General features: G+C 44.2%; 1 protein-coding gene and 3 long non-coding RNA genes across 4 annotated transcripts; 3 read left to right on the top strand and 1 right to left on the bottom strand.

The window, feature by feature from the left end:
- The first annotated feature begins 66,162 nt into the window (after positions 1-66,162).
- On the top strand, positions 66,163-69,220 carry LOC132380431 (uncharacterized). Its single transcript, XR_009507766.1, has 2 exons — positions 66,163-66,345; positions 68,713-69,220. It is a non-coding gene; the product is annotated as an uncharacterized LOC132380431 (long non-coding RNA).
- Positions 69,221-73,309: 4,089 nt separating this feature from the next.
- Positions 73,310-83,255, top strand: LOC132380429 (uncharacterized). Its single transcript, XR_009507764.1, has 3 exons — positions 73,310-75,142; positions 78,932-79,011; positions 81,108-83,255. It is a non-coding gene; the product is annotated as an uncharacterized LOC132380429 (long non-coding RNA).
- A 20,355-nt stretch (positions 83,256-103,610) lies between these two features.
- LOC132380759 (large ribosomal subunit protein eL32-like) lies at positions 103,611-104,078 on the top strand. The gene has a single exon (XM_059949746.1). The coding sequence runs from the start codon at positions 103,620-103,622 to the stop codon at positions 104,019-104,021; it is 402 nt and encodes a 133-aa protein (XP_059805729.1). The 5' UTR covers positions 103,611-103,619; the 3' UTR covers positions 104,022-104,078.
- A 9,358-nt stretch (positions 104,079-113,436) lies between these two features.
- LOC132380430 (uncharacterized) lies at positions 113,437-134,796 on the bottom strand. Its single transcript, XR_009507765.1, has 3 exons — positions 134,703-134,796; positions 129,902-130,035; positions 113,437-113,542 (listed from the first exon to the last, which is right to left on the bottom strand). It is a non-coding gene; the product is annotated as an uncharacterized LOC132380430 (long non-coding RNA).
- Between the last annotated feature and the right edge of the window lie 9,383 nt (positions 134,797-144,179).

Genomic DNA, 144,179 nt, shown 5'->3' with positions numbered 1-144,179 from the left:
GCTGGTCACACTAACCACAACCTCAAATAACATAAAAGACCCTCGATTGTGACCTTTAACTCATCTGAAAAATGATGTGTTGTTTCAGGCCCTTGAAGTGCATTACAATAACATTATGATTGACGCTGCTTTGAACTCAGTTCAATAAAATGTCTATTTTAATATTGCAAAATCCCCAGTGGATTTAAACGGTGGTTTGCACTGAAGCTGCTCAAGTGGAGTGGAGCTACAAGAAATGAGTTGTGCTAACAGGAACATAGTTTAAAAGACTCAGAGTCAGAATCAGGTTTAAGATCACCGGCACGTGGGGTGAAGTTTGTTGACTTTACAGCAGCAGTGCAATGCATGATAATATATAAAAAAACATGAATTACTGGAAATATGTACAGTGCCTATACAAAGTATTCACACCCCTCCCCCCCGAAAATTTTCACATTTTATTGTTTTACAACATCGAATCATGATGTATTTAACTTGACTGTTTTTGACTCTGCTCAACAGAGAAGGAGTCTTTTTCTGTTGATCAGTGTTTTAAAAAAAGCCAAATTCCCCCTCCCCCCATTACTTTAAAAAATCTCTTACTATCTTTCCTTTCAGTTAGTCCTGACGAGGGGTCTCAGCCCAAAACGTCGACAGCGCTTCTCCTTATAGATGCTGCCTGGCCTGCTGTGTTTCACCAGCATTGTGTGTGTTGTCTGGATTTCCAGCATCTTCAGATTTCCTCGCGTTTGCAAATTAAATCTACTGTGATTAAATTTCGTAAAACAATAAAACATGAAAACTTCCAAGGGGGGGAATACTTTTTATAGGCACTGTATATTGAGTAGTTAAATTCAATAAGTAATGAGGTAGTGTTCATGGGTTCATTGTCCATTCAGAAATCCGATGGCAGAGGGGAAGAAGCTGTTCCTGAATCGTTGAGTGTGTGCCTTCAGGCTTCTGTACCTCCTCTCGGATGGTAGCAATGAGAAGAGGGCATGCCCTGGGTGGTAGGGGTGCTTAATAACGGACACCGCCTTCCTTAGGCATTTCTTCGTTAAGATATCTTGGATACTACATAGGCTAGTGCCCATGATGGAGCTGACTAAGTTTACAATTCTGTGCTGCTTACTTCAATCCTGTGCAATTGCACCCCCCACCCCGACAACCACCCTGCCCCCTGTACCAGACGGTGATGCAGCCAGTCAGAATGCTCTTTAAAGTACATCCGTAGAAACTTCCTGGTGAAAAGTTTGGAGAGACGAAAAGCAACATTAAACAGGAGTGGTCAAGAATGCTGGTAGATAATTGACTAAGTAGCTCAGAGAATTGTCAGGGGAGAGCAAAGCGCCAATTTCAAAGCATTTGCTTCAAATTCCTCCCCTTCTTGCCGTTTTTTTTCCCTTGTCATTTGCAATCAGCGGATTAACACCTTCAGCAGAACACCAGAGGGGATGGGAATGTTGATTTTATAGCTTGTAAGTGAAGGGATCTCACAGAACAGCGATTCACACACAGATGGAGTTTCTGACTATCCCGTCCCTCACGGTGTAAGATTCCAGTGTCAGTGTTAAAAATTGCAGGTGAAGATTTGCAGAAGCAAATGGTTCAGCTGAGGTGTTAGAGGTATACCAAACTGCAAACGTGTCAGAAACGGCAGGCATCTGTTGAAATAGCGATCAGTTGAGTCCGAAAGGAGAAGATTCGATATGGAACTCAGAATAAGGTGTAATATCACCAGCATATGTAGTGAAATTTGTTGACTTTGCAACAGTAGTACAATGCAATGCATAATAATAGAGGAGAAACTGTGAATTACACTAAGTATATAGACATATTTTCATTAAATAAGTCATGCAAAAACAGAAATGAAAATGTGCTGTTCATGGGTTCAATGTCCATTCAGAAACCAGATGGCAGAGAGTAAGAAGCTGCTCCTGAGTTGTGGGGTGTGTGCCCCCAAGCTACACTACCTCCTCCCTGATGGTAGCAGAGAGAACCTGGGTGATGGGGGTCCTTAATGATGGACACCACTTTTTTGAGGCATCATTCCTAGAAGATGTTGGAGAGATGGGTGCCCTTGATGAAACTGACTAAGCTTACAATGCTCTGCAGCTTCTTTTGATTTTGTGTGGTAGCCGCTTCCCCCGTAGCAGATGGCGATGCAGCCAGTTCGAATGCTTTCCACAGTAAACCTGTAGAAGTGTCGACTGTCTTTGATGACGTACTAGATCTCCTCAAACTCCTAATGAAATATAACTGCTGCCATGCCTTCTTTGTAGCTACATCAGTAGGTTTGGTCCAGGTTAGACCCTCAGAGATACTGACACCGAGGAACCTGAAAGTGCTCACTCTTTCTCTTCTGACCCCTCTATTTGGATCCGTATTCTCACGCTGAAGCTCAGCATTCTCATCTCTGGGTTGGAATGGCCTGGATCTGAGTTGTTTTTATATATTTGTTCATGGTACGTGGATGTCACTGGCTCTTAACACCCAGCCTTAACTGTGCCTGAACAGGGGAAGCAGTCGCAATTCGTCAGGAACCATCTCATTTCAAAGTTCAAAAAGTACGTGTCACCATATACAACCCTGAGATTCATTTTCTTGCAGGCAATAACAGAATATACGAGAAACACAATAGAATCAATGAAAGACCGCTCCTAATAAGATGGACAATATCACTGCGCAAAAGAAAACAACAGATTGTGCAAATACAAAAGGAAAGTAAAAAAAATAATGAATTGGCAATAATTTTCGAGAACATGAGATGGAGTCCTTGAAAGTGAGTCCATAGGTAGTGGGAACAGTTCAGTGATGGGGCAGGTGAAGGTGAGTGAAGTTATCGCCTCTGGTTCAAGGGCCAGATGGTTGGGGGCAGTAACTGTTCCTGAACCTGGTGGTGTGAGTCCTGAGGCTCCTGTACCTTCTACCCGATGGCAGTAGCAAGAAGACAGCATGGCCAGGATGGTGGAGGTCCTTGATGATGGATGCTACTTTCCTACAACAGCACCATATAGGTGTGCTCAGTGGTAGGGAAGGTTTTACCTGTGACGGACTGGGCCACTTGTAGGGATTTCCGTTCACAGGCATTGGTGTTTCCATGCCAAGATGTGATGCAACCAGTCAATATACTCTCCAGCACACATCTCTAGAAGTTTGTCAAAGTTTTAGATGTCGTGCCGAATCTCCACAAACTTCTAAGAAAGTAGAGGCACTGCAGTGCTTTCTTCATAATGGCACCTACGTGCTGGGCCCAGGGCAGGTCCTCTGAAATGATAACACCATGGAATTTAAAGTTGCTGACCTTTTCAATCTCTGATCCTACAATGAGGAGCTCTGGATTCCTCCTCTTGAAGTCAATAATCATCACTCAGCCAGATTCTCATCCTCCCTCCTATATGTTGATTTGTCGCCATCCTTCAATAACCGTGGTGAAGTTGGCAAACTGAAATGTGGCGTTGGAGCTTCACAGCCTCACAGACGGAAGTATAAAGCGGGGGACTAAGCATGTCGCCTCGTGGAGCACCTGTGCTGCGGGACATGGCAGTGGAGATGTTGTTGCCAATCTAAACTGACCGGGGGTTTGCAAATGATGAAATCGAGGATCCAGTTGCATGAGGCGGCCTAGGAGTTGAAGCTTATTGATTAGTTTTGATGGGATTGTGGTACTGAATGCCATGCTATAGTCAAGGAAGAGCCTCCTGATGTATGCATTTTTGCTTCATTTGTCCACAACAGGGATCAAAGTTCAAAGTTCAAAGTTAACAATGTCCATATATGTTACCATATACTACCCTGAGATTCATTTTATGGGGGCATTCACAGTAGAACAAAAAAAATGCAATAGAATCAATGAACACAAAGACTGACAACCAATAGGCAAAAGAAGACAAATTGTGCAAACACAAAAAAGAACAAATAATAATAAGATATGCTAAAAGCAGTTATAAAAATACCCACAATTGGAAAAGCACCGGCAGTGATAATATTCATAATTATTGCTATAAAAATTTACTTGTCTTCATCTGTACCTATCAAAAATTTTCTTAAAAATACAGAAAAAAAGCCCAAATTTTTGACAGAAGGAAAAACATGCATTTTTACCTAAATGGGAAATCACAAATGAGCCACCAAAATATCATCATTACTCATTTACAAACTATGCATAAAATTGTAACATCATGCATCTCGCAGCTAATCACCACTCACTTAGATAGCCACAGAAGAGTCGAAAGGATGCCGTAAGGGTATGAGAGGATGTAAAGAACAACTGATAATAGATTCTGTAATTCTAAGTCAAGTCCAACAGAAAAGCAGAAGTCTTTCACGTCGCTATGTTGACTACCAAAAGCATTTGATTCTATCCCTCACTCATGATTAACAGAAGTTCTTCATATTTATAAACTACACCTGATACTTGTGAAATTCCTTCAACATCTGATGAAGCATTAGTGTACTATAATCACTCTATCTATTAACAATCAAAAATGAGCAACCACCGTTATCAAAATTAACCGATGCATTTGTCAGGGCGACTCTCTATGGTTCTGTCTTGCATTAAACCCGCTCTCTAATTTACTGAATTGGATGAAAGTAGGGTATCAAATCAGAAACTACCAAACAAGTTACATGTTGACCCACTTTCCACACATGGACAATTTGAAATTATACACTCCTTCATCAGTAAAGCTAAAGCAATTTATTCAAGTAGGAGAACTATTTTCTAAAGACCTAAAGTTCTAAAGAACTTTGTACTGGATAAGAGCAGAAGATTAAACATAAAGAAAGGTGCAATAGAGCTGGTAGAATACAAAACAGAGCAACGAGATCCAATACAACCGATGGATGAATATGAAGCATCTAAGTATCTGGGATATCAACAAGCAAAGTAAATAGATCACAGTGTGATAAAGGGAAAACCTCCCACAGAATTTACTTCAGGGCTTAAGAAAACCTGCCAAACAGAGCCCAATAGTAAAAATTCCACAATAAACAATTCCGCTACACCGATATTAATATATTGCTTCGGCATAATATCTTGGTCTGAAACTAATCTGGAAAACTTACAAAGAAAAATAAGAACTGAAATGACAAATTTTAGAAAGGATTATGTACACTCATACACACTTAGATTAACATTACCTAGGACGGAATGGGGAAGGGGGATAACAGGCATAAAAAGTTTACACAACAGTCTGATAAAACTTCTAAGGATATATTTTTATCAATGAGAACAGTGTTTAGCACTCCACGCGAGTATATGCAATTCTCATAAGAAGTATACACCACTAAACTTAAATGAGTTAAACTTAACTTAAATGTCCGCCATCATGGGCATTTACACTACACGCTGCATCTGCAAAGGAAACAGCATTATGAAGGACCCCGTGCACCCCTCATACAATCTCTTCTCCCTCCTGCCGTCTGGGAAAAGGCTCTGAAGCATTCGGTCTCTCACGACCAGACTATGTAACAGTTTCTTCCCCCAGGCTATCAGACTCCTCAATACCCAGAGCCTAGACTGACACCTTGCCCTATTGTCCTGTTTATTATTTATTGTAATGCCTGCACTGTTTTTGTGCACTTTATGCAGTCCAGTGTAGGTCTGTAATCTAGTGTAGCTTTCTCTGTGTTGTTTTTTTTTACGTAGTTCAGACTAGTTTTTTGTACTGTGTCATGTAACACCATGGTCCTGAAAAACGTTGTCTTATTTTTACTGTGTACTGTACCAGCAGTTATGGTCGAAATGACAATAAAAGTGACTTGACTTGACTTGAGAGCACAACCCTGAAAAATGAAGAAATTATCACTATAGAAATAAAAGTTAACCAATGGAAGAGCTGAGCCCTCCATGGAAGACATCCCTACATTCTGAGCAGACTGGAGAAAACCTGCAGCTGTTGAAAATCCGAGCAACACACGCAAAATGCCGGAGGAACTCAGCAGGCCAGGTCGCATCTAGGAAAAGAGTACAGTTGACGTTTCGGCCCAAAATGTTGACTGTTCTCTTTTCCTAGATGCTGGCTGGCCTGCTGAGTTTCTCCAGCATTTTATCTGAGCAGACTAGATGTTGACAAGTGTCGAACGCCTGGCTCAGAAACAGAGGGGTTTCTTGCAGCAGTACAAGACCATGTATCAAAAGCACATAATAAAAAACTGACAAAGTCAAGACAATTCTTGCAGGAAATGGCAAGAGAAAGCTAAGTCTCTTGTGCCGTCTACCTTATTGCAACAGCGAGACGAGAGCATGACCAGGGTGGTGGGGATCTCTGATGATGGATGGTGCTTTCTTACGACAGCATCACCTAGTTCACTAACTCATGCTTTATTGAATCCATTGTATTTCTCTATTACTCTGTGAACGTCTGCAGGAAAATGAATCTCAGGGTAGTGTTTGGTGACATACAAGGGGTGATTGATATGTTTGCGGCCTAAGGCAGAAGGAGTCAATTTTAGAAAACCTAGCACTTTTATTTTTCAACATAGTTCCCTCCTACATTTACACACTTAGTCCAGCGGTCGTGGAGCATATGGATCTCGAACCTCCAGGAAGTGTCCTCAGATGGGTGATTGATAAGTTTGTGGCCCAAGGTAGAAGGAGATGAGTTATACAGCTCTTGTTACATGCACGTGCAGTTCAACTCTTTGAGTGATTATGCAGAAAGTTTGAAGTTAATAACTCATCGGGGTGATTGATAAGTTCGTAGCCTAAGGTAGAAGGAGATGAGTTAACTTCAAACTTTCTGCACAATCACTCAAAGAGTTGTGAGGAGGGTTGATACTTTGCTGCTGCTTGTGCATGGAAGACGGGAGGGGGGTTTTGGGGTTCTAATGTTCTTTCTGTCATTCATTCTTTGGGGTTTTTTTTCCTGTTCGTGGATGTCTGTGAAGAGTAAGAATTTCAGCTTGTAGGATCCAGATCCCAGTGCAGCAACCCGTTCAAAGCTGTTCTCAGTCTCCCCAAATCGGCTCGGCACTTGGAACGATCCAACCTTGCACTCGGGTTAGGTGGAGGGGCATCAGAACTCTTCCGTGTTGATTCCTCTACAAAACGTTCACTCCATCTCTGGCACTGATACCATCTCTGTCTGTGACCCCGGCTCGAACGCGTTGCACCTCGCAATGACCCAGCACGGCTCGGACCGGACTCGCCTCCGCCTGCCTCCTCACCGTCTCTTTTGATACTTCACCACCATTTGCCTCAGAAAAGATGTTATAAGTAATATTTTCAGTTGAATCTCTTGCCTTTCGATCTACCGGTAAGCTGTCAAACATCTTCAGTAGCGCCATCTTAAACCATCTTGAGCTGCTATCTTAAACTCCCAATGAAATATAGCCTCTGGCGTGACACCTTTGTAATGGTGTCAATATGTTGATCTAGAATAGATCTTCAGAGATGTGGACAGCCAGGAATGGAAAGCTGCTCACCCTTTCCACTCCTGACCCCTCGATGAAAAACCTCTCTGGAATACTGAAATGTAAACTGATTCTTCAATAATAATGAAAATCTTTACAATATCAATAATGTATAATATGCCTCCAGCCCCTTGGCATGAACATTGAATTTTCCAACTTCCGGTAATTCCCTCCCTCTCCCTTCCCCCATCCCAGTTTCACTCTGCCTCCTCCTCCAGCTGCCTATCACCTCTCTCATGATTCTGCCTTCTACTACACATAGTGCTTTCCCCTTACATTCCTTCTGCACCTCTCCTGCCTATCCCCTCCCTGCTACCCCTTCCCACCCCTTGATCTTTCCCCTTACTGGTTTTTCACCTGGCACCTTCCACCTTCCCCCCACCTTCTTTATAGGGTCCCTGCCCCCTCCTTCTTCAGTCCTGATGAAGGGTCTCAGCCCGAAGCGTTGACTGCTCGTTTCCACGGATGCTGCCCGACCTGCTGAGTTCATCCAGCGAGTTGTACGTGTTGCTTTGACCCCAGCATCTGCAGTGTATTTTGTGTTTCCAGTAACAATAAACCTGATTTGGATTCTGATTCTGGTCCAACCTGTCACCAATTAGGTGTACAGGTAGGTAGGGTCATGAAGGAAGCATTTGGAGCAATGGTCTTCATAAATCAAAGAACTGAGTACAGGAGATGGGATATTATCATACGAGGAACGTTTGATGGCTCTGGGTCTGTACTCGTTGGAATTCAGAAGGATGAGGGGGGTTCTCATTGAAACCTTTCGCATGTTGAAAGGCCTAGACAAAGTAGATGTGGAAAGAGTAGATGGTAGGAGAGTCTAGGACAAGAGGGCACAGCCTCAGGATAGAGGGGCACCCTTTCAAAATAGAGATATGGAGAAATTTCTTTAGCCAAAGGATGGTGAATTTGTGGAATTTGTTGTCACGTGCAGTTGTGGAGGCCAAGTCGTTGGGTGTATTTAAGGCAGAGATTGATAGGTTCTTGATTGGACATGGCATCAAAGTTTACGGGGAGAAGGCCTGGAAATGGGGTTGAGGAGACGTTAAAAGAAAAAAGGATCAGCCATGATTGATTGGTGGAGCAGACTCGATGGGCCAGATGGCCTAATTCTGATCCTATGTCTTATGGTTGTCTTGAACTTGCAGACGATGTTGTTGAGCCCTGATTTGGAGCATCATGTGCATTTTTGGTCACCTACCCCCAGGAAAAATAAGGTTGAAAGAGTACAGAGAAAGTTTACAAGGATGTTGCTGGGTCTGGAGGGCCTGAATTATAAGGAGAGATTGAATAGGTTAGGACTTTATTCCTTGAAATTTAGAAGATTGAGGGGAGATTTGATAGAGATATACAAAGTTATGAGGGGTAAAAATAGGGTAAATGCAAACAGGCTTTTTCCACTGAATCTGGGAGGGATTAGAACTAGAAGTTATGGGTTAAAGGTGACAGGTGAGAAGTTTAAAGGGAACATGAGGGGAAACTTCATCAGAGGGTTGTGGGAGTGTGGAACAAGCTGCCAACGCAAGTGGTGGATGTGATTTTGATTGCAACACGTAGGAGAAGTTTGGATAGGTACATGGATGGTAGGCGCATGGAGGGCTATGGTCCAGGTGCAGGTTGATGGGAGTAGGCAGTTCAAATGGCTCAGCACAGATTAGATGGGCTGAAGGGCCTTTTTCTATGCTGTATTTTTGTATGACTATAAGTACATACAAAGAAACTGGTCCAAGCAAGAAGGCTCAACAAATATTGCTTATGATTTGCACACTTCAATTATTAATAATAATTCCATATGCTGTAATTGCAGAATAACGGCTGCACGTTGATTACTATGAGGCTTCCCTTCACCTGAGGGTGTGTTTGATTTTCTTAAAGTGATTTGGTTTCTAAAATTAGAAAGAGGCCCTAGTTTCTGTTGGAAATCTGTGCTCACGTGTACAGCGTGCAGCCTGATTCTTCATCAGTAGAACATTACACACCTCGCTGCTGGATAAGATGTTCAGAAGAGGGGATTAACCTCTTTTGTAATGTTATTACTGTAGTACTTCAGAAGGGTCAATCAGAACAAGCTGCAGGAAAATTTCTGTGTCTAACAGTGCTGAGACGTGTCCTCTGAGCACCAGTAACATCAGCAAATTTAAAGGAAAATCCTGACGCGCTCCAAATGCTGTTGGCCGATAGTTAACCAAAGGCAAAAATCTCCAGATGCTGGAAGTCTAGGTAGATCGAAAGAAAATCAAAGTGAAGTTGAAAATTGTTGGACATACTCAGCAGTTACTTAGAGTAGCATAACAAGAGAGAGAAATTGAGTTAATGATTAAGATACCTGAGGAAATTGAAGCAAGTAAGGCTCTTCCCCCCCACCCACCCCCGACATCTTCATTGCTTTTTCAGGAGCACCATTGAGAATGTCCCATTGACCAGGATCAGATGGGTATACGGCAGAGTGGTACAAAGAATTTAAAAATGAGTTAATTCCTGTTTTACTCCCCACACTGAACTGGAAAATGCCACCCAGTTGGAAGGAAGCGATAATCTCAGCTATACCGAAAGAAGGCAAGGATAAAATGGAATGCCGGTCATTTAGACCAATATCCATCCTTAATGTAGATTATAGGTTATTTACCTCCATCATGGCCAAACGATTAGAAGAGTCTCTACCCATACTGATACGTAATGATCAGACAGGTTTTATACGACAACGCCAGACTCAAGACAATCTACGAAGGACACTTCACATTATGGATCATATACAAAAAAATAAAATCGAAGCAATAGTGATAAGCGTGGACGCTGAAAAAGCATTTGATTCAGTTAATTGGAATTTTCTTTACAGAGTTTTACATAGATTTGGTTTCCAAGACACAATTATTAAAACTATACAGACACTATATGACAATCCTACTGCTAGGATTAAAATCAATGGATATTTATCAAATAGTCTTACCCTAGAAAGGGGCACGAGACAAGGTTGTGCATGGTCACTGCTACTCTTCGCACTATATCTGGAACCATCAGCTCAATATATCAGACAAAATGAAGATATCAGGGGAATTACTATTAAAGGGACAGAGCATAAATTGGCTTGTTATGCGGATGACATTTTGATCTATCTAGGGCAACCAACATACTCTTTACCTAATTTGATGCAATCCTTTGAACAATATAGTCAATTATCAGGATACAAGATCAACTTAGATAAAACCCAATTACTTTCATATTACTATAGCCCACCAAGAGAAATTGAAAGTCAATACCCCTGGGCATGGCACACAGTGTCTTTCAAATATTTGGGCATCATTATGCCAAAAGATTTGGCAAAATTATCAGAATGTAATTATCAGCCTTTATATAAAAAAATTAAGGAAGATATGGCAAGATGGAACTTGATTCCTTTTTTCAATCTCAGTTCAAGGATTGAGTCTATTAAAATGATTATACTGCCCAGACTGTTACATCTCTTTCAGACACTACCAATAGAGATTACCGTAATTAAAATCAATTCAATGAATGGAACAAGATGCTATCAAGGTATATTTGGCAGTGTAAAAGGCCTAGAGTTCATCTCAAAACTTTGCAATTAGCAAAGAAAAAGGGAGGATGGGGCTTGCCTTCTCTTAAAAATTATTATTTTGCAGCACAGTTGAGAGCTGTGATATGTTGGTGCAACCCATCATATGACGCTCAATGGAAAAACATTGAGGAGCGGGTACTTCCCATCCCCATACAAGCAATTTTGGCTGATAACAACCTGCAAAGGTACATAAATGCTATTGATAACCCATGGGTGAAATTGACTCTTAAAATATGGAAAATTACTATAAAAGAATATAATCTAGAGGGAGATATTGCAATTCTTAAATGGTGTGCATATGACTCTGATTTTACACCAAATAAATTGGATGCTTGATTTAAGGACTGGACAGCTAAAGGAATAATAGTTCTTTGCAACATAATGAAAGAAGGAAAACTGTTCAGTTTTGAAATGCTTAAAGAGAAACACTTATTAGAAAAACAAGATTCTGATCGGTATTTATAGATGAGACAATATGTTAATAAGACGCTTAAAAATGTAACCAAGGCAAATACATGCTTGATAGAGCTCCTTAGAGAAGCATATAATTCGGATAATGGTAGTAGAATCATTTCAAGCATGTATAAGGGGTTGTCAAATCTTAAAACACATCCGACTTCATACATTAGAATAAAATGAGAGAAGGAAGGAGGGATAATTATATCTGAGGAAGAATGGACAACAATATGGAGATATCAATGGAAGTGTACCAGTTCACAGAAATGGAGGGAGTTTGGATGGAAAAACTTGATAAGATATTTTATTACACCCTATCAGAAATTCCATTATGATGGTAACCTCCCTGTTTGCTGGAGAAATTGTGGAAATCAAAATGCAAATCATTATCATATTTTTTGGGACTGCCCTGTTATCAAAAACTATTGGAGGGGGATACACAATGCCCTACAAGACATCTTTAAATGTGAAGCACCCTTGGAGAGTAAGATCATATATTTTGGATATATACCTCAAGAATGGTTGAAAAGAGATAAATATTTAATGAATATGCTGTTGGTGGCTGGTAAAAAGACTCTTACTAGGAAATGGTTATCACAGGAGAGCCCAACTTTAAATACATGGATGGAAATTATAATGGACATATACAAAATGGAGAAGATAACGGCATCTGTTAATCATAAGCTGGAACAATTTGATTCATACTGGGGAAAAATGGTTTAACTACATAATGCCTCGTAGGCCTGATTTTATTCTCACAAATCAATGAATCTGTTGTAAAAAAAAGATCACTCCCTACTTGTACATAATTCTTTCCTTTTGCTTAGTTTTTCTTTCCACTCTTTTCTATACGTGTATACCCCAGATAAATACTTTGTGGAGATTTTGTGATATATATGATTATATGATATATATGTACAATGTCTGAAATACATCTTATGGAAATGTTTGTTTGATGAACTTCAATAAAAAAAATTACAAAAAAAAAAGAGAATGTCCCATTGACAACAGGATCAGAGATATCGATTCCTTTCAAAAATTAAACCTTCTCCAGGACCAGCATATCTTTCCTCAGATATGGGGCCCAAAATTGCTTGCAGTATTCCAAATCCAATCTGACTAATGCCTTATAAATTTTCGGCAGTGCCTCTTTGATTATATATTTCAGTTCTCTCAAAATGAGTGTTAATATTGCGTTTGCCTTCCATACAACTGACTCCACCTGCAAATTGACCTGAAGGGATTCACAGGTGTGCGTGGATGACCTGAATGCCACCAAGGAATGCTCTTATCTTTAAAGCTCTGCCTTTGGTGAAGCCTAAATAGACAGAGTTTTAAGTAGGTCCTTGTGGCCAAGCACCTTTGCTCCATCCGCAACGAGCAGGACTTCCCGGTGACCAACCATTTAAAATCCAATTCCCATTTCTGTTCCAACATCTTGGTCCATGGCCTCCTCTGCTGCCAGGAAGAGGCCACTCTCAGGTCAGGAACCATCGATTTCTCTAACTTCTGGTAAGTTCTTCCCCTTCCTCTCCTCTCTTCCATTCCCCATTGTGGCTCCTCTCATACCCCTTCTTTTCATCCTCACCTGCCCATCACTTCCCTCTGGTCCCCCTTTTCCTCCCCTTCCTCCCATGGTGCACTCTCTTCTTTGACCAGATTCATTTTTCTTCAGCCCGTTACTTTTTCCACCTATCACTTCCCAGATTCTCACTTCATCTCTCACCCAATCATACACCTTCCCTCCAATGCTCCCACTTTCCCCATAATCCAATCATCTTCCCCTGCACCTGGTTTCACCTATCACCTGTGCTCTTGTACTCCTTCCCTTCTCTCCACTTTCTCATTCTGGCCTCTTCCCCTTTCTCTTCCATTCCTGATGAAGAGAGGCGGCTAACAAAGTTGACTGTTTATTCCTCTCTAAGAACATTGCCAGACCTGTTGAGTTCCTCCAGCAATTTTTGTGTGTTAGCAGGTAGAGTGGTATGTGGGCAAACTTGGGCTTCATTATAACTGTCCCAAATTTCCATGGCATTTTTAAGGAGAACTTTACTGTGTAAAACTGACACCACCTGTTCTCCAAGATGGTTCTATTGAAAGCTCATCAGTTGGCTTCTCTCCCCACAGCCACTGCCTGACCACCTGAGACAAATTTCCCTTTTTTTAATTTCTTACATCCTGCACCTGTGTTTTTATTTTGCTAATGTAAGTGCTGCAGGCACTGCTGAAATTGTCAGAGTGAAAAGAGTTTAAGTGACAGGTCACTGGATTTTGTATGCTAATTGCTATGGTGGTAGTCCATCATGTCTGACGTTGACAAAAACCCTGTGCGGGAGAGATTTTAAACTCAAAAAGCTGTAGCACTGGGGCAGTTCCACTCCCTCGACCTCAGAAGTATTAAAGGAAAATGGACGCCTATATAGGAGGGAAGGATTAGGCTGATCTTGGAGTAGGTTAAAGGGTCAGCATAGCATCATGGGCTGAAGGGCCTGCGCACACTGAGCACACTTACAAAGAGAGCTTCCATAAGAAAGCAGCATCCACCATCGAGGCCATGCCCTCTTCTCGCTGCTACCATCAGGCAGCAGGAACAGGAGCCTCAGATCCCACAACACCACTTCAGGAACAGTTATTACCATGCAACCGTCGGGCTCCTGAACCAGCGTGGAAAACTTTAAATTCTGAACTGAGTCTACAAGCTACAGATTCACTTTCAAAGACTCAACAACTTATGTTCTCAGTATTACTTTAATTCTAAAATGCAATTTGCCTTCTTTTGTGTATCAGTCTTTATTTATGCATATTTTTCCATAAATTCTATTGTATTATAAATGTCAGGAAGAAAATAGCAACTGAACTGAGGCGGTGGCCTGCCTCGGCTGTTGGGACGTCTGGCTTTGTGTCTATGGTTCCGTGACGTTTCTCGACTCTGCACTGAACTGAGGCTGTAGCCTGTGCCGGCTTCAGTGATGCCTGGCTCCGTGTCTTTCGTACAACTTCAGTTCTGAAGCTAACACGAGGAAATCTGCAGATGCCGGAAATTCAAGCAGTGCACACAAAATGCTGGTGGAACGCAGCAGGCCAGGCAGCATCTATAGGATTTCCATCTCCCCCTCCTACTTTCAAATCTCTTACAATCTTTTATTTCAGTTAGTCTTGACGAAGGGTCTCGGCCCAAAACGTCGACAGTGCTTCTCCCTATAGATGCTGCCTGGCCTGCTGCGTTCCATCAGCATTTCGTGTGTGTCAGTTCTGAAGTTATCTGCTTACATATATTGTTTGCACGATTTGCTTTTCTCTCTCTCTACACTTTGGGTGTTTTAATTAATGGGTTCTTTTGAGGTTTCTTTGTTTTGTGGCTGCCTGTAAGGAGACAAATCTCAAGATTGTATAATGTATCCATAACTTGATAATAAATGCACTTTGAACTTTGAACTTCAAGGTAGTATATGGTGTCATGTACTGTACTTTAATAATACATTTTACTTTGAATTTGACTGAGCTGCACTGTTCTAGATAGTGTCATTGAAGAAGGTGCAATGAGAGAATTGACCATCAATTACAAGAAAATGGTTGTCCCAAAGAAGAAAGAGCTAGAGAAATGCGAACTGAAAGTGGGCAACAAAACAATTAAACAAACATGGAATTTCAATTACTTAGAGAGTACAATGACACCTGATGGTAGGGCTGGTGTTCAAGTTAGAAGAAGGATTTGGATTGCTAATTGCTCGTGTGAGTGTTTGAGCAAAACACTAAAGAATAACATGGTTTCTATAGGTATGGAACTCAAAGTGTTTCTATGGCTATGAAACCCTAACAGAAGGACTCAGACAGATTAGGAGAATGGGCAAAGAAGTGGTAGATGGAATACAGAGTCAGGAAGCGTCTGGTCATGCACTTTGGTAGAAGGAATAAAAAAATGTAGACTACTTTCTAAATTGAAAGAAAATTCAGAAATCTGAGGTGCAAGGCGATTCCCTCAAGGTTAATTTGCAGGTTGAGTCAGTGGTGAGGATGTTAATATTCATTTTGAGAGGACTAGAATACAAAGGCAAGGATGTAATGTTGAGGCTTTAAAAGACTTGCTTGGAGTGAGGCCTTGCTTGGACTATTGTGAGCAGTTTTGTGCCCCTTATCTAAGAAAGGATGTGCTGATGTTGGAGAGGGTTCGAAGGAAGTCCATGAAAATGATTCCGGGATTGAAAGGCTTGTCGTATGAGGAGTGTTCGTTGGCTCTGGGCCTCTACTCACTGGAATTCAGAAGAATGAGGGGTGATCTCAAAGAAACCTATCAAATGTTGAAAAGCCTCAATAAAGTGGATGTGGAGAGGATGTTTCCTATGATGGTGGAGTCAAGGACCAAAGGCCACAACCTCAGAGTTGAGAGGCGTCCATTTAGAACAGATACGAAGATGTATTTCTTTAACCAGAGAGTGGCGAATCTGTGGAATTTGTTGGCACAAGCAGCTGTGGAGGCCAAGTCATTGGGTATATTTAAGACAGAGGTTGATAGACTCTTGATTAGTCAGGGCATGAAGCGAGATGGGGAGAAGGCAGGAGACAGGGCCTGAGAGGGAAAAATGGATCAGCCATAATGAAACGGCGAATGAGACTCGCTGGGCCAAATAGCTTATTTCTGCTCCTATATCTTCTGGTCTTATGGTCTAACCTATGGAAGTGAATGATGGACAATATCAAAGCAAAATGAGGGATGACTCAAAGCTGCAGAAATGTGGTTTTTGGGAAGAATGATGACAATATTGGGGGAGGACAGAGTGACAAATGGGGAAATGTTGTGAAAAGCCGGAATCAGAAGACAGCTGATATCATCAATCAGGAAACGGCAACTGGAACCTTTGAGAAGTGTACTGAAGAAAGAGAAGTTCGAACATCTTGCAGTAACGGGAAAAGTTGATGGAAGGAAAAGTTGCAGTTGACAGCACATGACGTTCATAAGTAACATTGGGGGATGGACAGCAAAAGCTCTGAGGAGTTTATTGAAACTTCTCAGATTAAAGACAAATGAAAGATCATGATCACCCACATCATCCAACACAACACAAAATGATGAAAATGATGATGATACACTGCTCTGTGCTTTATGTTCTATGAATAAGACATTGATCAGATCACATTTCGAATACTTTGAGCAAATTTTCTGCTCTGTATCCAAGGAAGGATAGATAGATAGATACCTTATTGATCCCAAATGAAATTACACTGTCATAGTAGCATTATAATTACACAGATATATGAATATACAATTATTAGCAGAGATGTAAGAAAGAATAAAAAAGGAAAGAAAGATGTGCTGGCCCTTGAGTGTGCAAATGAGGTTCACAGGGAAGATCGTAGGGATAAAAGGCTTAATGTATGAGAAGAGTTTGATGATTCTGGGCCTGTACTAGAGAGAGTTCAGAAGGATGAGAGGGGATCTCATTGAAACCAACTAAACATTGAGAGGCCTGAATGGAGTGGGTGTGGAGACAACATTTCCATTAGCAGGAGTGTTTAAGATCTGAGTGCACAGCCTTAGAATAAAGGGACGTCACTTCAAAACCAAGATGACGAGCAATTTCTTCAGCCCGAGTGGGGTAAACCTTTAGAGTTCATTGCCAAGCACGGCTGTGGAGGCAAGGCATTGGGTGCTCTTGGCAAAGGGGAAAGAATGGGGTTAAGAAAAAGTAACAGCCTTGATTGAATACTAGGGCAGATTGGAATGGTTTATTCTAATAAAATGTGCTATAATAGCATCAAGTTTAACATTATAGACATATGTCATGAAATAACATGTTGTAGACTAAACGTGAGTCAATGAAAGATACTCGACTGCTGTGGCAAGGCTTGAATGCTATCACCTCTGATAAAGTATAATCAAGCTACATGGGCGACAGAGCTTCACTTCCAATGAGCTCAATGCCTTTTGTGCTTTGACCATCAAGACATGGAGGAACCATTGCAAACTCATGCAGCCCCCGATGATCTTGCGATTTCAGTCTCCAAGACCAAAGTGCGAGCATCCTTCGGAGGGATGAACTCACGAGAAGCGTCCAGACCAGACGGGGTTAACCGGCCAGGTACTACAGACTTATGCTGATCCGCTGGCTGGAGAGTTCACTGAGATCTATAACCTGTCACTTCAGCCGTCTGACATACCCACCTGCTTCAGCAGGCCTCAATCTTGCAGGTGCCTAAGAAGAACATAGTTATCGGCCTCAATAACTATCATCCAGCACCACTTACATCCACAGTGATTAAGTGTTTTGAGAGGTTGGTGGTGAAATATATCAATTCCTGCCTGAGAAGTGACTTGGATCCTCTCCAATTTGCCTACTGGCGCAACAGTTCCACAGCAGATGCCATCTCATCAGCTCTTCACTCAACCCTGGATCATCTGGACTGCAAAGATGCATATATTAGGATGTTCTTTATTGAGTACAGCTCAGTATTCAATACTATCATCCCCACAAAATGAATCAATAAGCTTTAAGACCCCGGTCTCAATGCCTCCTTGTCCAATTGGATCCTCGATGTCCTCATCTGTAGACCCAAGTTTCTACTAAAGGAGGTGTGAGACACTTCTTCCCTCTGCTAGCCTGCAGGTCACCCTTGGGCGAGGTGTAGTTCTTGCTTAGCCCCCTCCCCCTCCTCAACCCCTGACCAGGGTCACAGGGTCTTTGGCTAATTTTTCTACAGAAGTGGTTTGCCATTGACTTCTTCTGGGCAGTGTCTTTACAAGACGGGCGACCCCAGCCATTATCAATACACTTCAGAGATTGCCTGCCTGGCGTCAGTGGTCACATAACCAGGACTTGTGATGTGCACCAGCTGCTCATACAACCATCCATCTCCTGCTCCCATGGCTTCACGTGACCCTGATCGGGGGGGGGGGGGGTGGAGGGGGGCTAAGCAGGTGCTACACCTTGCCCAAGGGCGACCTGCAGGCTAGTGGAGGGAAGGAGTGCCTTATAGACATTTGGAAGAGACATATTTCCATTGTGGCTCCCATTCAAATTATGCCCTCTCGTATCAGCCGTTTTTACCCTGGGAGCAACTCTCCATCTCTGCCTCTTATCAACATGTACAACTCTACCAAACCACCACTTCATTGTCGCTTTGCTTGTTGTGGGATCTTGCCATATACAAAGTGGTCAGCACAACGCTTTACAGTACAGGCGACCTGGGTTCAATTCCCGCCGCTGCCTTTTTGGAGCTTGTATGTTCCCCCGTGACCGTGCGGGTTTCCGCCAGGTGCTCCGGGTTTCCTCCCACAGTCCAAAGGCGTACTGGTTGGTAGGTTAACTGGTCATTGTAAATTGTCTTGTGATGAGGGTTGGGTTACATCAGCGGATTGCTGGGTGGCGCAGCTTGAAGTGCCAGAAGGGGCTATTTCGCATTCTATCTCAATAAGTACACAAATAAATAACAAACAAATAGATAAACAGATAGATAGACAGACAGACAGAAACACACACACAAAATGCTGGAGGAACCTAGGCAGCATCTGTGGAAAAAAGTACAGTTGATGTTTCAGCCCAGAAGGTTGACTCGACTCTTTTCCACGGATGCTGCCTGGCCTGCTGAGTTCCTCCAGCATTTTGTGCGTGTTGCTCCCATTTCCAGCATCTGCTGATTTCCTCTTCAAGTCAAGTTGATTGTCATTTCGACCATAAACTGCTGGTACAGTGCACGGTGAAAACGAAACGACTTCCTCCAGGACCCTCCATGAAACAACACAAAACTACACTAGACTATGTGAGACAGCACAAGGCCACACTAGACTACTCTTGTTTGTAGATAGATAGAAAGATAGATAAATAGAAATATAGGTAGATGGATCAGTAGGTAGATAAAACTCTGTGTACTCTACAATTGTGATTACATTTCGTTTGCCGAGAAGTTCTTTGAGATATAATAATGTCCTAACACCCTTATCAAATTTCAAAGGCTTTTGTTTTCAGTTCGAAGTTTGCGATGCCTTTTCAGCCTGCCCCTTGGTCTCCGAGTCTCTTCTATGTTTTGAAACACGAGCTCCAGTGTGAGCAATAGGACGATTCTTAAGGTAAATCTCAAATGCGTCCACTTAATTCTCCGGGGGCTCTCTGCAAATCCTGGCTGTCAGTTTGGGGAAGAAACGCGCAGCATCAGTTACCTTGTCAGCTTCAAGGCTAGCTGTCACAAAAAGCAATTCGGCGCGCATTGTTTACGCGGCTCTGGAGCAGACAAGCACTTTATACCTAATAACAACAGTGATTGCATTTCAAAAGCAACCCGGCGGCTCAAAGCACTTTGGAGTGTGTGAAGACATGATGGCCCTCTATAAATGTAAATTGTTTCCTTTTTATGCAGGTGAGATCTGCGGGGAAGTGAGTTCACTGCTAATTTACAACAAATTAATTGCTTTGCTGATGATCATTTTCTAATTTATGCGGTAATAAAACCACAAACATTGCAATTTCAGCTGAAACTGACAATAACATGAGATATTCTGTCTGCAGATCATCTTCGGCTGCATATTCACACCTGATGGAAGCTGGTTTATAAGAGTGATTGGCAGGGTATCACGGCGGATTGCTTACAATGCTTTTCCCGACTTACATGAAGCAAAGGTGAATTTATTAAAAACGCAGACGATAAATTTTAATTGTGGGGGATGGGGAGGAGAAGAGAAAGGGGTGAGAGGGGGTGAGGGAATTGGGGCAGGAACGTCAGGCTCAAAATCGGGTTTCAAATCCCTGGCAAATGTCGTGGAATTCGTTAAATTTACGGCAGTAGCACAGCGCAATACATAATAGGGAGAAAAAATGGTGAATTACAATAGGTACATGTATTAAATAGTTGCATTAAATAAGTAGTGCAAAAATAGAATTAAAAAAGTACTGAGGTAGTGTTCATGGGTTCAATGTCCATTCAGAAGTCTGATGGCAGTGGGGAAGAAGTTGTTCCTGAATCGTTGAGTGTGTGTCTTCAGGCTCCTGTACCTCACCCCTGATGGTAGTAATGAGAAGAGGGGTCTTCAGACTCCTGTCCCTCCTCCCTGATGGTAGTAATGAGAAGAGGGGTCTTCAGACTCCTGTCCCTCCTCCCTGATGGTAGTAATGAGAAGAGGGGTCTTCAGGCTCCTGTATCTCCTCCCTGATGGTAGCAATAAGAAGAGGGGTCTTCAGGCTCCTGTACCTCCTCCCTGATGGTAGTAATGAGAAGAGGGGACTTCAGGCTCCTGTACCTCCTCCCTGATGGTAGTAATGAGAAGAGGGGTCTTCAGGCTCCTGTACCTCCTCCCTGATGGTAGTAATGAGAAGAGGGGTCTTCAGGCTCCTGTACCTCCTCCCTGATGGTAGTAATGAGAAGAGGGCATGACCTGGGTGATGGGGGTCCTTAATGATGGACATCACCTTTTTGGGGGCATTGCTCCTTGAAGATGTCCTGAATATGACCGGACGCTGGTCCCCAATGACGGAGCTAATTTTACAACTCTCTGCAACTTACTTTGATCCTGTGCAGAAACACCGCCCCACCCCCACATACCAGACGGTGGTGATGCAGCCGGTTCGAATGCTCTCCACTGCACATCTGTAGAAATTTGCAAGTGTCAGGCAGCACTGGTAATTGATTTTTCATTGACACATACCAGAAGTTCAAAGTAAATATATTATTAAAGTCCTTAATCCCAGAAGTTCTAATAAATGTTAGCACACACAAAATGCTGATGGTACACAGCAGGCTAGGCAGCATCTATAGGGAGAAGCGCTGTCGACGTTTCGGGCCGAGACTCTTCGTCAGGACTAACCGAAAGGAAAGATAGTAAGAAATTTGAAAGTAGAGGGGGGAGGGGGAAATGCAAAATGATAGGAGTAGACTGGAGGGGGTGAGATGAAAATGCTAGAAAACTTTTGCCTGTCCATCACTTGATGTATCTCATGACCGTCATGCGCTGTCAACCGTAATTTTTCTTCCGTTAGTTGTTCTCGTCACTGCAAGATGTTCCATCTTTCCTTGGTATGCCTCCCAGAAATTCCAGCTGCTGTTTCCTGATGGATTGGATCAGTTCTCTCCTTATTCTGGCTCTTCACAACACTTCCTCATTGTTACCCTGTCCTTCCATGATATTTTCATCATTTTTCTCCAAAACCACACTTCTGCCGCTTTGAGTCTTCCCTCCTTTCACTTTGACATTGTCCAGTATTCACTTGCATATGTTAGTGTGGAATGAGCATAGCACCGCGATACTCTGAGTTTCGTACCCGTAGAAATTAAGTTATTCTTTAGTATCTTGCTCAAATGCTTGAATACACATTTAGTTGGTGGTCAGTTCTCTCTTTGCACTAACAATAAGAACCTCATTAAAAGCGATCAGCTTTATTGGTCACATTGCATTGAGACATGCGGTGAAATGCATTGTTTGCATCATTGATAAATGAGCTGGAGCTGCTGGGGGCAGCCTACAAGTGTGGCCATGCCACTGCCACCAACCTACGAACCTCTCACGGCGAGCGCTGGCAATGACTGAACCTAGGTGCGGAGAAATGGCAGGTTCTGTCACCGTGAGCGCTGGAACGACTCAACCCAGGAGCAGAAGAATCGCAGACTCCCCTGTAGAGACGGAAGCAAGACGTTATACATAGCAATACCAACAGAGCATCAGTGACACTATGGAGCAACACCACGAGTCACACCAAGGAATCCGTGATCGGCGCTAATCAAGAGTGACAAAGTACCCAGGACATCTTCAGGGAGCAGGGTCTCAGAAAGGCAGTACCCAAGGGATGCCCTTTTCTCACTGTTACCATCAGGTAGGGGGAACAGAAGCCTGAAGGTACAAACTCAATTCTTCCCCTCTGCCATCCGATTCCTAATGGACATTGACCCCTTGGACACTAACTCACTTTTTTTTAATATACAGTATTTCTGTGTTTTGCACATTTTTAAAATATTCAATATACGTATACTGTGATTGATTTACTTATTTATTGTTATTTTTATTTAATTATTTTTTTCTCTATTATGTACTGCATTGAAATGCTGCTAAGTTAACAAATTTCATGTCACATGCCAGTGATAATAAACCTGATTCTGATATTAAATAATCATAGAATGTGGAAAACCCATGCCAGTCACAATTAACTTGAACAGATTAAACAAGGGCTTAACGACTCTGGTTAAGACAACAAATTGTAAACACAGGTGCTTGAAAAACCAAGAAACCCAGCAAAAAAAAAAATTGGATAGGTGTAAAGACAGGGAAGGAATGGAGGGTTATGGGCTGAGTGCAGGTCGGTGAGACTAGGTGAGAGTAAGCATTCGGCATGGACTAGAAGGGCCGAGATGGCCTGTTTCCATGCTGTAATTGTTATATGGTTATATGTCATATGTTATGTTCTCTGGCAAGCCACAGAGTTCACGACATAGTCTTAACCTGCACGTCTTTGGAGTGTGGGAGAAGATCAAAGGAGGCCCATGAAATCACATGAGTGTACAAACTGCTCACGAAGAGTGGCGGGAATTGAACCCCAATCGCTCATGGTGTGAAGCATTACGCTAGTCACTGCGCTACTGTCCCACGCCGAGTCATGTCCCAGTGAGATGGAAATTAATGTCAAGGTGGTGTATCATCATGGAACATTCTTTTTGTCATCTTTTCAGTGATACAATTACCAGGAAAGTTATCAATGCGTCATAATGGCCTCTTCTCTTCAGTTAGCTTGTATTTTGATGTGTAGTGGGCCGTACGTTATGTAGAAGAGATCTGCTATGAGTGTGCACATTCAAAGTTCGAAGTTCAAAGTAAACTTATGGTCAGAGTCCATACATGTCACCATATACAACCCGGAGATTCCTTTTTTTTGAGAGCATTCACAGTAAATACAAACAAACTCTGTACAGTCAATAAAAGACCACGCCCAACAAAACAAAAAAAAAATAAATCTGCAAAAGAGACCAAATTGTGCAAATAGTAAAATAATAATAATAAATAAGCAATAAATATCAAGAACACGAGATAGCAAGTCCTTGAAAGTGAGTCTGTAGGTTGTGGGAACAGGTCAATTTTGGAGTGAGCGAAGTTGGGTGAAGTTATTCCCTCTGATTCAGGAGTCTGAAGGTTGAGGGGTAATAACTGTTCCTGAAGCTGGTGGTGTGAACTTCCAAAGGTCCTGTACCTTCTTCCTGCTGGCAGCAGCGAGAAGTGAGCTGATGATAGAGGCTGCTTTCCTGTGACAATGCTTCGTGTAGATGTGCTCAATGGCGGGGAGGGCTTTACCTGTGATGGACCGGGCTGTATCCGCTACTTTTTGTAGGATTTTCCGTTTACGGTCATCTGTGTCTTCATACCAGGCCATGACGCAACCAGTCAATACACTCTCTACCACACATCTATAGAAGATGGTCCATTCATGGAATCACATGATCCTTTAAATAGGTACATTAAATGTCAGAGGAATGTATACAATATACATCCTGAAATTTCTTAAATCTACTGGCAGAAGATCAAATCACCCTTTCAGATTTGATTATTTCACTTTCTCAGCTTAACATGAATTTTCTCCTTCAAAATGATACGTAAGCAATAAAACATAACATTAAACTTAAAGATTTACTTGTCCCCAAAGACTTGGAGATACTTCACATAAAGTGTTTATTGGAAGAATGAACTAATTTAGAAAATATAACTTGAAGTCTTCAGCAAAGAGTGAATACTGAATCGTCTATTAAACCTTGCAGTAGAAATCTCTGAGCAATCCCACAACAGCTGTTAGCAAAGTGATATTATTGAGACAAAAGCCCCATCATCTCAGTCATATTGCAGGCAAATTATTGCTTTGTACTGTAATATAAATATATGAAGCATTGTTTTTGCGATGTTATATATAATACAGAAAAATCTGAAAGAATTGGAGTCTTTTATTAGAACAAGGAGTAGTACAGCACAGGAACAGGCCATTTGGCCCACAATGGCATGCCAAATCAGCTAAAAAGCAAATAAAATAAAACCCAAACACTAATCCCTCCTACCTGCTCCATGTCCAAATCCTTTCCTCTTCGTACATTCATGTGCCTGTTCAAACGTCTCTTAAAAGCCTCTCATGTATTTGCCTCTGCCACCAAACCAGGCGTCCACCACTCTGAGCAAAAAACTTACCTCTCAAATCCACGCGCCATGCTCTTTTCCCGCTGCTGCCATCAGGTAGAAGATGCAGGTGCCTCAGGACTTGCACCACCAGGTTCAAGAAAAGCATAGAAATATAGAAAACCTACAGCACAATACAGGCCCTTTGGCCCACAAAGCTGTCCTGGGCATGTCCATACGTTGGAAATTACCTAGGGTGACCTATAGCCCTCTATTTTAATAAGCTCCATGTACACATTCAGGAGTCTCTTAAAAGACCCTATCGTATCCGCCTCCACCACCGTCGCCGTAGCCCATTCCACCCACTCACCACTCTGCGTAAAAACTTACCCCTGACATCTCCTCTGTACCTACTTCTAAGCACCTTAAAACTGTGTCCTCTCATGCTAGCCATTTCAGCCCTGGGGAAAAGCCTCTGACTATCCACACGATCAATGTCTCTCATCATCTTATACACTACCATTAGGTCACCTCACATCCTCCATCGCTCCAAGGATAAAAGGCCGAGTTCACTCAACCTATTCTCATAAGACATGCTCCCCAATCCCGGCAACATCCTTGTAAATCTCCTCTGCACCCTCAGAGAACAGTTACTACTCCTCAACCATCAGGCTCCAAAACAAAAGGGGATAACTACGCTCATTTAGGGACTCATTTAAGGACGCTACTATATTGTTATTACATGCTCGTTATTTATTGCTATTTACTTACATCTGCATTTGCACAGTTTGTTTACAGTTTACAGTTCCTGATATTTACAGTTCCCAGTTATCGTTATATAGATTTGCTAAGTATGCCCACAGAATAAGAATCTCAGGGTTGTATGTGGTGACATATATGTACCCAGATAATATATTTTACTTTGACTTTGAATCTCCCCTCCCCCACCACCTTCAGTGTATGTATTAGGCATTTCAAACCTGGGAAACAGATACTCTCTATCCTCTCTATGAATGTCTCTCATAATCTTGTAAACCTCTATCAGATCTCTTCTCAGCTTCCGACGCTCCAGAGAAAACAACCCAAGTTTATCCAGCCTCTTGTGATACCACATGCCCTCTCAAGCAGGCAGCATCCTGGTAAACCTCTGCAAAGCCTCAATAGTGGAATATTAAGTACATATATAAAAATAAAGTTAGTCGGCCAGTGGTGTAGTGGCATCAGCTCTGGACTTCGAAGCGAATGGTCCCAGGTTCAAATCTGGTAGCCCCTTGCATGCTTTCCACCTGTGCTGAACTAGCTGAACTAGTTGAGCGTCGAACTAGTAACTCGGCCTAATAAAAAAACAGACAAATGCTAAGGAAACGGCAAAATAATGCTGCCCAGTGTGTCACAAGGCACAAAAAGGCACAAAAAGGCACAACAAAGTAAGTACTGGGAAATTCCTCTACCCCAAGTGACAGCGGAAGCTGAGCTTTGAATATAGATTAGCTTTATTTGTCACATCGAAACATACAGTGAAATTCGTCATTTGCGCCAACAACCTTCACAGTCCAGCTTTGTGCTCCATGCTTCTGCAGCCAACATAGCATGCCCACAATTTACTAATCCTAATCTGTACATATTTAGAATGAGGGGGGAAGTCGGAGCTTGCCGAGGAAACTCACGTAGTCACAGAGAGAAGGTACAAACTGCTACGAGACAGTGGCAGGAACTGAACGGCGATCGGGGATCCCTGGTGCTGTAATAGTGTTACCTGACCACTACGCTACTTTTCCGCTCAGTTTTGAAGCAGATTCTTGGTGGGCAAGAGAACTTAGCGTTTCTGGGGCAGAGTGGAATACGGCACTAAGATCATAATTAGAACAGTCGTGATCTTACTAAATGAAGGAGTTGGGGAGATTCTCGCGAGTTTCAATAGATGCATTGTGGAGAGCATTCTAACTGGTTGCATCACTGTCTGGTATGGAGGGGCCACTGCACAGGATCAAAATAAGCAGCTGAGGGTTGTTGACTGAGCTGGCTCCATCATGGGCACTTGACTGCCCTCCATCGAGGAAATCTTCGAAGGTTTTTGCCACAAGGAGACATCCATCATCAAGGCCACCCACCATCTAGGACATGCCCTCTTCACCATACAACCATCGAGGAGGAAGCACAGGAGCCTGAAGACACACAGTCCATGTTTTAGGAACAGCTTCTTCCCCTCTGCCATCAGATTCCTGAATGTTCCACGAACACGGCCTCGCTAATTTCCCCGGTCTTCTTGCACTTCTTATTTCTTATTGTAACAAAGTAATATTCTTGTCCATTGCACCGTACTTCTGCCGCAGAACAAGAAATTTCACAATGTATGTCAGTGATAATAAACCTAATTCTGATTCTGACAGAACCGATGCAAGGGGTCCAGTGGCCTATTTCTGTTCATATTTTACATGCATGTAAGATACACCCTACCATCTCTGCTTTGGCGCACCATCTGGTCAAGAAGTTGGCTTAAGTCTCTGGAGTGGAACATCGCTCCACGATCTCCATACTTTGAGGTGTTCGCACTGACCACCGGACCATGGCAGAAGATGCTTGCCATCTCTATAGAAACCAGGTTGTAATAGAGGTCCAATGTTCTCTCCTGTTTTAGCTATTTATAATTCATGATTATGCATATCCCAAGTTTGAAATGTTCCTCCTTATATAAGACTATAAGACATAGGAGCTTAATTGGCCTTCCATCCTATTTTCTTTAAGCATCTCTTAAAGGGCCATGTTGCTTATGGCCTTGGACTGTATATGTGTTTTTTTTTGTGTGTCTGTGTTTTTATTCTTGCCATTTTGAATGTGCGGTGTATGTTTTGCAAATTGGCTCCAGAGAATCATTGCTTCGCTCGGCTGCATTCATGATAATTAAACTTGATGTGATTTGATTGATTTCACTTTGATTAGTCCTGTTCTTGCATTCCAGCGAAGTTTCACTATAATGAGGCTACATAAGTCTAAGCCAATGCAGTAAAGCATGCGATTGGCAGCTAGAAATGACCCAGCAATCTACCCTGAATTTGAAGAGTGTGCCTGTGATATTTGGTTAAGTCTGCCATGGTGATTGAGAAATAGCGTGTCATATTTGGAACTGCAATGTGTCTGAACTTGTTTCTCACTGGATTGTTGCATAAAACCCAGTCATTGTTAGCAATGTCCAGTAAGATCATAAGACACAGAAGTAAAATGAAGTCATTCGACCCATTGTGTCTGCTCTGCCATTCTATCATGCCTGATTTATTTGACCTCTCAACCCAATTTTCCTGCCTTCTTCCTATAACAGGATGGCTTGGTGCTCCTTCCCTCCACTGGCCTGCCGGTCACCCTTGTGCAAGGTGTAGCACCTGCTTAGCCCCCAACCCCAATCAGGGGCAGGTGAAGCCATGGGAGAAGGTGGTGGATGGTCATATGAGCAGCTGGTGCAAATCACAAGTCCTGGTTATGTGACCACTGACACCAGGCAGACAATCTCTGAAGAGTATTGATAATCGCTGGGGTCACCCGTCTTGTAAAGACTCTGCCCAGGAGAAGACAGTGGCAAAGCACTTCTGTAGAAAAATTTGCCAAGAGCAATTATTGTAGACCAGGATTGCCTGTGTTATATGACATGGCACATAATGAACGAGCGAACTCCCTGTAACCTTTGACACCCTGACTAATCAAGAAACTCTGCTTTAAGTATACCCAATGATTTTTCCTCCACAGCCATTTGTGGCAATGAATTCCAGAGATTCATCTTGCTTTGGTTACAGAGATTGCTGCTCAGTGCTGTTATCATGAGTGTCGCTCTATTCTCAGGCTGTGCCCTCTGGTATTAGGCTCTTCCACTATAGGAAACATCCTCTCTACATCCACTTTGTCTAGGCCTTTCTGTATTTGAAAGGTTTCAATGAGACCCCCCCCCCCCCAAATTCTTCTAAACTCCGGCAAGTACAGGCCTAGAGCCCCCTCTGGACCTTCTCCGGGCCCAAGGTTGCTCTCAATACTCCAAATGCAATCTGACCAATGCCTTATAAAGCCTTAGCATTATATCCTTGCTTTTAAAGTCACAGAGTCATATGAAGTTCAGCGCCTGGGCTTTTCCCTTTGGCCCATCTAATCCATGCCGAACCATTTAAACTGCCTGCTCCCATCCACCTACGCCGGGACCATATCCCTTCAGGCCCCTTGTCATCCATGTACCTATCCAATCTTCTCTTAAACATTGAAATTGAGCTGGCATGCACAACTTGCACTGGCAGCTCATTCCACACTCTCACCACCTTCTGAATGAAGAAGTTTTCCCTCATGTTCCCCTTGAACTGTTCACCTCTCACCCTTAACCCATCACCTCGGGTTGTAGTTCCACTCAACCTCAGTGAAAAAGTCTGCTTGCATTTACCCCATAATTTTGTATTCCTCTATCAAATCTCCCCTCAATTTTCTATGTTCCAACGAATAATGTCCCAACCTGTTCAATCTTTTCATATAACTCAGGTTCTCCTATTAAATTTTCTCTTTGAACCTTACTTGCATCTTGCCTGTAGATAAAGTATATTGTAGTCCTCTCAAAATTAAATGCTAACATTGCACTTGTATTTGTTTGAGGTACCTGTCACGTAAACTGGCATATATTTTTGCTGTAATGTGTCTGAACTTACTTCTCTTTAAATAGTTGCACAAAACCCAGTCATTGTTGATGTTGCAATTTTGGCAAAGTCCAGTAAACTGCTATTCTTATCACCAATGAGTGACTAGTGCCTTGAAAGATAGAAAGCTATTTGATATTTTAGTAGCCAACACTTCTATCTTCATACTCTATGTAGAAGTGAATTTGCCTTGCCTTTGGTTGTTCAGGAGCATTGGTGTACTGTGGAGAGCATTCTGACCGGCTGCGTCTCTGCTTGGTGTGGGGAGAGGGGTGCTACAGCACAGGGCCGAAGTAAGTTGCAGCAAGTTGTAAACTTAGTCACCTCCCTCGTGGGTACAAGCTTCCGGAGTATCCAGGACGTCTTCAAGCAGCGATGCCTCAGGAAGGCGGTGTCCATCATTAAGTCCCCCATCACCCAGGACATTGTTCTCATTGTTACTGTCAGGAAGGAGGCACAGGAGCCTGGAGGCACATTCTCAGCGATTCAGTAACGGCTTCTCCTCTGCCGTCTGATTTCTGAATGGACGTTGAACCCATGAACACTACCTCAATACTTCTTTAATGTTTTTGCTCTACTTATTTGAAACAAACTATTTAATATACATATATTTAATATCTGTAAATCAGTTTTTTTCTGTATTCATCATTGTGCTTTCAAAGGTTTCAAAGGTACATTTAATGTCAGAGAAATGTATACAATGCACATCCTGAAATGCTTTTTCTTTGCAAGCATTCACAAAAACAGAGGAGTGCCCCAAAGAATGAATTCCAGTTAAATGTTAGAAGCCCAGTCCCGCCCCCAGCTCCCCTCCCTCCTGCATGTAAGTAGCAGCAAATGACAATCCACCCTCTCCCACCAACAAAAAAAATCAGCACCCACTACCGAGCAGCAAAGCAACCACAAAAACACAGACTTGCAGTAGCCCAAAGACTACTTGTTCACCCGGTAACTCGACACACCACAGGCTCTCTCTCTCTCCCTAATAAGGGAAAAAGAGGTGTCTCCGTTTCACAGCAAGAGGGGAGACATAACAAAACAATTCGCTGATTTACGATGTTTAAAGTCCATTGCTTTGCTTTTTCTGTGCTCCGTGCCCAAAGATCTCAGGTCTCTGGGCACACAGTCAGAGATCTTCCAACTCACATGACACATCGATCTCCTGCCGGGACTCCGATTTTTGATCTGTCCATCTCCAGAGCTACGAGATCTCAGACCTCCAAAGTCAAGCTGAGCTCTTAGGCCACATCCTCGCCTTGTTGAATAACGGCCAGTCATGAAATCTTGAGAGCGGGTCCCATTCCCGCAAAGAACCAAAGTCACTCCAGGACAGGGTCTTCAAAAGAAGCCTGAAAGGGAAAACTTTGTTTGTTAACTTCACTTTTGTTGTAAAGTTAACAAATTTCACAACATATGCCAGTGATACTAAACCTGATTCTGACTTTCAATCTGACTATGTGGTAGATGTGTCATTTGAACGAGATGAACTGGGAGATGTAACCAAGCATTCATGCAGATTCAGAGACGAGCTCGTCCAGATAGATACGATTCTGAGATGGTTGTCATGGCAGATGCTGAGGGGCTCCTCCGTCAGATTGGAGAGACTGCAATAGGCTTGAGGAGTCTTGGGATATGGGGTGGACTATTGGAATGGATCTCTGATAGTGATCCATTGATTTGGATGTGTCTGCAAGGACAGGTTCTGTGTCATGGCTACAGTGTGTTGAGGTAGTGCAAGTCTAAGGAACGTGAAGGAGGGAAATGTTCAAAGGTCACAGTAAATGTATTATCAAAGTACATACATGTACTTTGACAACAGGTTCATTTTCTTGTGAGCATACTCAATAAATCTATAGAATAATAACCATGATATAATCAATGAAAGAGTGCCCAACTAGGATGTTCAACCAGAGTGGAAAAGACAACAAAGTGTGCAAGCACCAAAAGGGAAAAATTATATATAAATAAATAGGTAAATAATACAGAGAACACGTGATGAAGAGTTTCTGAAAATTAGTCCATTTGGTTGTGGGAGCATTTCAATGATGGAGCAAGTGAGGCTGAATGAAGTTATCCTTTTTGGTTCAAGAGGCTGATGGTTGAGGGGTAGTAACTGTTCCTGAACACGGTGTGAGTCCTGAGGCTCCTGTACCTTCTTCCTGATGGCAGCAGTGAGAAGAGAGCATGGCCTGGGTGGTGGGGCCCCTGATGGTGAATGATGCTTTCCTGTGACAGTGTTTCATGCAGATACGCTCAGAGGTGGGGATGGCTTTACCTGTGATGGACTGGACTCTATCCACTACTGTTTTACGATTTTCTGTTCAAAGCGCATAGGTGTTTCCATACCAGGCTGTGATGCAGCCAGTCAATATACTCTCCACCACACACCTATAGAAGTTTGTCAAAGTTTTAGAAGTCTCCAAATCTCCACAAACTCCTAGGGAATTAGAGGAGCTACTGTGCTTTTTCATAATTGCACCTACATGCTGGAGTCCACCTAAATAAAATCATCAAGGAATTTAAAGTTGCTGAGCCTCTCCACTCTGCATGAGTTTTGTGCTACCTCGCAGAAGAACTTTGGGCGCTCTCTCTGCTGAACCAGAGGGCAGCAAATCACAAGATCAGTGCCACCGGACTGGAATTGTAGGAAGCTGCGAGTGACTGCGACCTTGACACATTATTCATCGGAGATGACAGACGGTTACTCATCTCAGTGAAGCCAAAGGAAGAAGGTCAAATGTTGAACTTTTGACTGGCATGTTTCAGGGGTAATGGGCTTGGTGGAGGTTGACTGCATTCCATCTAAATCCAAACTCATATATCTAAGGGGGACTTGATACTGAGGTGATTTTTCCGTGCTTCATTGCAGGCGAGACCATTCGAGCAAACCGTACATCGGAAACGAGTTTCTAGTATCGATGAAATTCCTACCCGAAATGGTGTTGAAAATAAAGAGTAGCTTTATTTGTTACGTAAAAATCAAAAGCATCGAGACATAGGGTGAAATGCATTGTTTTGCATGAATGACCAACACAGCCCGAGGATGTGCTGGGGGCAGCCTGCAAGTGGTGCCAGGCTTCCGGTGCCAAGATCGCTGCCCACAACTTACTAACCTTAACCCATGCGCCTTTGGGAAGTGGGATGAAATCGGAGCACCTGGAGGAAACTCACATGGAAGTGGGTAGAACATCCGTAGTTCAAAGTTCATAGTAAACTTATTATCCAAAGTAGCTACTCAACAGTCACTATATACTACCCTGCGATTCATTTTTGTGCAGACATTCGCAGTAGAACAAAGAAATACAATAGAATCGACGAAAAAACTACATGCTAAAACTGACAAGCGACAATATGCAAAAGAAGACAATCTTTGAAAATGCAATCAAACAACCAGATAGATAAATAATACTGAGAACGAGTTGTAGAGTTTGTGAACATGAGTCCACTGGTTGGGGAATCAGTATAGAGTTATAGTGAGTGAAGTTAACCACGCTGATTCAGGAGCCTGATGGATGAAGTTCCTGAACCTGGTGGTGTGAGCCAAGGGCTCCTGTACCTCCTTCCCGATGGCAGAAGCGATGGCCAGGACGGTGAGTGTCCTTGTTGATAAATTCTGCTTTCTTGCGGCAGTGCTCCTTGTAGATGTGCTCAATAGTGGGGATGGCTTTACCCATTATGGACTGGGCAGCATCCGTACTTTTCGTAGGGGGTTTGGTATTTCTGTACCAAACCATGCCACTGCCAGTCAAGATACTTTCTGCTGAGGATCTATAGAAGCTTGTCAAAGTTTTAGATGAGAAAAGTCCATGCAGACAGCAGCAGGACTTGAGCTCCAATCAATCACTGGCAGCGTAAAGCACTGGGCTAACTGCTATGCTACCATGCCACCCTGAATCTCCCGGTAGACTCCAAGAGACTCAGAGGTTGGTGCCACATGGCTTTATTCCAAGCTAGGCCTGTTTTCAAATGTACAACCTCTTCCATTTTCCAAAGCTAGATCAAGGAGTTCTGAGATGCAGCTCTCCCTCAATACTGCACTGGAGTGGGATCTGAGCTCAGAACGAGTTTAGCTTGCAGAGCCCCTATTTATATCAGGAGTTGAACAGAGATTGAGTTGTAATCGTAAGACCATAGGAGTAGAATTATACCATTTGGCTCACCGAGTGTGCTTCACCATCCCGTCATAGCTAATTTATTATCCCTTTCAACCCATTCTCCTGCCTTCTACTTATAACCTTTGACCCCCTGGCTAATCAAGAACCTATCAACCTCCATTCTAAGTAAACCAAATGACTTGGCCTCCACAATTATCTGTGGCAACGAATTCCACAGATTCACCACCCTCTGGTGAGAAAGCGTTGCACTGGCAGCTCTCCCTGCGATATAGTAGGAACAAGGAATCTGCTTTGTAGGGAATGGTGGCAGAATTCCCAAAATCTTTTTCAGTTAATGACCTCATCTCTGATCTGAGGTTCTGTTTTAATGCCTTGTTGTTTTTTGGGCACTCAGAGCCTGGGAACTGTCCAAACCAGATGCTGAAGCAGGTGATGCATTTGTGCGAAGCCAGAACATAATTGCTGATAAACTATTTGTGCAAAACATTGCAGGCCGGCTTATTCTTGTCTTCACCCAACAGCCTACAGTGTACCATCGGGTGACCGGAAATTCTAATCCTCTCTAAACTTAAGACTATAAGACCATGAGACACAGGAGCATATATAGGCCATTTGGCCCATCGAATCTGCTCTGCCATTTCATCATGGCTGATCCATTTTACCTCTCAGCCCCAATCACCCGCCTTCTCCCTTATCCCTTCATGCCCCGACTAATCAAGAATCTGTCAAACTCTGCCTTTGACTTGGCCTCCACACCTGCCCTGCGGCAATGAATTCCATAGACTCAATACTCGCTGGCTAAAGAAATTCCTCCTCATCTCCATTCTAAATCGACATCCCTCTTGTATCTCTTCCTGCCTCACATGCAAAAATGCTCGTGGAACTATGGGGAGAAATGAAGAGTTGTCGTTTTAGGCTGAGACTGTTGATCGAGACTGGAAAGGGAGGGGGCAGAAACAAGATTAAGAAATTGAGGGGAGGGGAAGGAGCTGATAGATGAGACCAGCTGACAGGGAAGGAGGGTGGGCCGGGAAGGGGTTGAAGTAAGAAGCTGGGAGATGATAGAGGGAAGAAGTAAAGAGCTGAGGAAGAAGGATTCTGATAGGAGAGGGGAGTGGAACATGGAAAAACGGGAAGGAGGTATGGAAACAGATGGAAGAGGTGGGCAGGTGATGAGAAGCGAAGTGAACAGAGGGCAACTAGAATGAGGAATGGAAAAAGTGAGGCGTGGGGGGGAGGGGGGGAAATGCCTTCTTCTTTTCCAGACCTGACGAATGGTCATGAACGTGCGAGATTCTGCAGCTTGAAACAACACACGCTAAAGCCGGAGGAACACAGAGGTCAGGCAACACCTACAGAGCGGAACGGTCAGTCAACCTCTTGGGCCGAGACCTTTCATCAGGACCAGAAAGGAAATGGGGCAGAAGCCAGAATAAAAATTTAGGGAGGAATGTGAGGAGGACAAGCTGACAGGTGAGGTGGAAGGTGGGTGGGCAGGGGTGGGCAAATGAAGTAGAAGCCGGAAGGTGATAAATTGGAAAAGGTAAATAGCTGAGGAAGAGAGTTCAAAGTTCAAAATGCAAAGTGTGTTTATATTAAAGTATGTACACCATATACAAACTTGAGATTAGTTTCCAGACAGATCGCCACAAAACAAAGAAACCCAATAGAACTCATTTAAAAAAAAACATCAAACACTCAATGTGCAGAAAATAAAACAAAGTATGCAAATAAAACATTCAGAATTGTGAGGTTCACGTAATGCACCCTTGGGTGCTCGGTGGGCGGGCGCAGATGGTTTTTTTGTTGGTGGGGGTGTCATTGCTCACTGCTGCTTTTGCGTGGGTGGGGGCAGCTGGGGGGGCTTTGGGGTTCTAACATTTAACTGTCATTCATTCTTTGGGGCACTCCTCTGTGTTTGTGGACGTTTGCGAAGAAAAAGAATTTCGGGATGTATATTGTATACGTTTTTCTGACAACAAATGTGCCTTTGAAAGTGAGTCCCCAGCCACGAAGCCAGCCATCACAGTGGCCGATTCAGGAGTCCGCTAGTTGCAGGCCACAGCCTTATTTCAGCACAGAGATGAGCAAACCTCGCAGAGTAGCAAGATGGTGTGGCCCATTCCTTGCCTCTGGCCCCAACACCCTCACCTTTTCAATCTGGCCTGGTGCTGAAATCATCCTAACCTCGGTCGTTGCTTGCTCTTGGACTTGGGCCTAGCCGATTCAATATGCTCTCGAGTCCAGGCCCTGCTGCCCGGGTTTGGCCTGTATCCAATCTTTCCAGTTTGGCCTGTACCCAATCTTTCCAGTTTGGCCTAATGTCTAAATCAATCAAACCACGGATCTTCCCCCATTTTCGGGACTGGGACCCACCGTCTCGACTCTGCCTCGCCTCCACTTGTCTCGGCTCCGTTCTGCTGTATCAAATCATCAAATCAGCTACTAGCCCACTCCATCAAATAATCTAATAGGAGAACGGACTTCCTGTCTCAGCTGAGGTAGCTTGACAGGGAAGCAGAACCGGCAGTTCCCAGACTCCCTGGGCGACTCAGTGCCTCACAGCTTAGGGGCCCAGATTCGATCCTGACTCCTGCCACATGAGTTTTCATGTTCTCCCTGTGACTGCCTGGTTCTCCTCCAGGTGCTCCAGTTTCCTCCAGCCACCCGAAGACTTGCCGGGGGCTGACTGGATGTTGTGAATTACCTCTGGTGCAGACGGATGACAGAGAAAATTGGGATGCAGCAAAATAAGAGGAGAAATGGAACTGAAAGGATTATTCTGAGAACAAGGATTTAAATTTAGATTTAGTTTCCTTTAATATTTGAGAATGTATACAATAGACAACCTGAAATTCTTACTCTTCATAGACATGCACAAAACTAGAGACTCCATAGAATGATTAATAGGAGATCAAATCCCCAAAACCCCTTTCCCCCCCACCCTCTGCACAAGCAGCAGCAAAAGCATTGGCCCTCACCTCCCATCCTCACTCGTGCCAGCAAACGCACCGATCCCAATGCCCCCTCACACCCTCCCACCAGGCAAGCAACAGCAAAAGCCCCCAAAAAGACCTCGATCCCAAGTCCATCAGAACTGCAGTCCACATCCCAGCACCTCGGAATCTCAGACAGGCTCTTGCTCTCCAGTGAGGGAGAGAGAGGTTGCTCCCGCCTCAACGAGAGCAGTCTTCTGCATGGATACACTCGACGGGCTGAATAGCCTCATGTGTCATGAGAAGCTGCAAAGTTCTCTTTGATATATTGAGGAGAGCTGGCTCATAGTCATGTTGAAAGGACTGAAATATTTCCTCAAGGCACGATTGAGTAGTATGGTAGATTAGTTAACTCATTGTCTCTGCCCTCTCCATTGTTGCTACTGAACACCAAGCACCTGCTTCAGAGCTGATATTGACCACTTTAATTCCTTCCTTGTATTCGAGGATGAGGTTAGGACACAAACATGTGACATAGACTAAACAGTTCAAAGGTTCATTTATTATCAAAGCATAACTGCGCTACACAACTCTGAGATTCGTCTTCTCCAGATAGACACGAAACAAAGAAAAACCATGGAAGTCAGTTCAAAGAGAAACAGCAAACACCCACCTCCCTGCACAAAAAAAAGAACGGCAATATGATCGTCAACCTTTCAAACACCCACCCCTCCAGCATAAAAACGCAACAAGAGCATTGGCCCCCAAATTCCCCTCCCCTGCACGAAACGTAACAAGAACATTGACCCGCAGCTCCCACCCTCCACCACAGGCAAAGCAACAAGGATATCGACCCCCCCCCCAGACAAAAACAGGGAAAAATACAGAATATAAAAACCATAAAGACTGGACAAAGTCCATTGTCTATCGTCAAAACCCATAAATACAGAACGTCGGTAACACCCTCCAACATCATCGAAGGAGAAAGACACGCAGATGCCTACCCGCTGGGCAGGGCAATAGGCCACACAGGCTGTTACTCCTTCCCCGAGTCAGTGAACAGAAGGCAGATAGTTGCTGCTCGCCTTCTGCACTCACCTGGATAGGGCTACGGCGTAGCTCATACACACAAGTATAAATCAGCCTAAAGACTTCTGCACAGTACTGTAGTAATTTTATGTAATACACTGCACAGCTGCGAAAAAAAACACATTTCATGACGTACATGAGTGATGATAAAGCTGATTCTGATATGGGTCTCTATTGCGGACTGAGAGTGGTAGTGTAGCTCCCCCAGCACTTTGTGCGTGTTGCTTTGCTGTGCTGTTGTCGTCTTGTTGTTTGTTGTGTTCTGTGTTGCTCTGTCGAGCACTGTGGGCATGCTACGTTACTATAATCAGCGCAAGTGAAGATACGGCAAAATAATCCACGAGATGCTTGCGTGTTTTGAATAGGAAAATGGGAAATAAGCACTTCTTATTTAATTCAGTTTAATTTTATACGCACTCAGTGGCCACTTTATTAGGTACACCTGTGCACCTGCTCATTAATGCAAATAAATAATCAGCCAATCGAGTGACAGCAACTCAGTGCATAAAAGCATGCAGGCATGGTCAAGCGGTTCGGTTGTTGTTCTGACCAAACACCAAGATGAGGGAAGAAATGTGATCTAAGTGACCTTGACCATGGAATGATTGTTGGCGCCAGACGGGGTGGTTTGAAACTGCTGATCTCCTGGGTTTCTCTCACACAACAGTCTCTGGAGTTTACAGAGAATGGTGTGTAAAACAAAAAGGAAAATCCAGTGAGAGGCAGTTTTGTGGATGAAAATGGTTCGTTAACGGGAGAGGTCAGAGGAGAATGTTTAGGTTGGTTCATGCTGACAGGAAGGCGACAGCAAATCAAATAACCACTTGTAGCAACAGAGGAGCACCTCTTATAATCCAGCTCTAGAACCTTGTCACGAGAGGTGGAAATGGGTAAGGCCGGACAGCAGGGCTCTGGTGAAGCTGTATAGGCCAATTCCCTGTACAGTGGATACAATGGATTGCAGAAACATTGACGAACTCCAACCAGACCATTGACTTTGTGAGAAGTGGCTTGTGATCAATTGAGCACATGACACAGCGCAGGGAAAGTCATCAGGGTCCCGCACAGCCGACGACTCTTTTGCTAAAATGGAATCCCCAAAGAAAGTGGAAAAAGGGACAACCAAAGAACACACAGAAGAGAGACGTCGAGGCCGAAATGAATTGATGGGGATACTCGTGGTCCATCCTCGAGAAACTGGCTCAGAACAGAGGACGATGGAAATGGCAGGTCATCCACTGGGAGCTAAGGGGCCAAGAAGAAGACAACAATGGCGTGCAGAAGAGCATCTCTCAATGCACAGCACATCTAGTCACAAACAAGAGGAAATCTGCAGACGCTGGGAATCCAGGCAACACACACGAAATGCTGGAGGAATTCAGGAGACCAGGCAGCATCTATAGAAGAGAGTACAGTCGACACTTTCTGGCAGGAGCTGATGAACAGTCTCGGCCTGAAATGTTGACGGTACTCTTTTCCACAGATGCTGCCTGTCCTGCTGAGTTCCTCCAGCATTATAAGTGTGTTGCTTGAACCTTGAAGTGGATGAACTACAACAGCAAAAGATCACAAACACGCAACCAGTGACCATTTTATCAGGTACAGGATGTACCTGATAAAGTGCCACTGAATGCTTTTTCCTTATTGTAACTTAAAGCTTTTGAATTACGTATTGCAATGTCGCAAAACAACAAATTTCATGACACTTGCCAGCGATATTAAAACTGATTCTGATCCTGAAATTGGCAAGCAGCTTTAGAACCCATGGTACTGAGGGCTCAAAGTTTAACAAACTTCAGCACCCAAGAATAAAAAAAAACATGACATGCTAACAATCTAACCAGGGCAGGATATTGGATGCCATCACTAGCTATGAATAGTTATGAACTGTTAAGGACCAATGGGTTAATTGACACATGAAGGGTTACCGCACTTGAGGAAATGTACATTTTGCACAGAAAACACAGGAGCTGCTATTTCAGTTACAGTCTGTTCAGTTACTTATTATAAGTCTGTTAGGACTTTGTGTACTGTTTTGTCAGGTGGCAAGATAGCATGTGTGGACTGCTGGGACTATACATAAACTTGGATTAGGGTGCCTGAGGCGAAAAATCATTTTGTTCTGCCAATAATGTCTGCACAAAAGCATACATTTGAATTATTTAACTGACTGAGGCAAAAGAGTCTGTCTTTTTAAAAGGATATCATTTAATACTTTCCCATATCTGGGCAATAAAATAATTCCAGGCATTCAACTACCTGACGCATATTTGCTATCGAGGACATCTTCGAAAGGTGGTGCCTCAAAAAGGTGGCCACCATCACTAATGTCCCTCACCATCTAGGACATGCCCTTTTCTCATTACTACCATCAGGGAGGAAATACAGGAGCCTGAAGACCCCTCTTCTCATTACTACCATCAGGGAGGAGGTACAGGAGCCTGAAGACCCCTCTTCTCATTGCTACCATCAGGGAGGAGGGACAGGAGCCTGAAGACCCCTCTTCTCATTACTACCATCAGAGAGGAGGTACAGGAGCCTGAAGACCCCTCTTCTCATTACTACCATCAGGGAGGAGGTACAGGAGCCTGAAGACCCCTCTTCTCATTACTACCATCAGGGAGGAGGTACAGGAGCCTGAAGACCCCTCTTCTTATTACTACCTTCAGGGAGGAGGTACAGGAGCCTGAAGATTCACACTCAACAATTCAAAAGCAGCTCTCCCCCGACACCATTAGCACTTGTTTTTGCTCTCTTGTTTAATTTTTAAAATTACATTTCTTATTGTAATTTATACTATATTTTATGTATTGTACTGTACAAATGCTGTAAAACAACTAACCACACAAGATATAAGACAATAAGACCATAAGATATAGCAGCAGAATTAGGACATCATGTTTTTGCAATGAATTACACAGATTCACCACTGTCTGGCTGAAGAAATTCCTCCTCATCTCCATTCTAGAAGGATGCCCATCTATCCTGAGGCTGTGTCCTTTGGTCTTAGACTCCCCTACTAGAGGAAACATTGTCTCTACATCCACTCTATTGAAACCTTCCAACATATTATCGGTTTCAATGAGGTTCACCCCTCATTCTTCTGAATTCCAGTGAGTAGAGGCCCAGAGCCATCAAATCAGAAGCCTTTCATTCTCATGAACCTCCTCTGAACGCCCTCCAATGTCAGCACATCCCTTCTTAGGTAATGGGCCCAAACTTGATCTCAATACTCCCAAGCAAGACCTCACCATTGCCTTATAAAGCCTCAGCATTACATCCTTGCTTTTATAATGAAAATCCATGAAGCTACTTACAAAAAGCAAAAAACCTCCATTACCTCACCGTAAATACTATCTCACTACATTTACTCTCTTTTTTTTTGCATTTTTGACTTAATTTTTTAATATCTATTTCTTGGGAGCAGACCATGACTCTGTGAATGGGATTGTTTGGTTGGAGGGCTGGCATGGAGACAATGAGTTGAATGGTAAACTTCTGTTTTGGAGTAAATAAGTATGTTATGCTTTCAATTGTTGCAATGAGGAAACTGGAGGAGGGATGGGACGGGGAGAACTTTGCAGTGACGTCACAGTGGTGTGTAGGCTGGTGATTTCAATGGAATGAGATGATATTAAAGTTAGAAATATGTCACTTTACAGTATATCTTCAAGATTGAGGGGTAGTTTTTGACGTGACAACAGATCAGAAGAATTTGGAGCCAGTGTAGACCCTTTGAGATCAGTCATTCACCAAAACTACAGCTGATGTTCAACCTTACTTCTATTTCTCTGCTCTACCTCCACACCTCTCGGAGCAGAAAGAGGCAAAAATGAAGTATTCTTGCTCCAAGTTCACCGTTCTTGGAGGAGTTTCCTTGATATCCTAAATTCCGTAGATTTGAACTTGACCACTGAGGATCTCTTCAAGAGATGGCGCCTCAAGAAGACAGCATCCATCACTAAGGACCCTCAACAAAGTTAGAATTAGGTTTAATATCACCAACGTATGTCGTGAAATTTGTTGATTTTGTGGCAGCAGTACAATGCAAAACATGATAAATATAGAAAAGAAACCGAATTATAGTGTGTATATATATAGTTCAATTAAATAAGTACTGCAAAAATTTCTCTCTGTGTTGTTTTTATATAGTTCAGTCTAGTTTTTGTATAGTGTAATGTAACACCATGGTCCTGAAAAACATTGTCTCATTTTTACTATGTACTCGACATAGCAGTTATGGTTGAAATGACAATAAAAGAGACTCGACTTGACTTGACTTGAAACAAAGAAAATAGTGAGGTAGTCTTTATGGTTTCAATGTCCACTCAGAAATCTGATGGTAGAGGGGAAGAAGTTGTTCCTGAATCATTGAGTGTGTGCCTTCAGGCTCCTGTACCTCCTCCCTGATGGTAGCAATGAGAAGAGGGCATGGCTGGGTGATGGGGATCCTTAATGATGGATGCTGCCTTTGAGATATCAATCCTTGAAGATGTCCTGGATACTATGGAGGCTAGTGCCCATGACTAAGTTTGCAACTCTATGCAGCTTATTTTGATCCTGTGTAGCAACCCCCTACAAACCCCCCACACCGCCACATACCAGATAGTGATGGAGCCCGCTAGAGTGCTCTCCATGGTACATCTGTAGAGATTTGTGAGTGTCTTTTGTGATATTCCAAATCTTCCCAACCCGGACATGTTCTCTTTTCATTAATACCATCGGAGAGGGCCTCCCAGAGGGTCACAACCTTGTTGGAGTTCAGAGGCTTACATGCCTCAAAAACCCAGCGAGCAATGTTGGCAGGAGTCAGGTCTTTATGCATTGGCTTTTGCTAGGGTCAACCATGTCAATTAGGTCAAAGGGTAAAGGCCAGACTGAGAGTGGACCACCAGTCCTCCAGCTTTGTGGGTTCAGCTTAAGGCTAACAACCCTGACTGGTGAAACTAAATTGTTACAGAAACAGCGGTACATCTGAGTGCGATGGTATTCCTACGTCTCCACCGGGGGTTGCATGGCTGACAGTGAAAACCAAGAAAAAGCTACTGAGGTGATGAAAGAAGCACTGAACACTGCCAGAGATGGAGGACCTTCATTTCTGCCCTAAACAACAGTGCCATAACAGACTTTTAAATAATCAGGGGGGATGTACAGGAGCCTGAAGACACTCACTTGATGACTCAGGAATAGCTTCTTCTCCACTGCCATCAGATTTCTGAATGGATGTTGAACCCCTGAACACAGCTTTAATGTTTGTTTTTGTAATTTATAGTACTTTTATGTCTTTGCACTGTATTGCTGCCACAAAACAACCAATTTTACATCATATCGGTCAGTAATAATTCTAATCCTGACTTTGAATGAAATCAATGAGAGTGATCACAGCTTCCAACGTAGCAAATTCCAAAGATTCCGCATACTCTTTATTTATTTTTCTAATCTATCTATTTATCTATCAATCTATTTATTTAGTTTTTACTGCGTGGAATCAGCCCTTCTGGCCCTTTGAGCTGCACTGCCCAACAATCTCTGAATTAACCCTAGCTTAACCACAGCACAACTTACAGAGACCGATCCTCCTATCAGCCGGGATGTCTTTGGACTGTGGGAGGAAACCTGAGCGCCTGGAGGAAACCCTCGCGGGCACAGCGAGAACATACGGGCAGAGGTGGGAACTGAACCCGGGTCACTGGTACTCACACATGGCTAATCACTACGCTACCATGCCCACCCCAGGGAATTATTCGTCCTCTGACTGGATAAGTCACTTCCATCTCAGTATAGAACGACCCCAGGACTGCAAGTGAGGAGGGAAGAGACTGGAAGTCAGGAGCTGATTATTTTTTCGTGTCCGCTTTGAAGCATCCAAAAGTTGTCCGCTTTAACAACCAACACCAAGCTAGGGATGTGCTGAGGCAGACTGTAAAAGTGTCACCACACAATCCGGCTCCAACGTAGCACACCCACAGCGCTCGACAGAGCAACACAGAACACAACAAGCAACAAGACAACAGCACAGCAAAGCAACATGCACAAAGTGCTGGGGGAGCTACACTACCACTCTCAGTCCGCAATAGAAACCCATATCAGAATCAGCTTTATTATCACACACATACATCATGAAATGTGTTTTTCTTTGCAGCTGTGCAGTGCATTACATAAAATTACTACAGTACTGCGCCAAAGTCTTAAGGCTGATTTATATTTGTGCGTACGGGCTATGCCCTAGCCCTGATTTTCACTTCTGCGTCACTCTACGACGTAGCGAGCATGCGTTGGTGTGCGCCAAGACGCTAGTTGGCACTGGGGTTTCTATACCACAGTGTTGAGTTTCTTCATGAGAGACACGGACGAGGAAATGCATTTCAAACATTTCCGCATGCCGGCAGGCAGATTTGCCGATTTGGTCCATCTATTTCACGTTGGTGTACAGACATGGCGGAGAAGAAGCAACTGGAAATGCGATGCTACCAAGCGGGCCAATCACAGTTGTTGCGGTCTGCGTTGCCGCGATGCGTGAGTTACTTTTTTGAGGAGGTACACTTCACCCTATGGCGTAGCGTATGGCGTAGAAATGGCATAGGGTACGCAGTTCCTATGGCGTAGATGCGATGCATAAAAATCAGCCTTTAGGCTGCCTAGTTAATTATATATAATTTTAAACATTCCTGCCTCTCCAGCTTCCTCAGGTAGATGATTTCACACACCCACTGTCTTCTATGTGCAAGAGTCTTGCCTTAGGTTCTTTCAAGTCTGTCCTCTATCACCTTCCATTCATGTTGTCTCGGTTTAGATTTCTCCCACCTTGGGGGAAATACCGGAGCAATCCAACACAGAGAGCCAGATGCTGGAAATCCGAGCGACACAGAGAACACGGGAGGAACGCAGCAGGTCGGGTCACATCCACGAAGGGTAATTAATCTGTCGGTGCTCCAGGCCAAGATCCATCATCAGTGCTGATGTTTCGGGCCGAAAGCCAAGTCCTGATGAGAGGTTTTGGCTTGAGAAGTCGACTGCTCATTTCCCTTCATAGATGCTGCCTGACCTGCTGTGCTCTTCCAGCGGTTTTTGTGTGTTAGAACATAGAACTTCGAGCTGTACAGCCCCTTCAGCTCAGGATGCTGGGCCAACCTTCTCCACTATCAAACTAACTCTTCCCCCCCACCCCACTGCTCATAATCTTCCACTTTTTTTTACATCCATGCGCCTTTCTAAAAGTCTATTAAATATCCTTATAGAATCAGATTCTATTTCTATTACCACCTCAGCAGGACGTTCCAGGCACCCACTGTCATGTATTTAATATTTCACTAATATTTGAGTAATCATATGTATATATATAAATATAAAGTTGTTTAAGCGTTCATGTTCATTGAAATAATTAATTGCAGGTAATATGTAAAAATACGTTACTTGCAAACATCATGACGCTACCCCAGATATGTGCGTGCCTCGCTGAAAGTACACCCCAAGTCACACCCGTATTTTGGACTTCCTGCGTCTTCCTTTGTAATAGTTTTAATGTTTTGAAATTACAAAACCGGACGCCCATCAATTTCTGCGTAAAAATCCTGCTTTCGACGCCTCCCCTAAAATTTTCTCTGCTGGCCTTAAACAGGGTCCTCTGGCATTAACTAGATCAAACTTGATAAAACTGAGCAACACACACAAAATGCTGGAGGAACTCAGCAGGCCAGGCAGCAGCTATGGAAGAGAGTGCAGTCAGCATTTCGGGCCGAGACCCTTCAGCTGTGCTGGCAGTCCACTCGACCTATGCCTCCTTCAAGGCCTCCCTTATGTTCCTTCATTTCAAGAAAAAAAGTCCAACCTCACTCAAGCTTTTCTCATAGGACATTCCAACATCTCCCACAGCCACTTCACCTCTCTGGATCTCCTTCATCCATTAGCATGCTCCTTCAGATCTCAATCTGCTCCACATTGATACCTCTGCTGTCGGATGCCTGGGCCCCCAAATTCTGAAATACCCACCGTGTACTTCTCAGCAGCTCTGCTGTTTGCCCCCACCCATTTTTAATGATCAGAGGCAGAATCAGGTTTCTCATCACCAACATAGGTCTTGATAGATGATTTTTCTGGGCCTCCACTCTCCAGATTTAACCTCACTGAAACCAATCAAATGTTGAAAGGCCTTGATAGAGTGGGTGTTGAGAGGATGTTTCCTTTGGTGGGGGAGTCAAAGACCAGAGGATACAGTCTCAGAATAGAGGGGCGTCTTTTTAGACTGGAGATGAGGAAGAATTTCTTCAGCCAGAAAGTGATGAATCTGTGAAAATTCATTGCCACTGGTGCCTGTAGAGGTCAATTCTATCGGTATATTTAATGCAGAAGTTGATAGATTTTTGATTAGTTAGGGCATGAAGGAATATGGGGAGAAGGGAGAAGTTTAGGGCTGAGAGGGAAAATGGATCAGCCATGATGAAATGGTGGAGCAGACTCGATGGGCCAAATGGCCTAATTCTGCTCCTGTATCTTATAGTCTTGTGGTGTAACAGGTGGGTTCATTATCTGTTCAGAAATCTGATGGCCAAGGGGAAGAAACCATTCCTAAAACATTGAATTTGTCTTTAGGCTCCTCTACTTTCTCTCTGAGGGCTGCAATGAAGAGAGGGCATGTCCTGGATGATGGGGGTCCTTAATGTTGTAATTGTATCCACCTCAACCACTTCCCCTGGCAGTTCCTTCCACATAACCACCACCCTCGGGGTGAAAAACCTGCCCCCTCCACCCCTGTGTTTTCCATTAAATCTTTCCCCTTTCACCTTAAGCCCACGTCCCCTAATGCTGGACCTCTCAATCTTGCGATAAAGACTGTGACCACCCACTGTATTTATTCTCCTCATGAATTTATAAGCCTCCATAAGGTCACCTCCAAGCCCTCCTGGCTGCAGGGGAAATAGAACCAGTTTATCCAGTCTCTCCTCGACTGGCCTGTCGAAAACAGCAATTAATAATTGAAATGTGCAAGGTGACTGCATTCTGGCTTTTTACTGTTTACTCTCTGCTCTTTAATCCTCTCGGACTTCCCTCTTTGTTCATTTTGAAAGGGTACCCTTGCTTTGAAACGCCAGGAGACTGGATCGTCCACTTTCTGTCATAGAAGAGTACAGCACAGGACAGGCCATTCAGCCCACAATGTTGTGCTGGACCAGATAAAAACCAAATCAAAAACACGCAAACACTACTCCCTCCTACCTACGCCATGTCCCTATCCCTCCACCTTCCTTACATCCATGTGCCCATCCAAATGTCTCTTAGATGCCTCGAATGCTTTTGCCTATACCACCATACCAGGCAGCACATTGCAGCCATCCGCCACTCTCTGAGTAAAAAACTTACCCCTCACATCCCTCTTGAACTAACCCCTCTCACCTTCAATGCATGCCCTCTGGTATTAGAGATTTCAACCCTGAGAAACAGATACTCCCTGTCCACTCTGTCTATGCCTCTCATAATCTTGTAAACCTCTATCAGATCTCCCCTCAGCCTCCGCCGCTCCAGAGAAAACAACCCAAGTTTGTCAATCTCTCATGATAGCACATGCCCTCTAAACCAGGCAGCATCCTGGTGAACCTCTTCTGCACCCTCTCTAAAGCTTGAACATCCTTCCCACAGTGGGGCAACCAGAACTGTACGCAAAACTCCAGATGTGGCCAAACCAGTTTTATAAAGTTGCAACATAACCTCTTGAGTTTTGAACTCAGTGCCCTGACTAAGAAAAGCAAACATTCCACAAGACTTCTTAACCACCTCATCAACCTGTGTAGCCACTTTCAAGTGGCTATGAACTTGGATCCCAAGATCTCTCTGCTCAGCAATACTGTTATGGATCTTACCTTTATTAGTGTACTGTCTCCTTGCATTTGCCCTACCTCACATTTATCTGGGTTAAACTTCATCAGTCATTTCTCTGCCCATATCTTCAACTGACCTATATTGCGCTGTATTCTTTGCCAGTCCTCTACACTATCCACAACTCTACCAAACTTGGTATCATCCACAAACTTACAAACCCACCCATCTGCTTTCTCATCCATGTCATATCCATACACCACAAACAGCAGGGGTCCCAGCACAGATCCCTGTGGAACACCACTAATTACAGACCTCCAGTTTGAAGAAATCCCTTCAACTAAGTCCAATGGCAGATGGAATTTAATGGAGACAAGTGTGTGAGGTGTTGCATTTTGGAAGGACAAATCAAGGTTGGACATACACAGTAAATGGTAGGGCACTGAGGAGTGCAGAGGAACAAAGGGATCTGGGAGCTCAGGTACATAATTCCCTCAAAGCGGTGTCACAGGTAGACAGGGTTGTAGAGGAGGCTTTTGGCATCCCGGCATTCATAAATCAAAGTATTGAGTATAGGAGTTGGGATGTTATGGTGAGGTTGTATAAGATATTGGTGAGGCCAAATTTGGAGTATTGTGTGCAGTTCTGGTCACCTAACTATAGGAAGGATATCAGTAAGATCGAAAGAGTGCAGAGAAGATTTATTAGGATGTTGCCGGGTCTTCAGGAGTTGAGTTATAGGGGAGAGATTGAATAGGTTAGGACTTTATTCCTTGGAGGGTAGAAGAATGAGGGGTGATTTGATAGAGGTTTACAAAATTATGAGGGGTATAGACAGAGTAAATGCGAGTAGGCTCTTTGCACTTTGATTAGGAGAGATAAATATGAGAGGACATGGCTTTAGGGTGAAAGGGGAAAGGTTTAGGGGGAACATTAGGGAGATCCTCTTCCCTCAGAGAGTGGTAGGAGTGGAACGAGCTGCCATCTAACATGGTAAATGCAGGCTCACTCTTAAGCTTTAAGAATAAATTGGATAGATACATGGATGGGAGAGGTCTGGAGGGTTATGGACTGGGTGCAGGTCAATGGGACTAGCAGAATAAAGTTTCGGCACAGACTAGAAGGGCCAAATGTCCTGTTTTCTGTGCTGTAGTGTTCTATGGTTCTATGGTTCCAACTATTACCCTTTGTCTTCTGTGTGTATGCCAGCTCTGAATCAAAGCAGCCAATTTGATGTGGACCTGATGCATCTTAACTTTCTGAATTAGCCTTCCATGAGGGATTTGGTCAAGCGCCTTACTAAAATCCATGTAGGCAATATTTACAGCCCTACCCTCATCAATCTCTCTCATCACCTTGTTGAAAAACTCAGTCAAATTGGTAAGACATGACCTGCCCTGCACAAATACATGATGGCTCACCCTAATTAGGCCATGGGTTTCCAAATGCTCACATAATCTATCCCTAAAAATTTTCTCCAGCAATTTCCCTACAACATGTGAGACTCAGTGGTCTATAGTTCCCAGGATTTTCCCTTGTTCCATTCTTAAATAGAGGTGAAACATTAGTCACTCATCAGTCCTCTGGGACCTCAGCTGTGCTAGAAAGAACATGAAGATACTGGCCAAGGCCCCAGCAATCTTGTCTCTTGCCACCTTCAATAACCTGGGATAAATCCCATCAGGCCCTGGGGACTTATCCACCTTAATATTCATTTCCTCCTCCTTGACCTCTAAATGCCTTGACGTATTTATGCACTCAGCACTAATGCCCTGGTCCCCCGTATCCTTTTCCTGATCCCTTTGCTAAACAAGCCATGTTAAATACTTCTTTAAAAATTATATTTTATTTTGAGATACAGCATGGTATCAGGCCCTCCCGGCCTGCGCCGTGCAATTACACGCATGTGACCATCATAACACTGGCCTGTACATCTTTGGAGCATTTGGAGGAAACTCACGCGGTAGTGGGAGAACATACAAACGTCTTAGAGAGTGGCAGAATTGAACCTGGTTTGCCGTTGCTGTGGTAGCATTATGCTAAACACTACGCATAGTAACAGGCCCTTCTGGCCCAATGAGCCTGTGCCAACCATTTACACCCATGTGACCAATTCATCGTCTACTGACCCGTACGTATTTGGAGCACTCGGAGGAGACAATTAAAGCCAGGTGACTAATCTGTCAGCTCCATCATAGCCACTGGCCTCCATAGCATCCAGGACATCTTCAAGGAGCAATGCCTCAGAAATGCGGCATCAGTCATTAAGAACACCATCGATCAAAACCTGCACTTTTCTCATGGCTACCAGCAGGGAGGAGGTGCAGGAGCCTGAAGACACGTACTCAATGATTCAGGAACGGCTTCATCCCCTCTGCCATCCGATTTCTGAATGAGCATTGAACCCATGACTGCTACCTTTCTATTTTTTTGTATTTTTATTTTTGCACTCCTTATTTATTTTAATTATTTAACATACGTGTATAATTACTCTAATCCAGAGTTGTTTCTCCCTGTTATTGTGCATTGCATCGTCTTGCTGCTGCAGGGACAACAAAGTTTACAGCATAAGTCAGCGACATGAAACCAGATTCTGATTCTGACCGGTGCCGTGATGGAGCTGGTTGGGTCAAAAACCTTCTGTGGCTTTTTTTTTTGATCATCTGTATTGGAGTCCCCACAGTGATTCACCTACTAACCTGTATGCCTTCAGAATCACTGTGAAGCAGCGGTGTTTAAGTAACTGGACATCTGGTTCACTAATGATCTTAAGGTAGTAAGATCTCTCATCCTCACTCCGCGTGCCCTATGTGCAGCTCCAGTGTGGTTGGCTTTTAAAAGGACTGTGAAATTGTCGGTCGAGGTACTTTTTTCAGGAGGCAGCCCAGGATGGGTAATAAAGAGCAGTGATAATCACGAGCTATGAATAAATCATTTTAAAGTAAAAATCAGAGCATAGCCTGCTACTGTGGGAGTACTGGAAAATGTGCTGTGTTAGGGGGCTGGTCTCCCACTGGTGCTGCTCTCCAGTGTTCGTTCCCTGGAGGACAAGCTGGATTGCCTTTGTCTGCAGATGACCCAGAGTGAAATGAGGAACTGCTACGCACTTGTTCTTGCAGAGACGTGGCTCCAGGACAATATCCCATGCACCATTAATCTTCAGGCCATGCCTCTCAGAGATTTGTGCTATTATCATTTGTGACTGCATGTGCAAGTGTAACTCTACGCGCTTGATGCTCTGTGTGAGTGTATGTTCTGTGCTGGAATGCTGCTTTGTTTAGCTGTGTACATGTGTACGGTTGAATGACAATTAAACTTGAACTTGAACTTGTCTCACACAAAGAACAGACTGAATAACTTTGAGCTGCCAGTTTGAGTGCAGGACTTTGACCTGAAGCGTTGACAGTTCTTTTCTCCTCATAATGTTGAGCTCCCCCAGCAGATTGTTGGTTGCTCCAGATTCCAGTATCTGCAGTCTCTTGGGCCTGAAGTATCTTCATCTTCATCTTCAGGGTCGTGCACCTGGTCACCAGGAGGACAATCCCCAAACCCACTTGCCCCCAGTCAATTCATTTGGTCCTGAATGCATATTTGACTCCCTTCCATTGGGCAGAAGATACCATAGCATTAGGACAAGAACTGTTACAATAGGAAGCAGCTTCATCCCCCTGGCTGTAAGACAACTGAACTCCCTGCCACCACCCTAATCTTCTCACATACAAAGTGCTGGGAGCATTATACTGTTTACTTTTTAACTTGTGTCATAAATGCATGTTATTATTTGTTAATTCACTTGTGGTAATATTACCTTAACTCTGCCATGAATGGTCCCAAGTTTGGCTGTGACAAGAGGAGGGTTGGGCATGGGGCTAGCAGCTCTGTAAAAACCCAGAACTACAGAAACTCCAAAGACCTCACCTCTGGGAGAGGAAGGATCTTCGATGGACTACACCTTGAAAGACTGGGAGACTGGCCCAAGACAGAGGACTGGCGAGCTGCTGTCAGCACCCTAAGTGTGATGGGCATATGAAAAAGATTATTGCTATATGAACACAAAAATGTTTTTGATGGGATTTCCAGCATCTGCAGATTTTCTCTTGTTTTGAATATCTGCAGTGCTGGAAATCCAAAGCAGCACACAAGAAATGCTGGGGGAGCTCAGCTGATCTGCTTTGTGCATATGAGTTACACACCTTGCTCTGGAGGAACCTTGTTTCGTTTGGCGGTATACATACGTACAGTTGAACGACAATAAACTGAACTTGCACTCGAACTTAAACTTTTAAACTTTGCTGAAGTTCTCTGTGGCACAAAGAATCAGTACCTGCACAAAAGGCTGAGTCCTAACTGCAATTAAACTACTGGTTCAATGTGTACGACATAGAACTGTAGAGTCACCAAGTACAGGAACTCTCCGTTCTGACCAAATGGTCCAGCCCACTAAGTTCCCATTCAGGCTAGTCCCGTTTGACCATCCCTCTAAACCAGGAGTTCCCAACCTTTTTTATGCCATGGAGGAATTTCCTTAGCCAGAGAGCGGACCCCCTTGCTTAATGGTGTTGGCCCATGGCATAAAAAAAAAGGTTGGGAACCCCTGCTAAGGGTCGTCCATCTAGAACAGTGTTGTTATTTATTTGTTTGTTGAGATACAGAGTGGAACAGGCTTTTCCTGCCCTTCAAGATGAGCTGCCCAGCAACCCCCGGATTTAATCCTGGCCCAATCATGACCAACTAACCTACCAACCAGGGCTGGCACAAGGTGTTAGATGCTAGAAGTCCCCACCATCAGGCCCTTCCCTTCAACCATCTGGTTCTTGAACCAACCGGAGATGAGGAGGAACTTTCTTCAGCCAGGGACTGGTGAATGTGTGGCGTTCGTTGCCAGGGGTGGCAGTGGAGGTTGATGGATTCTTGATTAGTCAGGGCATGAAGGAATAGGAGGAGAAGGCAGGAGATTGGGGCTGAGAGGAAATTAGATCAGCCATGATGAAATGCCAGAACAAACTCAATGGGCCAAATAGCCTAATTCTGCTCCTATATCTTATGGTCTTATGTAATTGTCCAACTGTCTTTTAGAAGTTGTTATTGTACTGAATTTAACCACTTCCACTGCTGGCCAGTTTCATAATTGACAACCCTCTTACAAAGAAGTTGCTCCTTAAATTCCTATTTTATTTCCCCCCACCCAATTTAAATCCTTCAGTTCTTGATTGTTCAACTTTGGAGAAAAAGACTGTATGGATTCACTCTATATATGCCATTCATGATTTTATTCTTCTCTATAAGATAACTTCCCCTCCCAACCATTCTCCTATGGCCCAAAGAGAGTAGTCCTATCCTGTTCAATCTCTCCATTTGCACTCATTGGCCACTTTATCAGGTACACCTGTATACCTGCTTGTTAATGCAAATATCCAATCAGCCAATCATGTGGCAGCAACTTAATGCATGACAGATTGCAGACATGGTCAAGAGGTTCATTGGTTGTTCAAACCAATCTTCAGAATGGGGAAGAAATGTGATCTAAGTGACTTTGACCATGGAATAATTATTGGTGCCAGACGGGGTGGTTTGAGTATCTCAGAAACTGCTGATCTCCTGGGATTTTCATACACCACAATCTCTAGTTTACAAAGAATGTTGCAACAAACACAGGACCTCCAGTAAGCAGCAGTCTTTGGGTGAAAACACCTTGTTAATGAGAGAGATTAGAGGAGAATGGCCAGACTGGTTCAAGCTGATAGGAAGGTGACAGTAACTCAAATAACTACACATTACAACAGTAGAGTGCAAAAAAAGCATCTCTGAATGCACAAGATGTAGAATCTTGAAGTGGATGGTGTTGTCTATTTAATATTTCAGTAATCTTGCATGGGGGTGATTGATAAGTTCGTGGCCCAAGGTAGAAGGAGATGAGTTATACAGTTCAACTCTTTGAGTGAAAATGCAGAAAGTTTGAAGTTAATAACTCATCTCCTTCTACCTTAGGCCATGAACTTATCAATCACCCCAATGAGTTATTAACTTTAAACTTTCTGCGTAATCGCTCAAAGAGTTGAACTGCACGTGCACGTAATGTAAGCTGTATAACTCATCTCCTTCTACCTTAGGCCATGAACTTATCATCACCCATCTATAGACACTTTCTGGAGGTCCAAGATCCGTATGCTCCACGACCGCTGGACTAAGTGTGTAAATGTAGGAGGGGACTATGTTGAAAAATAAATGTGCTAGGTTTTCTAAAATTGACTCCTTCTACCTTAGGCCATGAGCTTATCAATTGCCCCTCATAAGTATATTGTTTGGTAAGCATTCTTGTTCATTTACATAATTCATTACGGGTTAAATGCATAAGTACATGAATTGCGTATGTCGTCACGTTACCATTTGATATGTGCGTCCCTCACTTAAAGTAATGAACAAATTAAAACTCGCGTTTCGGATTCTCCGTCTGTTCCTTTTAATTAGCTTAATGTTTCGAAGACACAAAACATAACAGATGGGGTGCGGCAGCAGAAAACCACAAGCGCACACTCAGTCCTGGCAACATCCTTGTAATTTTCTTTCTATGTTCTTTCCAAATTAATAACTGGAAGTAAGGAGAAGTTTCATGGCATCAAACAGCTGCCTTTTAGTTCCTGGGTGTCAACATCTCCGAGGATAGGTCCTGGGCCCAACACATTGACGTAATTATAAAGAGGACAGGATAGGAGTTTAAAGACACTTGAAATCACCAAAGGCTCTTGCAAACATCTCTAGAGAACATTTTGACTGGTTACATCACAGCCTGGTATGAAGCCGACAATGAACAGGATTGTAAGAGGCTGCAGAGGGTTGTAGACTCAACCATCTCCACTGTCAAGAACATCCTCAAGAGATGGAGCCTCAGGAAGGCAGCATCCATCGCTAAGGTTCTTCACCATCTGGAACATGCCCTCTTCTCATTACTACCATCAATGAGAAGGTACAGCAACCTGAAAATGCGCCCTTAACATTTTAGAAATTATTTCTTCTCCTCTGCAATCAGATTTGCGAACAACCCATAAATCCATGAGCACTTCCTCATTAGCTTTCTTACTCACTTTTGTAATTTACAGGTGTTTGGCTTTGGTGCCACGAAACAATAAATTTTACATCAGTGACAAAAAGACGATAAAACCATAAGATACAGAAGCAGAATATGCAAACAGTATATATGCAATAAAGCGAGAAAAGAAAAAATGAGGCTATCATTTTGTTCAGATATGGCCCGTGTAGAGAAAGAGATGCTGAAGCTGGTTGATAGTTCACAGACTTTAATGCAAAGAAGATTTTAGAGGAATATAAAACAATAAATCTTAGACCAAACAGGGCTGTTAACTGAACTCTCAAACAGAAAACTAAATGCCAACACTGTGGCTGAAAGGAATATCTGAATATAACATGAATGCTGCTTGTCCCCAGAGTCCGTTGACTCGACAGTCCACTTTTTCAGGCAAGGCCGAATGCAAGCAGGCAGCGTAACGTTGCTGTGCTTTGCTCAAGTCGAGTCAAGCACTACAATGAAAAGAAGGGGGTTAAGTACCACCATAATACGCTCTGCAGAGGACGGTGCTTGGAGAAGCTGTGCCGGAGGGGATGGTCGTCGGTTCGGAGGTTCGACGGACTCGGAGTCCTTTTGACGGACTCAGGTTGCTTTCGGTGTGTGCTGCGTCTGCGAGGCTGAGTTGGGTGGCGTCTTGGAAGTCCATAGTGGGGGTATTCCCTTCTGCCACCGGCGTGGGATGGCGAGTCTGTCGGGACCCTGGGGACTTGTGGAAACTGTGGTGATTTCTTTTGAACTTGTAGTCCTTTAACATCTTGGACTATTTTTACTGTGCCCATAGTCTGTTTTTTTTTATCAATTATGCTATTGTTTGCACTGTTGTAACTATATGTTGTAATTATGTGGTTTTGTGCAGGTCTTGTTTTTGTCTGGTGGATTTGGAGCTCCTTTCCGGGGAACACGCTAGACGGTAGCGCGATATCAATACGCAGCAGCCTCTCCGGACTCTGGATTGGGGATTGCCAAATGTTACGTGGATTTTCTGGTGTAGTCTGTTTTGTCGTGTGCTTTTGTGATATCATTCTGGGGGAACGTTGTCTCATTTTTTAACTGCATTGCATTTGTGGTTTCTAAATGACAATAAACTGAATCTGAATCTGAATAATCAAATAATAATTAGCTGACACATCCATATGCACGAGCGCAATTGCCAGATCTGCTGAGCAGCTGAGTCCATGGTGGTCAGTGAAGTAGTGACCTTTCAGAACTCCAATGGCGGAGGGGAAGAAGCTGTTTCTAAACTGATGAGTGTGTGTTGTCAGGCTCCGTATCGACGGTAGTAATGAGGAGACATCTTGTCCTCAGTGATGGGGGTCCTTAGTGATGGATGCCACCTTCTTGAGGCATCACTTATTTGAAGACGTCCTTCATGCTGGGGAGGCTAGTGCTCATGATGTAGCTTGGCGAGTCTTTGCAACTTTCTGTAGCTTTTTCTGATTCCATGCAGATATGGATGCAACCAGTTTGAGTGCCTTCCATGATCCACCTGAGGGTCCTTTGTGACCTACAAAGACCCCTCAAACTCCAAGTGAAATATAGCTAGTGTTGTGCCTTCTTTGAAATTGCAAGCTGATCTATCTCGCTCCTGTACACCTCCTCCTCGTGATTTGAAATTCTAACAGCAGTAGTTGTGTCATCAGCAGATTTATAGATGGTGTTTGAGATGTGCCTAGCCACACAGTCTTGGATGGAGACAGAGTAGAGCAGTGAGCTAATCACGCAACCTTGAGGTGTGCTGGTGCTGATGGTCAGCGAGGAGGAGATGTTATTTCCGATCCACACTGACTGTGGTCTCCCAGTGAGGTAGTCCGTTGCAGAGGGAGGTACAGAGGCCCAGGTTTTGGAGCTTGTTGTTTAGAACTGGGGGTATGTTTGTTTTGAATGCTGAGCTGTAATCGATAAACAGCAGCCTGCTGTAGATATTACTATTGTCCACCCGATCCAAGACTGAGTTGAGAGCCAGTGAGATTGAATCCACTGTAGACCATTGTGGCATAAGGCAAATTGCAACAGGTCCAGGTCCTTGCTTAGGCAGGAATTGATTCTGACCATGACCAACCTCTCAAAGTACAGTAGATGTGAGAGCAACTGGGTGATAGTCGTTGGGGTAGCTCACCCTGCTCTTCTTGGGCACAGATTTGATTGTCACTCTTTTGACGTAGGTAGAAACCTCTAACTGCAGCAGAGAGAGATTGATGATGTTCTTGAACACCCCTGCCAGTTAGTTAGCAAGAGTTTTCAGAGCCCTAATAGGTGGGCACCATCAGGACTGACACCTTGTGAGTGTTCACCCTGTTGAAAGATGGTTTGACCTCCGCCTCTGTGGTAGAGATCACAAGGATCTCTGTGAATTAGAGATTGGCTATCTAATCAGCCAATCAAATGGCAGTAACACAATGCATTAGAGCCTGCAGGCAAGAGGTTCAGTCATTGTTCAGACTATACACCAGAATGGTGAGGAAATATAATCTATATGACTTTGACTGTGGAATAATTGCTGGTGCCAGATGGGGTGGTTTGAGTATTTCAGAAATTGCTGATCCCTAAGGATTTTCACACACAACAATCTCTAGAGTTTAGAGAATAGTGCGAAAAAAAAATCCAGTGAGTGGCAGTTCTGTGGAAAATACCTCATTAGTGAGAGAAGTCAAAGGAGAATGACTAGACTGTCTCAAGCTGACAGAAAGGTGACAGTAACTCCGATAACTACATGTACAGCAGTGGTGTGCAGGAGAGCGTCTCAGAATACACAACACGTCCCTCCTTGAAGTGGATGGGAAGACCGTGAACATACACCCAGTGGCCACTTTATTCGGTACCTCAGTATTGTTTCATTCATAAAATTTGCTTTGGCTGAAATTAACCTGAACTTCAGAATCAGAATCAGGTTTAATATCACTGGCAACGGTCATGAATTTTTTTAACTTAGTGGCAGCGGTACAATGCAATCCATGATAAATGTAGAAAATCAATAAATCAATAAATAAATCACAGTATATATATATATAACACTGAGTTTATAACTTTCTGTAGCTTTTTAAGATCCTTCCAAGGCTGCAGTGGAACATATACGCGAATTCAGTTGTGGAGCAGATACATGTATTAACCAAACACTATAATTTCAACATTCTGTTTTGCCTGTCCTTGTATTGAAGTGGAGTCAATATTTACCCATTGGTATGTGCGGCTGAGGATCATCCACGCGATGCCAATGATGTTTTTGACATGAACTACTGGTTATATTGTGCTGTGATAGATGCTCTTTTCCTGCGGGTCATTTGCTGATGTGCTGAAAATCCTCTGGGAGGTGGGGGGGGGGGGGTCCTCAGACTGGTTTTCTTTTGTGTCACTTAAACCCCTTTGATCAACTGACTACTGAGCACTTGAGTAGGGAACTCAACAAAGCCTGCGCTCTCTGGAGACCGGGATGAACCAGAGAGGGTGAATAGCGAGACACGCCTGTCTGCCACATCCCATTGTGTGGGAGCAAAATAGACTGCTCCTCAACAATGATACAACTCATCAGTTACTGGGACATATGCCAGTTTATTGCTCTGCTAGAGGAAGGTGAAGAGGAACCTTTCTTTCTCATGTGATGACTTTGACATTTTATTTTAGAATAGAAGTGAGTTTGTCCTTGCCTGTTTGAAAAGAAGTTATTTCAAGGATGGATTCCCCTTCTGTCCCTGTACTCACCTAAGCCTAACCAAAAATTTATTGATGTATTTTCCCGATCTATATTATTTTTCTCAGAACCAATGGGTCTGCGAACAGTTTGAAATAATTAATGTCAATAATATCTTGGAGAACAGGTCATATGACGTTATTATCAGAATCAGATCAGGTTTAATATCAATTGCAAATGTTGTAAAACCTGTTGCCTTTGTGACAGCAGAAATAAGTAAAAAGTATTGATATTAATATTAATTATTTTAATTGATATTAAAAAGTATTAATAAAAAGCTCATGGGTTCAATGTCCATTCAAAAGTTGGATGGCATAGGAGAAGAAGAGGTGAATTACAGTATATATATGTAATAGTTAAATTAAATAAGTAATGCAAAAATAAAAATTGGAAGTAGTGAGGTAGTGTTCATGGGTCCAATGTCCACTGAGAAATTGGATGACAGAGGGGAAGAAGCTGTTCCTGAATCACTGAGTGTGTGCCTTCAGGCTCCTGTACCTCCTCCCTGATGGCAGAGGGGAAGAAGCTGTTCCTGAATCACTGAGTGTGTGCCTTCAGGCTCCTGTACCTCCTTCATGATGGTAACAGTGAGAAGGGGGCACATAGTGGGTGGTGGAGGGGGGTCTTTGGGCTCCAGTTTTCTGAGGCACTGATCCTTGAAGATGTCCTGGAAACTATGGAGGCTGGTACCCATGATGGAGCTGATTAAGTTTACAACTCTCTGCAGCTTATTTTGATTCTGTGCAGTACCAACCACGCCCCCCCCCTCCCCCCCACCGCCATACCAGACGGTGGTGCTGCCAGTTAGAATGCTCTGTAAGGTACATCTGTAGAAATTTTCAAGTGTTTTCGGTGACATACCAAATCTCCTCAGGTTCCTACTGAAATATAGTCGCTGTGTTGTCTTCTTTGTAGCTGCATCGATATATTTGGGGTCAGGATAGTGATACTGAGATACTGACACCCAGGAACTTGAAATTGCTCACTCTTTCCACTTCTGATCCCTCTACACCTCTTCCCTCACTGACATTCTGGGCCCCAAATAGTCCTCTCAAGTGAGGTGACACTTCACCTGTGAGTCTGTTGTGGTCATCTACTGTACCTGGTGCTCCCAGTGTGGCCTCCTGTATATCGGTCAGCCCCGATGAAGTTTGGGCAACCACTTCGTCGAGCATCTACGCTCTATCCACCACAAAAAGGAAGATACCCCGGTGGCCACCCATTTCAATTCTACTTCCCATTCCCATTCTGACACGTCAGTCCTCCCCTACTACCGTGATGAGGCCACACTCAGGTTGGAGGAGCAACACCTTATATTCTATTTGGGTAACCTCCAACCTGATGGCATGAACATTGATTTCTCGAACTTCAGGTAACTCTACCCCCACTACCCCCCCCCCCATTCACCATTGCCCCTTCTCATTTTCTTCTCTCACCTTACCTCCTATCTCCTCCCTCTGGTTTTCCTCTCCCTTCCCTTTCTTCCATGGTTTTCTACTCTCTCCTATCAGCCTTTTCCAGCCCCTCATCTCTTTCACCAATCAACTTGCCAGCTCTTTACTTTGCCCCACCCCTCCCCTCCCCTGGTTTCACCTATCACCTACCACCTTGTATTTCCTCCTACCCTCCCCCCACCACTTCCTTTTCAGTCCTGATGAGGGGCCTCGGCCCGAACCGTTTACTCTTTTCTATAGATCCTGCCTGGACTGCTGAGTTCTTTCAGCATTTTGTGTGCATTGTCAGAACATTTGCAATTAGCTTTTGTAAAGTGCAAGCAGTAAATTGAAATTAATAGCACAGGCTGCTCTACGGACTAAGAGAATGCATACGCAAGAGCCAAACGTTTAGACAATGGGGTTGTGTTAATTGGTTTGCAACAAACCAAGCAACATAGCTAAGTTACTTGACCATCATGACTTGAGTGCAAGCTGGCAGACCAGATGGATGCTGTCACTTTGCAAATCAAACATGGTCACAGGTATAGGCAATCAATAGTTTTTGTGTATTTGCTGCATTTGTGTACTCAGTGACTGCCTTGCCAATATTAATTTTGTGCGTCTGGTTCTCTGTCATCAAAAGCTTTTGGACTATTTGTGTTAATTAGTTTCCTCCAAAGGCGTCTGGACCCTAACAATTACTGTCTTTCTTAAGGGAACCATTTGGCAATCCTAAGTATTGAAGTAAACAACTTCATTGTAACAATTGAAATTATATTGAATCACTTGCCTTTGATCTTAAGGCTATAATAACTCGATGTACCTTTGGGTTTGTGAGTCTTTACTGAGACCGTCTCCAGGTTGATGCCTGCTTGTTGTGCTGAGTAAAGTCTTCTAAATAAAGACTGCTGGAGGAACTCAGCAGGTCAGGCAGCACCTATGGAAATGCATAAACAGTCAACGTTTTGGGCCGAGACCTGAACTGAACTGTACAGGGGAGGATGTCAGAGGACAGGGGAAGGAGGATAGCGGGAAGGTGATAGGTGAGGCCAGGTGGGTGGGAAAGGTCAAGGGCTGAAGAGGAAGAAATCTGATAGGAGAGGAGAGTGGACCATGGGAGAAAGGGAAGGAGAAATCGATATTCATGCCATCAGTTGGAGGCTACCCAGAAGGAATATAAGATGTTGCTCCTCCTCCCTGTGGCACAAGAGGAGGCCATGAACCAACATGGCAGAATTGGAATGGGAATCAGAAACAAAATGCCTCCAGCCTAAGTGACTCTCCAGTGACTTTGATAAGGAAAAGCAATGACAGAATGCAGGATACAAATGTTACAGGGAGACGGCAGTTCAGGGAGACAAATACGGGACAAGGACTGGGAGATCAGGAAGTACAGACACTGATAACCGAGGGTTACAAATGGCAACTAGAAAGAACACGCAAAGAGGCAGAATGTGAAAGAAAAACGTAAAGACGAAAGAGCCCTCGGCCCATCCATAAACCATAGATCTATGGTTATGTCCTTCCACAGCTTCGAGGGAGATCACTCAAACGTAGAGGCCTTCCCTCGGGAGCAGCGGCCAACAGGCCCTCAGACACAGACCGTAAGGGTCTCCCTACCATCCATCAGGGACATTTATCAGGAGCGCTGCATACGCAGGACCCTTAGTATTATCAAGGATCCCACCCATCCATCCAGCATCCTCTTTGACTTTCTATCATCAGGCAGGAGACTCTGATGCATAAAGACAAGAACGGTCAGGATGGGAAACAGTTTTTTGCACCAGGACATTAGGCTTCTGAACTCCCTACTACATTCTATTTGAAGTATCACTGGTTAATCTGTTTTAAACCTTACAATATTTAACCTATGCAGTTCAGTTCTGGTCACCTCACTACAGGAAGGATGTGGAAACTATAGAAAGGGTGTTGAGGAGATTTACGAGGATGTTGTGTGGACTGGGGAGCATGCCTTATGAGAATAGGTTGAGGGAACTCAGCCTTTTCTCCTTGGAGCAGCTGAGGATGAGAGGTGACCTGATAGAGGCGTATAAGATGATGATCGTGTGGATAGTTGGAGGCTTCTTCCCAGGGCTGAAGTGGCTAACACAAGAGGGCACAGTTTTAAGGTGCTTGGAAGGTGGTACAGATGAGTAAGGTTTTTAAGCAGAGAGTGGTGAGTATGTGGAATGGGCTGCCGGCGAAGGTGGTGGAGGCAGATACGATAGGGTCTTTTAAGAGACTCCTGGATAGGTACATGGAGTTTAGAAAATAGAGGGCTATGTGTAACCCGAGGTAATTTCTAAATTAAGTACATGTCCGGCACAGCATTGTGGGCCGAAGGGCCTGTATTGTGCTGTAGGTTTTCTATGTTTCTATGTAAGTTCACTATTTATTTATGATTACTCGTAGATTTTATCCTTACCTTCATAAGTTATTGTGAGTTATACATACTACTGTGCTTTACACCCAGGTTCAGAGAAACAATGTCTCATTTCTCTATACATTATATGGTTATATATATTATATACATCTACATAGTTAAATGACAATGAACTCGACATTTTGTCTGGCAGCAGCGAGCAAGAGACAGGCAGTCAACACTGGACATTTGCTCCCTTTCCGCATTTGTCTCGGTGTTTCAATCTTTCTCGATGTTTTAATCTGCAAGAAATGGAGTCGATCGTGGGCTTGACGTTGCGCAGCGCAGCCAGGAGATGAGTTAACTTACCCGCAAATCATTGCTCAAACCTGGAAACATTCCAATTACTTGAAGCATGTAGTGCACTTGTCCTCTGGGCCGCTCGGCAGATCCAAGATGTTATATTTAACTATGACCTTTTCTTTAGCTTTCTAATCTCCCAGGTGCTTACATGACATTCTGTTTCACGTGAAGGTGCAAGACAACTGCTGCTAAACAGGATGAAAGAGAAATGTGCTGATATTTAGATTTAGAATCAGTGTGGCATAGATTCAGTGGAGTGATTCCAGGGTTGCCTTTGTTTGGAGAAATTAAGGGTGTTAAGACTTCAGATGTTTAAAATGTTTGAAGGGGATTTACAAAGGCACTTGAATGGGAATGTTCAAAATGAAAAGTAAATTTATTATCTATGTTTGTCCATCAAAGTTCAAATTAAATTTATTATCGTATTAGCGTCCACTGCAAACACCGAGTGGTGTTTTCCAGGCACCCGTCATTCCCAGCCCTGCATATCTCCTTTGAATGTCTTGCCCCTCAACTTGCCCTCTAGGATTGGGCATTACATATCAACGCTGGGAAAAAAGATTCTGGCTGTCTACTCTATCGATGGCTCTCATAATCAAAGTTCAAGTTTCCAAGCAAGTTTATTGTCAAAGTACATATTTGCTTCTCCAGGTGGGCCACAACCTTGTCATAGGGTTTGGAGGCTTGCATGCCTCAAAGACCTGGAGCGTTATGTTGGCTGGAGTCAGGGCTTTATGCTTTAACCCTTGATAGGGTGACCCATGCTAAACAGTTCAAAGGGTAGAAGCCAGACTAAGAGTGGTCCAGGGGTTCAGCTCACAGCCAACTGGTAAAAAAAACATTGTTATGGAAAGAGCAAAAAAGAATCCATCTACATTTGAGTGAGAAGGTATGGACAGAGATTAAGAAGCTTATTGTTGTTCTAAATGCCAGCGGTGTAAAGGGCGGTAAGAAAAAACTTATGCCACTCTGTGCAATCCTGAAATACATTTTCTTACGGGCATACACAATGAGACTATGGAATAGTAACTATAACAGAATCAATGAATGAGTGCACCAAATTGGACATTCAACCAGCGTGCAAAAGACACAAATTCTGCAAATGCAAAAATTAAGAAATAATAATAATAATAATTAAATAAACAATAAATATTGAGAATATGAGATGAAGAGTCCTTGAAAGTGAGTCCGTAGGTTGTGTGAACATTTCAATGATGGGGCAAGCGAAGTTAAGTGAAGATAACCCCTTTGGTTCAAAAGCCTGGTGGCTGAGGGGTTCTTAACTGTTCCTGAACCCACAATACCTTAAGATTCATTTTCTTGCAGGAATTCACAGTCGGATAAAGAAATACGATAGAATCAATGAAAGACACTATACAAACAAAAACAATCATTGTGCAAATACAAAAGCATCTAATAATAATAAATAAGTAAAGAGGTTATGTTTCAAAATTATGAAAGTCTGGTATGGCCACATTGGGAGTATTGCATTCCCTTCTGGGTGCCTCTATAGGAAGGATGTTGAGGTTTTGGAGAGGGTGCAGAAGAGGTTTACCAGGATGCTACCTGGGCGTGTGCTATCATGATAGGCTGGACAAACTTGGGTTGTTTTCTCTTGAGTGTCGGAGTGTCGGAGCCTGCGGGGAGATCTGACAGAGGTTTACAAGATTATGAGAGGCCTAGATAGAGTGGACAGAGAGTATCTGTTTCCCAGGGTTGAAGTGGATAATACCAGAAGGCATGCATTGAAGGTGAGAGGGGGTAGGTTCAAGTGGGACGTGAGGGGTAAGTGTTTTACTCAGAGTGGTGGATGCCTGGAATACGCTACCTGGTATGGTGGTAGGGACAAATACATTAGAGGCTTTTAAGAACCATTTAGATAGGCAAATGGATGTAAGGAAGATGGAAGGATATGGACATGGTGTAGGTAGGTGAGATTTATTTTTTAGGAGTTTTTGATTTACTTTTAGTTGATTGGGCACAACACTGTGGGCTGAAATTCCCCTTCCTGTGCTTTATTATCCTATGTGCTATATTCTAAGTAAAGAAATAATTCTGTGAACTTGAGTTGTGGAGTCCCATAGTCCAAAGACACATTGATTGGTAGGATAGTTGGTCACTGTAAACCATCTCTGATACGTAGGGGAGTGGGGGATTGGAAGGTGAAGGGAATGTGGCGAAACCCACAAGTGGACTTCCCATTCGCCAAACATTTTAACCCCATTCCCATTCCCTTTCCAATGCATTGATCCATGGTCTCCTCTTAATCAAAATTAAAAAGTTTGGCCACCGGGAAGTTTCACTTTTCTCACATTGTTTTGAGGTAGCAGCTATGAGCAAGACATAAAAAACACTAGGATTAAGGTTCAAGGATCAAGGATCAACTTTAATCGCCATATACATTGACATATATTACGAATTTGCTGTGGTGGGTCAGGATGCAACATGCAACGAAAACAACAACTTTAACCTCCAGGTTGAGTCAGTGGTGAAGAAGACGAATGCAATGTTGGCATTCATTTCTAGAGGTATAGAACACAAGAGCAGGGATGTGATGTTGAGGCTCTATAAGGCACTCATGAGACCAAACAGAGTATTGTGTACAATTTTGGGCTCCTTATTTTAGAAAGGATATACTGACATTGGAGAGGGTTCAGAGAAAATTCATGAGAATGATTCCAGGAATGAAAGGGTTATCATACGAGGAACATCTGGCAGCTCTTGGGCTGTATTCCCTGGAGTTCAGGAGAATGAGGGAGGATCTCATAGAAACATTCTGAATGTTAAAAGGCCTGAACAGATTAGATATGGCAAATTACTTCCCATGGTAGGGAAGTCTAGGACAAGAGAGTGCAACTTCAGGATTGAAGTGCACCCATTTAGAACAGAGATGCAGAGGGTGGTAAATCTGTGGAATTTGTTTCCACGAGTGGCTGTGGAGGCCAAGCTATTGGGTGCATTTAAAGCAGAGATAGATAGGTTCTTGATTAGCCAGGGCATCAAAGGTATGGGGAGAAGGCAGGGGAGTGGGGATGACTGGAAGAATTGGATCAGCCCATGATTGAATGCCAGAGCATTTGGGAAAATATCAGCGATGGGGTGACTGAAGTTGAGTGAGGTTATCCCCTCTGGCTCAAAAGTCTGATGGTTGAGGGGTAATAACTGTTCCTGAACCTGGTGATGTGAGTCTTGAGACGCCTGTGCCTTCTTCCTGATGGTGGCAGTGAGAAGAAAGCATCCCCTGAGTGGGGCAGGTCCTCGATGATGGATGATGCTTTCCTGCAACAGTGTCCCAAGTAGATGTGTTCACTGGTGGAAAGGGCTTTACCATGATGGACTGCGCTGTACCCAATACTTTTTGTAAGATTTTCCGTTCAAGGGCATTGGTGTTTCCATACCAGGCTGTGATGCAACCTGTCAATATGTTGCCCACTGCACATCTGTAGAAGTTTATCAAAGTTATAGATGGCATGCTAAATCTTCACAAAGATCTAAGAAAGTAGAGGTGCTGCTGGGCTTTCTTTGTAATGGCACTCAAGTGCTAGGCCTAGGACAGATCTTCTGAAATAATAACACCAAGGAATTTAAAGTTTCAGATTCTCTCTACCTCTAATCCCTCGATACGGACTGGCTCATGAAAAGACAAGCTGTTCACTGTATCCCAGTACATGTGATAGGAATGAACCAATTTTTCAACATATCTTCAACAAGTCACCTGCAGCATCGATTCCTTGGCCTTGTTGACGCTGAGTGAGAGGTTTTTGCTGTGGTACCACGCAGCCAGTTTTCAATCTTGTTTCTATATGCTATTCCTTCAACGACGGTGGTGTCACCAGCATTGGAGCAGTGCTTCGCCTCACAGTCATAAATATTAAGTGAGTAGAGCAGGGGGTAAGCACAAAGCCTCGTGGTGCACTTGGGCTGATGGAGATTGTGGAGGAGATGTTGTTGCCATTCTGAACTGATGGGAGTCTGCAGTTGAGGAAGTCGAGGATCCAGTTGCCCAAAAGGGTATTAAGGCATTGGTCCTGAAGCTCATTGATTGGGTTGGAGGGGATGTTAGTATTGAATGCCGAGCTGTAGTCAATGAAGAGCGTCCTGATGTATGCTTCTTTGCTGTTCAGATGTTCCAGGGTTGAGTGAAGAGCCAATGAGATGGCGTCTGCTGTGGACCTGTTGCTCCGGTTGGTAAATTGGAATGGATCCAAGTGGCTTCTTAGGCAGGAGTTGATGTGTTGCAACACCAACTTCTCAAAGACTTCATCACAGTGGATGTAAGGGCTACTGGATGGTAGTCATTGAAGCAGGTAAACATATTCTTCACAGGCACCGGTATAATTGAAGTGATACCTCAGACTGCTGAAGTGGCCAGGTTAAAGATGTCAGGTAACATTTCAGCCAGGTATGGTTGAGACAGACCTTTAGTACTTGGCCAGGTGCCCTATCCAGGCCAAAAGCTTTACATGTGTTCACTCTCCTGAAAGATGCTGTCACATCAGCCTCAGAGACTGAAATCACAGGGCCATTGGTGGCTTTGAAGTTTATGAAGGCATCTCCATTCTTTGATGGTCAAAATGAGCATTAAAGGCGTTGTGCGCAACCTTGTAGTCAGCTACGTTGCTTGGTTTCACTTTGTAGGAGGTGACAGTGTCATGCCCATTAAGTTTGGTATGGAATGGCCATTCACACATGAGATGGTCATTCCTCGTGTGTTTTACTTGGTTGTCATACCTGAACACCACTAATCTGCTCCTCAGCAAGCGGCAGCTCTTGTGGTTCATCTAGGGCTTTTGTTTGGAGAAGATTTTGTGGGGACACATGTCTAAGACTGTCTTTATAAAGTCCATGACGGGTGTGGTGCATCCTGTCAGACCCTCTGATGAGCCCTTGAACGTGACCCAGTCCACCAAGATGAATCAATCCCGCAGGATCTCCTTTGCCTCCCAGGGCCACCTCTCTGGTGTCCTTACCTCTAGAATCTTGCTCTTCAGCCTCTGCCAGTACGCAGGCAGGAGGAGAGCCAGATGATCAGATTTCCTGAAATACAGTCTGGGGGTCAAACGGTGGGCATTCCTCATTGTGGGGGAATAGTTCTTGGGACCCCTGGTGCTGCAGGTGACTTGTTGATGATGTGTTGAAAAAGTGGTTCATTACCATCACATGTACTGGGATACAGTGAACCACTTGTTTTGCACGTTCTCCACATTCATCAATTCATTACATGGGGCTTCAAGGTAGGACAAGGTAAGACAGCAGCAACACAGAATAAAGAGTCACAGCTACAGTGTAGGTGGACAATAAGGTGCAAGATCATAATGAGGTGGGATGGTGGGGTGGAGATACGTCTCTACCAAAGGAGGGGTATGGCTTTCCTTCCTTCCGTTAGCCTGCAGGTCATCAAGTACTTCGAGATGGTAAGAGAAAAAGAGAATAGAGTGTGTCAGCTAAGAAAAAGTGCAGAACAGTGAAATGAATAGTGAAAAACCACGGTGAGGTAGGCTGGGAGATCACGAGTTCATCTTAAGTGTACGAGGGTCCCGTTCAGAAGTCTGAATGGGATAGAAGCTGACCTCGAGTCTGTCTGGAAAGCCAAAAGGTCCAGTTTATATGTTTCCAGAATCAAGGACAATAGAGATCTCTGCTGGGTGTTATACGAGACCTTGAGGTGGCAGGGTGGAGATACATCTCTACCAAAGGAGGCGTAAGGTGCTCCATTCCATAAGGAGGCATAAGGAGGCAGTAAAGAAACACAAAAAGTTAGTATGCAAGTGCAGCAGGTGGTCAAGAAGGCCAATGGAATGTTGGCTTTTATTGCTAGGGGGATGGAGTATAAGAACAGGGAGGTCTTACTGCAGTTGTACCAGGTATTGGTGAGACCACACCTGGAGTACTGCGTGCAGTTCTGGTGTCCATATTTAAGAAAGGAGATATTGGCTCTCGAGGCAGTGCAGAGAAGGTTCACTAGGTTAATTCCGGGGATGGGTGGGTTGATGTATGATGAGAGGTTGAGTAGATTGGGACTCTACTCATTGGAGTTCCGAAGAATGAGAGGCGATCTTATTGAAACATATAAGATTGTGAAGGGGCTTGATCGGGTGGATGCGGGGAGAATGTTCCCAATGATGGGTGAAACTAGGACTAGGGGGCATAATCTTAAAATAAGGGAATGTGTTCCAGGACTGAGATGAGGAGAAATTCCTTCACTCAGAGGGTAGTGGGGCTGTGGAATTTACTGCCCCAGAGAGCTGTGGAAGCTACTACACCCAATAAATTCAAAACAGAGATAGACATTTTCCTGGAAAAAAATGGCATTAGGGGATACGGTGAGCGAGCAGGTAAGTGGACATGAGGCTAGGTTTCGATCAGCCATGTGATCTCCTGGGCCAGTTTTCGATAGCCTGGATGGGTCGGAAAGGAATTTTCCAGATTTTTTCTCCTCAATTGGCAAATCGTTTTTTTTTCCCGGGTGATCACATGGGTTTGGGCGGGATGAATAATAAAATAAAATGGGCGGCATGGTGCCCTGTTGGTTGGCACTGTTGCCTTGTGGGATTCGGTGATAACTAGAGTTAAGATTGGATCAGCCATGATCTTGTTGAATGGCAGAGCAGGCTTGAGGGGCCGATTGGCCTACTCCTGCTCCTATCTCTTATGTTCTTATGTTCCTCCACTAGCCTGCAGGTCACCCTTGGGCAAGGTGTAGCATCTGCTTAGCCCCTGATCAGGGTCACATGAAGCCATGGGAGCAGGTGGTGGATGGTCGTATGAGCAGCCGGTGCACATCACAAGATCTGGTTACGCGACCACTGACACCAGGCAGACAATCTCTGAAGAGTATTGATAATGGCTGGGGTCACCCGTCTTGTAAAGACACTGCCCAGAAGAGGGCAATGGTAAACCATTTCCATGGGAAGTTTGCCAAGAACAATCATGGGCATGGATGGAAAAAAGAATAAGAAGGGGGTATTAAAGATAGACAGGAGACCATGATATCCCATGTCATATAACCTGGCACATAGTGATGATGAGGATGATGATGAGAATGATAAATCACTTACTGTGACAGAGCTCGCAATCACCTCAGGTGTCCTCTTCACCATTCCCCCTCTCTTTATACCATCTCCCTTCTCCACTCTCAGTCCTGATCCCTGGTTTCGATCCAAAGCATTGGCAATTTCCTTACCCCCACCTCCCCTACCCCCCCCCCCACCCAGAAACTACTTGACCCACTGAGTTCCTGCAGCAGATTGTGTGTTGCTTGGAAAAGAGTGATTATTCCAGGAGTCTGGTACTTGTAAAGTTCTTATCGGGTTACTAATAGTGATCAGGAGGGAGTAGTAAAGATGCAAAAGGTTATGGGGAGAAGGTAGGAGAATGGGGTTGTGAGGGATAATATATCAGCCATGGTGGAATGGCAGAGACTTGATGGGCTGAATGGCCTAATTCTGCTCTTATATCTTATTCTCTTATGGATGACTTTCTTTTCTCTGTCTTGGTTACTTAAGATGTATGGCATTGGCTGATCTCTATGATAAAGCCAAAGAGCAGAAACTGGCCCTTCGGCCCATCTGGTTTGTAACAAACTATAATTCTACCTACTCCTGTCGACCTGCACCAAGACCATAGCCCTCCAAACCCCATGCATTCATGTACTTATCTAAGCTTCTCTTAAATATGGCAATCAAGCCAGCGTCCACTGCTTCTGCCGACAGTTCATTCCACACTTGCACCACCCTCTGACTAAAGATTTTTCCCTTAAATATTTCACCTTTTCTCCTTAACATATGAACTCTAGGTCCCGACTCACCCAACCTCTGTGGAAAAAGCCTGCCTGCATTTGCCCTATCTATACCCCTCATAATTATGTAGCCGTTAGTGCAAAGCTTTTCTGTACAGGCGACATGGGTTCAATTCCCGCCATTGTCTGTAAGGAGTTTGTACGTTCTCCCCATGACCGCATGGGTTTCTTCCCACAGTCCAGAGACGTACTGGTTGGTAGGTTAATTGGTAATTGTAAATTGTCCTGTGATTAGATGACGATTAAATTGGGGGATTGCTGACCAGGGGGCCAGAATGACCTATTCCACACTGTCTCTCAATAAGTAAGTAAATAAATAATCTTACCTCAAGTCTGGGCAATATTCTTGTCAATTTCTCAGTACTATTTCAATTTTATTGAACAGCTCAACAATATATCAGCCAGATCAGATCCGATGAAAGTTCATTAACTGGAAATATTAAGGAGTTTCTCTCTCATCAAGTGCTGCCTGACCCGTTGACATTTCAAACAATTTCCATAGAGCGAGAGTATTTGGCACAGTAGACACTTCGGTGTGCACTTCATAGGAGCGTTATCAGAGAGAATTCTGAAAAAATTGATACCATTTCCAGCATTTTGTGTTAGCGCAATGGAGAATGGGAATCGAACCGGGGAAATCTAGATGTCGTTAGTTCTGTTGCTACAGAATTTGCTACGTAAGCCTTTGGGAGTTCAACACAGAGAAAACAAAATCCAAGCAGTACTGTTAAAAGAGGACATAGTTTATCTTGTGCCATTTATAAGTACTATTAAGTACTTATAAATAAATAACAATCTCACTGCAAGACAATACTATTCCAGCCATTCGATAACAATCTTGTGGCTTTAATATAATATTAAACAAAACTTCTCTATGGCTATACTTACAATATCATCAATCAATTATTTTCTTCTAGTACATTATGAACAATGGCAGCAAAATATTATATTCTAATAATGCCACACCATTGATTAATGCAATAATCAGCCTATAATTATGTAGTCTTTGGATAATGTACATATGGGACAGACAATTGTCTTTCAATTAAAAGCTGAGCATTTCTTTATGGTGCAAGCAAAGTCACAAACAGCTTTCCTCAAATTTCCCTGCTTTTGCCTTTTCCCAATAGTCAGTATCCAAAACGGGTACAGTTACTTAGATAGTATGATGGAGAGGTTTGGGAACCCATGATGCTCTCAGGCTCCTGAACCAGTGTGGATAACGTCACTCACCTAAACACTGAAATGATTCCACAGCCTGTGATCTCCATTTCATGAACTCTACAATTCATGTTCTCTACATTATTTATCAACCAATCAATCTATTTATCTACCTATCTATATCTATCTATCCGCCCATCTCTCTGCCTATCTATCTGTTGATCTATCTATCTACCAATCAATCAATCAATCAATCAATCAATCAATCAATCAATCTATCTAGCTATCTATTAATCTATCAATTTATCTATTGGTCTATCTATCTACCTATCTATATCTATAGCTCTCCCTCTTTGATATATCTATTTCTCTCTCAGTCTATCTACCCATATCTATCTATCTACCAATCAATCAATCAATTAATCTACCTATTTATTAATCTATCTATCTATCTATATATCTGTGTATTTATTTTTATATAGTACTGTGCAAAAGTCTTAGCTTAGGTCTCAATTATGGACTGTGAGTGGGAAGGGGGCAGGAAGAGAGGAATCATGATTGGGAAAAGGGGAAGGGAGAGGGGAGGGAGTAGGAAGCACCAGAGAGAAAGTCTGTAAAGATCGAGAAACTGATTGTTTGGAATCAAATGACCTTACCCGGTGTTTCAAGGCCAGGTGTGTCTGCACCTGCGCCACCCCCACCCCAGGCACTCCTTCTCTGCCACCTGTCCCACACCTTTTCTGCGACGCTCTACCCTCGCTTTTCCCAACATCCTTTGCTCCAATCAGATTTACAAACGTGCTCTCTGCTACACGTTGTCAAGTACAGTACTGTGCAAAAGTCTTAGGCAACCCAGCTACCTATATGTACATAAGACTTTTGCACAGTGCTGCATTTGCACAGATTGTCTTCTTTTGCACATTGGGTGCTTGTCTGTCTTCATTTGTGTGTAGTTTTTCATTGATTCTATTGTAGCTCTTTGCTCTAATGTGAGTATACAGTATATATACTTTGGTAATAAGTTTTTGAGTTATTGGGGATCATTTTTGAGTTATTTTCAAAACCTTTGATTTGTTGTAAAAGTGCAGATGATGGATAATAATATATTTTATTATATGATAAGGATTTTTCCCCTTTTTCTCGCTTTTCCTAACAGCTCTGACTTTGGTAGTAGGTTTAGATTTTTTTCTGTATAACAAAATTACTATATTTCAATATTACAATTTAATTTAATTTTTATGAATACAGGGTTTTGTGATTGTAATTGTATTTTTAATACAATGTATTTGGTATTATTTTATTTTTTTCTTTTGACTTATGTCTTGTACTTTGTATTCCTCTATGCAGAAACTAATAAAAATATTGAAAGAGATAATAAGTTTGCTTTGTACATTAAACTTTTTGCATTTTGTTCTTGATCCCACTGACCAGGACACAGTATCGTAGTGAGGGTGCCTCTATAGTGTAACGTTCAGACAGATATTTCCGCGCATAGATACGTCAAGGTCGTACAAATGGAAAAACAATAACAGAATGCAGAATTCAAGTGTTGCAGTGAAAGTGCAGAGCAGGTAGAAAAATTAATTGCAAGGGCTGGGACAAGGTAAATGGAGAGACCAGGAACTCTTCATTGTAGAAAAGGTGCATTGCAGAGTCTGATAACGGTGGGATAGTTGCAGTCCTTGAGCCCAAGGGCATCTTCTGTCTGTTAGGGGGGTGGGGAGGGGGAAGGGTTCGGGGATGGTGGGTGGTGTACAAGAGGGAAAGTTGACGAGATCATATTGGATAGTCCCTGCGCACGTGTTGTGATTCTCAGAAGCTTGTGCTGCACAAAAGTCGGCATCTTAATCCATAGAGAGAAGAACATTAGCGTAGCAGCTGACACACTGCTTTACGGCACCATCGATTACCAATCAGTGTCCAATTCCTGACGTCATCTATCAGGAGCTTGTATGTTCTCCCATGGAATTCTCGGGTTTTCTCCGGGTGCTCCAGTTTCATTCCACATTCCAAACACTTACTGGTTAGTGTAAGCATTCTCCCCCTCTCCTGGTCTCACCTATCACTTGCCAGGTTTTCCCCCTTCCCCTCTCCTCTTATTCTGGCACCTTCCCCTTTCCTTTCCAGTCCTGATGAAGGGTCTCGATCTGACTCCAAATAAAGAAGTTCCATGTTCGAATTTCAAGGTAAGTTGATAATCAGAGTACAGATATGTCACTCTTTACAAGCCTGAGATTTGTTTTCTTGTGGGCATTCACAGTAAGTCCAATAACCATAATAAAATGAATGGACTACCGCACCCTACACGGCAGACAACCATAGTGCAAATGACAACAAAATGTGCATTTACAAAATAATAATAGTAAATTAAAAAACAATAAATATCAAGACCATGAGAGGAATGGTCCTTGAAAATGAGTCCATAGGTTGTGGGAACATTTCAATGACGGGGCAAGTGAAATTGAGTGAAGGTATCCCCTTTGGTTCAAGAACCTGATGGTTGAGGGGTAAGAACTGTTCCTGAGTCTCGTGGTGTGAGTCCTGAGGCTCCTGTGCTCTCTTACTAATGGCAGCAGCGAGAGGAGACCATGACCTGGATGGTGGGGTTCCCTGATGATGGCTGCTGCTGTCCGATGACAGCACTCCATGTAGATGTGCTCAAAGGTGGGGAGGGCTTTACCCATGATGGACTGCACCATATCCACTACTTATTGTAGGATTTTCCATTCGAGGGCGTTGGTGTTTCCATACCAGGCTTTGGTGCAACTAGTCAATACAGTATACTCTCCCCCACACATCTATTGCAGATTGTCAAAGTTTTAGATGCCATGCCCAATCTTTGCAAACTTCTAAGGAAGTAGAGGCACTGCTATGTTTCCTTTGTAAATACACTTCAGTGCTGGACTCAAGACAGACCTTCTGAAATTATAACACTGAGGAATTTAAAGCTGTCGACCCCCTCCATCTCTGATGACCCAGTGAGGACTGGATCATGGACCTCTGGTTTCCTCATCCTGAAGTCAATAATTAGCTCTTTGGTGTTGCTGACATTGACTGAGAGGTTACCGTTGTGTCAACACTCAGAGAGATTTTCAATCTCCTTCCTATAAGCTGATTCGTCACCACCTCTGATTCAGCTAATGACTGTGGTGTCATCAGCAAACTTAAATATGGCATTGGAGCTGTGTCTAGCCACACAGTCATAAGTGTAAAGTGAGTTGAACAGGGAGCTAAGCACACAGCCTTGTGGTGTAACTGCGCTAAGGGAGATGGTGGATCCGATATCGTCACCAATCCGAACTGACTGGGGTTTGCAGCTGAAGAGATCCAGGATCCAATTGCACAAGGAAGTATTGAGGCCCAGGTCTTGAAGCTGATTGATCAGTTTTAAGGGGATGGTAGTGCTGAATGCCAAGCTGTAGTCAATAAAGAGCATCCCGATGTATGCATCCTTGCTGTCTAGATGTTCCAGGGTTGAGCGTAGAGCCGAACAAAAGGCAGCTGCTGTGGACCTGTTGTGCTGGTAGTCAAGCTGGAACGGATCCAAGTCGCTTGTCAGGGAGCGATTCCTCGCTGTAGACGTTGCCTGACTGGCTGAGTTCCTCCAGCGTTTTGTGTGATAATAGAGAATGCGTGAAGTGTAGTTCTATACTCGTTCTGTATCTCAGAGGCAACAGAGAAACTCCCGCTGCTGGCTCACTTGACGCTTTTTTATTTGGGGCTATGCGCTTCAATTCACTTTGCCCATGTGTTCAGTCCAAACACACCTTGTGTTGGCAGATTCTAACATAAATAATAACCAAAGCACCATTTCCTCGTTTCGTTATTTACAGAAAGTACAGGAATATTTTCCATTGTTATTGAACACGCCGATGATGACGCAACCCTGGAAATGATTTCAGTGTGTTTTATTTTTTAACATCTCTGTTCCTGACTCAGAAACAAGCCCCTCTGAGGCAGAAGACTGTGGCTTCAAATTGGGCGTCACGGCAGGGTGGCGGTTAACGCCACACTATCGCAGCTCGGGGTGTCGGAGTTCAGAGGTCCATTCTGACGTCGCCTACAAGGAGCCTGTAGATCCTCCCCGTGAATGCATGTGTTTCCTTTGGATGTCACCGTTTCCTCCCACAGTTCAAAGACGTAAGGTGAGTAGGTTAATTGGTCATTGTAAACTGTCCCGTGATTAGGCTAGGGTTAAATCAGGGGATTGCTGGGCAGTGCAACTTATTGGGCTGGAAGGGCCTGTTCTGTGCTGTAGCTCTAAATAAATAAAACAAAATATTTCTGGGCAATACTGAGAAAAAGCTGCATTTAATAGGTGACAACTTTGTCCAATTAGTCTCCCCGATTAAACGCTAACAAGGAAAAATAAACTTTAAAACTCTTCGATTGGGGAGAGATTAATTTTTATTGGCGTGGTAGAGTTGCACTACTTCAGCACCAACAGCCGTATTCCAGCTCCAGCTCCAGCTCCAATTCCAGCTGTAAGGAGCTTGTACCCGTGACCACGTGGGTTTCCTCCAGGTGCTCTGGTTTCCTCCCATATTGCCAAGACATACGTGTATCCTGCTGTACTCTTTGCCAGTCATCTGCACCATCCACAACTTTTCCAATCTTCATATCATCCACAAACTTAACAACAAGAATAATGATCAGGGAGGCACAGAGAGAATCTGGCAAGTACCTTCATTGCCTCCACAGAAAAACACGTGAACTAACACAGCCAAATATCTGTGTGCACACCAGCTAAGTGTTTCTGACCTTCTATGAACAGTCAAAGAACATAAAAGATATTACCAGTTAAAAATGACTTTCTATTGCTAGCCGTTTCAAAACTCTGTATCTGTGGGGGTACTTGTCCTCTTACGGAGCTACTCCCACCAGCACACTTGAAGCATCTGCTTTTATATTCATTACTTTACCAATTCAAAAATTCCATTCCAGTGCCATCGGCTGTAGGTCATGTGTCTGACCTTTAACACATTCTTGTTAGCTCTGCTCCAGGCCAGCATCCATTTATTGCCCTCTTCCCAGCAAGCGACAATCACTAATTTATGGCTCTTTGTTGTCAGCCAGCTTGAATCACGCAGAACAGGTTCAGACCCCAGCAGTCAAAACCTGCATGATATATCCAACCAAAGAACACCTCACAAATAACCTCTTATTTGGAAATGATCCCCGGTTCAGCAGATTACCGGAGGCATCAATGTGTCGATTTTAAAACACCGATCAAGCTAAACGACTAATTCACAAAATGGAGAGTCACTTGATAAAATGGCTGCCTCCATCTCCTCCCTCATGGCAAGATCAGAGGCAATTGGTCCCGTCTGCTTCCACTGTCCTTGATTGATTTGAATTTACTGACTTGCAGACTTGTTCTTTCTGGCCAACAATCTGAAGTGGCAGACGCTGAGAGGAGATGTGACGGGGGTTTTTATAAGATTATGAGAGGTATAGATAGAGTAGACTGACAGTATCTTTGTCCCACCGAATGACTGAAACACCAAGAGATACTAAGCTTCCAAAGTACCTCAGCAGTTGGAAAGCACTTTAGGTTTATGAGTTCACATAAGACACTCAAGAGAGGCAAATATTACTTTTTTGTTGTTTTGGGGAAGGGCTATATTGTCTTTAAGTGATTTAAACCTGAGATGTTTTATAAGCAAAAAGATCCTTTATTAGGAGGATGTATATTACATAACCAATATATTTTTTTGTCCTGCATTCCCAATTAACCATCAATACAGTGCACGAACAGTTTCATTAGCCCGTGATTTCTGGGCCAAACAATATGGCAATGTAAACAATTCTCACCTGCCTGCACAGTGTCTATATAGCTCCATTTTCTGCTAGTGTACATGCTATGGAGGACAATGGACTGTCGACAATTTGGGTTAATATGTAAGACTATATGGCACAGGTGGAGAATTATGTCATTCTGCCCATTGGGTCTGCTCCGCCATTCGATCATGGCTGACAGATTTTCCCTCTCAACCCAGGTCATGCTGCCTTCTCGCTACTGTCACCAGGAAGAAGGTACAGGAGCCTCAGGACCCACAGCAGCTACTACCCCTCAGCCATCAGGCTCCTGAACAAAGGGGACAACTTCACTCAATTTCACTAATATCATTTAAAGTGGGAAGGGGTAATTTCAAAGGAGATGAGAGGGGCATGTTTTTTACCGAGAGTGGTGGATGGCTGGAGGGTGCTACTTGGGTGATGGTAGGGAAATTAAAGAGTTGTTTAGATAAACACATGAATGTAAGAGAAATGGAGGGATATGGACACGGTGTATGCAGAAGGGATTAGTTTAGTCGGACATTTGATTACTAATATATTTGGTTTGGCACAACATTGTGGGCCGTAGGGCCTGTTCCTGTACTGTTCTGTGTTCTATGTTCTATCCCTGTTCTAAAGGGACATCCTTCTGTTCTGAGTCTGTGCCCTCTTGTCCTGGACTCCCCTACTTTAGGAAGCACCCTCTCCACATCCACTCAATTTAGGCCTTTCAACATTTGCTAGGTTTTATTGAGATTCAACCACCCACCCTCCCTGCACCTCCATTCTCCTAAACTCCAGCAATTACAGGCCTAGAGCCATTAAACACTATTCATATGTTAACCTTTCATTCTCAATTTGAGACACTTCAGTCCAGATGAAGGGTTTCAACTCATCGCATCAACTGTTCTATTTTCTCTCTGTGTGCGGCCTGTCCTGTAGGATTCCACCAGCGTGTCAAGGCTCAAGGTACATTTATTATCAAATGAGGTATACAACTCTGAAATTCGTCTTCCCCCAACAGCCACGAAACAAAGAATCTGAATGGTGGCCGATTAGGAAAAGGGGAGGTGCAACGAGACCTGGGTGTCATTGTACACCAGTCATTGAAGGTGGGCATGCAGGTACAGCAGGCGGTGAAAAAGGCGAATGGTAGGTTGGCATTCATAGCAAGAGGATTTGAGTACAGGAGCAGGGAGGTTCTACTGCAGTTGTACAAGGCCTTGGTGAAACCACATCTGGAGTATTGTGTGCAGTTTTGGTCCCCTAATCTGAGAAAAGACATTCTTGCCATAGAGGGAGTACAAAGAAGATTCACCAGTTTGATTCCTGGGATGGAAGGACTTTCATATGAAGAAAGATTGGATTGACTGGGCTTATACTCGCTGGAATTTAGAAGACTGAGGGGGGATCTTATTGAAACGTATAAAATTCTAAAGGGATTGGACAGGCTAGATGCAGGAAGATTGTTTCTGATGTTGGGGAAGTCCAGAATGAGGGGTCACAGTTTAAGGATAAAGGGGAAGCCTTTTAGGACAGAGATGAGGAAAAACTTCTTCACACAGAGAGTGCTGAATCTGTGGAATTCTCTGCCACAGGAAACAGTTGAGGCAGGTTCATTGGCTATATTTAAGAGGGAGTTAGATATGGCCCTTGTGGCTAAAGGGATCGGGGGTATGGAGAGAAAGCAGGTACAGGGTTCTGAGTTGGATGATCAGCCATGATCATACTGAATGGTGGTGCAGGCTCGAAGGGCTGAATGGCCACCTCCTGCACCTATTTCTATGTTTTCTAAAGAGAACCATGGAGACCATTCACAGGGAAGCATCAGCCCCCTCTCCCCACCATGCACAAAACAATTGAGCAAACGCCAACAAGAACGTCAACTTCCCCAACCCCACGTGCAAAAAAAAACAAATTTTGTGTGTTGCTCCAGAATATTGCATCTGCAGTCTGTTGTGTCTCCAGCTGATGAGGTGCTGTTTCTCAGACTTGTTTTGGGCCTGGTTGTAATGGTACTGTAGATCAGAGAGGATCCGAGGTGGAGAGGGTTTGTACAGATTTGGCATTGAGTTATCCAGCTCTCGTCACATGTACATGTAGGTCAACTCTTTGCAGAAAGTTTGAAGTTAATAACTCATCTCCTTCTACCATAGGCCATGAACTTATCAATCACCCCTGCTGTGGACACTTTCTGGAGTTCCAAGATCCGTATGCTCCACGACTGCTGGACTAAGTGTGTAAATGTAGGAGGGGACTACGTTGAAAAATAAATGCGCTTGATTTTCTAAAACTGACTCCTTCTACCTTAGGCCACAAACTTATCAATCACCCCCCCCCCCCCACCCCGTATATGCCATGCTCATGAAAACATGCACTGAAATGCATTGTTTGCGTCAATTCCGGTGCTGAGGGCAGCCCGCAAGTGTTGCCATGCTTCTGACACCAACATTGCATGCTCCGAACTTACTGACCCTAACCCTTACGTGGGAGGAAACCAGAGCAGTGGGAGTAAACCTGCACGTTCACGGGGAGAATGTACGAACTTCTTCACAGGCAGCGGCGGGAATTGAACCCTTGCTTTCAAGAAGGAGCTAGATAGATATTTGATGGATAGGGGAATCAAGGGATATGGGGACAAGGCAGGGACTGGGTATTGATAGTGAATGATCAGCCATGATCTCAGAATGGCGGTGCAGACTCGAGGGGCCGAATGGTCTACTTCTGCACCTATTGTCTATCGTCGATTGTCTGTTCGGTAATCACTGGTGCTGTAAAGCACTGAATTAACCACTGTACCATTGTGCCACCTCTTATAGATAGGTTTTAATGAGAGTCTTAAAGACAGGTGTTTATTTGTTCTAATAAAGACAAACTTGGCGTGGGTTTGCGGAAGAACGCATTATTACTGAACTGCTGTTCGACGATGTGCGCGCGCGACCTGGTCACCATTGTAGCTTCTGGTTCCGGGTGACCCCCTGGCATTCCCGCTGGGAACTGAGGTTCATTACTATGCACACATAATGACGCGGCAGGGAGGGGGAATTTTTTAGCACTTAGGGCTGAGTTGACTGGACATGCAGCTGCTGAAGGTGGAACGGTCTAATCAAGGGTAAACAGCGTTAGAGGAAAATGGAGATCTCTGAGGTTTGCTGGTCTGGAGGAGATTACAGTGCAAGGGGACAGAGATAATTATGAGTACAGCTCTCGAAGATGCTTTAGGAGAAAGTAACAACTTGCTATATTATTTCACATTTATATGTGAAACTTCGAGGTTTTTCAAATATTAACAGATAAGCTTGGTGGTATAGATTCCCCTGGGTTGTTACTTGGCTGCCTTTGTTGGTTTTCGCTGCAATGGTTAACTGGATCTTTCCCAGAAATTAGTAATGGTTGGGAGCCAGAAAATTAATGTTGCAGTTGTGACACTTTTTCAGTGCTGTGCATGAAGAATTGTTTCTTGTTGCTGGGCACTACCTTGCAGTTGGCATCACTGTTTAGAAACGAGGAACTAAATGATGTGTTACGGGTAGCTAATCAACGGTCAAAGTGAGTTGTACCGTTCAGAGTAAGTTGCTGTTTCATATTAAAAGAGTTATCAAAATGATCTGAATCACAATGAAACACAGGCTGCATCATAGTCCGGTATGGAGGGAGGGGCTGCTACATAAGATCGAAAGTTGCAAAATTAGTCAGCTTCAACTTGGGCCTTAGCCTTTGTAGTATCCAGGACACCTTCAAGGAGCAGTGCCTCAGAAAGGCAGCATCCATCATTAAAGACTCCCACCACCCAGGATGTTACCTCATTGCTACCACCAGGAGGGAGGTACAGGAGCCTGAAGGCACAAACTCAACGATTCAGGAACAGCTTCTTCCTCTCTGCCATCCGATTTCTGAATGGGCATCGAACCCATGAACACTACCTCACTATTTCTGCTTTTATATTATTTCTGTTTTTGCACTAATTTTAATATAACTATTCAACATACACACATATACTTACTGTAATTGATATACTTATTTTTCTCTCTCTATATCATGCTGCTAAGTTAACAAATTTCGCGACATACGCCGATGATATTAAATGTGATTCTGATTCAGTTTCTGAGATATATTCCGAAGCCTGTGATTTGTTGTTTTTTTCTGAGTTGTACGCGTATCGTTTCCAATTATAAATTATTTTACGCTACCCTGAGGAGGTTGATAAGATAGAGTGAGTAATTGTAACTTCTTCACTGGGTGAGGTTGATGATAAGCGTTTTTATTGTTAGTCTTTCTAATTTAATGAGCTGGACCTCTTAAAAGTCATTGCTGTGTTCTTTATTTTCCCAGCTCCTTGCTAACCTACTTGGCTCAATTGCGCTGCCGACATGACAACCAGCCCCTGGAGTGAAACAAAACGCACCCCATGGTCTGAGCCTGCTCTCACTGCGACCGAGTTAATGGTAACCAGGCAACCAACCACACGACTGCTGCACTAGCGGCCGTGTGTTTCTGTTGTTGAGACAGTTGATTCAGACACAGACCCTGTTATTTAAGGCCTGTGTCTTTGGTTCACAAAGTAATCTGTTCCATGCTGCTCGGGGAGGCTTAGAAAATAAATAGACGAGGTCCAGCACAATCGATTGTGCTTCTGTTTGCTCGCGCTGACTAACTGAATCCTGCTGCTGTTTTACTGATGAATTCAAGCACCTTTCCGCTGCTGTGTTTAGCTTCATTTCTTCAAAGCCAAAGTAAATTTATTATCAAAGTATGTATATGTCACCATATACAACCCTGAGATTCGTTGTCTCGTAGGCATTCACAGGTAGGTAAAGAAATACAACAGAATTTATGAAAAACTAGACTGACAACCAAAGTTCAAAGTAAATTTATTTTCAAAGTCTGTATATGTCACCACATACTACTCCAAGATTTCATTTTCATGAGGGAAATTCACAGCAGATCAAAGACATACAATAGAATCAATGAAAAACCACAGACAAGATTGACAAAAAAAAATCAATGTGCAATGGAAGACAAACTGTGAAAATGCAAAATAAAAACAATAATAATGATAATAAATAAATAATAGATGAATTGAGCAAATACAAATATAATACTGCGAACATGAGTTGTAGGGACCTTGAAAGTGAGTCTGTAAGTTGTAGAATCAGTTTAGTGTTGAGGTGAGTGAAGTTATCCACTCTGGTTCAGGAGCCTGATGGTTGACATTGCTTTCCTGGGCATTGATGTTTCCATACCAGGCCTCAGCAGAAGCTGAATTTCCTGCATCTGCATCTGCAGAATCTCTTCCTTCATTGTCCTTCGGTCTCCTTCTGGAATCAACAGGACTTTAGGGTATATCTTCACCAATAGATAGCTCACCACTTTCTTGAGGGAAGCTCTGGATGATTACTAAATGCTGGCCTTGCCGGCAATACCCACATCCTAACTGGTCAAAGTCAAAGTTATTAGGTGTGAACATCACCAATAACCTGTCCTGGTCCAACCAAGTTGATGTCATGACCAAGAAATCTCACCAACACCTTTACTTCCTTAGGGGGCTAAAAAACAATTGACATGTCCCCGCCAACGCTTAGCAATTTTTATCAATGCATCTCAGCAAGCATTCTACCTGGATCCATGATGGCTTGGTGTGATAACCATTCTGCACATGACCACAAGAATCTGCACAGTTCAGTGCATCGTGGAAACCAGCCTCCCAGCAATGGCCCTTGTCCATACTATCAACTGCCTCAGTAAAGCAGCCAGCATAGTTGACATGGGCATTCTGGACATCCTCTCTTCTCTCTTCTTCGATCAGGAAAAATATACAGAAGCCTGAACACATGCAAGAGCAAACTCAAAGCGCCCTCTACCCACTGTTGTCATCCTCTTGATTGCACCTCTTGTATGATAAGATGGACGTTTCTACCAAGGGAGGTGTAAGGCGCTCTTTCCCACCGCTAGCCAGCAGGTCATCCTTGGACAAGGTGTAGCACCTGCTTAGCTCTCGATCAGGGCCACGAGAAGCCCTCTTGAACCAAAGGGGATAACTTCACTTGAACCATCATTGAAATGTTCCCACAACCAATGGACTCACTTTCAAGGACTCTTCAATAGGTTCAATAGTTCCCTTTAATAACAGGGAATGTGCGCATTATACAACCTGAAATTCTTGCTCTTTGCAGAAATCCACAAAAGCAGAAGAGTGCCCCAAAGAACCTGATAGTAAAAATGTTAGAACCCCAGAGCCCCCCATACTCCCCCCACACACAAACAGCAGCAAAGCCCTCCCCCAGCAAAAATAAAATAATCAGCACCCTCCACCCACCAAGCAAGCAATTGCAAAGCCCCCCGAAGATAGACCATGATCTGCAGTCCAACCTAATCGTTCACCCAACAATTCGACATACCATCGGTTCTCTCACAAAAATACAACTGCAGATGCTGTGGATCAAAGAATACGTACACAATGCTGAAGAACTCAGCAGGTCAGGCAGCATCCGTGAGACCTGATGAAGGGTCTCGGCCAGAAACGTTGGCTACACTTTTCTCACGGATGCTGCCTGACCTGCTGAGTTCTTCCAGCATTGTGTACGTATCCCACAGGTTCTCTCTCTCCCCAATAAGGGGACAGAGAGGTGCCCCCCTTTCACAGAGAGAGGGGAGACATAACAAAACAACTTACTGACATGCGATGATAAGGTCTACAGCATTGCTTCTTTTTTCGAGTTCTCCAACTTTAGGATCGGTAGCAAACTCTCCCCCACCAATGAGAGACAGAGAGAGAGAGATTTCTTGGTATTTTCTGACTATTTATTTATTGTTATTATTTCTTTCATTTTATATTTGCACAGTTTGGTGTCTTTTGCACACTGATGGTACCACCAAGTTGGTACAGTCTTTCATTGATTCTGTTATGGTCATTATTGTATTATGGATTTATTGAGTATGCCCACAAGAAAATGAATCTCAGGGTTCAATATGGTAACATATTTGTACATTTACTTTGAACTTTGAGCCTGAGGGAAGAAGGTGTTACCCAGTCTGTTAGACTTAGTCCTGATGTTTCTGCACCTCCTTCTTGATGATAAAGATTGTGGGACCAGTGGTATTGTGGTCTTCTGCTGTGACTGTGAACGAGGTCACCAGAGAGACACAGACACTGGTGATATATTCATACCGAAACAATCATACCGGAGACGCTCTTGGAAGAAGAGGCCCCATAACTCAAGTTGTGTCACAGTTTGCACCCTGATCAACGGTAACTCAATGCAATTTTGATAGTTACAACGATATTGTTTACTTCAATACTTTGAGTTGACAAAGCTTCAATTGAATTACATATAATTTTCAAACACCTAAATCCTCACAACAACTCTCCGTCACTCTCGGTTGAGTATTAATTACAACGGTCTCTTAGCTGCATCTTACATACTGTATGCAGATGTCTCAGGACAATGGGTGTTTCCTGGTTTGCATCAACCCCTTGTCTGCAGTTCTGAAACAGTCGGGCTCACACAACCAGACTATGTAACAGTTTCTTCCCCCAAGCTATCAGACTCCTCAATACCCAGAGCCTGGACTGACACCTTACTGCCCTATTGTCTTGTTTATTATTTATTGTAATGCCTGCACTGTTTTATGAACTTTATGCAGTCCTGGGTAGGTCTGTAGTCTAGTGTAGTTTTGGTTCTGTGTTGTTTTTTACTTAGTTCTGTCTAGTTTTTGTACTGTGTCATGTAACACCGTGGTCCTGAAGAAACGTAATCTCATTTTTACTGTGTACTGTACATAGCAGTTATTGACTTGTTTTGAAGACCATTGTTCTGAGCTGCATTTTAAATTCAATCTACAATCCATATTCAGATCTGAAGACTGGTTGCTGTTAAAATTAATATTTGACATAAACAAGAATATGCCCAAACATTTCACAAAATGTCACAAGTCATTGCTCTGGGTTTCCAGCATCTGAAGAATCTCTTGTTTTTATTTATCGTGATTACTTTGTGGGCAATCAATGTTCATGAGAGTTTTCAATCTTTACCGAGAGGTGTAATCCACACGCTCCTCCCTCCATTCGTTGGCTATGTAACCTGTTTCCAATACAACAAAAGGAATCACTGTTTCTAGATTATGAAAATGTCATCCATTTCATATCCTGAATATAGAACATGGTCCTTCACAGCGCAGCATAGGCCCTTCGGCCCACAATGTTGTGCCAACCTTTTAAACTAATCTAGGATCAATCCAACTCTTCCCTCTCACAGAGCCCTCTATTTTCTTTCATCCCTGTTCCTATCTACGAGTTTCTTAAATGTCTCTAATTCATCTGCCTCCACCACCATCCCTGGCGGTATGTTCCATGTGCCCACCACTCTTTGTGTAAAAACCCTACCTCTGACAATCCCTCCCCCCCATATTTTCCCAACTTATCAATACAGAGGTAAGGAAGGCAGCTAGATTTCATTAGGAGTTTGGCGAGACTTGGTATGTCACCAAAGACGCTCACAGATTTCTACAGTTGTATTGTGGAGAACATCCTGACTGGCTGCATCACTGTCTAGTATGCAGTGCTGGAGGGTGGGGGGTGTCTACTGCACTGGATCGGAATAAGCTGCAGAAAGTTGCAAACTTAGCCAGCTCCATCATGGGCACCAGCCTCCATAGTATCCAGGACATCTTCAAGGAGCGGTGCCTCAGAAAGGCAGCATCCATCATTAAGGACCTCCGCCACCCAGGACATGCCTTGTTCTCATTGCTACCACCAGGGAGCAGGTACAGGAGCCTGAAGGAGCTCACTCAATGAATTGGGAAAAGCTTCTTCCCGTCTGCCATCAGATTTCTAAATGGACATTGAACCCATGAACACTACCTCACTACTTTTTAATTTCTATTTTTTGCACTACTTATTTAATTTATATCTATCTATCTTTCTATATTTACTGTAGTTTATTTTTCTCTCTCTATGATCATGTATTGCATTGTATTGCTGCCCCATAGATACCAAATTTCACGACATATGCTGGTGATATTAAACCTGATTCTGATAAATCACCTTAAAGATATGCCTCATATGGGTTGTTTATGCCCTGGGAAAAAGTCTCAGGCTGTTGACTCGATCTGCACCTCTAATCATCTGTCAGATCATCTTTCATCCTTCGCTCCTGTGAGAAAGGCCCTCAGATGCTCAACCTATGTTTGTTGGAGGATCAAAGATAATTTTATTCACTCTAAACATTGACACGAATTAGGTATTTGTTGTGGTGTGTTGGAGCATCATGCAATAAAAACAACAATTTTACATGATAAAGAATGATATGAAAGTAGAGTTAAAGGCCAAAGTACAGACATGGAATTAAAGGTGCATAAATATATAAATAGCAGCATGTGGCTGGTGATCCGTTGTATTCAACAATGAGAGGATATCTGTGCAGAAGAGTCTCTAAAGTGGAAAAGCCATGTAACTCCTCCAACCTTGGAAGTCTGGGTCCAGTGGTATGAGTAGTTGTCACAAACTGGGGCTTTTCTTGGTTTCAGTGGATGACTATGACCACTTCTGTGCCTCATCAAGCCCTTTGCTCTCCACAAAGCGTTGCAAAACCACTTTCTTGGCTGTTTGATCTCACTGTTGATCTCAGCATTTTCATCCGCCGGAGCCGACTTTGACCAGCATGTATTTACAATGTGAGCAGCATTATCGTAAGCGGTTTACCGTGTTTGCAATGCAGTAACTGGGGTAAAAATAGAGGGGGGGGGGTGAGTGAGATAAACTAAAATGGTTTATCAGATTAACTTTCTGGGGGGAAAAAAACTTTTAAGATGTCATGAAGTTTTTGTTTTAGTCGTTATTAGTTCTTTCCAAAACTGAGTTGTTCTGTCCCGAAATGGGAAGCAGAAACTGACCAGAGGGTAATGAAGCCATTTTTGGGCACTTGTGTCATTAGGTTGATCGCAGTGACCATCAAGTCACATCCTGCACTCCCACCCCCCTGAAACCCATCCAATCCTGCACTCTGCACAAGTAATCCATCTTCCAAATCATCCAACGTATTCTCGGGACACCCTGACATCAGATCTGATGGGAAAATATTCAGCTTACCAATATTCTCTCCAATGCAAGCACGTACTTTCCTAGATATGGGGCCCAAAACTGGTCACGATATTCCATACGTGGTCTGACCAGTGCCTTTTTAAAGCCTCAGCATTACATCCTGGCTTTAATATTCCCGTCGTCTCGAAATGGATGTGAATGTGTCATTTGCTTTCCTTGCCACCGACTGCCAGCTAACCATGAAGGAATCCAGTACCAGGATTCCCAAGTTCCTTTGCACTTCCGGTTTCTGAATTCTCTCCCTGTTTTGAAAGTTTACAATGTTGTCCAGTGCTCCTGACGCAGCCTCCTCTACATTGGTGAGACCCGCCGTAGATTGGGGGACTGCTTCGTTGGGCACCTCCGCACTATCCGCCACAAGCAGGAATTCTCAGCGGGCCAGTAATTCCGATTCTTACTCCCGTCCTGACATGTCGGTCCATGGCCACCTCTTGTGCCAAGATGAGGCCACCCTCAGGGTGGAGGAGCAACACCTCACATTCCGTCTGGGTAGCCTCCAACCCAATGGCATGAACATTAATTTCTCCTTCCAGTAAATGAATTTCCCCCACCCCCTCCTCTTCCCCCACCCCTCTTCTTCCTCAATTCCCCACTTTAAACTTTTACATCTTCCCATCTGTCTATCGCTTTGCCCTGGGTCCCCTCCTCCTTCCCTTTCTGCTACAGTCCACTCTCCCATCAGATTCCTTCCTCTCCAGCCCTTTACCTTTCCCACCCACCCAGCTTCACATAACACCTTCTAGCTATTGTCCTTCCCCTCTCCCCACTTTTTTTTTCTGGCATCTCCCCCTTCATTTTACAGTCCTGAAGGCTCAACCTGAAATGTCGACTATGTTTTCACCTCCACAGATGCTGCCTGACCTGCTGAGTTCCTCCAGCATTTGTGTACATACTGTGAAGTAATTCCTTTTACATTGAGGAATGAATGAATGCCTTTAAGACAAATTCTTATTGTGTTCTTGAAAATAGTATTGTTTTTTTTAATAAAAACACAAAATGCTGACAGAACTCAGCAGGCCAGACAGCATCTATGGGAGGAGGTAGTGATGACATTTTGGGCCGAAACCCTCACTACCTCCTCCCATAGATGCTGTCTGGCCTGCTGAGTTCTGCCAGCATTTTGTGTTTTTATTTATTTCCAGCATCTGCAGATTCACTCGTGTTGCCTACGTTTTTTCTATGTCCATCAGCACACGACATGAAGGGCCTTGGTTAAAGATGCTTCGAGTAGTTGGTTGATCCCTCAATAACGCACAGGTGAGTCGCACTGGATAGCTACCCCATGGCTCTGGAGTGCAACCGGTGTCCACGAGCTTCTGGACTGAGTTTGACGGAATAATAACATGATGCTACAGTAGGATAGGGGTTAGTGCGATGCTGTTACAACTTGGGGTATCGGAGTTCGGATTTCAACTCCAGTGGCCTCTGCAAGGAGTTTGGACGCCCTCCCTGTCAGTGTGCAGATTTCCTCCGGGTGCTCCAGTTTCCTCCCACGTTCCAAAGACGTACGGGTCAGTGGGTTATTTGGTCATTGTAAATTGTGAAGGATTGCTGAGTGGTCTGGCTCGGTGAACTGGAAGGGATTGTTCCTCACTGTGTCTCTAATCAAAAATAAATTAAAAACGTGTCACAACTATCTGGACGAACATGCAGAAAAAATATCAATTCTGGTTTGAAATATTACAGAAAATCTATAAATTGCTGAGTGCTTCAAAAACTGCCTTGCTTGCATGTTGAAGTCAGTACATCTTGTTCTAAGGAGTGTACCCAAGGAAATTTTCCATTTTGCTTAAAATAAGCTGGAAGTTAAAAGCCAACAGCAACAATACAAAAGTCTGTTTTTATAATTCAAAGGAGGAACACGGCACTTTCAGGACACCATTGAATTGATGAAAATGAGAATGACAGAAGTGCAGAAAGGTTTTCAGATCAAGCAAAAATAAGCATTGGTCTCGAATGTCAATCCCAACTGCCCATCCAACACTTTCAAAAGTCATGATCTCTTCTCACTGCTGTCATCAGGAAGCAGCTACAGGAACCTCAGGTCCCACACCAGCAGGTTCAGGAACAGTTACCACCCCCTCACCCATCAGGCTCTTGAGCCAGAGGGGATAACTTCACTCAACGTCACTTGCTCCATCGTTGAAATGTTCCCACAACCTACAGACTCACTTTTAAGGACTCTTCAACTCATGTTCGTCATCTATGGAAATGAACGGTTTCAGCTTGGAAATATTGGTGAGGCCAGATTTGGAGTATTGTGTACAGTTCTGGTCACCGAATTATAGGAAAGATGTCAACAAAATAGAGAGAGTACAGAGGAGATTTACTAGAATGTTACCTGGGTTTCAGCACCTGAGTTACAGAGAAAAGTTGAACAAGTTAGTTCTTTATTCTTTGGAGCGTAGAAGGTTGAGGGGGGGATTTGATAGAGGTATTTAAAGTTATGAGGGGGATAGATCGAGTTGACTTGGTTAGGCTTTTTCCATTGAGAGTAGGGGAGATTCAAGCAAGAGGACATGAGTTGAGAGTTAGGGGGCAAAAGTTTAGGGGTAACACGAGGGGGAACTTCTTTACTCAGAGAGTGACAGCTGTGTGGAACAAGATTCCAGAAGAAGTGGCAGAGGCAGATTTGATTCTGTCATTTAAAAAAAAACTGGATAGGTATATGGACAGGAAAGGAATGGAGGGTTATGGGCTGAGTGCAGGTCGGTGGGACTAGGTGAGGGTAAGCATTCGGCTCGGACTAGAAGGGCCGAGATGGCTTGTTTCTGTTCTGTAATTGTTATATGGTTATATAGTTATTTCCATAGATTGCTGCCAGACCAGCTGAGTTCCTCCAGCATTTTGTGTGTGTTACTTGAAATATTTATTGCTCATTTATTTATTTGTATTATTATATATTGTCTTCTTTCTCTATTTGCACAATTTATTGTCTTTTGTTCATCCGTCTCTGTAGTGTCCATTTTTCATTGGCTTTACTGTGTTTCTTCATACTTACAATGAACACCCTGCAGAAAATGAACCTCATGTACTGCATGTCCTTTGACAATAAATTTACCTGGAACTTTGAAAATAGCTTTAGCTTCAAATGTAAGTCTGGCATCATGGCTGAGTGCCGCTCAAACAGGGGAAGTGTGTCTGCGATCATCTCACTAGTTATATTTGAAGCCTGCTGCTATCTTTACGGTGAGGCCTTTGTAATCTGTATAGGCATGGTACTATAGAAGCCATGGGCGGAGGGGTGGAGATATGTCTCTACCAAAGGAGGTGTAAAGTGCTCCTTCCCTCCGCTAGCCTGCAGGTCACCCTTGGGCAAGGTGTAGCACCCGCTTAGCCCCTCGATCAGGGTCAGGTGAAGTCACGGAAGCAGGAGGTGGCTGGTTGTACGAGTAGCTGGTGCATATCGCAAGTCCTGTTTATTTGACCGTTGACAGTCTCCGAAGAGTATAGATAATGGCTGTGGGGTCACAGCCGTCTTGTAAAGACACTGCCCAGAAGAACGCAATGGCAAACCACTTCTGTAGAAAAATTTGCTGAGAACAATCATGGTCATGGAATGGAAGACAATGGTCACCGATGTCATACAACATAGCATATAATAATGATGTCATACAACATGTCACATAATGATGATGTCATATAACATGGCACAAATTGATGACTATTGGAGCCTAGAGGCAGACCAAAAACCCATGAGGAGGGCTGGAACCAAACAGGCAAAGTAATTTGGAGATCTTGAACAATGTTAAATTGTGTTCCAGTATGTGACAGGATAAGACCTGTGCTAAGTATTTGCATTATGGGATGTTTCTTATGAATTTTTTTTGTGCATGTCAAGTAAGGCCATATGACCATAATTTCATAGGATTGGGATCAGGCCAGTCAAGTCTCCCAGAATCATGCTATCTAGAGCCATGTTTACAATCTTAAATCACAGGGCAAAGCAGCAATGATGAAGAAGAGGAGGAATTTCTTCACTCAGACTATGTAACTAATTACACTCTGAGTGGCCACTTTATTGGACACCTCCTGTACCTAATATGTTGCCACTTAGCGTATATTCATGGTCTTCTGCTGCTGTGGCCCATCTACTTCAAGGTTTGAAGTGTTGTGCATTCAGAGGTGCTCTTCTGCATGCCACTGTTGTAACAAGTGGTTATTTGAGTTACTGTCAACTCAATCCAGCCTGACCCTTCTCCTCCAGCCTCCCGTAACAAGGCATTTCTACCCACAGAACCGCCACTCACTGGTTGTCTTTTTGTCTTTCACTCCATTCCCCTGTAAACTCTAGAGACTCTTGTGCGTGAAAATCCCAGGAGATCAGCAGTTTCTGAAATACTCCAGCCACCCCATCTGGCACCAATAATCATTTCATGGCCAATTCTTCCCCATTCTGATGTTTGGTCTGAGCAACTGAACCTCGAGACCATGTCCGCATGCCTTCCTGCATCGAGTTGCTGCCACGTGATTGACTGATCAGATAGTTGCATTAACGAGCAGGTGTACAGGTGTGCCTAATAAAGCGGCCACTGAGCGTATATTTAAGATGAAGATTGACACGTCAAGTGATGAGAGCAGAAATACCTTATCGTGATGCCATGGTAGCGCTGTCATTAGTGCAATGCTATTACTTCTTGAGGTATTCTGGTATTTGGAGTTTAATTTGCACATTCTCCCCCGATCATGTGTGTTTCCTCTGGGGGCTCTGGTTTCCTCCCACAATCCAGACAAGTACTCAACAGTAGGTTAATTGGACATTACCGATTGTTCTGTGGTCCTGAGGCCTGCATCGGTTGGGGTCGACCATGGATGTGGCGTCCTAGCTGTCTAGATACGCAAAGCCAGGGGAGTACAATATGGTGGGCAAGCTAAACTCCGCCTCTCCACGCATCTGCTGAACCCAAAGGAATGGCAGAGACCGATGCAGCATGGCAGGAATTGCCAGTCAGTGTTCAACTCAACGTAGGACTGTCTGAGGGGCTCCAGCTCCAGATTTTTCCCTCAGGGTTTACTCCTGAAACCTTCCCCATGAGTGGGTAATTCTGCAAGGCAGCGAGGGTTTGAGATCAGAGTTTTCCTTCTCCTCGATGAGCTGCCGACCACGGCTGACGAGCCCCATCTGCCCGAAGCGACGGGTTTTAAGGTGCCAGTAACCTGCCTTTGCCCCTTCTCCTGTCAGTAGAAACAATTCCGCTGGGCTTAGTCGCTAAGCCACACGTGAAGGCCAGGAGCTGGACTTGGTTGTCAGAGGCTGTTTGAGACGCACACATTTAACAGGTAGTGGGAGCTTATCCCCATTACCACCCCCGGCTATAACAACCTTAAGGAATCTGTTCTGTGATTAGGCTGGTGTTAAATAGGTGGGTTTTGGAAGTGCTGGTTCAGCACTGAACCTCAGAATAAACAAATAAATATGATTCAGCCAGAGGATTTATCATGAGGTACAGGAGCCAAATGACTGACACTCACTGTTTTTAAGAACAGCTTCTTTCTCTCTGCCTGAAGTTCTATGAACCCATCTTGTTATTCCTTTTCCCATTATTTATTTATTTTGTAACTTAGAGTAAATTTTATGTCTTGCATTACTACTGCTGCCAGAAAAAGAACAGATTTTCACAACATATATCAGTGATAATGTGTCAGCTCCATCATGGGCACTAGCCTCCAGATAGTCCAGGGCATCTTCAAGGAGTGATGCCTTAAGAAGGTGGTGTCTTTCATTAAGGACCCCCATCATCCAGGACATGTCCTCTTCTCACTGCTACCATCAGGAAGGAGGTACAGAAACCTGAAGGCACTCACTCAATGATTTAGGAACAGCTTCTTCCCCCCTCCCATTCGATTTCTGAATGGACATTGAACCCATGAACACTACCTCACTACTTTTTTAATATTTATTTTTTCACTTCTTATTTAATTTAACTATTTAATATATATACTTATAGTAATTCATGTTTTTTTCTCTATTACTATATATTGCATTGTACTGCTGTTGCAAGACAACAAATTTCATGACACATGCCAGTGATATTAAACCTGATTCTGTTTCTGATAATAAACAGAAGAGATTCTGCAGATGCTGGCTTATTGGATTATCAGATTAATCCGAATGAAATATCGGTGATAATAAACCAGATTCTGATTCTGGTGGCAGTGCTTGCACTGAATGGCGGAGCAGGGATGAAGGCTGAGGGGCCTACTCTTGTTCTTCGAAGTTCAAAGTGCTCCTGAGCCCCTGGGGTGAGGCAGTGCTGTGCAACTTTTGCACCCGCAGTTATTTTTAATCACCCTGCCTTCCCGGGGTAAGTTTCCCTCTGCAGTTTGCGCAGAACGTAATGCTCTTTAAGCATCTTTTTCCTCAGTCACCAATTGCCTTTTTGACTTTCAATTATTCTAGCTAATGATCCCACAGGCAGTTAACTAGCTGCAGTCTCCTTCAGAGTAATGAACGGTGTGTATCTATTACAGAAATACACTGAGGACACACAGTTACGTCTGATCATTAAACAGTATTGAAATATGTAAAGCCTCGCTGGTTCCTTCACAGATAAAAATGTTATTTTGGCATTTTGACTAAAATGGTGGATGAAGTAAAACGCGCTGATCTACCTCATAAACTCTGAAGAGGATAAAGGTTAAGAGGTATGAAAAGCTGCTAACTGTGGCAAAAAAAGCACTCACAGTTATCATGAACTAAAATGATCATAATTAAGTTTTTATAGAGCGCCCTTTTTCTTAGCCGTGTTAAGCTGTTGGAACACGAAAGGCTCCACCAGGGAGAACAAGGCCTGCTCTGGTTCGCTTTCTCTGCTTACAAGTAAACTTTGGGTGGATCTGCATAACAATAGTGGGGAAGAGCGGCTGGACGCCTATCGGATTTGGAAGGGCTTTGTGTGAACTTTCCTCTTTCCGTGTGGTCTCTGGTTTCCTTGATCTTCCATTCGTGCTGCAAAGGACTGTGAGAACGGCCGAGAGGATCACGGGGGTCTCCCTAGCATCTAGCGCTGAGTACGCAGGGCCCTTAGTATTAGCAAGGGCCCCGCCCCTCCATCCAGCATCCTCTTTGACTTTCTACCATCAGGCAGGAGACTCCGATGCATAAAGACAAGAACGGTCAAGATGCGAAACAGCTTCTTCCCTCAGGCCGTTAGGCTTCTGAAGTCCCTGCCACATCACACTCAAAGTGTCACCAGATAATTTGTGCTGTACCCTGCAATATTTAATTTATCCACTTTACTTCATTTATATATGTGTAATTCATTTGTAGATTTAATTCTTACTTTCCTAAGTTATTGTGTATTAATTGTGTGTTATGTGTATTACTGTGCTAAACACGCTGGTCTGGAGAAACACAGATGGTAAACATGGATATAGTTAAATGACGATGAACTTGACTTAACATTTGCCAACCAGCCATTACTTCAGAAAACGCAGTAGAGTCATAGAGCACTGCAGTATAGAAACAGGGCCTTTCTTATTTACTTATTGAGATATCAAGCCGTGCTGCCTAGCAACCCCCAATTTAATCCTAGCCTAACCACAACCCAATTTACAATGAGCTATTAACCTACCAAGCGGTACGTTTTAGACTGTGGGAGGAAACTGGAGCACCCGGAGGAAAACCGTGCGGTTGCAGTGAGAACGTACAAACTGCTGACAGGCAGGTATTGAACCCGGGTCGCCTGAATTGTAAAACCTGGTGTTAACCATGGCTCTACTGTGCCGCCCCATCACTCTGTTTCAAAGTTCAAAGTAAGTTTCAAAGTACATACAGTATATGCCACCATTTTCTTGCAGGCATTCATAGTAGATGCGAAGAAACACAATAGGATCAACGAAAAGCCACACACACATCAAGATGGGCAAACAACCAATGTGTGAAAGACAACAAGTTCTGTGACTACGAAAAGGAAAATGGTAGGGTAGCAGTTAGCGCGGTGATATTACAACTCGGGGTGTCGGAGTTCAGAGTTCGATTCCGGCACGGTCAGTATGAAAGTTTGAACATTCCTGCCCGTGACCATGTAGGTTTCCTCCAGGTGCTCCAGGTTCCTCCTACAGTCCAAAGACACGCAGGTTCGTAAGTTAATTGATTGTCTAGCAGACCTAAATACGGTATTGGAGCTGTGCTTATCCACAGTCGTTGGTGTGACGTGAGTAGGGCAGGGGGCTAAGCGTTCAGCCCTGTGCTGAGGGAGATTGTGGAGGAGATGTTGTTGCTAATCTGTACTGACTGAGCTCTGCAAGTGGATAGGTACACACTTGGGGGATGGGGGGGGGGGGCGCTACGGTCCGAGTGCAGACTGATGGGACTAGGCAGATTAATAGTTCAGCATGGACTAGGTGGGCCTGCTTCTGTGCTGTGGTTTTCTCTGACTATGACCATAACCCACCGAGTCCACACCGAATTGTTAGTCTGCCTAGTCCCATTGACCCGCACCTGCCCTCCATGACCCTCCCATCCACGTGCTTATCCAAACTTCTCTAAAATGTTGCAATCAAACCCACATCCACTTCTGCTGACAGCTCATTCCACACTCTTACCACCCTCAGAGTGAAGAACTGCCCCTTAAATATTTCACCATTCACACTTAAATAAGTGAAAAAAACAATAATTTCATTGTTCTGATGAAGGTGTAGGAGATCGCGTATAGCCCTCCCAACCATTGAGCACATCTACATGAAACTCAGTCATAGGAAAGCAGCAACCATCGTTAGAGATCCCCACCACCCAGGCCATGCTCTCTTCTCACTGCTGCCATCAGGTAGAAGGTACAAAAGCCTCAGGACTCACACCACCAGGTTCAAGAACAGTCACTACCCCTCAACCATCAGGCTCTTGAACAAAAGGGGATAACTACACTCACTTGTCCATCCATTGAGATGTTCTCACAACCAATGATCTCACTTTAAGGACTCTTAATCTTATTATCTCATGAAATTTGTTTTTGTTTTGTGCTGGGGCAGTTGATTTTCTTTGAATGGCTTCCATAGTTTTCTTTGTTTCGTGGCTGTCTGGAGAAGACAGATCTCAGTGTTGTACACTGCATACACACTTTGATAATAAACGTACCTTTGAACTCCTGAGACTTTGTACACTGTGATCCAGACATAGTCCCGGCAAACTGTTTCTTCAAAGCCTCCACATCGAGAAAGTGGTGGACACAGCCCAAGTCATCACGGGCAAAGCCCTCCCAACCACTCAGTACATTAGCAAGGAGTGTTGACTCAAGAAAATAGTATCCATCATGAAAGACCCCACCATCCAGGCCATGTCCTCAGCTCACTACTGGTACAGAAGCCTTAGGCCCTTCACAACCAGGCTCTGAACCAGTCATGAGTGATGTAAAGATGAGCTTTATTTGTTGCATGTACATATGTCCAAGAGGACCACAACCTTTTGGTAGGTATGGAAACTTGCGTCCCTCAATGACCCAGAGAGCTATGTTGGCCGGAGTCAGGGCTTTAGGCTTGGGCTCTTGGTTGGGTCACCGATGACAAACAGGTCAAAGGGTAGAGGCCAGACTAAGAGTGGTCCACCGATCCCCCAGGTTCAGGGGTTCAGCTCAGGTCTAACAACCCTGACTGGTAAAATAAAATTGCTATTGAAGTAGCAATGAAGAATCCTTCTACATCTGAATGGACCGATATTCCTGACTGTCCACCTGGCACTTGGATGACTGACAGTAGTGAAGACCGAGAGGAAGTTATTGACACGATGAAGGAAGCTCTGAACACCGCCAGAGATGGAGGACCTTCATTGCTGCCCTAAACGCCAGTGGTGTAATGGGCAGTAAGAACATCGAAATATACAGCAAAATCATTTTACATCAAATCAATTCAATGAAGATTGTGCTGGGTGACCACACTCACAGCGCCAACATAGCATGTCCACAACTTACTAACCTTAACCGGTATGTCTTTGGACTATTGGAGGAAACCGGAGCACGTGGAAGAAGCACACGTTGTTACAGGAAGAAACTTTAAGCTACTTCCAGGCAGCAGCGGGTGTGGAATCCCGAACGGTGAAAACGGTGCGCTAACCGCTACTCTAGTGTGCCGCCCACAATCGTCTTTACTCGGCAAGCATCAGGCTTCTGAGCTGGAGTGGATAACTTCAATCTCCACTCCTCTGAACTGAGTTTACAACCTACAGATTCACCTTCAAAGGCTCTTTACAGTTTATGTTCTTGGTATTATTTTGATCGGCACAATTTCTGTCCCCTTGCTCATTGGTGTTTGTCCATCCTTGTCTGTCCGTGTAGTTTTTCATAATATTCTATTGCATTTCTTTTCTCCTGCAAATATCTGCAAGAAAATAAATCTCAAGGTAGTAGATGGTAACGTTTGTTATGCACCGTGTCGTACGACATGGACGATCGTGGTCTTTCCATGACTGTGATTGTTCTTGGCAAATTTTTCTTTGGCAATTTGGCAAAATTTGCCTTCTTCTGGGCAGTGTCTTTACCATATGGGTGACCCCGGCCATTATCGATACTCTTCAGAGATTGTCAGCCTGGCGTCAGTGGTCGCATAACCAGGACTTGTGATGTGCACCGGCTGCTCATACGGCCGTCCACCACCTGCTCCCATGGCTTCATGTGACCCTGACCGGGGGTGGGGGGGTGGAAGTGGATAAGCAGGTGCTACCCCTTGCTTAAGGATGACCTGTCAGCCAGCGGAGCAAAGGAGCGCCTACACCTTCCTTGCTCGAGGCGTATCTCCACCCCGCCGCCCAACAAGTTGTAGTAGATTTTCTTTTTTTCAATTTTACATCTTTTGCTCAGCATAACAAAACTTTCAATTTCCAGATACATTTACATTCCTTCCCCTCACAGATATGTAAAGTAAACACTGGAACTCTCACCCACCGTTTTTGGACTTGTCCCAAACGTCAGGCATACTGGAGTGATATTTTGGGTGAAAAGGAAAAGATTCTGAAGATGGAGTTTGAACTGGACCCAGTGTCTTTTCTCTTAAGCTTACCCAGCAGTTGTATTAATAATGCACATCAGAAAAAACTTCTTAACATCCTGACTTTTTGTGCGAGGAAGAACATTTTACTTTGTAGTATATTTTCTAAACAGGGAGCGAGTTCAGAAACCGAATGTGCAGTGGAACCTGGGAGTTCTATTCCTGGATTCCCTAAAGGTTAACTGGCAGTCAGTGGCAAGGATGGGAAAAAAAAATATTTGCATTCATTTTGAGAATACTATTCATCTGTGTGCTTACTAGTTCATAATCACCTCTGTTTTAAAACTGCCATTCTCCAAATTGCCACTTCGTGTTGTTTAATGTCCCTCAAGTTTTCCACCATCCACGTGATATCTGTGTTGGGGTGAGGAGGCTGTCACCTCCACATCAACTGACAGTAAATTTTGTCCTTTTAGACTGATGCAAGAGTTTTTTTTTATTTCCGCTGTTGGTGGGAACGGACTATGTGGAGGGAAAGGGGGATCTTGGGGTCCACATACGTGGATCACTCAAAGTTGCCATGCAAGTTGAAAGGGTGGTTGAGAAGGTGTCCGGTGTGTTGATCTTCAGTAGTCAGGGGATTGAGTTCAAGAGCCATGAGGTAATGTTGCGGCTCTGTAAAACCCTGGCTAAACTACACTTCGTATTGTGTTCAGTTCCGGTCACCTCATTACAGGAAGGACGCGGAAGTTTTAGAGGGGCTGCAGAGGGAGATTTACCAGGATACTGCCTGGAGCTAAGGCTTTTCTCTTTGGAGCGAAGGAGGATGTGAAGTGACTTGACAGAGGTGTACGAGATGTTAAAAGGCATAGATCGAGTGGACAGCTGGAGACTTTTCTTCCCGGGGTGGAAATGGCTAATAGGAGGGGGCATAATTTTAAGGTGATTGGAGGAAAGCACAGGGGCAATGTCAGAGGTAAGTTTTAACACAGAGATTGGTGGGTGCATGGCAGATGCCGGGGGGGGGGGGGGAATCAAGGCAGATATTTTAGGGACATTTAAGAAACCCTTTGATAGGTGCATGGATGATAGAAAAATAGAAGAGTATACGAGAGGGAGGGGTTTGATTGGTCTAGGTAGGAGAATGTTAAAACACTGAACAAAGGGCCTATATGCAGTATTCTTTATGTTCTCATTCTATGTTCTACATTATGTGTGTCAGCTGCTGACCACGTTTTGTACTTTAAAAACCATCTTAATAACTGTACAGAAATGCAGGACACCCTGTGAGGAGTGCAATAGAAATGCAAATATGTTTTTCTTCCTTTCTTTCTCCCCCCTCCCCTTCCTTTCTCGTTAGCAGCTGCGGGGAATGGAGGACCTGTGCGCTGATGCCTCTTTCGGTGGGGGAATGCCCCAGGAAGTGCAGCCCGGCTTACAGTTGTCAGTTAGAGCTTCTGAAACCCGTTGTGAATGAATCAGCAAAGCTTATCAAAAACAGTTAGACTGCTGATATGGGACTTCTAAACCGTTTCCAGTCTGCCCAGGGGAGCAAAAGGATATCGGTGCTTTACAGTGTGCCTCACCGCTAATGCATGCCTCTGCAAATCCATGAGCAGAAGAGGACTTTTGCAGTGCTTTTATGCAATATCCCTGAAATTACTTTGTTTTCATTTCTGTAAGGCCATAAGTCCATGAGATATAGGAGCAGAATTCGGCCATTTGGCCCATTGAGACTCAATTGATCCTCTTCCATCGTGGCTGATCCACTTTCCCTCTTGGCCCCATCTCCTGCCCTCTCCCCATATCCCTTCATGTCCTGACTAATCAAGAATCTATCAGTCTTTGCTGTAAACATACCCAATGACCTGGCCTCCACAGCTGCCTGTGGCAATGAATTCCACTGACTCACCACCGTCTGGATGAAGAAATTCCTCCTCATTTCCGGCTAGTTCAAGAACCAGATGGTCGAAGGGAAGGGGCTACTTCTGAATCTGGTGGTGTGGGACATCAGGCATCTGAGCCGACCCTTGTGCTGACCCTGGTTGGTAGGTTAACTGGTCATTATAAATTGTTCTGTGATTAGGCTAGGATTAAACTGGGGGGGGGGCGGGTTTGCAGGGCAAGGGCCAGGAGAGCCTTTTCTGTGCTGTATCTCAATAAATAAATAAATATAATTTCTGTTCTAAATGGACGTCCCTTAATTCTGACCAGGAGTTCCCAACCTTTTTTATGCCATGGGCCAACACCGTCAAGAAAGGGGTCCAAGGGCCCCAGGCTGGAAACTCTTGATTCTCAGGCTGTGCCCTCGGGTCCGACACTATCCACACTATCAAGACCTTTCAACTTTCTGTGGGTCTCAATGAGATCGCCCCTCATTCTTCTGAATTCCAGTAAGCACAGGCCAAGAGCTGTCAAATGATCCTGATATGACAAGCCTGGGTTTATTTTCGTGAACCTTGTTTGAACTCTCTCCAATGCCAGCACACCCCTTCTTAGATAAGGGGCCCAAAACTGCCCACAATACTCCAAGTGAGGCTTCACCAGTGTCTTACAAAGTGTCCACGTTACACCCTTACATGGCTCGAAGGGATGGAAGGACTTGTTCTGCGCTGTATCTCAATAAATAAATAAACAGCTCCGAGGTTCATTTTCTTGTGGGCATTCACAGTAAATTCAAGAAACACAACAGGATCAATGAGAGAACACACCCAAAGGAGGGTCAACAAACAAAACAATAATGCTAATAACTAAATAAATAAACAATAAATATCAAGAACATAAGATGAAGTGCCCTTGAAAGTGAGTCCATTGGTTGTGGGAATGGTTCAATTTTGGGGCAAGTGATGTTGAGTGAAACTATCCCCTTTGGTTCAAGAGCCATCTTGGGTGCCAGCCTACAAATTACCCAGGACGTCTTCAGGGAGCGGTGTCTCAGAAAGGTAGCGTCCTTTATTAAGGACCTCCAGCACCCAGGGCATGCCCTTTTCTCACTGTTACCATCAGGTAGGAGATACAGAAGCCTGAAGGCACACACTCAGTGATTCAGGAACAGCTTCTTCCCCTCTGCCATCAGATTGCTAAATGGACATTGAAGCTTTGGACACGTCTTCACATTTCAAATATATATTATTTATATTTTTGCACGATTTTTAATCTATTCAATATATGTATGTTGTATTTGATTTACTTATTTATTATTAGTATTATTTTATTTTGTTTTTTCTTCTATGTTATGTATTACATTGAACTGCTGCTACTAAGTTAACAAATTTCATGGCACGTGCCAATGATGATAAACCTGATTCTGACTGTGACTTACTGAGTACGCCCACAAGAAAATTAATCTCAGAGTTGTATGTGGTGACATATATGTACTTCGATAATAAATTTACTTTAAGCTTTCATACAAAGTGAAATTTGTTGTTTTGCAAAAGCAGTATAGTGAAAAACATTGAAACATGACATTACTTACAATTGGGGTCACAGTAGCACAGTTAGCACAACGCTTAACAGTACCAGCGGTCCAGGTTCAATTCCCACCACTGCCTGTAAGAAGTTAGAACATTCTCCAGGTGCTCCGGTTTGGTCCTACAGTCCAAAGACCTACCAGCTGGTAGGCTAATTGGACATTGCAAACTGTCCTGTGATTAGCCTAAGGCTTAATCAGGTGACTACTGAGTGGCATGGCTTGAAGGACAGGATGGCCCACTCTGTGCTGCATCTCAATAAATAAAAATAATTATATACAAGACAGAAACAGCAGTCCCTGCCAATGTTCCCTCTGATTTATAATGACCAGTTTAGCAAAAATCTTGTGCTGTGTAATTTTTTTTTGCCCAGTTCCAACATTTGCACACTGAATAATTTCCTCAATAAAAACAATATAAATAAGCCAGTTCTAAAATCTGCAGACGAATCATTTCAAACTCCCCATTGTCAACACCATCCGCATCAGAGACTAGAAAAGGTAATGTGATTATGTACCGTTGTGAAATATATTTAACATGCCAACGAGGGAGAGGGTGACAAACCTACGGGCGCAGTTTAAATTCCCTTGTGCGCTAGTAGCAAAAGATGTGTGAGTGCGCGCACACATGCATACACATTGGAGGGAGCATTGGTCCCTGCTTGTACCCCTTCTGATCATGCCATTGTGAATTGGCGATATCTTATTAACCATAAGATACTGGAGTGGAATTCGGCCAATTGGCCCATTGGTGACCTAAATCCTGGAAATGTGTTCTGAACAATATTGGGGGGGCACCTTCAGTGGAACATAATTTATATTATATTTATTTATTTCATTAGAGAATCGGCATGGAACAGGCCCTGCTGACCCACCAAGCCGCACCCCATTGCAATTCATTGATTTAACCCTAGCCTAATAATAATAAGTATTTTATTGATCCCAAATGGTAAATTCTTTCGTTACAGCAGCAGCGTTTATAACCATATAACAATTACAGCACAGAAACGAGCCATCTCAGCCCTTCTAGTCCATGTGGAACGCTTACTCTCACCTAGTCCCACTGACCCGCACTCAGCCCATAACCCTCCATTCCTTTCCCGTCCATATACCTATCCAATTTTACTTTAAGTGACAATACCGAACCTGCCTCTACCACTTCTACTGGAAGCTCGTTCCACACTGCTACCACCCTCTGAATAAAGAAATTCCCCCCTCGTGTTACCCTTAAACTTTTGCCCCCTTAACTCTCAACTCATGTCTTCTTGTTTGAATCTCCCCTACTCTCAATGGAAAAAGCCTATCCACGTCAACTCTATCTATCCCCTTCATAATTTTAAATACCTCTATCGTCCCCCTCAACCGTCTACGCTCCAAATAATAAAGACCTAACTTGTTCAACCTTTCAAAACACACTTTAAAAACACACAGCAGTGTTCAGCCTTAGCTAATAATAAAGTATAGAATAATACTATACATAATAATAATTTACCAATGTGCAATAATTTGCAATAATGTACAAAATAATAAAACAGAGTCTATTGTACTATGACGTGTGTTCTCCTGTTGCACAGAGATGAACTGTTGTGTACGCTTATTGCATTTAGTAGGAAAGATTTTCTGTAACGATCCTTGTGACAGCGGAGCTGAATGAGTCTGTTCGAACAGGATGCTCTGCTGCTTATTCAGTAGGTCTTGGAAAAGATGTGCCAGATCACAAGACAATTTTCAATGACCATTCAACCTACTAACTGGTACAGCTTTGGACTGTGGGAGGAAACCAGAGCACCTGGAGGAAACCCATGCGCTCACAAGAAGGACATGCAAACTTTCTTACAGAGGACACTGGAATTGAAGTCTGAACTCTAATGACCTGAGCTTTAATAGTGACGCGCTAACCACTATGCTACTGTGATGCTCCAAGAGAAGCAGAAGAACATTGGACCCTTAGATCTACTCTGCTATCAAATAAGATCATGGATCATGAATAAAATAAGGAATTTATTTAGCCAGAGAGTGGTGAATCTGTGGAATTCATTGCCACAGGAGGCTTTGGAGGCCAAGGCTTTGGATATATTTAAGGCAGAAGTTGATAGATTTTTGATTAGTCAGGGCATGAAGGGATACGGTGAGAAGGCAGGAGATTGGGGCTGAGAGGGAAAATAGATCAGCCATGATGAAATGGTGGAGCAGACTCGATGGGCCAAATGGCCTAATTCTGCTCCTGTATCTTATAGTCTTATGGTCTCATGATGTAGATTTTGAGGTCAAGAGTCCAACTTATGGGACCAGGACACCCACCATCCAATAGTGGGGGTAGAGGTTGCCCTGCTTTTTGCATTAAGGCTTCTCAGTTACCATGGCTGCCCTAAGACCTCTCACCAAGCCTAATATTGTGAAGAAATGCAGGGAGAAGTTCACCCGTCACCATTCAGATCGCTACGTGAAAATTGCGTTTAACTGGCGGAAACCAAGGGGTATTGACAATAGAGTTCACCGGAGATTTAAGGGTCAGATCCTTATGCCAAATGTTGGTTATGGCACAACAAGCAACACATGTTACCGCCGGGATTCAAAAAAATTCTTGGTTCACAATGTGAAGGAGCTGGAGGTTCTGATGATGGGCAACAAGACATATTGTGCTGAGATTGCTCACAATGTCTCTTCCAAAAACCGCAAGACAATTGTGGAGGGGGCAGCCCAGCTTGCTATCAAGATCACCAATCCCAATGCCAGGCTACGCAGTGAAGAGAATGAATAGCCTTCTCACTGAACTACATCTAATTCTTTAATAAAATGTTTAAAATTAAAAAAAAAAGTTGCCCTTGAGCCAGTTAGCATGTGCTTGCAAGCTTCTGCCCAATGGGAAAGGGGAGAATGGGAACGCTCAGGGTTTGATTATGTTGTCTGCTTTACAGAGGCAGCAATTATGATGAGAGGGCAAGAGAATAGAGAGAGAAAGCACGGAAGGAATGCAAAAGGCTTGCGCTTCCTCCTCTGGAGTATTGTGGGCAGTTTGGGGCCCCCTATCTAAGAAAGGATGTGCTGGCATTGGAGAAGGATCAAAGGAGATTCACAAAAATGATCCTGTGATTGAAAGAACGAACTTGAGAAAATCAACAGATGCTGGAAATCCAAAGCAACACACAAAATGCTGGAGGAACTCAGCAGGCCAGGCAGCATCTGTGGAAAAGAGTAAACAGTTGATGTTCGTGAGGAGTCTTGTACTCACTGGAACACAGTCGAAAGCCCTTGATAGAGTGGGTGTGGAGAGGATGTTTCCCATGGTGGGCGAGTCTAAGATCAGAGGCTAGAGCCTCAGGATAGAGGGGCATCCTTTTAGAACGGAGATGAGGAGGAATTTCTTTAACCAGTGAGTGGTGAGTCTGTGGAATTTGTTGCCACAGGCGGCTGTGGAGGCCAAGTCCGTAGGTGTATTAAAGGCAGAGGTTGATAGGTTCTTGATTAGGCAGGGCATGAAGGGATACGGGGAGAAGGCAGGAGATTGGGGCTGAGAGGGAAATGGACAATGTTGTCCATTTCCCTGTTTGTCCTATGTACAAAATTAAGGGAGGGAAGTTTAGGGGAGACATCAGGGGTAAGTTTTTTTACACAGAGGATTGTGAGTGCCTGGCATGACTTGCTAGGGATGGTGGTGGAGGCTAAAACATTAGGGGTATTTAAGAGCCTCTTGGACAGGCACATGGATGAAAGAAAAATAGAGGGTTATGGAGTAGTGTGGGTTTAGTACTTTTTTTAGGGATCATATGGGTGGGCATAACATGGAGGTCTGAAGGGCCTGTACTGTGCTGTAGTGTTCTATGGTTCTATGGATCAGCCATGATGAAGTGGAGGGGCAGACTCGATGGGTCAGATGATCTTATCCTGCTCCTAAATCTTATGGTCTTATTCACACGGTTTATAATAACAGATTTGTGCATCAGTCATGGTTCATTGGGAAACGCAAGCACCTCGCAGTCAGGAGGGAACTTTAATGATAAGTAATGGGGTTGTCACTCCAGAGCAGTATTGACAGAATGTTGCAATGTTGAGAGGTTTATAAAATAATGTATTCAGTTAAGGTGCAGATTCAGAATCAGGGTTATTATCACGGACATATGGTGTGAAATTTGTTGCTTCGTGGCAGCTGTACGGTGCAATACATTAAAGTTACCCTGAATTACATGAACTATATATAAAAATTAATAGTCAAAAAGAGTGCAAAATAGTGAGGTAGTGTTCGTGGGTTCGTGAACCATTTAGAAATCTGATGGCGGTGGGTTATGCCTGGCATGTTCTTGAAGATACACACACACTGTTGAAGATGGTGCTTTCAGGCTTTTGTATTCTGCCCAATGGGAAAGGGGAGAAGAGACGATGTCTAGGATAAGTTAGGGTCTTTGATTATGTTGTCTGCTTTACTGAGGCACGGACAATCGTGAGAGAGCAATGCAAGGGAATTGAACGAGAAAGGGATTTTCAAATCCTAGGTGTTAATATTTTGGAGAACCTGTCCTAGGCCCAACACTAATGTGCAATTATGAAGAAATCTCTTCATTCGGAGCTTGCAGAGATTTGGCATGCCATCTAAAACTCTGTCAAACTTCTATAGATGTGTAATGGAGAGTATGTTGACTGGCCGCATCACAGCCTGTTAAGGAAACGCCAATGCCCTTGAGCGGAAAATCCTACAAAAAGCAGTGGACGCAGCCCAGGCCATCATGGGTAAAGATTTTTGTGCGGTATTGTGGGGGCAGAATCTCTCAGCACATTAAGACTACTCTGCTGTTCTATCATGGTGGATTTATATTTCTTTCAAACCCATTCTCTGCCTTCTCCCCTTAACCTATGACTCACTAATCAGGAACCTGGCAACCTCCATTTTAAATATACCCATTGACATGCCTTCCACAGCCATCATGCGACCATGAGTTCCACAGATTCACCACCCTCTAGGTAAAGAAATTCCTCATCTCAGTTCCAAGGAGACATTCTTCTATCCTGAGGCTGTGCCCTCTGGCCCTAGACTCTCCCACTGTTGGAAGCATCCTCTCCATGCCCACTCTGTCTAGGCCTTTCAATATTGAGTAGGCTTCAGTGTGATTCCTCCATCCTCTCATTCCTCTGAACTCCAGTGAATGCAGGTCAAGAGCAATTAAATGCTCCTCATACATTAGGAACAAGAGAAAATATACAGATGCAAGAGGATCTCAGCAGGCCAGGCAGCATCTATGGAAAAGAGTACAGTCGATATTTTGGGTCAAAACCCTTCTTTTCCATAGATGCTGCCTGGCCTGATGACTTCCTCCAGCATTTTGTGTGTGTTGCCCCTCATACATTAACACTTTAATTTCAGGGCTCATTCTTGTGAATCTCCTCTGGACCATCTCCAATGTCAGCCAAGACCTTCCTTAGATCGGGGGGCCCAAAACTGCACACCATACTCCAAATGTGGTCTGACCAATGCTTTATGAAGCCTCAGCATTACATCCTTAACGGGTTAATGGCCCATTATACACTCAGTGGCCACTTTATTAGGTACATCTGCATACCTGCTTGTTAATGATAATATCTAATCAGCCAATCATGTGGCAGCAACCCAATGCATAAAAGCATGCAGACATCATCAAGCAGTTAATTGGTCATTGTAAATTGCCCCTGATTAGGCTAGCATTAAATCAGGTGATTGCTGGGATTCCACACTATACCTCAATAAATTAAAAAAAAATAGTAACAATGTAACAACCAATCAACTGGATCTTGAACTCGGGCAAGCAGTTAATCCATAATACCAGCCTTAAGGAATGTGGCATCGTTGAAGGGTCTATGGTGGAAAAGATGTGCAGCTTCAAGTTCCTGGATGCCAACATCTTGGAAGACCTCTCCTGGGTCCAACAGATAGATGCAACCATGAAGAAGGCACGCCATTGTCCTTGCTTTCATAGAAGCATAAAGAGATGCAACATGTCATCAAGGAATCTGTTATACACCCAGTGGCCACTTTATTAGGAACATCTACACACCTGCCCGACAATGCAAGTATCTAATCAGCCAATCATGTGGTAGCAACTCAATGCATAAAAGCATGCTGACGTGGACAAGAGGTTCAGTTGTTGTTCAGACCAGACATCCAAATGGGGAAGAAATGTGATCTAAGTGTCTCTGACCATGTAATGGACTGAGACCATCATTGGCTGTCTATGTCGCCAGATGGGGTGGTTTATCTCAGAAACTGCTGCTCCCCGGGGATTTTCGTGCACATCTCCCGAGAGCTTACAGAGAACAGCGTGCAAAACCACAAACATCTAGTGATCAGCTGTTCTGGAAGCGAAAGCCCTTTGTTAATGAGAGAGGTCAGAGGAGAATGGGCAGACTGGTTGAAGCTGACAGGAAGGCAACAGGAACTCAACTAACCACGTGTTACAACAGTGGTGTGCAGAACAACATCTCAGAATAGACAACAAATTGAGCCCTGAAGCGGATGGTCTACAGCAGCAGAGGCAGCAGAAGATACACTCAGTGGCCACTTTAGTAGGTACAGGAGGTACCTAATAAAGTAGACATTGAATGTAAATTGTCCATACTGGCACAATCTGGAGGAGTTCAAAGGTCAATGTTCAAAGTAAATTTATTACCAAAGTGCAGAAGTGTCACCATTTACAACCATGAAGTTCTCTTTTTTTTGCAGGTATTCACAGAAGAACTAAAAGAAATACAATAGGATCAATGAAAAGCTACTCACAAAAAAGACCAATCAATGAGCAAAAGAAGACAAACTGTGCAAATAATAAATAAGTAAGTTAATTAATTAATAATACTGAGTACATGAGTTGTGCAGTCCTTGAAAGTGAGTCTACAGTTTGTGGAATCGGTTCAGAACTGGCGTGAGTGAAGTTATCCATACTGGTTCAGGAGCCTGTTGCTTGAAGGGAAAATGACTGTTCCTGAAGCTGGAGGTGTGGGACCTAGGGCTCCTGTACTTCCTTCCCACAGTAGCAGTGAGGAGAAAGCATAGCCTGCGCGGTGGAGATCCTTAATGATGGAATTTTTTCTGGGACTTGTTCACGGGTGTTGATGAATACCAGTGTTCATATCAATGACCTCTGTTGGGTTTGATGGCCCAGATACAATACAGGATGGTTTGCTCACTGCATCTACTCCTGCTCTCGCAGAAATCTCACCAATTCTTCCCCCATAGCCATTCTTCTACATGCATCCATTAATGCCCAGACATCGTCACGCTGAGGATATGTTACAGTGACTGATTAACCAAAAGGCAACATCTCTTTGGGAATGTGCAATGAACCAGAGTATGCAGGAGATATGTTAATCACATATAAACTCAACGATTCAGGAACAGCTACCATCCAATTTCTGAATGGACATCGAATCCATGAACACTACATCACTACTTTTTTATTTCTAATTTTTTAGATAAATGGATAGATAGATAGATGCTTTGAAACAAGCAGCCAACGGATGCTGCCCAACCTGCTGAGTTCCTCCAGCTTGTTTGTACATGTTGATTTGACCCCGGCATCTGCAGTGTACTTTGTGTTTAGACAGATACTTCATTGATTCCAAAAAAAATTACAGTAGCATTATGAGTGCACAAATATACAAATATTAGAAGTTACCTTAAAAATAAGATGTACAAGATTTACAAGTCAAAAACTACAAGATTTACAAGATTTCCAAGTTCATACTGATAAGACGGTAGTTCAAGAATTACTGTAATATTATACAGTAATGGGCGTACGTTCACACTGTCCAGATAAGAAGTGATGGGAATATTGTACATGGGTGTCTGTGAAAGCAGGGTGTGGTAGACAGAGGTTAGTTACAGTCTAACAGGAGAGAGTCATCACTTCCCCGGCTATAGGTTGGCTCATTATAGAGCTTTTTTTTTCCCTTTTCTCAATTTAATTTTTTTACAAGATTCCTTTATTACAAATATCTGTGCTATACAATATATACAAAATAGTGAGAGCAGCCCACGCAACTACACAAGAAGGGGCCGCAGCCTCGCACACTCCAGGTACGTGTGGTACACGGTCTCCTCCAGCCCATACGGTGGGTGTACACAGGGCGGGAGATCTGTGTACAAACTAAAGAACTTATTGTGGGGCACCGCTCTACGCAGCACCCATAGAGCCTGATGGCTGAGGGTAAGAATGACCTCATATTGCGTTCTTTGGAGCAGCGCAGTTGTCTTGGTCTATTTCTGAACCTGCTCCTCTGTTCAGCCAAGGTCCGCCGCCATCTCCTTTGTCTTACTGATGTTGAGCTGCAGATGATTCAGCTTGCACCATTTGACAAAGTCCTGCACCAGGGCCATGTGTTCATCCTCCCGTCCTCCCTTTATACACCCAAGTATTGCTGAGACATGAGAGAGTTTCTGCAGATGACTCCGCTCAGCATTGTATCTAAAGTGTGAGGTAAACAGGAAGGGAGCCAATACAGCCCAGTGCTGTTTATAGCCACCTCTGATGCACAGCTCTGAAGCCACACAAACTGTGGCCTGCCATTCAGGTAGACCATTATCCAGAATACATTGGAAGTGCCAATCCGCGTTGAACGGGAACAAGGGCTGTATGGTATTGAAGGCACTTGAGAAACCTGCTTCTCCAAATGCGAGTAGTCTCTATTCAGCAGGTAGATGACAGCATTGTCGACTCCAATGTGCTCCTAGTAGGCTAACTGCAAGGGACTGAGGGCAGATCTGACCAGGGGTCGGAGGTGAGCCAGGACCAGCCTCGCTAGAGTCTTCATGATGTGTGAGGTCAGGGCCACTGGGCTGTAGTCCTTCAAGGCTCTCGGTCAGTACACACGATGTTTTCCACACTGTTGGGACCCTTTTCATACTGGGACTCAGACTGAAAATGTGCTGTGGAACTCCACACAGCTGCTCAGCGCAGTCCTTCAGAAGCTTGGAGTTCACACCATCTGGTCCTGATGCTATGCCGTGTTCTCACCTGCTCAGTAGTGAAGGTGAGTCCATGATGACTGGGGAGTTGGTGGCAGGTGGGGCTGGGGGAGGTGAAGATCAGGACGATATCAATTGGTGTGTGGATGGTTAAGTGCAGAGGAAGGAAGGGATGTAGACAATGGTAGCCTGTGTTGTTCATCCACGTGTTGAACAGGGGTGGGGGAGGGAGGAGGGGAGATGTTGGTGCAGAGGGAGCGTCGTGTGCCTCAGCTCCTGGGCCGGTATGCTGAGGAGGGTGTGAACAGGAAGGCAATTCTCAAACCTATTGAAAAATTGGTTTAACTCATTAGTCCATTCACGGCTGCATTCTGAGCCTCTACAGCTAGGCTGAATGAAGCCAATGAGGTTCTTCATGCCTCTCCACACCTCCCATGAGCTACTCTGCCCAAGCTTGTTCTCCAACTCTCTCCTGTATTCCTCTTTAGCCACCTTGATCTTCTCCTTTAGCTCCCTCTGCACATGTTTCAACTCCTCCCCGTCTCCTGATCTAAAGGTTTTTGCACTACTTATTTAAATATTTTATATATATAATTACTGTAATTTACAGATTTTCTCTATTATTAAGTACTGGATTGTACAGTTGCTGCAAAGTTAACAAATGTATGCTGGTGAAATTAAACTTGATTCTGATTAAGAGGGACAGAAGTGGAGATCGGCCATTAAATCCAGCACATCAGGACTGTGAGCAACACTAGCTCCATTACATCAGCCCATAACTCATTGTAATGAAGGGTGCAACAGTCGCGTGACGCTATTGCAGCTCAGGGCATCCGAGTTTGGAGTTCAATTCCGGTGGCGTTTGTAAGAAGTTTGAACGTTCTCCCCGTGACCACGTGGGTTTCCTCTGGGTGCTCGCGCACTCCAAAGTCACACTAGTTAGAAGGCCAATTGGTCCTTGTGAGTCAAAATGTCCTGTGAGTAGGCTAGATTTAAATAGGTGGGCTGCTATGTGGTCCACCTCATTGGGTCACACGGTACCGCGAAATGAAAATAAATAAATAAATGAATAAGTGATCCGTAAGATAGTTTTGGAACGTAGTGCAGAGTAATTTCCAGTACTCACACAATTTAACAACAATATGAGCTACAGCAGCGTCTTTTCTCTTCCTCGTAATAAGAATGGACTGGTCAACTGTTTCAGATTAGATGGGGCAAATGTTTCAAAAGAATGTCTTAAGATGGATCGTGCATGCTGTTACATAAACTTACATGTTGTTTTTTTTATGAGTGTCTTTTGTAATTTCTTGCAGCAACAGAGCAAATTATGCAACTAGAACTATATTTCAATGCTCTTTGCTTCTGTGGTCAACGGTTTCTTGCATAACGTTATTATTTGCTAGGTTTTTAAATCATATTTTTTTCATCAGCCTTGTTAGAATTTATAGAGTACAGTGTGTATACCTCCTGAAACATGAATCCAATTATGATTTCATATTATCCATATGAGTAATAACTTAATTAGTGATCCCTGGCATGTGGAAGGAAAAAAATTTGATTTTGGCTAATACTGTAAACTGCACAATAATAAATCAAGTCAAGTCAAGCCAAGTTTATTGTCATTTAACTATATACATGTCTACCGTCAAATGAGACAATGTTTCTCTGGACCAGAGTGCACAAAACACATAAAAGTTTATGAAAGTGTGGATGAAACCTACAGATGAATTACACACAAGTAAACAAACTAAAGTGCATAAATTAAATACTGTAAGGTACAGAACAGATTAAACTAAAATAAAGTAAAATTTATTATTAGAGTACAGCCATGTCACTACATGCCTGAGGTTCTTTTTCGTGCGGGTATACTCAGCAAATCTATAGAATAGTAATTGTACATAGAATCAATCAAAGAACAAGAGCATAGAAGACAATAAACTGTGCAAATGCAAATATAAATAAGTAGCAATGAATAAGGAGAACATGAAATAACAAAATAGAAGAGTTCTTCAAGTGAGCTCATTGGTTGTGAGAACATCTCAGTGGATGAGTGTATTTACGTTGTTCAACAGCCTGATGGTTGAGGGGCAGTCACTGTTCTTGAACCCGGTGGTGCGAGTCCCGAGGCTCTTGTACCTTCTATCTGATGGCAGCAGTGAGAAAAGAGTGAGGATGGTGGTGAGGATCTCTGATGATGGATGTGGTTTCCTACGACAGCGTTTCATGTCGAGGTGCTCTGTGGTTGGAAGGGCTTTACCTGTAATGTACTAGGCTGAATCTACAACCTTTTATAGGATTTTCCACTCAACGGCACCGGTGTTTCCATCCCAGACCATAATCTAGCCAGTCAACACATTTCCACTACATATTTATAGAAGTTTTGTCAAGATTTTTGATATCAAGCCGAATGTCCTCAGACACTTAACCATGGACACATTGAATGCGATGTGGCAGGGAGTTCAGAAGCCTAAAGGCCTGAGGAAAGAAACTTTTTCCCATCCTGATCGTTCTTCTCTTTATCTCCTGCCTGATGGTAGAAAATCAAAGAGAATGTTGGATGGATGTGTGGCCCTGCATACACAACGCACCTGGTAAATGTCCCCAATGGATGGTGAAGGTCTCTCTATAATTCTCTCAGTTGTTCCCATGGTCCTTTGTCAGGTCTTCCAATCTGAAGCTTGACTGCTCCCATAGCAGATCGTGTTGCAACTTGTCATGACAGTCTCAGTAGTGTCCCTGTAAAGTTCAGTTAAGATGGTGGTTTGATGGTCTATTTCGTTGTTGCTCAGTCGTTTAGTCGAATCCATAGGATCCATAGAGATTTCATGGCAAGGTGTGGGAGTAGACTGCCAGGCTTTTTTTTCTGCACAGATCCTGCTGCTGCCCAGATTGGGACCCGGCCGGCTTTGAACTCAGCACCATCTGCCTTGAAGTCCAGTGTTAATGCCACTACACCACCAGCTGGTCCATTTTACATCCCTCTTAATATTTCTGCTGATGCTTACAGCTAATGTGATTATCAAAGCTCAAGAATCAAAACAGATGGATTCAAAAATTCAAAGTACTTTTATTATCAACAACCGCATTCATTATACAACCTTGAGATTTGTCCGCTTACAGGCAGCCACAAAGCAAGAAACCTGAAAGAACCCAAATTAAAGACCACCACCTAATGCACAGAGAAAGGTAAAAAAAAATCTTGCAAACAAGCAACAGCATTCAGAACCAAATCAAGTCCATGGACCTGGAGCTGCCGGAGTAGGTGATTACGTCAGTCTTGATTCATCACACGGAAGGGCAAATTGCCGTGAAGCTCGCGCACATGGAAGCGCGTTAGCAGTCTGACCACCTCAGCGCTGCGGAGACAGGAGTGAACATCGTGTAAGAGTGAACGGAATCGACCTGACCCTTGCCTCCAGTCCCGATGCCTTGCCTTTTCCGTCTTGCTGGGCCAGTGTTTAAATCGGGATTGAACAAGAGAGTGAATGTGTGATTGATGACAGTCAAGAATGGTCAAGCATGGGAGAGTTCAGGTGTACTCCTGCTACTGTTATTTTCCAGTGTTCTTAGCCTGCCACCCAGGTAGAAGTCAAACGTAAATGAGGAGGACAATCCAATAAGTTACTGACATACCAAAAGGGACTTGCTGTCCGTTACGCCACTGGCATTTAGGGAAGCAATGAAGGTCCTCCATCTCTGGCAGTGTTCAGGGCTTCCTTCATCATGTCAGTAGCTTCCTCTCGGTTTTCACTATTGTCAGTCCCATCTGGAGACTCAGCCATACCATCGTACTCAGATGTTGAAGGATTCTTCATTGCTGTTTCTGTAACAATTTTTTTTACCTGAACCCTCAAACTTGGAGGACCGGTGGACCCCTCTTAGTCTGACCTCTGTCCTTTGACCTGTTTGGCATGGGTGACCCTACCAAGAGCCAAAACACAAGGCCCTGACTTTAGCCCACGTATCTCTCTGGGTCACTGAGGCACGTAAGCCTCCAAACCCTATGACAAGGTTGTGAAGCAGCTCAGAATAATCTCTGTTCAAATTTAGATTACGATTCACAATCATTTACTGCACGTACATTGAGACACACAGTGAAAGGCACCATTTGTGTTCGCAACCAACACACCCATGACTGTGCTAGGGGCAGCCCACAACTGTCGCCGTACATTTTGGTGCCAATGTTGCATGCCCACAGTGCTTGGCAGGACAAGGCAAACAACAACAATAACAACTGAACTAATCAACAACAAAAGAAGCCCCTTTGCCACCCGGCCCCTCACTCAGACAGACAGGCTTCTATCTCCAGGGCAGGACACCCCTGGGTCTCCAGTCTTTGGCTCGGGATATGCAGATTCACAGACATCGGGCCTCCAATATCCAGTCCCTGGCCTGGACTTGTACACCCAAACTCTGGGCCTCTACCTCTGGATTTGCTGACTTCAGTCTCTGTCTTTTCAGGCTTTCTGCCTCTGGACTCACTGGCTTTGGTCTTTGACCTTTTGGGAGCTCTGAACTTCAGCCTTCAGCTTTGCTCTCCTGTCTTTGCTAACCTCCGGGTATCGTCCCCAGGATTCGCTAATAACAGGCTTGACTTTCAGGCCTCGACCCCAAGGTTCGTCGATCACAACTTTGACCTTCACGCTTTGACGCTGTAAATGGACAGACTGCGGGAGGCAAGCCTTCAATAGAGGCGAGGTGTTGGAGGCTCAGCTGTCGAGTCCCTTCCTCCGAGACAAGAGGCTGTTGTCTCAGGTCCCTGTTCTGAGAATTATCTTGATTCTTCTTGACAGAGACACAAAATAACATCTTGCCCCATAGTTGCTGGAGGCACTATGTCCTCGCTGAAATAAAGAACTGTCTGAATATTTGCTTGAGCAGGGAGTATTCCTGAGGGGGATTTTCAGCTGCTTGGCACGTCATTACAGAGCTCGGTGTATTTCTCTGCAAATTACCACATGTACTTCCACCTTGAACCTCTGGAAAAGCTGTTGGGAAACTGCAAACTGAGGCCATTCATCCCTTTGTTAATCTAAGTCAGTACACATTGCATATGGGTGATGGAAAACCTAACGCTATCGCCTTCAAACCTTCAGAGGGTGACAGGGTAGCAAGGCGTTTAGTACGACACTTTACATCGCCAGTGATCGCTGATTGGGATTCCTCCCTGCCGCTGTCTATAAGGAGTTCATACGCTCTCCCGTGGCCAAGACAGTTTCGTCTGGCTAGTCCGATTTCCTCAAAGACGTGCAGGTTAGGGATAGGGATAGTTAGGTTGTGGGCATGCATTGTTGACACCAGAAGTGTAGCAACACTTGTGGGCTGCCCCTGCACAATCCTCACTGATTTGATTTGACACCAACAACGGACTTCACTGTATGTTTGAAGTTTCGATGCACATTTGACAAATAAAGCTAATTTCTCTAATCTTTAATCTCTCTAAGTAATTTTGCTTAATGATAGATATATTGCGGAAATACTGAGCATATACTGTGTGTATATATATGTGTGTGTATACACATATGCATATGTCATAAACTTTTTTTTTGCTGTAACAGTATCATGCAATTCATAAAATTATTACAATACTGTGCAAAAGTCTTAGGCCTAGCTATATATATGTGCCTGAGACATTTGCAGGTTATTGTGGTAATTTTATGTATTGCACTGTACTGTTGCTGCAAAACATAATGAATTTCATGACAAACAAGAGGAAATCTGCAGGTGCTGGAAATCCAAGCGACGCACAGAAAATGCTGGTGGAACTCAGCTGGCCAGGCAGCATCCGTGGAAAAGAGTACAGTCGACATTTCGGGCTGAGACCCTGCTGAAGGGTCTTGGCTCGAAACATCAAATTTCATGACATATGTGACTGATGATGAACCTGATTCTGATAGGGGTCTCTATTGTGGACTGAGAGTGGGGAGGGGGCGGGGAGATGGGGATCATGGTTGGGAAAAGGGGAAGGGCAGGGAAAGGAGTGGGAAGCACCAGAGAGACATTCTGTAATGATTAATAAACCGATTGTCTAGAATCAAATGACCTTGCCGTGTGTGTGTGTGTGTACCCCGCCCCGGCACTCCTTCACTGTCACCTGTCCCACACCCCTCCCATGGCGCCCCACCCTCACCATTCCCAATGTCCTTTGCTTCTGCCAGATTCACAAACTCTGCTCCACATTGGCAGATAAAGTACTGTACACCCTAGCCATATATACTGTATATGCCTAAGACTATTGCACAATACCGTATAGGTAAATATCTTTATTTATTATTGAGATACAATACGGAATAGGCCCTTCTGACCCGATGAACGTTGGCATCCAGCAACCCCCGATTTAACCCTAGCCCAATCACAGGACAATTTATACTTATTTAGAGAAACAGGGTGAACAGGCCCTTCCAGCCCACCAAGCTACGACACCCTACAAGCTAGCTACTTAACCCTGCCTTAATCACGAGACAATTTACAAATGACCAATTAACCCAATCAACCGGCACGTCTTTTGGCTGTGGGAGGAAACCAGAGCAGCCGGGAAGAAACCTACACGGCCACGGAGGGAGAGGGGGGGAGTGTAGAAACTCCTGACAGGAAGCGGTGGGAATTGAACCCTGGTTGCTGGTACTGTGAAGCGTTGTGCTAACCACTACACTACTGTGCCACCCCCACATATATTCACACACAGTAAATATATAAAATTATTTACTTTGCAAAAATACACATTCTGTCTTTGCTCTTAAATTTGCGGCCTTGAGCGGTGAGTGGATTGGCACTCCAGTCAGACAATGGACCAGGAATACTGGGATGGATATCACATTGACTCTCTTCTGACTGAGCACACAACGGCTTTGTCAGCCCAGCTCTGATCCCATCGGTGCGTTTTTTTTAAAATCCATGCTGTTCGACGGTTTAATTTGGCAATACAGAGGCTAGTCTTTTATGAAGTCTGTTGAATGAAGATTGCAGCAATGAGTAGCAGAAAAATACCACTGAATTGCCAAATAAAACTGTCATCCGCAGCCAGCTGGGTCACTGAAAGATAAGCAGACAGGTGGTAAGGCTGTTGTTGCCTGCTGCCTTTATCTTGCAGACACTGAGAAGAAAGATCAGGCAGGAGTGGCAACCCCACTGGCCACGCAAAAGATGTTTCTGGAACTTCAGTGATTACATCTCATTCGGAGTTTGAGGAGAAATGGTATGGCACCAAACACACTCACAAATTTCTGCAGATATACTGTGGAGAGCATTCTAACTGGCTGCCGTCTGGTACGTGTTTGGGGGGGCGGGGATTGGTGGCTATTGCACAGGACCGAAGTCAGCTGCAAAGAGTTGTCCCTCAGTCAGCTCCATCGTTGGCACCTGCCTCCGAAGTAGCCAGGACATTTTCAAGGAGCGATGCCTCAGGAAGGCAGCACCCATTGTTATAAGCCCCCACCACCCAGGTCAAGCCCTCTTCTCATTACCACCATCAGGGAGGAGGTACAGGAGCCTGAAGACCCCTCTTCTCATTACTACCATCAGGGAGGAGGTACAGGAGCCTGAAGACCCCTCTTCTCATTACTACCATCAGGGAGGAGGTACAGGAGCCTGAAGACCCCTCTTCTCATTACTACCATCAGGGAGGAGGTACAGGAGCCTGAAGACCCCTCTTCTCATTGCTACCATCAGGGAGGAGGTACAGGATCCCGAAGACCCCTCATTACTACCATCAGGGAGGAGGTACAGGAGTCTGAAGGCACACACTCAATGATTCAGGAACAGCTTCTTCCCTTCTGCCGTCCCATTTCTGATTGGACATTGGATGCATGAACACTACCTCACTACTTCAATTTTTATTTTTGCACTATTTATTTAGCTATTTTTTATACGTATGTACTGTAATTTACAGTTTTCTTTCTATTATCATTTATTGCATTGTGCTGCTGCCACAAAGACAACGAACTTCACGTCATGTGCCGACGATATTAAACCTGATTCTGATTCCGGGATGAAAGAGGCAGACATTTTAAACAGAAGCTCATCTGCAAGTGATCTATTCAAAGTAGTAACGAGCCCTGATTGGTTGGCGCTGCCGTCAGCCGCTCCCCACCCCCGTCAGAGCCATTTCTGGGACTCCGAGTCCAGGCGATCTGGCATGTCGTCCTGAAACGTTTACCATCTGTTCTGGAGAGGCTGCACTGGGTGATGGAGGATGGTGTCCAGACCCTCACAAACAAAGAGCTCGTCTCAGTTTTGTTTGCACAGGCAGCTGTGAGCGTCCGATGTTTAAAAGGGGATCATTGACAAGGACCGGCTATTGTAAACCGCTTTGAGATACAACATCTCTGGCTGAAAGATTTTCAATAATTCAAGCATATGCTTTAAATATCAGGCCAGTCGTAAACCCTGCGGTTTTATGGACTCCAAATGGTCTTTTCCGATTGGAAAAATTAACAACATTTTTAGTTACAATTTGAAAAAAAAGGACAACAAATATTTAAGGGAAAAGGGCATTAAAACATCTTCTGGATCAGAAATGCTTGAGCAATGATTGTTTCAATATGTTGCTCACAAGCTAATTGAATGTTAAGAGATTTAAAGGCAGTTACAAGCTAGGCAAGCCGAGATACTCTTCTCTAAACAGTGATTAATTTAGCTGCAGGCTTCTTATGCTCAGTGGCCACTTTATTAGGTACTCCTGTCCGCCTGATCGTTAATGCAAATATCTAATCAACCAATCATGGGGCAGCAACTCAATGCTTAAAAGCATGCAGACGTGGTCAAGAGGTTCAGTTGTTATTCAGACCAAACATCAGAATGGGGAAGAAATGTGATCGAAGTGACTTTGACCACGGACTGATAGTTGGTGCCAGATGGGGTGATTTGAGTATCTCAGAATCCGCTGACCTCCTGAGATTTTCACATACAACAGTCTCTAGAGCTTACTGAGAATGGCGTGATGAACTAAAAAAGTCCAGTGAGTGGCAGTTCTGTGGGAAAAAATACCCTTGTTAATGAGAAAGCAGCACACGCAAAATGTTGGAGGAACTCAGCAGGCCAAGCAGCAGCTGTGGGGGAAAAAAGTACAGTCAATGTTCCGGGCCGAGTCCCTTGTTTGTTAATGAGCGAAGTCAGAAGAGAATGGCCATACTGGTTGAAGCTGACAGGAAAGTGATAGTTACTCAAATAGCCATGCAGCACAACAGTGGTTCGCCAGAAGAGCATCCCTGAATGCACAACACTTTGAACCTCGCAGTAAAAGATAATGAACATACAATACACTCAGTGCCCATTTTAATAGATACAGGAGGTACCTAATAAAGTGGTCACAGAGCATATATCTTTCTCAGAATGCACTACCTGAAATCATGCAGGGATCCTCTTAATGTCCGTCCCCTCATTGAGTCAGTCTAGGACTGTAAGCGTGCAGCGTGGCACAATAGTCAGTACTGATGCCTCACAGGCCCAGCGATGTTTAAATTCCATTCATTATTAAAGTAAATTTATTATCAAAATGCATATACATCACTATAATCAACCCTGAGGCTCACTTTCTTGTGGGCATTCACAGCAAATCCAAAGAAACACAATAGAATCAGTGAAAAGCCAAACCCAACAAAGGCAGACCAGTGTGCAAAAGACAACATTATGCAAATAGAAAAAAAAAAGGAAGAAAAATAAGCAATAAATATTGAGAACACCAGTTGTAGAACCCTTAGAAGTAAGTTCATAGGTTGTGGAATCAGTTCATTGTGGAGTTGAGTGAAGTTATCCTCCCTGCTTCAAGAGCCTGATGGTTGAGGGTTAATAACTGTATCTGAACTTGATGGTGTGGGACTTAAGACTCCTTTACGTTTTTCTTGATGGTAGCAGCGAGAAGGGAGCATGATCTGGATGGTGGGGGTCCCTGTTGCTGAACACTGTGACCTCTCTGCGTTCAACCAAAGGCATCATTGTTCGTCTTTTATGTTTTTCTTCTGATCGTAGGACACTGCTGTCGATGCTGCTGCCCAGTGCTCGCTCGATGGGAGTGCATTTGTCAGCAGCTGCGCTCTGTGATATCAGGAACCGCTGCATGCTTTCTCTTGCAGAAACATGGCTCCAGGAGAACACCCCATGCTCCGTCAATCTGCAGATCTTTTTAATTATATATTTTGTAATGGAATGTTTTTCTGCCAGGATATTTATATATGCTATATTTTATTATCAGAAGTATACTTATGTCACCATATACAACCTTGAGATTTGTTTTCCTGTGGACATGCTCAGCAAATCTATAGAATAGTAACTATAACAGGATCAGTGAAAGATCAACCAGAGTGCACAAGGCAACAAACTGTGCAAGTGCAGATGTAAATAAATAGCAGTAAATAACGAGAACATGAGTTAAAAGAGTTCTAAAGTGAAATCTATGGTTGTGGGAACATCTCAATGGATGGGCAAGTGTGTGTAGTTATCCCCCTTTGTTCAGGAGCCTGATGGCTGAGGGGTAGTAACTGTTCTTGAACCTGGTGGTGTGAGTCCTGAGGCTCTTGTACCTTCAGAATCAGGTTTATCATCACTCACGTATATCGTGAATTTTGTATTTTTTTGTGTGGCTGTACAGTGAAATGCATAAAATTACTCCAGCACTGTGCCAAAGTCTTAGGCACCACAGCTATGTATATGAGACTAAGACTTTTGTACAGTCTTGAATGTAGAATCAAAATTAGGCCATTCAGCTCACTAGGTTCTGGTCTGTCATTTCATCATGGATAATATGATTTTTAACCTCCTTTTCTCACCTCTTCCTGTAATCCTTAACCTCTTTACCAAGCATGAACCTATCAATCTCTGCATTAAATACTCTCAATTACCTGCCCTCCATAGTATTCAGTGGCAACATATATTCACCACCATCTGGTTGAAGAAATTTTGCCTCATCTCAGTAGTTCTGCCCTTGGCTCTCTGAGTCACCTTCTGATGGAAATGTCTTCTGCACATCGATTCTGTCTAGGCTCTTCAATCCTCAATGAGATCCCCCTTCATCCTTCTGAATTCCAGTGAGTACAGGCCCTGAGGCATCAAATGCTCGTTGTGTGTTAACCCTTCAATTAGTCTAAAAGACTATAAGATATAGGAGCAGAATTAGACTATTTGGCCCATCGAGCCTGTTCCACCATTTCATCATGGCTGATCCATTTTCCCTCATGCCTTCTCCCCCATATCCTTTCATTCTCTGACTAATCAAGAATCTATAAACCTCTGTCTTAAATATATCCAATGAATTGCCCTCCACAGTCACCTGTGGCAACAAATTCCACAGTTTCACCACTCGCTGGTTGAAGAAATTCCTCCTCTGTTCTAAAGGGACACCTCTCTATATTCTGAGGCTGTGTCCTTTGTGCTTCAGGCTCCCTCACCACAGGAAACATCCTCTCCACATAAGACCATAAGACAAAGGAGCAGAAGTCGGCCATTCGGCCCATCACGTCTGCTCCGCCATTTCATCACGAGCTGATCCAATCTCCCCTTTAGTCCCTTTCCCCCGCCTTCTCACCATAACCTTTGATGCCCTGACTACTCGGATACCTATCAATCTCTGCCTTAAATACACCCAATGACTTGGCCTCCACTGTTGCCCATGGCAACAAATTCCATAGATTCACCACCCTCTGGCTAAATTTTTTTTTTCCGCATCTCTGTTCTGAATGGGCGCCCTGCAATCCTCAAGTCATGTCCTCTCATACTAGACTCCCCCACCATGGGAAACAACTTTGCCACATCCATGCCTTTCAACATTCGAAATGTTTCTATGAGGTCCCCCCTCATTCTTCTAAACTCCAACGAGTACAGTCCAAGAGCGATCAAATGTTCCTCATATGTTAACCCTCTCATTCCCAGAATCATTCTAGTGAACCTTCTCTGAACCCTCTCCAATGACAGCACATCCTTTCTTAAATAAGGAGCTCAAAACTGCACACGGTATTCCAAGTGAGGTCTTACCAGTGCCTTATAGAGCCTCAACATCACATCCCTGCTCCTATACGCTATTTCTCTACCAACATTGCATTCATCTTCTTCACCACCGACTCTACCTGGAGGTTAACCTTAAGGGTATCCTGCACGAGGACTCCCAAGATCCATTGCATCTCAGAACTTTGAATTCTCTCCCCATTTAAATAATAGTCTACGTACATGATGCTGGAAGAACTCAGCAGGCCAGGCAGCAACCATGAGAAAAGAGTAGCCAACGTTTCGGGCCGAGACCCGTAATCAGGAATGGGGGGTAAGAGAGGGCCGAAGCCCAGTAATAGAGATAGGGGAGGGGGAAGGGCTAGAGGCACCAGGTTGAAAACCAATCAGAGGAAGGATAAAGGGGGGAGGGGAGGGGATAAGCTTGAAAGAACTGTCGAGATAAAGAAGCAGAAAGTTGAAAGGGGAGAGAGGCACAGAGGTGGACCTGGGATAGGGGAAGGGGGAGGGTGAGGGAATTACTGGAAATTGGAGAATTCAATATTCATACCACCCGGCTGGAGGCTACCCAGATGGTAGATGAGGTGTTGCTCCTCCAACCTGAGTTTGGCCTCATCATGGCAGTAGAGGAGGCCATGTATGGACATATCTAGATGGGAATGAGAGGCAGAGTTGAAGTGGGTGGTAACCGGGAGATCCTGTCTATTGTGACAGACGGAGTGGAGGTGCTTGACGAAGCGGTCTCCCAACCTGCAGTCGGGTCTCGCCGATGTAGAGGAGGCCGCACCGGGAGCACTGGATGCAATAGACGACTCCAGCAGACTCGCAGGTGAAGTGTTGCCTCAACTGGAAGGACTGTCTGGGGCCCGGAATGGTGGGAAGGGGGGAGGTGTGGGGACAGGTGTAGCATTTGCGCTTACAGGGATAAGTGCCGGGTGAGAGTTCTGTGAGGAGGGACGTGTGGACCAGGTAGTCGCAGAGGGAACGATCCCTGCGAAAAGCTGAGAGGGGTAGGGAGGGAAAGATGTGCTTGGTGGTGGGGTCCTGTTGAAGGTGGCAGAAGTTGCAGAGGATGATATGCTGGATCCGGAGGCTGGTGGGGTGGTAGGAGATGACAAGGGGAAACCCATCCCTGTTGTGGTGATGGGAGGATGGGTTAAGGGCTGAAGTGTGGGAGGTGGAGGAGATGTGGGTGAGGGCACCTTTGATGATGCCAGAAGGGAAACCACGATCCTGAAAGAAAGAGGACATTTGAGAAGTCCTGGAATGGAGAGCCTCATCCTGGGAGCAGATGCGGCAGAGACGGAGGAACTGGGAATAGGGAATGGCATTTTTGCATTGGGCAGGGTGGGAAGAGGCATAGTCAAGATAGTTATGGGAGTCAGTGGGTTTGTAGAAGATGTCAGTGGATAGTCTGTCTTCGGAGATGCAGACCGAGAGATCAAGAAAGGAGAGAGACGTGCCCGAGATGGACCAAGTGAACTTAAGGGCTGAGTGAAAGTTAGAGGCAAAGTTGATGAAATTGACGAGTTCAGCATGGGTGCAGGAAGCAGCGCCAATGTAGCGGAGGAAAAGTTGGGGAGTGGTGCCAGAATAGATTTGGAGCATAGACCGTTCCACAAAATCCACAAAGAGGCAGGCATAGCTGGGGCCCATGCGAGTGCTCATGGCTACGCCCTTGATCTGGAGAAAGTGGGAAGAACCAAAGGAGAAGTTATTGAGAGTTAGAACAAGCTCCACCAACTGGAGAAGTGTGGTGGTGCTGGGGGACTGGTGGGGTCTGTTATCCAAAAAGTGGCTGCCTTGATGTGGGATGGAGGTGTATAAGGATTGAACATCCATGGTAAAAATGAAGCGGTCAGGGCCGGGGAATTGGAAGTTATTGAAGAGGTGAAGGGCATGGGATGTATCCTGGATGTAGGTGAGGAGAGTCTGAACTATGGGGGATAAAATGGAGTCCTGGTGGTATGAACATTGAATGCCCCAATTTCCAGTAATACCCTCCCCCTCCCCCTTCCCCTATCCTAGGTCCTTCTCTGTCTCTCTCCCCTTTCAACTTTCTGCTCCTTTATCTCTACAGTTCTTTCATGCTTATCCCCAACCCCCTTTATCTTTCCTCTGATTGGTTTTCCACCTGGCGCCTCTAGCCCTTCTCCCTCCCCATCTCTATTACTGGGCTTCGCCCCTCTCTTCTCCCCCATTCCTGATGAAGGGTCATGACCCGAAACGTTGGTTACTCTTTTCTCACGGATGCTGCCTGACCTGCTGAGTTCTTCCAGCGTTGTGTACATATTCTTTGATCCACAGCATCTGCAGTTGTATTTTTGTGTTTAAATAATAGTCTGCCTGTTTACTTCTTCTACCAAAGTGCATGACCGTACACTTTCTGACATTGTAATTCATTTGCCACTTCTTTGCCCATTCCCCCAATCTATCCAAGTCTCTCTGCAGACTCTCTGTTTCCTCAGCACTACCAGCCCCTCCACCTATCTTTGTATCATCAGCAAATTTAGTCACAAAGCCATCTATTCCATAATCCAAATCGTTGATACACAACGTAAAAAGAAGCAGCCCCAACACGGAACCCTGTGGAACACCACTGGTAACCGGCAGCCAGCCAGAATGGGATCCCTTTATTCCCACTCTCTGTTTCCTGCCAATCAGCCAATGCTCTATCCATGTATGTAACTTTCCCATAATTCCATGGGCTCTTATCTTGTTTAGCAGCCTCATGTGCGCCACCTTGTCAAAGGCCTTCTGAAAATTCAAATACACAACATCCACTGCATCTCCCCTGTCTAGCCTACTTGTAATTTTCTCAAAAAATTGCACTAGGTTTGTCAGACAGGATTTTCCTTTAAGGAAACCATTCTGAGTTCTGCCTATCTTGTCATATGCCTTCAGGTTCTCTGTACCCTCATCCTTGACAATCCAACAACTTCCCAATCACCGAAGTCAAGCTAACAGGTCTATAATTCCCTTTTTGCTTCCTTGCCCCCTTCTTAAATAGTGGAGTGACATTTGCAATCTTCCAGTCCTCCGGAACCATGCCAGAATCTATCAACTTTTGAAAGATCATTGCTAATGCCTCTGCAATCTCCACAACTACTTCCTTCAGAACACGAGGGTGCATTCCATCTGGTCTGGGAGATTTATCTACCCTTAGACTATCCAGCTTCCTGAGTACTTTCTCTGTTGTAATTGTGACCGTGCACACTTCTCTTCCCTGACACCCTTGAATATCCAGTATATTGCTGATGTCTTCCTCAGTGAAGACTGATGCAAAATACTCATTCTGTTCCTCTGCCATCTCCTTATCTCTCATTACAATTTTTCCAGCATCATTTTCTATCGGTCCTATATCTACTCTCACCTGACTTTTACTCTTTATATATTTGAAAAATCTTTTAGTATCTTCTTTGATATTATTTGCTAGCTTCCTTTCATAGTTCATCTTTTCCCTCTTAATGACCTTCTTAGCTTCTAAAAACTTCCCAATCCTCTGTCTTCCCACTAATTTTTGCTTCCTTGTATGCCCTCTCCTTTGCTTTTACTTTGGCTTTGACTTCTCTTGTCAGCCACGGTTGCATCCTTTTTCCATTCGAAAATTTCTTCTTCTTTGGAATATATCTCTCCTGCACCTTTCTCACTTCTCAAATAAACTCCAGCCACTGCTGCTCTGCCATCCTTCCCGCTAGTGTCCCTCTCCAGTCAACTTTGGCCAGTTCCTCTCTCATGCCACTGTAATTTCCTTTACTCCACTGAAATACCAACACATCGGATTTTGGCTTCTCTTTCTCAGATTTCACAATGAACTCAATCATGTTGTGATCACTGCCTCCTAAGGGCTCCTTCACTTCCATCTCTCTAATCACCTCTGGATCATTACACAATACCCAATCCAGTATAGCTGATCCCCTAGTGGGCTCAACAACAAGCTATTCTAAAAATCTACTCTGTTGCGGCCTTTCAACATTTGATAGTTTTCAACTAGGTCACCTCTCATTCTTCTGGAGAGTAGAGGCCCAGAGCTGCCGAACACTTCTCATATGCTAAGCCTTTCAATCCTGGAATTATTTCTGGGATAATTCTCATATACCCATGCTCGATCATCTCCCCTTAGAAGTGGAACTCACAGTTCTCACAATATCACTAATGTTGTCACAGTTCTGATGCCAACATGGCAGGCCCACTACTTGCTAACCCTAATTAGTGTGTCTTTGGAATGTGAGAGGGAACTGGTTTAACCTGTTGGAAATCCGACGAGGTCACGGGGAGAATGCACAAACTACCGACAGAGAACAGCAGGAATTCAACCCCGATCGATCACTGGTGCTGTAAGCTAACTGCTACACTAGCACACAGTCCCTCCTTGAGTGACAAATACAACATCAAGTTACTTAGACCAGATGTTAGTTCGGGCTCTGATCTGTTCCATCATACAAGAAGAAAAAGTCTTACAGCGCATTTATGAGGACAAGCTGGGAAGTTATCCCTGGTGGCCTGGGTCCAATATTCACCCCTCACCTGCACTGATGATTCAAAGAGTCAAAGTACATTTATTATCAAAGTATGTCAGAATCGGAATTAAGATGTTTGACCACATGTTGGTCATGCTGGAGGAAATATCATTTATTTATTTATTCATTCATTCATCCATTTATCTAACTATCTATCTATGTTATCTCTCTATCTATCTATCTATCTATCTATCTATCTATCTATCTATCTATCTATCTATCTATCTATCTGTCTATCTATCTGTCTATCCATCTCTACCTATATATCTGTTTGTCTATCTATCCACTTGTCTATCTATCTCTCTACTTATCTATCTTTCTCACTCTCTCTATCTATCTATTTATTCATCTATTGCTCTGTCTGTTTCTTTGTTTATTTATTTGTATTTATACAGTTTATCTTCTTTTACATATTGGTTGTTTGTCAGTCTCTGCTTGTGTGTAGTTTTTTCATTTATCCTATTGTATTTTTTGGTTCTATGGTGAATGCCTGCAAGAAAATGAATCTCATGGTTGTATATGGTGACATATTCGTGTACTTTGTAATAAATTTACTTTGGACTTTGAACAGCATCTCTGGGAGGAAAGGGATTGTTGATGTTTCAGACTGAAGCGCTGTTTATAGACAATAGACAATAGACAATAGGTGCAGAAGTAGACCATTCGGCCCTTCGAGCCTGCACCGCCATTCTGAGATCATGGCTGATCAATTCCTATCAATACCCGGTTCCTGCCTTGCCCCCATATCCCTTGATTCCCCTATCCATAAGATACCTATTTAGCTCCTTCTTGAAAGCATCCAGAGAATTGGCCTCCACTACCTTCTGAGGCAGTGCATTCCAGACCCCCACAACTCTCTGGGAGAAGAAGTTTTTCCTTAACTCTGTCCTATATGACCAACCCCTTATTCTCAAACCATGCCCTCTGGTACTGGACTCTCCCAGCATCTGGAACATATTTCCTGCCTCTATCTTGTCCAATCTCTTAATAATCTTATATGTTTCAATCAGATCCCCTCTCAATCTCCTTAATTCCAGTGTGTACAAGCCCAGTCTCTCTAACCTCTCTGCAGTCCAGACGTCCCAGGAATTAACCTCGTGAATCTACGCTGCACTTCCTCTACAGCTAGGATGTCCTTCCTTAACCCTGCAGACCAAAACTATGCACAATACTCCAGGTGTGGTCTCACCAGGGCTCTGTACAAATGCAAGAGGATTTCCTTGCTCTTGTACTCAATTCCCTTTGTAATAAAGGTCAACATTCCATTAGTCTTCTTCACTGCCTGCTGCACTTGCTCATACACCTTCAGTGACTGATGAACAAGGACTCCTAGATCTCTTTGTATTTCTCCCTTACCTAACTCTACACCGTTCAGATAATAATCTTCCTTCCTGTTCTTACTCCCAAAGTGGATAACGTCACACTTATTCACATTAAACGTCATCTGCCAAGTATCTGCCCACTCACCCAGCCTATCCAAGTCACCCTGAATTCCCCTAACATCCTCATCACATGTCACACTGTCACCCAGCTTAGTATCATCAGCAAATTTGCTGATGTTATTTTCTATGCCTTCATCCAAATCGTTAACATAAATGGTAAACAGCTGTGGTCCCAATACCGAGCCCTGTGGCTCCCCACTAGTCACCACCTGCCATTCCGAGAAACACCCATTCACCGCTACCCTTTGCTTTCTATCTGCCAACCAGTTTTCTATCCATGTCAATGCCTTCCCCCCGATGCCCTGAGCTTTGATTTTACCCACCAATCTTCTATGTGGGACCTTATCAAATGCCTTCTGAAAATCGAGGTACTCTACATCCACTGGATCTCCCCCGTCCTGGTTACATCCTCAAAAAACTCCAACAGATTAGTCAAGCATGATTTACCCTTGGTAAATCCATGCTGGCTCGGCCCAATCCTATCACTGCTATCTAGATATGCCACTATTTCATCCTTAATAATGGACTCTAGCAACTTCCCCACCACCGATGTCAGGCTGACAGGTCGATAGTTCTCTGTTTTCTCCCTCCCTCCTTTCTTAAAAAGTGGGATAACATTAGCCATTCTCCAATCCTCAGGAACTGATCCTGAATCTAAGGAACATTGGAAAATGATTACCAATGCATCCGCAATTTCCAGGGCCACCTCCTTTAGTACCCTAGGGTGCAGACCATCTGGACCTGGGGATTTGTCAGCCTTCAGTCCCATCAGTCTCCTCATCACCGTTTCCTTCCGAATGTCAATCTGTTTCATTTCCTCTGTTACCCTATGTCCTTGGCCCATCCAAACATCTGGGAGATTGCTCGTGTCTTCCTTAGTGAAAACAGATCTAAAGTACTCATTAAATTCTTCTGCCATTTCTCTGTTTCCTATAACAATTTCACCCAATGCATTCTTCAAGGGCCCAACATTGTTCTTAACTATTTTCTTTCTCTTCACATATCTAAAAAAGCTTTTGCTATCTTCCTTTATATTCCTGGCTAGCTTGCGTTCGTACCTCATTTTTTCTCCCCGTATTGCCTTTTTAGTTAAGTTCTGTTGTTCCTTAAAAACTTCCCAATCATCTATCCTCCCACTCACCTTAGCTCTGTCATATTTCCTTTATTTTAATGCTATGCAGTTTCTGACTTCCTTTGTCATTATGACTGAATGAAGAATATTTATTAACTTTGAGATACAACAAGGTTTGAGGCTCTTCTGGACCAGTGAGTCCATGTCACCCAATTAACCAATATACCTTTGAATGTGGAAGGAAACCGGAGCACCCAGAAGAAACCCACGTGGCCAACAGGGAGAATGCACCAACTCCTTACAGGCAGCGAGTACTTATGGAGAAAGTGTAGTGCAGGTTGACAAATAAGATGCCAGGGCCATAATAAGACAGACTGTGAGATCAAAGGCACAAGAAGTTCTGTAGGTGCTGGAAAACACAGAGAAGAGTGCTGGAGGAACTCAGCAGGCCGGGCAGCATCTATGGTGGGGGGTAAACCTGATGAAGGGTCTGGCCTGAGTGGTCAACTTCTTGTACCTCTTTAGAGATGCTGCCAGATCTACTGAGTTCCTCGAGCATTGTGAGGTCAAAGGCATCTTTATTGCATAAGGAGTCAAGAGTCTTCCTCAGTAAAGTTGTTAACTCCAACAACTTCCAGTTTGAGCTCTCATTACCCTTCAGGGATACGGTCTGTTATGAGCCGCTCTCGGTCAATCCCAAGGAAGAGTCAAACTAATGCCGATGAGCCATGCAAAGCAAATGCTTACTTGGTTGGTTTGTTATCCAATGAGTCAGAAAGTGGTATTCCCAGAGATGTCATCGGCCAAATCTCATTATCCTTCTCTTCACCTTCAACCAGCTATCTCAGTCCTGTGAGCTGAAATTATCACAGCCTAGGAACCTGGAATAAATGGGAACATAGTATGACAGTAAAAATAGAAAGTGTGCTTTTAATAAATGCATTTGATCATCTTTTGACATTCCAAAACACTTAGACCATAAGATAAAGGAGCAAAATTAGGCCATTTGAACCTTTGAGTATGCTCCGCCATTTCATCATGGCTAATCCTTTTTCCCTCTCAGCCCCAATCTCCTGCCTTCTTCCCGTATCCCTTCATGCCCTGACTAATCAAAAATCTATCAACCTCTGCCTTAAACACTCCCATTGACTTGGCCTCCACAGCCTCCTGTGGCAACAAATTCCACTGATTCACCAATCTCTGTGGTGAATCCTCCCCATCTCCATTCTAAAAGGACACCCCTTGTTCAGGTTGTGTCCTCTGGTTCTGGACTTCCCCACAATAGGAACCACCCTCTTCGCATTCTCTCTACCGAGGCCTTTTTCAACATCCAATAGGTTTCAATGAGGTCACCCCCCCCCCCCCCATGTTCCCTCCATGCGTGTGTGCACACGCAGACACGTTTTTCAACCAGTGCACAAAGGAAATTAATGTGTGCACAAAAGGTTAGTTACCTGAAGTAATGTGGTAATTAATAATTATACTTAATGAAAATAATCTTTTAGCTAAATGTTTCTGTTAACTAGTTAGTCGGTTTTTCAAACACCACAACGCACGTCACTAATTTATGTCACCTCACCTTTCCTGTTCTGGTTTGTCCAGTTACATCACAGCGGCAGCCATCTTTGGCGGACAGTTTTCATATCGTAAAGTTTACAAAGATCTGTTTCAGGTCCTGCAGGGAGCTTACTAAGTTTTTTTTTGGAAAAAATATTGATTCACTAGGTCGAATTCAAAAGAAGCGAAGGGGGTGAAGTGCAAAAGAACTGCAAGTTTGTTTAAAGTTTTGCTAAGCCAACAACATGAAGAAAACGCCACAGTAGATACAAGCTTGCTTTTGACTTTCATAAATAGTCTTGGTGTTCACTTAGAAGAAAGGTTTCCTGAAGATGAGACACAAAAATGGTCAGCTTTTGCTTTCTCCGCCATTGCAAATTGTGAACAAGTTAATGCCTGTCTAAAATATCATGATTTTCTAGCTGAAAATACTGTAATAGTTAGACAGTTTAATGATTTCAAATTTTCCGTGCAAGAAAAAATTAAATCCAAACTGATTTCCAACTTGGCTCAAATGGTGGCATTTGTACTTCAAAATGAACAGTTTTGCGACCTTGCACAGTTGATGGACGTTGGGGGAACCTTTCCTGCATCTAGTGCGGACTGTGAGTGAGGCTTTAGCCTAATGAATCAACTCAAAAACGAGCTGAGAAACCGTTTAGGTGAATGTCATTTGGATATGTTAATCAAAAGCTATCAATTGGATGGAAGTTCTATTAGTCTAGATAGAGTTTACTAAGAATGGGTAAATGCCAAAGGCAGGGGAGAGAAAAAGTAACTGAGTGACTTAAATATGTATGTTATTTTGTTGTTATTCTGTGCAGTTTTATGTCAAATATTTTGTAAACCTACATAAACTGTGCCATGTGTGCATTCAGTGCGCACATACTTTTGTCACAGGAAAAGAACTTGCACAACATAAGATTTTTGTGCGCACTGACTACTAAAAATTAGAGGGAACATTGGTCATCCCTCATTCTTCTGAATTCTAGTGAATACAGGCCCAGAGCCATCAAACACTCCTCATATGACAGGCTATTCAATCCTGAAGTTATTTCTGTGAACCTCCTTTGAGCTCTTCCAGTCTCAGTCCAGCCTTTCTAAGGGGCCAAAACTGCTGACAAGGCTCCAGCTGAGGCCTCACCAGTGCCTTATAAAGCCTCAGCATTACATTATTGCTAATATATTCTAACCCTCTTGAAATGGATGCCAATTCTTCAATGTTCAATGCTCTAAAACAGCGAGTGTTTGCAACACCACAGGTTGGACAGAGTCTGAGGAAAGAGAAACAAACTTGTTGTTTAGGGCAGCAATGAAGGTCCTCCATCTCTGGTGGTGTTCAGGGCTTCCTTCATCGTGTAAGTAGCTTCCTCTGGGATTTCATTACCGTCAGTCATGCAGGTCCCAGGTGGAGACTCAGGAATACCGTCGCATTCAGATGTGAAAGGGTTCTTCATTGCTGTTTCTGTAACAATTTTTTCAGGGTTGTTAGCCCTGAGCTGAACCCCCGAACCTGAAGGACCGGTGGACCACTCTTAGTCTGACCTCTACCCTTTGACCTGTTTGGTATGGGTGACCCTACCAAGAGCCAAAGCATGAAGCCCTGACTCCAGCCAGCATAGCTCTCTGGATTACTGAGGCACGCAAGCCTCCGAACCACAACAAAAGTTGTGGTCACCTTGTAGAACACAATGTGCAGAAAGAAAAAGAGGCCATGTAAGCAATAGAAGTAAGCAAGTGACATTCAGAACTGAAGTTCACGAAAGTGAGTCCACAGACACGAAGCCAGCCGTCACTGCAGCCGGTTCGGGAGTCCGTTAATTGCAAGCTGCAGCTTTAGTTCAGCACAGAGATGAGAAAACCTCGCAGAGCAGTGAGCTGTACACCAGCCCATCCCTCGCCTCCGGCCCTGACACCCTGACCTTCTCCATTTGGAACTTACACAGGAATCCAGGCTGTGGGTGTTAAAATGGGACCTCAGGAAGTTACTTACAGAAATCTGCAAGGACAACATAATTCCTGGAGTTGGATTAAGCAGAAGTGTCTTCACTTCACTTCTTCTAAATCTTGGCATTTTCCATCTCAGAGGACTCTGATGGCATGTTGTCAAGCTTATTCAAGGTAGAGGTTATAGACTTATAGAGTCAAACAGTGAGGAACCAGGCTCTTTGGCCGAACTCATACATAACAACCTGGATCTCTATCCAAGCTAATCCCAATTGGCCCATATTCTTCTAAACCATTTTTTTGTTTCCCGAATACATGCCCAAATATTGTTTAAACATTGCAATTGCATTGCTTATTCCATGTATCCACCACCTTCAGCTCCTTTTTAAACGTTGCCCCTTTTTGGTCAAATTCCTAAAATAATCTCTGCTTAGAGTCTTATAGGCAGCCATTAGAGATATTAGCATAGCTGTGGATGCACATAGGCATGTAATAGTTAAAACACAAAAATACAACTGCAGATGCTGTGGATCAAAGAATAGGTACTCAGCGCTGGAAGAACTCAGCAGGCCAGGCAGCATCCGTGAGAAAAGAGTAGCCAATGTTTATTCTTTATCTTTATCTCTACAGTTCTTTCATGCCTATCCCCTCCCCCTCCTCCCTTTATCTTTCCTCTGATTGGTTCTCTACCTGGCGCCTCTAGGCCCTACCCCCTCCCCTATCTCTATTACTGGGCTTCGGCCCTCTCTTATCCCCCATTCCTGATGACGGGTCTCGGCCTGAAACGTTGGCTACTCTTTTCTCACGGATGCTGCCTGGCCTGCTGTGTTCTTCCAGTGTTGTTTACGTATTCATATAATAGTTAATTAGGAAGCGGTTCCAAAGGGCATTTTTGTTGCCCTTAAAGGGCATTTAAGGTTTGGCCTTTCCTGGATCAAAATTATTTTTGTCCAGGTGGGCATATTTTGGGGTTATGGTATATGGCAAATACTAACTTCAACAGCAGCTAGTCTTCAGATCTAAATGTGGACTGTAGATTGAATTTAAAATTCATCTTGGAACAATTCATCCGGAGCTGCAGACTGGGGTTGATTTCACACCAGCAAACATTCCATTTGACTTCAGGAGCCTTAAAAATAAATTCATTTTGGGTGTCTGGAGTGTGGGTGCGAAGAAGTAGGTGTTTGAAAACTATATGTAATTCAAAGAAAGCATTGTAACCATAGAGATGTCCGAGGGAAAAGTCTGGAGCTGGAGCCCCTGAGGCAGTCCTATATTGAGTTCAACGCTGACTGGCAACTCCTGCAATGCTGCTGGTGTCAAAGTGTATCGACCTCTGCCGTTCCTTTGGTTTCATCGGATGTGTGGATACTGGGAGCTTGCTGCATGGGCAACAGCTGGCTTTCCACAATGTTCTGCCTGGTTTGTGTATCTAGACAGCTAGGATGCAACATCCATGGTCGAACATATAAAATTCTAAAAGGATTGGACAGGCTAGATACAGGAAGATGGTTTCTGATGTTGGGGAATTCCAGAACGAGGGGTCACAGTTTAAGGATAAAGGGGAAGCCCTTTAGGACCGAGATGAGGAAAAACTTCTTCACAAAGAGAATGGTGAATCTGTGGAATTCTCTGCTACAAAAAACAGTTGAGGTCGATTCATTGGCTATATTTAAGAGGAAGTTAGATATGGCCCTTGTGGCTAAAGGCGTCGGGGGTATGGAGAGAAAGCAGGTACAGGGTTCTGAGTTGGATGATCATCCATGATCATACTGAATGGTGGTGCAGGCTTGAAGGGCTGAATGGCCTACTCCTGAACCTATTTTCTGCATTTCTATGTTTCAATGACCTTGAATGATGGAGGCCCAGGGGATTGGAGGAAAGTATGGGGGTGGGGTTGATGTTGGAGGTAAGTTGTTTACACAGAGTGGTAGGGGCAGCCAGAGGTGGTATTGGAGACAGGTTCATTGGAGAAGGAAATCCCAATGACTTCAAAAACAGCCTAGCTGCAAGAAGTGTTGACATAAAAACTGCGGAAACACACCTTGAAGGTTCAGAGCCCTGACTGATGGCTTTAGTGAGTTTGTTCCGGCCTTGTGCATCTGATCAGACGAGAGAGGGCTGCTGCACGTTTTTCCTGTCCACCTGCAGCTCCCAATCTTGAATTCGCTCCAAAAGAGGCAAAACAAAAACAAATTATGGAAAAAGTTGAGAATAGAAGTCAGAATCAAGCTTATTATCACATACATTGGAGCAATGAAAAGCTTCCTTGCAACAGCATCTCAGGCACATCGCAGTAGATATACAACACTCGCCAGAAAAGCACAATTTATATGTAAATTATATACAATTCTTACAAGACAATTAGAATGAAAAATATAATTTGGAGATATAACATGGCAACAGGCTTTTCTGGAGATCGTCAGCCTGGGAAGGCATTCCATCTAAGAGAGGGAAAACTCTGATTTCAAGCCTCCGCTGCCTTGTGGCCATACCCACTCATGGGAGAGGCTTCGGGAGTAAACCCTGAGGACAAATCCGGAGCCGGGGTCCCCAAGGCAGTCCGACGTTGTCTTCAACCTCGCTCTGGCAACTCCTGCGACAACACTGGTGCCAAGCTGTATGGGTCCTAATGCCCTTCCCTTGGACAACATCGGTGGCGTGGAGAGGGGGGACTTGCTGCATGGGCAACGGCTGGTCTTCCATACAACCTTGTCCAGGCCTGTGCCCTGGAGAGGACTTCCCAGGCGCAGATCTCATGAGACTAATTGATGCCATACAGGCCCTTCTGGCCCAATGCAGATGTGATACCCAATTACACCCATATAACTGCAAAACATGAAACTAATCGAAGGTAAAACACAGGAAGACTGGAAGAATATGTCTTAGTTTTGTTTTACTTTAAGCAAGGCAAGCAAATATGACGTGGTGTTGTAACGGTGTGTGCCAGTCACCTACTTTTACATATACTGTAACCTGTAATGAATTATTTAAGGAAACAAGGAATATCTAATTAAACAAAATATTTACAATATTACTCAAATGTTACTGATATATTAAATACACAAAAAGAGAGAATGTACAAACCCCTAGAATGAGGGACGAGCCGATGTTTGGATGACTCCAACACTGGGCTGGATGGATTGAAACGGTAAGATGGTTGGATTGGAGGCAGAGGTTGGTCTGGCTCTGCTCGCTGCCCTGCAATGTTTGATCTGGTCTCCGCTGCACTTGGGCCGAAGCTGGGGTCCTGCTCCAGCTGCTCCAGGCTTCATGTCTGCGGGCTCTACGACGTTTTGCTCCACTGTGTGATGAACTGAGGCTGTGGGCCTGCTCCAAGCTTCCGTGTCTGCGGGCTCCATGACGCCTTGCTCTGCTGTGTGATGAACTGAGGCCCTGGGCCTGCTCCAGGCTTCTTGTCTGCGGGCTCCATGACGCCTTGCTCTGCCATGTGATGAACTGAGGCCCTGGGCCTGCTCCAGGCTTCATGTCTGCGGGCTCCATGACGTCTTGCTCTGCCGTGTGATGAACTGAGGCCCTGGGCCTGCTCCAGGCTTCGTGTCTGCGGGCTCCATGACGTCTTGCTCTGCCGTGTGATGAACTGAGGCCCTGGGCCTGCTCCAGGCTTCGTGTCTGTGGGCTCCATGACGTCTTGCTCTGCCGTGTGATGAACTGAGGCCCTGGGCCTGCTCCAGGCTTCGTGCCTGTGGGCTCCATGACGTCTTGCTCTGCCGTGTGATGAACTGAGGCCTTGGGCCTGCTCCAGCTACTCTGGGCTTTGTGTCCATGAACTCGCTTTCATTCTGAATCCTCTTTGGTTGCTTCTCTTGTTCGCACGATTTGCATTTTTTCTCTCTCTGCACATTACGTGCTTGTTTGTTGGACTTTATTTTTAAATGGGTTCTTTTGCGCTCCTTATTTAGTGGCTGCCTGTAAGGAGGTGGATCTCAGGGCTGTATAACGTATACATGCTTTGATACCTAAATGAACTTTGAACTCCTTACAGACAGTATTGGAACTGAACCTGGGCTGCTGACATTTTAATAGTGCTAAACTAACCACTGTGTTACCATACTGTTATTTTAGCTTAAATGGATCAATACTAAGGAACAAAGTTAATCTTAAGGCTTACTCATGACAGCGTTCGAAAGTTCTGCCAAGATGCAATGCATGGTATATTATGATAGCTTGAGTTGACTGTTACCCTGTAACTGCAGCAGAGACTGTCAAAATAGATAAAGAATTATTTGTCAGACCAGAAAATGATAGGCCAGATGTATTTAATTCCAGGCAATGTTCAGATCACTGATATGGATCATCTGATATCGGTAGTTAACATTCAATTTTCACACTGCAGCTTGTAGAATCATAGAGTCGTTGAGAAGTAGAGACAGAAGCAGGCCATTCGACCCATCTAGTCCATGCCAAAACCATTTACACTGCCTGCTGCACTGGGACCACGGCCCTATCATTTGTGTACCTACCCAAACTTCACTTAAACATTGAAATTGAGCTTGCCTGCACCAGTTGTGCTGGCAGCTCATTCCACACTCTCAGCACTGTCTGGGTGAAGAAATTTCTCCTCAGGTTCCTCCCAAACTTCTCACCTTTGACCCTTAACCCATGACCTCTATTTGTAGCCCACCCAATCTCAGCGGAAAAAAGCCTGCTTGCATTTACCCTATCTTTACCCCTCATCATTTTGTATACCTCTATCAAATCTCCCCTCACTCCTCACAGTCCTAGCCTGTTCAATCTTTCCTTATAACTCAGGGTCTCCAGTCCCGTCACCATCCTTGTAAATTTTACCCAAGTGCAAAACCTCACACTTGCCTACATTAAATTCCACCTGCCATTTTCCAGCTGATGCGGATCCTTTTTCAAGCCAGGATAGCCTTCCTCGCTGTCCGCTACACCCGCAATCTGTGTCATCTGCAAATTTACTGATCCAGTTTACCTACTACGTTATCATCCAGATCACTGATATAGATGACAACCAGCAAAGGATCCCTGAGGTACGCCGCTAGTCACAGGCCTCCAGAATGCTTCCCAGTGGCATCCAACAACATTGCTCGTTTGGCTCAGCAAGGTGTTATTATAGCAGGTTTTTCTGCACATTTTGAGGGAATGGGCCAGCCTGGACATGTCCCAGTAGGGATGTAATCTTATTAAAACAAAGGTATAACGTTCAGGCTTTATAAAGCACCGGTGAAACCTCACTTGGGTTATTGTGAGCAGTTTTGGGCCCCTCGTCTAAGAAAGGATGTGCTGACATTGGAGAGGGTTCAAAGTAGGTTCATGAAAATGATTCTGGGTTTGAAAGGCTTGTCGTATGAAGAACGTTTGATGGCTCTGGGCTTCTACTCACTGGAATTCTGATGACTGAGGGGTGACCTTAGTGAAACCTATTGAATGTTGAAAGGCCTTGATGGGGTGGATGTGATGTTTCCAAGACCAGAGGACACAGCCTCAGAATAGAGGGATGTCCTTTTAAAAGGGAGAAGAGGAGGAATTTCTTCAGCCAGAGAGTGGAATTCATTGCTACAGGTGGCTGTGGAAGCCAAGTCATTGGGTATATTTAAGGCAGAGTTTGATGGATTCTTGATTGGTCAGGGCATGAAGGGATATGGGGAGAAGGCAAGAGATTGGGGCTGAGAGGGGAAAATGGATCGGCCATGATGAAATGGCGGAGCAGACTCGATGGGCCAAATGGCCTAATTCTGCTCCGGTGTCTTATGGTCTTATATATTCAACCTCGCAGTCATTCTATAATGCAAGGTTGCCAATTTAATTCTCAACCATGTCAGGTCATGTGTGCTCGGGAAAGGAACTGTAACTGCGCAGTAAGCCAAGCACAGGGGAATTTTCAAAAGCACACACAAAATGCCGAAGGAATTCAACAGGTCAGGCAGTGCCTACGGAGGGAAGTGAACAGTTGAGGTGAAAAAGAATCTTGCTTGTGGTGAACTATGTGCCTGTCGGGACACGCCCCTGCTGACTGCTCCTGTGGCTCCTCCCACAGGCCCCTGTATAAAGGAGACCTGCGGCCTGATGCTCGGCCTCAGTCTCCAAGACCTTGTATGATAGACACTCACTCCTGGTTCCTTCTTCCAGTCAATAAAAGCCGATATCTCGCCTACGTCTCAGTGTGAGTTATTGATGGTGCATCATTGCTGAAACATCAGCCGTACATTTCCTTCTAAAGATAGTGCCCAACCACAATAGAGTTCCTCCAGCATTGATCACCTACCTACAGGAAAGATGTAAATAAGGTTGAAAGAGTACAGGGAAGATTTACAAGGATGTTGCTGGGTCTGGAGGGCCTGAATTATGAGGAAAGATTGAATAGGTTAGGACTGTATTTCCTGGAACATAGAGCACTGAGAAGAGATTTGATAGAGGTATACAAAATAATGAGGGGCATAGATAGGGTAAAAGCAGGCAGGCTTTTCCCATTGAGGTTGGGTGGAGCTACAACCAGGGAGTTACGGGTGAAAGGTGAAAATTTTAAGCAGAATGTGAGGGGAAATTTCTTTACTCAGAGGGTCTTGTGAGCGCAGAATGAGCCTCCAACGCAAGTGGTGCATGCGAGCTCGATTTAAACATTTAAGAGAAGTTCAGATAGGTATGTAGATGATAGGGGTATAGAGGGCTCTGGCCTCAGTACAGGTCTTTGAGAGTAGGCAGCTGAGATGGTTCGGCATGGACTAGAAGCACCAAAGGGCCCGTTTCTGTGCTGTAATTTTCTATGACTTTATTAGGTCAGGTCGTCACAAGAGCAGGTTGTAAAGATTTCGTGCGTTCCCCTTGTGGTCACACGGGTTTCCTTCGGGCACTCTGGTTTTCTCCTGGATTCCAAAGACGCACGGGCTAATAGGTTAATTGGCTGGGCGTAATTGGGCTCAGTGGGCTGGTAGGGCCCCATTAGAGACAGACAGACATACTTTATTGATCCCGAGGGAATTGGGTTTCGTTACAGTCGCACCAACCAAGAATAGTGAAGAAATATAGCAATATAAAACCATAAATAATTAAATAATAATGTTAATCATGCCAAGTGGAAATAAATCCAGGACCAGACTATTGGCTCAGGGTGTCTGACACTCCGAGGAAGGAGTTGTAAAATTTGATGGCCACAGGTAGGAATGACTTCCTATGACGCTCAGTGTTGCATCTCGGTGGAATGAGTCTCTGGCTGAATGTACTCCTGTGCCTAATCAGTACATTATGGAGTGGATGGGAGACATTGTCCAAGATGGCATGCAACTTGGACAGCATCCTCTTTTCAGACACCACCGTCAGAGAATCCAGTTCCAACCCACAACATCACTGGCCTTACAAATGAGTTTGTTAATTCTGTTGGTGTCTGCTACCCCTCAGCCTGCTGCCCCAGCACACAACAGCAAACGTGATAGCACTGGCCACCACAGCCTCGTAGAACATCCTCAGCATCGTCCGGCAGATGTTAAAGGACCTCAGACTCCTCAGGAAATAGAGACGGCTCTGACCCTTCTTGTAGACAGCCTCAGTGTTCTTTGACCAGTCCAGTTTATTGTCCATTCGTATCCCCAGGTATTTGTAATCCTCCACTATGTCCACACTGACCCCTTGGATGGAAACAGGGGTCACTGGTGCCTTAGCCCTCCTCAGGTCCACCACCAGCTCCTTAGTCTTTTTGACATTAAGCTGCAGATGATTCTGCTCGCACCATGTGACAAAGTTTCCCACCATAGCCCTGTACTCAGCCTCATCTCCCTTGCTGATGCATCCAACTATGGCAGAGTCATCAGAAAACTTCTGAAGATGGCAAGACTCTGTGTTGTAGTTGAAGTCCGAGGTGTAGATGGTGAAGAGAAAGGGAGACAGGACAGTCCCCTGTGGAGCCCCAGTGCTGCTGACCACTCTGTCTGACACACAGTGTTGCAAGCGCACGTACTGTGGTCTGCCAGTCAGGTAATCAATAATCCATGACACCAGGGAAACATCCACCTGCATCACTGTCAGCTTCTCACCCAGCAGAGCAGGGCGGATGGTGTTGAACGCACTGGAGAAGTCAAAAAACATGACCCTCACAGTGCTCGCCGGCTTGTCCAGGTGGGCGTAGACATGGTTCAGCAGGTAGACGATGGCATCCTCAACTCCTAGTCAGGGCTGGTAGGCGAACTGGAGGGGGTCTAAGTGTAGCCTAACCATAGGCCGGAGCTGCTCTAGAACAAGTCTCTCCAGGGTCTTCATGATGTGGGAGGTCAATGCCACCGGTCTGTAGTCATTGGAGCCACTGGGGCGCGGTGTCTTTGGTACAGGGACGAGGCAGGACGCCTTCCACAGCACAGGAACCCCCTGGAGACTCAGGCTCAGGTTGAAGACACGAGACATTGAGAGGGGCTGCACCTCTTAATAGTATACATAAAGAGAATATATATCTGTGAGCATTGAAGTTATTAAGATTATGAATCTTTTCCTGGCTTTAAATCAGGACCAACTACTGTTCAAGAGTCACATAGCAACAGCAAGCCGAGGCGCTGCAAATACCAGGCATGAGTACAATGTCAGGGAGAAGTACAATAAGGTCGACTGGGAAATTCAGACAATAGGCTCTTTGTAATGAATATGTATCACCCTGAAAAGCGTTTGCACATGTTTTCCTCGAAGAGGGAGGGGGGAAATGTCGGATACATTTGAATGTAGTTATGTAAATAGACCGTGGTCACAGAGCACAATGGACATCATCAGTTGCATCAATGCAAGCACCACGTGAATTGATGTTCCTGCTGTTTCGAGTAGATTTAACACCGCTGCTGAAAGTTTTTTTTTTGCGCCCCACAACTTATCATTTGCAGCAAGACAGAGGCTACATTTCATTGGGTGATTTTTCACCTAAAACTCTCGAAAATTTCTACAGCTTTACCCCGGAGAGCATTCTAAATCACCTTCCGGTTTGGCGGGGTGGGGGTGGGGGGGCAGGTACTACCGCACAGGATCAAAATAAGCGGCAGAGAGTTGTAAACTCAGCCAGTTCCATCACCCAAGACACACCCTCTTCCTATTGCTACCATCAGGGAGGAGGTACAGGAGCCTGAAGACCCCTCTTCCCATTACTACCATCAGGGAGGAGGTACAGGAGCCTGAAGACCCCTCTTCCCATTACTACCATCAGGGAGGAGGTACAGGAGTCTGAAGACCCCTCTTCTCATTACTACCATCAGGGAGGAGGTACAGGAGCCTGAAGACCCCTCTTCTCATTACTACCATCAGGGAGGAGGTCCAGGAGCCTGAAGACCCCTCTTCTCATTACTACCATCAGGGAGGAGGTACAGGAGCCTGAAGACCCCTCTTCTCATTACTACCATCAGGGAGGAGGGACAGGAGCCTGAAGACCCCTCTTCTCATTACTACCATCATGGAGGAGGGACAGGAGCCTGACGACCCCTCTTCTCATTACTACCATCAGGGAGGAGGGACAGGAGCCTGAAGACCCCTCTTCTCATTACTACCATCAGGGAGGAGGGACAGGAGCCTGAAGACCCCTCTTCTCATTACTACCGTCAGGGAGGAGGTACAGGAGCCTGAAGACCCCTCTTCTCATTGCTACCGTCAGGGAGGAGATACAGGAGCCTGAAGACTCCTCTTCTCATTACTACCGTCAGGGAGGAGGTACAGGAGCCTGAAGACCCCTCTTCTCATTACTACCATCAGGGAGGAGGTACAGGAGCCTGAAGACCCCTTTTCTCATTGCTACCGTCAGGGAGGAGATACAGGAGCCTGAAGACCCCTCTTCTCATTACTACCGTCAGGGAGGAGGTACAGGAGCCTGAAGACCCCTCTTCTCATTACTACCATCAGGGAGGAGGTACAGGAGCCTGAAGACCCCTCTTCTCATTACTACCATCAGGGAGGAGGTCCAGGAGCCTGAAGACCCCTCTTCTCATTACTACCATCAGGGAGGAGGTACAGGAGCCTGAAGACCCCTCTTCTCATTACTACCATCAGGGAGGAGGGACAGGAGCCTGAAGACCCCTCTTCTCATTACTACCATCATGGAGGAGGGACAGGAGCCTGACGACCCCTCTTTTCATTACTACCATCAGGGAGGAGGGACAGGAGCCTGACGACCCCTCTTCTCATTACTACCATCAGGGAGGAGGGACAGGAGCCTGAAGACCCCTCTTCTCATTACTACCGTCAGGGAGGAGGTACAGGAGCCTGAAGACCCCTCTTCTCATTGCTACCGTCAGGGAGGAGATACAGGAGCCTGAAGACTCCTCTTCTCATTACTACCGTCAGGGAGGAGGTACAGGAGCCTGAAGACCCCTCTTCTCATTACTACCATCAGGGAGGAGGTACAGGAGCCTGAAGACCCCTTTTCTCATTGCTACCGTCAGGGAGGAGATACAGGAGCCTGAAGACCCCTCTTCTCATTACTACCGTCAGGGAGGAGGTACAGGAGCCTGAAGACCCCTCTTCTCATTACTACCATCAGGGAGGAGATACAGGAGCCTGAAGACTCCTCTTCTCATTACTACCGTCAGGGAGGAGGTACAGGAGCCTGAAGACCCCTCTTCTCATTACTACCATCAGGGAGGAGGTACAGGAGCCTGAAGACCCCTTTTCTCATTGCTACCGTCAGGGAGGAGATACAGGAGCCTGAAGACCCCTCTTCTCATTACTACCGTCAGGGAGGAGGTACAGGAGCCTGAAGACCCCTCTTCTCATTACTACCATCAGGGAGGAGGTACAGGAGCCTGAAGACCCCTCTTCTCATTACTACCGTCAGGGAGGAGGTACAGGAGCCTGAAGACCCCTCTTCTCATTGCTACCGTCAGGGAGGAGATACAGGAGCCTGAAGACCCCTCTTCTCATTACTACCATCAGGGAGGAGGTACAGGAGCCTGAAGACCCCTCTTCTCATTACTACCATCAGGGAGGAGGTACAGGAGCCTGAAGACCCCTCTTCTCATTGCTACCATCAGGGAGGAGGTACAGGAGCCTGAAGACCCCTCATTACTACCATCAGGGAGGAGGGACAGGAGCCTGAAGACCCCTCTTCTCATTACTACCATCATGGAGGAGGGACAGGAGCCTGACGACCCCTCTTCTCATTACTACCATCAGGGAGGAGGGACAGGAGCCTGAAGACCCCTCTTCTCATTACTACCATCAGGGAGGAGGGACAGGAGCCTGAAGACCCCTCTTCTCATTACTACCGTCAGGGAGGAGGTACAGGAGCCTGAAGACCCCTCTTCTCATTGCTACCGTCAGGGAGGAGATACAGGAGCCTGAAGACTCCTCTTCTCATTACTACCGTCAGGGAGGAGGTACAGGAGCCTGAAGACCCCTCTTCTCATTACTACCATCAGGGAGGAGGTACAGGAGCCTGAAGACCCCTTTTCTCATTGCTACCGTCAGGGAGGAGATACAGGAGCCTGAAGACCCCTCTTCTCATTACTACCGTCAGGGAGGAGGTACAGGAGCCTGAAGTCCCCTCTTCTCATTACTACCATCAGGGAGGAGGTACAGGAGC

The sequence above is a fragment of the Hypanus sabinus genome, chromosome 24 (assembly GCF_030144855.1).
Source record: "Hypanus sabinus isolate sHypSab1 chromosome 24, sHypSab1.hap1, whole genome shotgun sequence".
Lineage (NCBI taxonomy): Eukaryota > Metazoa > Chordata > Chondrichthyes > Myliobatiformes > Dasyatidae > Hypanus > Hypanus sabinus.
The sequence above is the reverse complement of the archived record's forward strand: the minus strand, read 5'-3'. Positions and strand labels throughout refer to the sequence as shown.

Bases quoted from the DNA above. Each gene is read 5' to 3' on its own strand.
- LOC132380759 (XM_059949746.1), top strand. From the start codon at position 103,620: ATGGCTGCCCTAAGACCTCTCACCAAGCCTAATATTGTGAAGAAATGC.